At 45.7% G+C, this 101,162-nt stretch overlaps 6 protein-coding genes across 12 annotated transcripts in view; 4 read left to right on the top strand and 2 right to left on the bottom strand.

The window, feature by feature from the left end:
• Nucleotides 1-1,633: 1,633 nt before the first annotated feature.
• mthfd1l (methylenetetrahydrofolate dehydrogenase (NADP+ dependent) 1 like) lies at nt 1,634-29,391 on the top strand. The gene is made up of 28 exons (XM_076155115.1): nt 1,634-2,275; nt 3,108-3,192; nt 3,423-3,473; nt 3,577-3,630; nt 4,183-4,307; nt 4,784-4,884; nt 5,619-5,755; nt 5,938-6,049; nt 6,142-6,209; nt 6,329-6,426; nt 6,546-6,719; nt 7,981-8,117; nt 8,436-8,482; nt 8,859-8,966; nt 9,087-9,161; nt 9,774-9,876; nt 10,921-10,997; nt 12,592-12,732; nt 13,304-13,372; nt 16,963-17,074; nt 20,785-20,924; nt 21,028-21,069; nt 22,503-22,606; nt 22,753-22,930; nt 23,224-23,331; nt 23,408-23,560; nt 28,036-28,143; nt 28,564-29,391. Exons 1-27 carry the CDS (start codon nt 2,034-2,036, stop codon nt 28,123-28,125), a joined length of 2,931 nt encoding a protein of 976 aa, XP_076011230.1. The 5' UTR covers nt 1,634-2,033; the 3' UTR covers nt 28,126-28,143; nt 28,564-29,391.
• Nucleotides 29,392-32,654: 3,263 nt separating this feature from the next.
• On the top strand, nt 32,655-68,090 carry akap12b (A kinase (PRKA) anchor protein 12b). Of its 3 annotated transcripts, none has more exons than XM_076155143.1 (4): nt 32,655-32,975; nt 47,320-47,395; nt 61,782-65,906; nt 66,653-68,090. In XM_076155143.1, the coding sequence occupies exons 1-3, from the start codon at nt 32,850-32,852 to the stop codon at nt 65,900-65,902; spliced, it is 4,323 nt and encodes a 1,440-aa protein (XP_076011258.1). In that variant the 5' UTR covers nt 32,655-32,849; the 3' UTR covers nt 65,903-65,906; nt 66,653-68,090. The 3 variants fall into 3 exon arrangements, with proteins under 3 accessions (XP_076011258.1, XP_076011257.1, XP_076011259.1); XM_076155142.1 differs by having other exon boundaries at nt 66,649-68,090; XM_076155144.1 differs by lacking the exons at nt 32,655-32,975; nt 47,320-47,395 and adding an exon at nt 57,551-57,846 and having other exon boundaries at nt 66,649-68,090.
• Nucleotides 68,091-68,973: 883 nt separating this feature from the next.
• zbtb2b (zinc finger and BTB domain containing 2b) lies at nt 68,974-76,905 on the bottom strand. 2 transcript variants are annotated; one of them, XM_076155146.1, is made up of 4 exons: nt 76,787-76,903; nt 76,464-76,651; nt 73,279-73,459; nt 68,974-73,133 (listed from the first exon to the last, which is right to left on the bottom strand). In XM_076155146.1, exons 3-4 carry the CDS (start codon nt 73,449-73,451, stop codon nt 71,720-71,722), a joined length of 1,587 nt encoding a protein of 528 aa, XP_076011261.1. In that variant the 5' UTR covers nt 73,452-73,459; nt 76,464-76,651; nt 76,787-76,903; the 3' UTR covers nt 68,974-71,719. The 2 variants fall into 2 exon arrangements, with proteins under 2 accessions (XP_076011261.1, XP_076011260.1); XM_076155145.1 differs by having other exon boundaries at nt 76,464-76,905.
• Nucleotides 76,906-80,996: 4,091 nt separating this feature from the next.
• dcph1 (damage control phosphatase 1) lies at nt 80,997-84,584 on the top strand. Its single transcript, XM_076154929.1, has 5 exons — nt 80,997-81,282; nt 82,116-82,221; nt 82,326-82,567; nt 82,658-82,823; nt 83,022-84,584. Exons 1-5 carry the CDS (start codon nt 81,218-81,220, stop codon nt 83,802-83,804), a joined length of 1,362 nt encoding a protein of 453 aa, XP_076011044.1. The 5' UTR covers nt 80,997-81,217; the 3' UTR covers nt 83,805-84,584.
• A 68-nt stretch (nt 84,585-84,652) lies between these two features.
• On the top strand, nt 84,653-95,848 carry esr1 (estrogen receptor 1). 4 transcript variants are annotated; one of them, XM_076154926.1, is made up of 11 exons: nt 84,653-84,822; nt 86,413-86,496; nt 87,181-87,612; nt 88,495-88,727; nt 89,232-89,348; nt 89,807-89,994; nt 90,444-90,597; nt 91,908-92,046; nt 93,290-93,423; nt 93,865-94,048; nt 94,423-95,848. In XM_076154926.1, the coding sequence occupies exons 3-11, from the start codon at nt 87,317-87,319 to the stop codon at nt 94,748-94,750; spliced, it is 1,773 nt and encodes a 590-aa protein (XP_076011041.1). In that variant the 5' UTR covers nt 84,653-84,822; nt 86,413-86,496; nt 87,181-87,316; the 3' UTR covers nt 94,751-95,848. The 4 variants fall into 4 exon arrangements, with proteins under 4 accessions (XP_076011041.1, XP_076011042.1, XP_076011040.1 ...); XM_076154927.1 differs by lacking the exon at nt 84,653-84,822 and adding an exon at nt 86,142-86,226; XM_076154925.1 differs by lacking the exons at nt 84,653-84,822; nt 86,413-86,496 and having other exon boundaries at nt 87,170-87,612; nt 88,498-88,727.
• A 750-nt stretch (nt 95,849-96,598) lies between these two features.
• Nucleotides 96,599-101,162, bottom strand: part of LOC143004072 (nesprin-1-like) — a 70,808-nt gene continuing 66,244 nt past the window's right edge. Inside the window, exons 105-109 of the mRNA XM_076154915.1 lie at nt 100,909-101,037; nt 100,548-100,811; nt 100,357-100,449; nt 99,703-99,761; nt 96,599-97,992 (exon numbers count right to left, since the gene is read on the bottom strand). Of these exons, the coding sequence (XP_076011030.1) occupies nt 97,725-97,992; nt 99,703-99,761; nt 100,357-100,449; nt 100,548-100,811; nt 100,909-101,037 (813 nt within the window). The 3' untranslated portion in view covers nt 96,599-97,724. The remainder of the gene's footprint in view (nt 97,993-99,702; nt 99,762-100,356; nt 100,450-100,547; nt 100,812-100,908; nt 101,038-101,162) is intronic.

Raw genomic sequence — 101,162 nt, 5'->3', positions numbered from 1 at the left:
GTGTGTGTCAGGTGTGTGTGTGGAGCCTCCTGCCTTTGCTGTGCTAAAAAACAATCACAACTGCTAGTTTGTTTATGCACCTAGGCTTTTGTGTGTGTGTGTGTGTGTGTGTGTGTGTGTGTGTGTGTGTGTGTGTGTCAACATCTGATTCATCAATGTGAACATTTATCGTGCAAACAACAACTTTGAAAACTCAACAAAAGAGAACACAACAGAACATGAAATATGAACCAGCAATGTCCAGGCTTTGAATATGTTTGAGAGAAACAGATAGATTGAGAGAGGGAGTGTGAGAGCGTGAGGCTGTCTGTGTGTGTGTGTGTGTGTGTGTGTGTGTGTGTGTGTGTGTGTGTGTGTGTGTGTGTGTGTGTGTGTGTGTGTGTGTGTGTGTGTGTGTGTTCAGTTTAGTTTATTTGACCAGCAGGTCCAGCAGCATGCAACCTGGTGCTCTCTACATGTGCACTTGTTACACTTGGTGCAGGTGGTCAAAGATCTCTTTTTTAGCCCTGTGCACAACCAGCACCCACTTTTTCTTCTGGTCGAGCTGGTGGCAGCAGTGGCAATGGTGGTGTTGGTGGTTTCTGCGAGGACAGTAGTCTGTAACTCCAGCACCATGGCAGCAGCAGCAGCTGTACACAGGCCGGTACATACCTGCTAGGATGAGTAGATGTGGGCCTTTGTCTCTTGGGGCATCCACATCACTCCATCCAAACATTGAATGCGTCCCGTGTAGATTTGTCATTTGTTCAATGAGCTGGATCATGTCAGGAGTAAAGAAGAGGTCAAAAGATGATGCCACATCGTGAATCCTGGATATGGCAAATCTTGAGGGCCCTGGCATCCTGCCGGTGGGTGCCTGGATGTAACGCAGCGTCTCAGCATGGGATGGAGACCATTATGCCCATTATTTGCTGTCCACTCAGTGGTAGGATGAGCAGGATCCTCTGTGTTCTCTCCACTTTCACAGGAAGGGTCAGAGGCACTCACAGAAGTGGAGAACTCCAGCGAGTAATCTGTGTCAGACTCACCCTCGAGGCTTGTGTCATCCGATGAGTACCAGTGAGTCGAACAGCTCACTGGTAGATATAAGCTGCATGATCATTTCTCTGGCCTCTTCCTCACTGAAATGCCTCTTCATCTTTGCTTCATCCCTAACTGATGAAATGACCCCTCAGCAAAGCTACGTGTGTATCTTTGGCTGTGAAAGCCTAGGTGCATAAACAAACTAGTTGTTTTTGTTTTTTAGCACAGCAAAGGCAGGAGGCTCCTCTTCACAGATACATGTCCACACACACACCTGACACACACACACACACACACACACACACACACACGCAAAAAAAACTCTTGGGGCCCCCTGGTAGTCACACGGCTCCATAATAACTGTCAAAAATACAAGAATTTCATGCATCGGCCTACAATGGAAAAATGGATGGAATTTGTGGAAAACACTACAAATGTCAAATATCACCACATATCCGTTTATATTGTTGTTTACATTGTTCACACCACTGTTCGGTGTGAACAATATAAACATGCAAAATGTAAATCATAAATACAATAATGAGAAGGGGTTAGATTAGATTGTGTAGCCTTAGTTGGGCTAATTCATGCCACATGGGATCTAACAAGTGACGTGGGGGACCATAACAGGAAATCCTATGGTGCTTTCAAATGTTCCTCGGATGTATGAAGTGTCAACCAGAAGAGAAAGCCATGACTTTGTTCAACACAAAGGTGATGTAACAAAACGGGGGCTATTTTGGCAGACTTTTAATAGGCAAAGGGTACATCTGTACAAAAGAAAAGAAAACGTTGGTTAATATGTTGGTTGGGTAATTGATTCGTTTAATTAACCAAATGTTGCTCTCTCCTCACACGTGCAACATCCGACAGTCAGTGAAGGCGGCGAACCTCCACCATCATCATCCTGTTGCTAATAAAACTCTCAACAGTTCACCTCGAAGTTTCAGTTCCTGTCTGGCTACGAATCAAAACACACGAAAGACCGTGCGGAAGCTTCCAAACTAACAATGCTCATGAAATTATCGGTACTGCGTAGTGCCTGTGGAAGTATTCGGATACGCCAAGCTGGTCTAAGGGAAGGGGTCTGCGGCTTCACGAGGAGATGTCTGCCGGGAGGTCCTACCAACGTGCGGGTGCCGCTCCGTGCAGCGAGCGCGACGTCCAGCAGCGGGACCGTACCGAAGATAGTCCTCGACACCGGGAAACAGCCCCGGAAGGACGATGAAGTTGCGTACGAAAGATCGTGGAGGTAAGAAACAACGTGTAAAGTAAAACAAAAGAACGCAATTAAAGTACACCCGGGGTTTCACACGGTAGAAGCATTTACGTCATGTGTTTGGTATTTGACATTTCATTGAATACAGTCGCATTTTCGGTTTCGACGGGGGTTCGGTTTGGTTCTGGGATCGTATCCAGGTCCACACGTGTAGCTAGTGTCATCACCTTGAACTCCTCCCAGCTGGTGTAACTTTTCTCCTCTGTTGCTCTCGGAGCTAAAATACGAATTCCTTAAAAAATCAACTGGTATTTTTTGTGGTGGAAGTGCGAAAATGTTCATAGTTTGTAAGGACACCGATTACAGATGATTGAGGTAAATGTTTATATTTTGGTTCACATATATAGGTCAGTGTGTTAGCTCTTTCTCCTCCTCTGCATGAACCCATCGACCCTCCTCCTTTTAGGCAAACGTACATCTATGACATGAATACGTCATTTGTATACTTTGTAACTGAAGTATGGCGCGGCAGAGACTTTTCTTTCGTTGACTGCTGTCATTTTCTATCCTCAAACAAAACTTAATGGTAAAGCATGAGCCTGGTTTATCAGCTGATCAGAATGTAAATGTTTGGGCTGATAAGTGCTTGACTGATTCAAGAAAATTAAAAAATACTACTCTGTATCAGTGGATTTTATAATCACTGCTTTCAAATTGACTTGCAGGCAGCTTCCATTAGATAGATTTTTGTTGGTGGGGCGATCCTTTCCAACTTTGTTGATGGAAGTCACCTTGCTGCTGATTTGATAATTGGGTATTTAAAGGGTTAAGTGGATATTGCTGACCAGTGTATTGTCTGTCACAGGGATGTGATTCTGAACACCAAGGAAGCGATGATGGCTTTACAGAAAGAGAATCCAGCACTCCGACCAATGCTGTCTATCATACAGGTACTAGAAACACAAGCAGAAGTGCAGAAATGGAGAGAAGACATGAGCTTGAAGATCTTAGATTGTTATAAGCCTTTCTGAAATCAGTGAACCGGTCAATTGAGTAATCGACAGTGCTGTGTTGTGCTTGCAGTGACTTGAATTGAAAGTTGATGTGATTTACCAGACAGATTAACAATGCTGAACATTCCTATTTGATCAGACCTGTGTGTCAATTTTTTATCTCCAAGGCAGGGAAGGATGACAAGATATTGCAGATCAATAAGAAACTTGCAGAAAAGGTAATGCACGTCCTCGCTCTTCCTCTTATGTCATTCATTTGAATCATGTTGTCGACATTTTCTCACTTGCGCCACTGTTATCCCATGTGCCGTTTGTCCACAGGTCGGCTTGAACATCACGCAGATTTGTCTGTCTAAAGAGTGCAGCGAGGATGAAGTAAGTGAAGCTCAACAGACCTGAACTGTAGTCATCTCGGTGACGTTCATTCTGAATCACTCGCCCTAAGTTCTTCACAGGTGTACTCTTCCCTCCCCTTCCCGCCATTGAGCAAGTCAGAGCATGATAGTGTACTCGCCTGTCTTGTTTGTCCCTGCAGCAGTGAAGCGCGACTTGTTGTGCTTTTGTTTCACATCTCATCACTATATTGTAATCACAGCTGAATTTTTTTCCACTGTATGTGACTAATCCTTGACAACATCCTGAACAGTATTACCACTCCATGGGTTCTGTTTTCATACACCATTGCGTAACTCTGTGCAGCAATGAGCGGCAAGTCTCTCTTTGCCTAACTGGGGGTTGACTCCTGTTTACATGTACAGCATCTATCTCTCCATCTCGCACTTGCACCAACTCTGCCTCCTGGTTAACGGTTAACTTACTTAACCAACTCGGTTAGCATTGACTTGTTGATTTTGAAGTGCGAGAATGAGACTTGATCGTTCCTTTCTTATGTTTCTGGCATTTTAATTTGTGGGTGTGTTTGTGTAGATTGTAGAGGAGGTGTTGAAGCTGAATGAGGACTCCAAGGTACACGGGGTCTACCTCCACCTGCCCCCCGCTTCCCTCACCAGCCGAGTGCTCGACACACTCAAACCTGAGAAGGACATAGACGGGTAAAGCAAAACCATTGGTGTGATGTGGGGTTTTTTTTTGCCCAACAGAGATAAATGAGTTTACTCACGAGTTGCTTCAACTTTTGCACAAACCAGAAAGTGCTGCAGAGAATGAAGGTTCATTAAATGTAGAGGGCGTGCGCTCAAGAGACACGTGGATGGAGTAAATGAGAGCAGGGCCCTGCACAATCACCACAAATTGAATAGAATCAGTTCATGTGAGACCAGAATAGGAAAAGCTGTTTTTATTTTGCATGAATATATGAAAATCTTAATATTCAGTTTATTCAGTATTATACACTTACATTCTTAGAAATTTAGATGAAACTGCGTGCCAAAATAATTTGCCAGTCCTCAAAAGTCACCAAAAGTCACTAGGATCCAGGCACTAGTATAATAAATCTGCGTGGATTTATAATAGATTAGGTTGTAATTACATTCATACTTATTGGGATTGTTTTTTTGTCCTGCAACAGAATATCAGATTTGAACATGGGCCGTCTGGTACAAAGAAACTTGAGCCAAAGCTTCGTGCCTCCCGTCGCCAGCGCTGTTGTGGATCTGCTGGAGAAACACAGTGAGTTTCTGCAGTCACTAATCGATGGGATTTGGACCACTGATCAGGTTACGGTCAGGCAGTCCTTGAGACACGCTAATCAGTGACATACAACACAGCACACCCGTTTCCCAGTGGACATTCTATTAATGCCAGCCATAATCGAAACATTCCATTTATGTGTGCCAGTGTCAGGCTGGTTTACTGGCACATTAGCTGAGGAAAGGGTGGAAAAAGTGGGTTGTGGTTCAACAGCTCTGCTTGCTTAATGCTCTACAATGCATAGAGTGGACTAGTGCTAGTGTCGTGTCCAGTCCCTGCATTTCCACCCTCCATCTGGAACTCTTTTATGGACCGGGGCCATGGAATGGCAATGGTTTTGGCATTTGACTAGAGAATTTGCTGACTGCCCAGTCTGTCATGTTCGACCCTTGGCTGCAAAGAGGAGGGGTCAAAGGTCACATTTGAGACTCTGAGTATAAATGATAAAGGAAGGAGGCATTCAGTGTCATGTCTTGCACATTTCCCACACTGCACAGATGGCCATGCATGTTCTGAAAGCGACATATTCTTTTCCAGAATGGTAAATGTTTCAGCCTATAACGCCCCACATGACCACAAAGTTAACAAAGCCACAATCGGCTATTGTTGTGCAGTGGAGTCCCTGAATATGGAGCGTTTATACAAGTGAGTTTGTGCTGCACATGCGGTGCTTGGTGGTAAATATTGTCTCAATGTTGTTGACACATCCGCAGAGGTTCCTTTGGGCGGAAAGACGGTGCTGCTGATTGGAGCCGACGGACCCTTCGGGGTGGCCCTGCAGTGCCTGATAGAAAGAAGTGGCATGATCGTCCAAAAGAGTCACGCAAGCACTCAAAGCCTGCAGAGACAGGTGTGTGTGTGTGTGTGTCTGCTTGTGTACTTTATTCTGTGTGCAGTTTCAGTGATTGACCACAAGGAGTCACTCTCCTCCTTTTCATTATGCAACACCATGACCATTGGTTAGTTTGCTGATTTGACAACACAAAGAATCTAAGACTTTAACACTAATATGTGTACAATGTTATTTCCCAGGTGATGGAGGCCGATGCTGTGGTCCTGTTAGGGGCAGAGCACGTGGACTCCGTGCACCAACTAGTGAAGCCCGAGGCTGCGGTCATCCTCTGTGAGCCCTCGCTGGTGGCAGGTACACTCTGTCTGCATAAAGTATTCTGTCTGAATATTTACACATGCTTGTACTCAAACAGGTGCACTAACCATACATTTACTCTCTTTTAGATGAACATAACATAGAATTGACCTCACAGGGCGGTATAGGATACCTCACAGCAGCTTACAGAATACAGGTGCATCTCCTCTAGCTGTTGGTGCTGCGTCTCTGCCTGATGACCCGTCTCATTTGTCCCAGTTACTACTCTCTCCTCTTTGTTCGTTAGTGACCTGGTTCTCCCCCTCTCTCCCTCAGAATGCGGTTCGTGGTAGCAGTCGTTGGCTCCAGAGGCAACAATACAGACCCTGGAAGCTGCGCAGCCTCAAACTGCAGCCTCTCACCCCAGTGCCCAGGTACACGTCACACCTACCCACACAAGACGAATGTGGGATATTTTGTTGATTTAAAATGGACACGATTCCTCTCTTTGTGTTCAATCTCTCCAACAATGGTATTTTCTCTGCATCCACAGTGACATCGACATTTCCAGAGCCCAGGCACCAAAGCTAGTGGACCAACTGGCAGAGGAGATTGGCTTGCTGCCGGAGGAGCTTGAGGCCTACGGCAGGGCCAAAGCGAAGGTCCGTCTCTCCTTGTTAGACCGCCTCCATGCACAGCCTGATGGGAAATATGTACTCGTCGCCGGGTGAGTCCGACTTTCCGATTGATTGAATCTATTTTGTATCGCAAGAGTTCCAAAGTCGTTGAAAAGTCAAATCTGCTTTGTTGCCATTGGGCAAATCGCCAAAGGAGATAAAAAACTTCATCGTTACATCATTGACACGGAGAGAATGATTTTAATCTGTTGTGTTCGAAACAGTAAATCAAGAAATCAGAAGTAGGTCAGCAATAAAGAATCTTATATTTTTGATTTAATTGCCCAGTTTCTGCGTAATAAAAACCATCTGTTGCAATTTTACGTGGTTGCCAAAGTCCTGCTGTGTTTCTTCTCTTTGTTTATATTTGTCCCCCCTCCCTTCCCTCGTCCCTGCGCTGCGTTTCATCACAGTTCGTCTTTGTCCCACCTCACGTTCCTCGACGATCGTAATTCACAACATGAGTGACGGTCGCTGGTCTCGCTTATTGGCGTCCGCTTACCTTTTTTCCTATGCCAAATAAGACCATTAAAAGCCATTGAAACTACACAGACGCGCGGTTGTTGAGAGCTCGGCCTTGAAGTATTATCCAAATTTCCCATGGGAAATGTTGTATAATTGATTGCCCACAGGTCCTTACATGAAGGATGTCAGAGGACTTTGGCTTTTATCTCTCAAGCAGCTGTCCAGCATTAACTTGCAGTCCCTACTGTGATACTAATGGAGCCTGAAACCATCCTCCCTCCCCCCCCCTGTGTGTCAGAAAGTTATCTTGCGCTTTTAGTTTCAAGATGAGGATGATGAGTTGCCGCAGAACCAACGAGATCAGCGGTGGATCTGGAAAAGCACAAACCTACACCGATGTAGTAAAAAGCGTTAAACTTTATTATTGTAGGCCACTAAATGTCCCTCTGGAAGAGATGAGGGGCCTCTGTAGGTCGCGGCCTGTCGGGAGCCTTTGAGACCTGCTGCCAAGGGAACATCACGACGAGCAAAGGGAGGGAGGGAGGGAGAGCGAGGGGGAGAGAGAGGGAGGCAGGATTAGGGGGCAGAAAGAGGGACTGGAGTGTCCATGAATAAACTGAGGTGGCAACCCATCAATGCTCTCTCTCTCCTCCTCCGGTGTCCCCATTTGAAATGTCGCTCCCCCATCACAATTCACCGCTCTATTCCCTCCTCGCGTCTCGGCTTTTCCACACAGCGGCGCTTCAGACGCAGCTCGTAGCAGATAGCATCAGGGCGACTCGAGGCTCTCCATGTACACTCGACACACACTCACACTGTTTAAACAATGTGTCTCTCCTCTGACAGTATGACTCCCACTCCCCTGGGTGAAGGCAAAAGCACTGTGACCGTGGGCCTCGTCCAGGCCCTGTCTGCGCACCTCAAGCTCAACTCCTTCGCTTGTCTCCGTCAGCCCTCCCAGGGACCCACCTTCGGGGTCAAAGGTCAGCATTGGATATCTGGATCCTTCTAAGCAAGCCTGTAGCTCTACCTCATCTGTTTGTGCTGTGGTGCCCTTTTTTTGTTGTTGTAACCGGGGACGCCTCAAAATGGAATGAATGTATTCCAAGAAGCTTTAAGAGACAGGAACCAAAGCGGCGGCGGGGTGTAGCGAGGCATTATCGGTGTGAGGCGTTTCATAGGCCGTTAGATATTTGTGTCGGGGTGGAGCGGTTCACTCAGAGTGCACCGCTCAGCACTGCGCCTCTGCGCTGCCTTTGTGCCGTCTCCCTCTGACTGTGCTACCGCTTCTCTGTGCCTAGGGGGAGCTGCAGGAGGGGGATATGCCCAGGTCATCCCCATGGAGGAGGTAAGACGCCGAGACGGGCCCTCGCTGCCCCCTCAGCTGGACGAGGGCTGGCTTCAAAGACAAAAACACACGCTTGCGCACACACGCACACAGGAATGGCGTAACCCAGCATGGGACTAAAGACTGTCTGTGAAGACGGAGAGGGAGGAGTGAGAGGGGAAAAAAGGAAGGAGGCCATGAAGCTTCTCTGTTTCACACAAAAAAACCTCTTTTCATTGTGCTCCTCTCTCCCTCCCTCGCTGTGTGTGTGCGTGTGTGTTTTAACAAGTGCCTTTTAGCGGTACTAATGATTGAAGCTAATCCCTCACTCTCCCGTTCTCTCTCTCTCTCTCTCTCTCTCTCCTTCTTCTTTTCCATCCTTTCCTCGCCCTTTTAGTTCAACCTTCACTTGACGGGCGACATTCACGCCATCACGGCAGCCAATAACCTGGTGGCAGCGGCCATCGACGCCAGGATGCTGCACGAGGCCACGCAGTCAGACAAGGTGACAAGTATGATGATGTCACAAAGTATTTACTGAGAAGCTGTCTGGTATTTTTAGCATCTGTGTGACAAATTCTATTCAAGAACCAAATATAACCTCCATTGTTTGTTTTCATCCAAGGCCCTGTTCAGCAGACTGGTGCCTACGATCAACGGAGTCCGCCGATTTTCTCCAATCCAGATCTCCAGGCTGCGTGTAAGTCTAACTGACGCACTGTAAACATTGCGGGAATGTTTACGTGTGAAAGTGTCCAATAGGGGGCCTCGCTGAGCCTGCCTCCACACATCGAGGACCGTACTCGACTCTTCAGTGCGTTCTGGTGACACTCGAGCTACGTACACTTGTTGACACTTGTGTCTGTTTATGTGACGGAACATTTTACATTGTGTAAATAAAGAATATCAAGTCGGCGCAGAGCAAACACATTGGTGACGTTGTGCAGGATAGCAGAGGTTAGAGACTTTGATACAGCAGCACAGACAAACACCAAGGTGAATTATGCTCCGAGATGAGAAGTTAAAAGGATAGTAAAATATTTATTGGTCTTAATGGATGGTGTGGGAGATAAATAGGTGTGTACACGCCGAGTGAACTGTTTGAACCTCTCAAACTGGCTGGGGGACGCCAGAAAGAAAACTGCCTCTATTTGTAAAGGAGATGAGATATCTAAATATTTAAGATTTCATATCCCATTAAATATCGGTATGTATTACTAATGAGATGGAGCTAAAACCGCACGGTGCAGCCCATCACCCTCGAAAATAATTGTGGACTAATTTGAGCCTCTGTGTCTCTCTCTGATTCCAGCGCTTAGGCATCGCTACAACGGACCCCGGCTCTCTCACCCAGCAGGAGGTCAGCGCCTTCGTCCGCCTTGACCTCGACCCTTCCAAGGTCACCTGGCAGAGAGGTATGGCTGGAAGTTCAGGGCGTAGCTGGGGTGTTCCTGTTTGCCCTCTGAGACCCTCTGAGGCCCTCTTCTTTTATCTACCTTTGTTGAACGCACTTATTGTAAGTCGCTTTGGATAAAAGCGTCTGCTAAATGACCGTAATGTAATGTAATGTAATGAGACATTCAGGCCCTTTTGATTTCATTGAATTTTAGTTTGTTTATATCATTTCCCTCACAATCCAAATCAAGTGCAGTAGACTTTCTTTCACTCCTTGTTCGCTTCTAATAAAATAATTTATTTTTAAAAAAGTAAGTAATTTGCCACCAATTCAAATTTGTAAAATGATAAATTGCATTAACCAATCTGTCTTGGGGAAAGAACCAAAAAACGTTTTAAGCTCTTTGATGTCGTTCTTTGATTTCTATTCTTAGAACAGATTGTGCCATTGTGTCACATGCAGTCCGAAAGTCGGAGAAATTTGTTATTTCCTACAGGATGTTGGGATTCTCAACGATCGCTGGTCTTTGCCTTCCATATAAAAGGATTGCAGTCACGGTTAGGTAAATGTGCATATGGTGAGGCTGGAGTATGGCTACGTCATGTAGTATGTTGTCAGTGAGATCTACCAGCTGCACTGCTGTGAATGATGGAGCGTTTACTCTAGTGGCCGCAGAGGGCTTTCCCAAGCGATTTAAAACAGATTTACCGCCTAATGGCACATGGGGGGATGGGGGGGCTTCCGTTGTGTGCGCCTATGCATGTGTAGGTGTTATTGCAACAACAAATACTGACCGATTGTTTCTGCCGTGTAGATGTGATAGAGAAGAGGGCAAAGAAAATCAGTGAAATTCCCATAGCATGAGCAGCGGGTGTTGACGTCTATTCACAATGACTAATCGCTCTACTTGTCAGTCACGTTAAGGTCTAAGGTAAAACAGGCAAAACACACAGTCTGAATGTGACATCTGACACACAGGATGATGACAGATGGTGCTTGTCGTGCTCAGAGATGGAGATGTTAAGAGAAATGTAATATTACTTCGTTCCGTTGTGTTTTTCAGTGCTCGACACCAACGACCGTTTCTTGAGGAAGATCACCGTAGGGCAGGCGAGCACTGAAAAAGGACAGGCCAGAGAGGTATGTGGCCCGTTGATGCCTTTACAATCATCCGAGTGTATGAAATATTTGTCTCATGCTGCCTTCTGTGTTTTCCTGCTCACCAGTATATGCTGTTCTATACTCTTTTGTATCCAGAGATAATTTGTTAGATTCCTGCTAAGTAATGCAGCATATTATTGCGGTGGCATCAGATCGCTGAGATGTCCCGCGTTCGTGTAAGCCCCGCGCACCCCTGCTGCCCTCTCCTCTGTCCACGATGAGGCCCAGATGTATTTCCCCATCATATGTCCGCTGTAATGACAGCTAAATGAAATCCTGTAAATAAACACTTCACCCCTATGGGAAGCGAGTGGGCCTAAGTGAAAGCAAATGTTTAAAGAAGGAGAAAACTGATCCCCACCCATCTCTCTCTCTCTCACGCACACACACACACACACACACACACACACACACACACACACACACACACACACACACACACACACACACACACACACACACACACACACACACACACACACACACACACACACACACACACACACACACACACACACACACACACACACACACACACACACACACACACACACACACACACACACACACACACACACACACACACACACACACACACACACACACACACACACACACACACACACACACACACACACACACACACACACACACACACACACACACACACACACACACACACACACACACACACACACACACACACACACACACACACACACACACACACACACACACACACACACACACACACACACACACACACACACACACACACACACACACACACACACACACACACACACACACACACACACACACACACACACACACACACACACACACACACACACACACACACACACACGCGCGCGCGCACACACGCGCACACACACACGCACTCCTGGAACAGCCTCTGAGCTCGTTCAGCATATGCTTACATTTACCTCCACCAGTTCATCCATTCTGCTTCCCCTTCATTCCTCTGTCCTCCACCTTCCTCCAGTGCTCGACACACTATAGTCCCTCAGGGTATTATCGGCGAGAGAAGGAATAGAAATGTTGCATTCCGCTGAGGGATTGACATGATTTTAGTCACGTTTCTTTCCCTTTTCTGCACCACTTTTTCACAGTTGAAGCCCCCCTACCCCCCCTTATCCTTGTTTGTTTCCCTCTCTTTTACTTTAATGTAAATTAATCCAGAATGTCACATAAAAAAGCAGACTTTCATCGCTTTCATGGTTTTTTCCTGCCATCATCCTGAAAGTATTCCATTGTCCGCGGAATACGTGTCTTCTTGGAGCGAGCCTCCCATCGCGTCCTCTTTCCAGATGTTGAGACGTTCGACTTGGGAGTTTTCACAGCTTTGAGCGCAAACCGTTGGCGTCGGCAAAGCGGCGTCATGGGAAAGTTAATGTGCTGGACGGTAGAAGGAGATTAGAGCATATGTACACATGTCATCACCTTCTACAGGACAGTGGTTTGGTTTGGTCATTCAGTTTGAAAATCACAAAAGTTACACTTACACATATTGGATCAAACCTTTTGTATTTCCCTTCCGTCTTCCCTCCAGACGGGGTTCGACATCGCCGTGGCCAGCGAGATCATGGCTATCCTGGCTCTGGCTGACAGCCTGGAGGACATGAAGAGCAGGCTGGCACGCATGGTGGTGGGGTCCAGTCGCGCCGGACAGCCCGTCACCGCAGAGGACTTGGTGTGTGGTTTTGTTTGTAGTTGATTTCTGTCTGTCTGTCTGTCTGTCTGTCTGTCTGTGTGTGTGTGCTCTCGATGAATCTCATTATGGCACAGAGCCTCATCTCAGCGTAGCCTGCGATATAGATGTAAAGCGCCGCGTTCACACTTCTGGCCGGGTCCGCAGGGTCAGAAGGCTCTGCTTTCCCACAGGATGACTAGTCCTACAGTCGCTCTGTGTTATTTCAGCGCCATAGAGGAGGAAACGCCTATAATGTTACAGCCAGCTCTTAGATGAACCTGGGGATGCAAGATCATCACCAAACCTCTGAGACCGCCCAATGGGGAAATGCTTGACTGTGTGTGTGGGTGTACCAGATGTGCTGACAGGGCTTATTCTGGGGAGGAAGCAATAACAGTTACACGTTTACGAAGTAGAATTGTAGTACCAGGTAGTTAAATTGTTGTTGGTACAGCTACTATGGGAATAAAGGAAGTTTATGTTTGGAGCTGATGTCAGGGCTGATAACCTATTTTCTCTTTTCACCACCGTCCTCTTCCTCCCTCTCTCTCTCTCCGTCTCTCTATCTCAGGGTGTGAGTGGAGCACTGGCAGTGTTGATGAAAGACGCTATCAAGCCCACGCTGATGCAGACCCTGGAGGTGAGCCTTTCCCGCACAACCCTCATCTTCTCACGCCCGACATTATCAGAATGTGTCGCCATCCTTTGCAGGCAGAAGCATTTCAGTACATAAAACGCTGCTGGTTCAACCCAAAATGTTTGAGAAAGTTGATCATTAAGATGTCCCGGGTGTCCCACACTTTGGACAGTTTCCTGCTGAGTTGAGTGCGCAGTGATGAATGTCTTCGAGGCCAACTAGGTGAGCAAATCGAGGGAAATCGTGTTCACTAAAGTGCTCGCTCGACTTACCTCTGCCTCTGCTGTCACACCAAAAAACACTCCAGGGAGAGGAGGAGGAGGAAGAGGAGGAGGAGGATGATGATGATGATGATGGATCGACCTTTTCCCTTCTTGGCTCTCGATCTTCAGAGCAGTTTAGCAGCGTGTAGCGGACAGGTGGAGCTCTTGGGTCCAGATTCGCGAACGCCTTAAGGAATCAGTTTCATGTGGGTGTGACGGCCCCATACCATAACCCTGCATCTCGCCACATCTGGTTCTCGTTTAACATTGCTGTAAAGACGGATACACATGTAGTCACACAGGCATTTTTCACAATCGCACACACGCACACAAGTGACCCCAAGCTGTCCTGCTTGCTAGAGGTTAGAGGAAAGCACCCAACCCTCAAGCTGATGGATGGAGGAATGCCGTTTCAGGGGAGAGATCGTAGTGATAACAGACCGAACCACGTCTTCATTTACGCATCGCAACAAGAGCGCACTTATAGGAAAGTGCAAGCTTTACAGAAGATGGGACACATTAGCTAACTGATCCACTAAGTGATTGTGATGTTGACTTTAATAATGACCGTGTTTCCCCCCCCCTCCCCCCCAGGGAGATCAGTCTTCTCTGTGAGCCATGTTGACACCTGGCATCACCTCACATCTTCTTCTGCACTTGGAATAGAGTCTGATGGAAGAGTTAGCCAGCAGTGTCTTTGTTTAAAAAAAAACCAAACAAACACGAAAGGATTTTCTTTATAGTTAAACAAAACAGAAATTGTTAAATCCTCACTTTCTGAGAGTGAAATCAGCAAATGATTGTTTTTGAGAAAAACACTTGACAATTGACTCAATTAATCAATTAATCAACTAATTGTCATCATTAATTGTAATATTCCTTATCTTGTCATTCTGTTGTCTACATACTTTACATCCTTTCATTTTTGAGAGTCAAAAAAACAAAAGTTTAAGATTCTTACGAGAAAACAGTTGAGTAATGTTTTATTGGGGGAGCAATTTATCGGATCCTGTAATCGATTAATGGACTAATTGTGTTGTCACCAATTGTAATTTTTCTCATCTGGTCATTCTGATGTCAACATACAGTGTGGACATAAGTTGTCGTTTGGCCATGATAGTTTACTGTACAATATACATTTTTTTCACTTAAATCTCGATTGAATTGAAGAGCTTTTCTCTTGTTGTCGAGCTACTTTTCATACGTTTGCTCCCTGTTGGTTTCAAAATTCCGGCTTCATGGCCATTGGGTGGGGAAAATAAACACAGACCGTCCCAGCGTGTGTGTTTTTTAGCGCTGGAGTTGAACATGCAGCAGATTTGGTTTGTTTCTTTTAGAGGAAACATCATGGCCCCGCGGCCCTGATGTGCAAAACCTCCTTCCTGTGTGGTTTTCCTGCAATTCCGGTCAGAACGTTGGTATCGAGAACGGGCAGTCGGTGCGAGAGTATTCCATGGAGGCCAAAGCCCTGCGCCCTCTGTGCTCTGGCTCTTTTAGTGTGAGAATGTGTTGGCTGAATAGATGTGTGCGAGTGAGGGTGTACGTGTCGGTTAAGCCAGCTTCAACCGTATCGCGCATTCCCCAAACTTCCTGTCTACGTGGAATTCTGCAGAACCGAACAATCACAGCTTTCCTCGTAAGGGCAGGAGGTTGTTAACATGTATGAACCTTTTTTTTAAGCTCAGTTCTTCATTACGGTAACACAGTGAAGTCCGTCCTCTTCCTGTTTTTATCCGTTCTCTTCTGTCGACTCTATAATCCTTTTTCCCAGTAAATGACGAGGTGACACTAACACCTTTTCATGCGCTTCCTGTTTCATCAACCCATTGCAACTGCTCCATTTCCTGAATCGCTTTCCCTCAAACCGGTTCATGGGAAGAGTAACCAGAAATAGGTCAGAGGTTGCAAACACACTGGACATCCACCTGTTGGGTGACGTGCGTTGACTCTCCAGTGGAACAAACATTAAATAAACTTCTTTTTTTTAAGGGCATCTTGGCAACAATACGCTTAAGTCCTCTCTTTCCTACCCGTCTCTCTTCGCCTCAGCTATCTCCGCTGTCGCCGTGCCTTATTGAACTCGTTTTAGAATACACAGAAAAATAGACAATTGGCAGCGTTTGACAGAGCCTTGTTAAACGGTTGATTTACTCCTCGTGGGAGGATATTTATGCAGGCAGAGGGAGAGGTATGCAAACAAAAGCCGAGGAAATCATGCAAGGCCTTCTTATCCTTCCTCCTTCCTCCATCTCAGAGAATTCTCACACACACGCCGAACAATGGGTATATTGGCTTCCCCGGGTTTTCGTCTTGGCCGGTTTTCACAGCAGCCTCCCACTTTAAAGTCTGTCACGAGAGAAGTGACAGAATCGGTCCTCTCAAACTGCAGACCTTACGTCAATGTCTTTGATATCTTGCCACGTGTTTGTCGGAATTGCCATCCAGCGCCGCCGCTAGTAATTCCTTTCAGGATTGATCATCTCATATATTACAGTCTTTAAATCTTGGCAGATGAGAGCGCTGGATGATGTCATTAACCCCCAGAGACCTGGACATTTATTTGTATGCATTTTTAATTTGCCCTTGCTATGTGGGATTAGTCAGACCTAATGTGATCACAAGGAGTAGAACCCATTTCTGTCTGCTGTTTTCTAGCAGGCGAGGTTGTATTTGCACCACAAGTGGGCAGTGAAAAATGTCCAGATACGAGGACAACGGGTTTAAGTTAAGCACAACGATATATAAGGTATAGGGAAGGAGAAATATAATGTCCACATATGTGGGCTCAGGGTCTCGAAAGTTAGTTTTACAATGCGCAAATATCTCTTGAATGAAAGTGCATTAATATGAGCGGCTCCCTCCTGGCTGAATTACTTTCCATCAGCTCTTTTACTTTATGCCCCAGGTAGGCGATTGAATACGACGGAGCCTTAAAAGAAAGTAGTTCTGCCAGTTCAGGATCGAATACACTCGCAAGATGCTGCAACTACAAGCGTCGCATTGTTATGTTGTTGATGACACCGTGCCATCTTGTTCTCTTTTGTCCTTCAGATCAGGGGGGGAAGGGAGGGACGCTGGCTCGCCGTCAAACTGGCACCGCAGCAAAGTGCCTCTTAACTTGTTGCGTTCCGTTTAGACAAATGCACACGAGCAGCCGAAGTGCGTCCACTCTTGAATATTTATCCTGTTGTCGTTTGACTGAAAGATGTTGATGCGAGTGAATGCGACTCGGTCTGTATTATTTGTGCTCTGGTCGGGCGGTTTGCCGTGCTGTCCGCAATGTTTTCTCAACTCCTCCCGCATGTTTGTGTGCCCCTCTGATTGTCCCAGGGTACACCCGTTTTTGTCCACGCCGGGCCCTTCGCCAACATCGCCCATGGCAACTCATCGGTGCTGGCGGACAAGCTGGCTCTGAAGCTGGTGGGACAGGACGGCTTTGTGGGTAAGAGCACACAGGCCGAGCTTACCAAGTGCACACACACACACACACACACACTCACACTCACACACACACACACTCTCTCTCTCTCTGAGACTTTTTGGAGAGGAGAGACTGTGAAGTTTGGCTGTGGGAAGTGTGGAGGAGTTTTCAGCCTCGTCTTCCTCAATGCTGCAGGTTAAATTATGACTTGGAACAAACTCCAGACGTGAACTTTGGCCCACATTCACCTGGGGCCCGGTTCTCCTCTCTTCTACCTGCGTCTGAGAGTCAAGTGTGCCGCTTCCTGGCGTCCCAGTCATGCGTAACTTTCTAGGAAACTGGACGGATTGCTTAAGAAAACCCCCCACAGAAGTGAGGAAGGAAGCAGATTGATAATCTTAAGAGCCTCTGGAATGCTTTAGAGTAAACCGCAGTAATCCTGTCAAACGTCAAAGCATACTTCACTGTTTCCATTTTTTATCTGTCCATCTATCCTGCTGCTCTCTTTCCCTCTTCATTTACTTTGACTGCTGAAAAATGTTTGGAATGCGTGTGCGTGTATGTGTGTGTGGGCGTGTGTTTCCGGCATGGGTGTGTATGTATGAGAATGTTGATGTTTACATGAGGGTTTTTGTTTAAAACCAATATGATGACACGCCACATGTACACAAGCTGTCAAACGTGTAGGCGCCATGTGCTGAGAATTTGGTTTCACAACACTGGAGAAAAGGCGTAAGGAGGTGTGTGTTGGTTTTTTTTGTGCTCATATGCGTACCTTTTTTTTTTTTTTTTATCCCTCGTACCTCCCATCCATCCATCCCATCTGTATGTTTGTTACCTGACCCCCAGGTATGCCAGGAACTCGCTCTCCTTCCTTCTCCTCCCTCCTTTCCTTCTCTCCTTTTTTAGTTCATCGGTTATCCCTTGACAGGATGATATGAAGAAAAAAGTATTTTGTTATGGTGTTTTATTAAGGCCAGTGTGGGTGTGTAGGGTCGTCCTGATGACCACGGTTCGTCACACCGTATATTAGTGTGTTTTTGTTTTAGTCAGTTTGGAGTGTATTGTGAAGTGTAGAGGCCAGTTCGTGCTTTGGAAATTGAATTGACTACATGAAGAGATTGATCTGATTTAATTTAGTTTAACATTTCAGAATCCAAAAAGCGTGGAACTCATTTGTACACGATATTGCACAAACACTTAAATCAGAATCAGCTCTTTCTCTCTGTGTGTGTGTGTGTGTGTGTGTGTGTGTGTGTGTGTGTGTGTGTGTGTGTGTGTGTGTGTGTGTGTGTGTGTGTGTGTGTGTGTGTGTGTGTGTGTGTGTGTGTGTGTGTGTGTGTGTGTGTGTGTGTGTGTGTGTGTGTGTGTGTGTGTGTGTGTGTGTGTGTGTGTGTGTGTGTGTGTGTGTGTGTGTGTGTCACAGACTTGGCTTTAAAGCAAAGATATTCTACAGACTTACTGATCTTTTATGGCTTTGCTTTGAACACACCGACTTACTTCCACTTCTGGATCACCACTGTGCACATTGAGTGAAAGAAGTCGTTTTAGGTAGCAGCTCTTCCCCAAACGCCTACTGGACTTCATTAAGCCATCTGTGTGTAGATAATCTCTTACTATATGAACCTTTACTACAATATTACACTGTGTGAAAATGAGGAAGATAGCACAGACGAGATGAAAGTATAACATGGCCAGATTGTGGATGAGTAGGGAGGAGAAGCTGTTGTTGATCTAGCCTACTTTCCTGCCTTTTGTGTTTATGTTGTTATTGGCGGCGGTGCCAACGAGAAAAGCTTTGACTGGAGCCAATGCCGTCCAGCGCGCCTCCACTCCGGCCCCGCTGAAAAATCCACAACAAACGGCCGAGCTCGTCCTCCTCCCCTCTGCATTCTCCGGACAGTTCAAGGTCGTCGCACAGAGCAGGAAGCCCACAAGTGTTTCCTCGTGATGGCACAACATGGCGGCGCTGGCCTTCGCTATCTGTTGTCGTTCTTTTCCCCAACTGGACGTTGCTTTGCTCCGTCGGACTGTGCGCTTGTGTGGGAGATTACACAATAGGAATCCACACAAATACTCTACCCAAGTATTTGGTTTTCGTTGGCAGACTCACAGCAGTTTAGCGTTTAGAGCCAAAGCTCCGGTGGGGGTGCGAACAAGAAATGGAACACTCCCAGTCCCAGTCAGCTGTCGGCCGCCAACCAAAACCCGGTTACATTCCTTCACCCGTGTGTCAGCTGTGATTTGTTGCTCTTTAACGTTAGAAGGAGACACGTGGAGGCGGAGGTGACGTGTCCAAGGCCTCCGAAAAACCACAACGTGACGCCGTAACATCAATATTGTCGTTCACATTCCAAGCAACGATTAAGCCCCGCTAATATAATTACGCTTCTTCTCGACTCGTCTTCCTCGCTCTTTTGCCGTCGTTTTCTTTCGAGAGACTTCTTCCAGGAGACCCAAGCAGAGCGGTGATTCATTCTTCTTCTTGGCGGCCTCCTTTTTTTTCAACCGCGCAGCCCACAGACAGATGTGCCTCATCAGCTGTTAGCCCTGAACGTGTACTGTTTCCTCATACATGAGTAAAAGCACATCGGGAACACTTTATTTAATAAAAAGGTTTAGGGTTTATTAGGGCCACGTTGATTTGATTTAGAATGGACAACGTGATTTTTCCATTCTGAGGGCGTAACCAAATAAGAACTGCACCTTTTAAAATCTGGGGGTGTGCACACACACACAAAAGATTCAGGTGATCGATCATATTAATTAGAAGTTGTATCCTGACATGCTTCCTGATTTGCCTACAATTACAAATGCTCTCAATTAGATTTAATGTTTCCAGGGTCATTGTGCGCTACATACGTGTGTGTGTGTGTGTGTACGTGTACACGCATGAGGAGCATCCACACACTCGCTGATTAGTGGTTCACACGATGTCTCAGTGGACAGACGCCTCATTGGACGGTCCACTGTCTGCAAACGGATGCGGTGTTGACTGACGGCATGTGATGTTTTGCTCTTTAGCTGTGCCTGAAGGGTTTCTAAGTCTTTATTTATCTTCTCTAAACTCGCACGGCTCAGAGGCGCAGCACTGGACGTCATTCATCATAAACAGCTCGAAAACGCCGTGACGAGTGACACGGCGGCCCTGATCAGCAGACGGATCAGATGCATTTGTTTAGCTTCAGCTTTTTGAGTTAATGCAAGTGTCATAATGTTGCTCGGTGCTGCGTTCACACTACATCAACACACTGCCATTATGTGACCAGCGTACAATAATTACTTTAAATCACAACAAACAGACGAGGTGTGAACACATCCTCTATCCTCCTGTAAATTCTAGCAAAGGTGTTTTCAGAATGGTTGTCTCTCACTCTCTCACTCACACCCACACAGAAAGTCTTATCTCAACAAGGCTGTCATTCCAGGTGGATTATTTGCTTTGTTTGGAGTGTGTTCAAGAGGCCCGGGTGCAGGGCTCGTCCATATCAGAGGCCCTGCGTCTCTCTGGCAGACCTCAGAGTGAACCCATTACTCAAGACTCCACTCAGACGGACAGAAACGCAAAGGAGCCTGCGTCTTACCCTTGTGATTCTTTAATGATACTTGAATTTACTTTAGGAATCACAGGACTATAAGATTTGGTGAAGCTAAGTGTAGAAAGACGGTCATGAATGGAATTGTTAGGGCCTTACAGCTTCATTCACTCTCTCCTCTGTGTTCCCTCGCAGTAACCGAAGCGGGTTTCGGCGCGGACATCGGGATGGAGAAGTTCTTCAACATCAAATGTCGGGCGTCGGGGTTGAGGCCCGACGTGGTGGTGCTGGTCGCGACGGTGCGAGCGCTGAAGATGCACGGCGGAGGCCCGAACGTAAGAGAGCGAACGGTGTCGCCTGAGACCCAACAAACTCAGTCTGTTAGTGTCGTTTAATGAAGTAGATTAACATGTACGTCATTTGTTGTTGTTTTTCTAGGTATCAGCTGGTGCTCCTCTTCCAAAAGAGTACATTGATGAGGTAGGAGCCAGGAATTGAGATCCTATGAAACAAACAGATCTTCTAATGTCGTTACAATGATTGGTCGAGCTCGAATCGTTGCATGTTTTGAATTTAGTAGCAAAGTGCATACGGCAGTGTACACATTGCTCTTATGATTAACGACTGGCCTTACAAGACCCTGTAGACTCTTTCATCACATGGGAAAGATCAGGACGGGTGAGATTTTCCTGGAGATTGTCTGAAAGTTACCCGACGGGCGATTTAAAAACGACGGGGGGCCAGGTATGTTCGGGAAGCGGCCAGGAATAGCATGTGAGGGAGCCATCATTCCACACGTTTGCATAGATTTATGTGTGTGAAGGGAGGATTTCTGATGTGACTCCAGCTTATCTCCCCTCAGGCTTCCAGCTGAAGTCTCATCCATGTCAAATCCCAGCATACACGCACAAATACCTCCCACTAACCAGGTTAAGAGCACTTATTTGATTATCAGACCAAATATTGTGTGTGTGTGTGTGTGTGTGTGTGTGTGTGTGTGTGTGTGTGTGTGTGTGTGTGTGTGTGTGTGTGTGTGTGTGTGTGTGTGTGTGTGTGTGTGTGTGTGTGTGTGTGTGTGTGTGTGTGTGTGTGTGTGTGTGTGTGTGTGTGTGTGTGTGTGTGTGTGTGTGTGTGTGTGTGTGTGTGTGTGTGTGTGTGTGTGTGTGTGTGTGTGTGTGTGTGTGTGTGTGTGTGTGTGTGTGTGTGTGTGTGTGTGTGTGTGTGTGTGTGTGCGCGCAGGCCCACGTCAATATCTGGTTAGAATCACTGGCCTCTCAGGCAGGTTCAGCTGAGTAAATAATGAAGCGGTGTAAGTTAATTGTGAAGGCTGTAATGAGAACCAGAAGTACTGAGCAAAACAGAGTCGGGGAAATGAATTTATGGGTCCTGTATGGCCTTACTGCTATGAGCCCGGGGCTGCATGCTACACACACCCACCCTGCAAGGCTGCAGCGCTGTGGTCAAAACATCAGGAGCTCCAGAATTCACTGTTAATTTGTGGGATTATTGCGGTTATAGCTCAGTGGGATATGAACACAGTTGTACTCACACGGTAAGTATTGTGATTCCAAATGCTAATACGCGCAAGCCTCAAGGTCAAAGGGACAGATTCCCGTTCCAACTGCTGTACGTTTGAAGAGCTGCAGCCGCACAGTAATCTTGTCGGGTCGTAAATCTTTGTTATCATAAATATTCCAAGCTGTCAGGTGAGCCGTCGCCTCGGTTACAAATTTTCTGCCGAGCAGAGTTTGAAATTTCTTCACGCAAAACGCCTCGGCCTTAAAAGGAAGAAAAAAAGGTTTCCCCCACGTTTTTATCGCCGTTTTGCTGACGATGTTACAAACGGTCCCGAGTAAACTGACCCACATATGACCTGGAATTCATTTTTGGCTCTGGTTCTCTCCCTCCCGCAGAATTTGAGCCTAGTCGCAGGCGGTTGCCATAGCAATCTCAGGAAGCAAATCCAGATAGCGGACCTGTTCGGGGTGCCGGTGGTGGTCGCCCTCAACGTCTTCAAGTAGGATTTTGTAACTGAAACACACACACACACACACACACACACACACACACACACACACACACACACACACACACACACACACACACACACACACACACACACACACACTTGCAGGCACCAATGCCGTCTCCATCGCCTTTCAGGACGGACACGCAGGCCGAGATCGAACTCGTGTGCCGCCTCGCCAGGGAGTGCGGGGCGTCCCACGCCGTGCCGTGCCACCACTGGGCGCAGGGCGGGCGAGGCTCAGTGGAGCTGGCCGAGGCGGTGAGGGAGACGGCCAGCTCGCCCAGCCACTTCCAGTTCCTGTACGACAAAGAGGTGAGAGAGAGAATGACAGGAAAGAGGAAAAATCTTAATGACCTACAGTATGTGGACGTTTGTTGAATCAATGTGATTTTCCTTGATTGGGCAAAAGTCAGACGTCAGAGGGGGAAATCTGGTTCAAAAACATCAGCTGGTTTGAGTTTCTGAATTTGTGACTGGAGTGAACTCGTGTGTCAGTCAGACATGTTGATCCTGATCTGAAATGTCCTTGTTTTGACCCTGATGTATGTCCACTAAATCTGCTTGTCTTGTCTTCTTCCTTTCCCCCACCTGTGCTTTGTCCTCAGACGCCTACAGTGGAGAAGATCAGGACAATAGCCCAGAAAGTGTATGGAGCCGATGATATTGAGCTCTCTCCAGAGGCCCAAAGCAAGATCGATTACTACAACCAACAGGTGAGAGCACAACTTCATTTAATCTCACATGAATATTGCAGCATCTTTTTGTCTCACACACACTTTTGTTCGTCAGGGCTACGGTACGCTGCCGATCTGCATGGCCAAGACCCACCTGTCTCTGTCCCACATGCCTGACAGAAAGGGCGCGCCCACCGGATTCACGTTGCCCATCAGAGACGTCCGAGCGAGCATCGGAGCCGGCTTCATCTACCCACTAGTGGGGACGGTACGTGGAGCGAAGGCCTTCATATTTCAAGTCACATTCCAGAGCTGGATTTATGAAAGTGGCAGGAATTGTGATGAACGCGTATATAAACAGTTTGAGGCATATATGGCATGTTGCAAACCAAAGATTCATTGTGTGCCACGTATGTAGAGGGAAGGTCTGTCATTTAACATCAACTCCTACTGACCTAACTGACCTTTGGACCCCAAAATATGAGCCATCTGTTAACCTTTGACCCCCTGAACTCTTTCTCTTCCTTGTGTCAACTTCCACTTTTCCCCTCTCCCTAAAGTATCCATTTAAAGTGATAAGGCGTAACGTTTCGTGTTCAAAGAAAACAACGTTTAACGTTAATAAAAGTCAGTCGGCTGATTTAGTTCTTAGGAAAACAAGAGACCAGCAGGTGGCAGCATCTCTGAAAGCCGACGCAGACGGGGCCAATTAGCTTTTGGGACTGGCACTGGTTAAGTTTATGAAGTTTGAAGTTTGTATGTGTGTGAAGTGTAGAAGTTTATTTAGACTCGGTTGGCTCAAAAATCGCCACAGAAAAGACGGTTAGTGATGAAGCGACTTATTGTCACATAACTATTAACTGAACACGTCGCCCTAAAGGGTTAACTACCAGCTGTTTTGCTTCAGAACAAAAGTTGGTTGCGTTAGGGGGGGAAACCTGGCAAAGTGTGAACGCGAGGCCGCTTTATGAAAACATTTCTGAGCCGGCGCAGAGTGTCGTGTATGTTTTCCCTGTCCTGACATGCATGTTTCAGTCTGTGTCGCTGATCTCCAAGTGTGGAATTCCTTGGGTGTGATGCCATTGTTGTGTTTCAGGGTACGCCTGAGTGTGTTAAATCTGGAGTCTGAAATCTCTCGGCTCTCCTCTGGTTCACGACTCGTTTGTTTTTATAAGCGTTGCTGCGTGTTGTTGTGGTTTTGTTGTTTTGGCCTTGAATTCCTCCCCAGGAACTAAAATCAGGAACGACTCAAGCCATAGCTAAATGTTTCAAGCCCAGGGAAGAGTATGGGAATTGGAGGCAGTGACGGCTTCATCACTCCAGCAAACGCACTAAAGCACAACCCACACTGCCTTCTCCTGAGGGGCCATGCTGTCTTCTAATATCGCCAACAAAGGCACCAGAAGAGCATCCAATGTTTTTCATACTATGTCCAAAAAGATGTTCACTTCAACAAATCTGTAAAAATGGGAGAATCACATCAATGTCACCCTTCAATCCTGTGCTTTACCCACGTTGCCATCATTCTTCCACCTCTCCAAGAGTTCATCCCTGAATCCCCTTGTAATCACGGCACTGAAGATGCTTAAGAGCCTCTCAGGCCTGTGTGGAGCCTCTCGGGCTGATAATGGGGCCGGGCAGGAGTCATGCGGCTTCCTGAGCACGTTTGACTCCTGCCATTTCACCGGCGTGCCCTGAGGGCCGGGGGCTTTGATAGGCTAAAGCAGAGGTGTGCTGGGAAGGGGTGGCAGCGTCTTAGCGTGGCGTCTCTCCAGTCTCCCAGCCCCTCGCCTTTGATCCGGCACGGCCCACGGAGCCACTGGCACATTGACGACCTTTTGAACTGCGACTCCAAACCAAAGGGATTCACTCTTTGAACTCTCTGTAGCTGAGCCTCTGTTTGACCCAAAGATTGACTGAGTGTGTGTGAATAAAGAAGCGGCCATCTGACTGCTCCACACTTTATCCTGTCAAATTAACTTGTTTGATTTATATGGAAGCTACAGTGACGTGTTTCTCTCTGTTCGACCGCCGCAGTGATTTGATGTCCTGTTGATTATGACACAAAGGTCAAAGTGACTTCTAGTGGCATAATCCTGAGGGTGTGAGAGGAGAGGAGAGGAGGCGGGGTGGGTAGCTTAAAGGGGGGGGTTAACATCTTTACTGGGTGAGGGATCAGGAAGGGGCTGATGTCATTCCCCAGATATGTGAGGGAGGGTCACCCAACAGAACAATAGATCTCTGTAGAGTTCATATCCCGTCACAAATGCCTCCACCGCACCATTAAACCCAGAATAGCTCTGATTCAGAGACGCTTCACAACCTCACCACTGGTTAATGTTTGACATTGTGTAGTTAAAAGGGGCTGTGAAGGAAAGTGGGGATGAGATCAAAGTAGGTGATGAACTTTGATCATGTAGTACAAAGTCATGTTTCAGATTTGTGGCCAGTCTCTATCCAGTCTAAATCAATGGTGTTGTTATTATTGAGGTCCTCGTCTTTTGTCTGTTGACCAACCAAACTCACCCTTAGTCCCACAGCACGCAGGCGGATTGTCTTGTGTTTACAACTTTCCCTAGTGAAGTTCAAAGCGCGGCCTCGGGGATGTGTTAGAGGTCAGGCTCTGCCCGCTGACCATCGCCGAGGAATTCTCCAGCGATGCCCCGCAAACCATCACAGCCCAGAATCCAACTTCTGATGTCATTCTAACCCATGATGATCGATGAATATCTCAACAAGTCTCTGTTCTGTCGCCTCTGTCCTCTTCTTTTTCATTTAAATTCAAATTCAAATGTGTGTGGCATTAGGAAGTCCGTACAAATGTGTGTGTCTCTATCTCTCGCTCGGGGTGTTTTCCCATCCAACCCAATATAGCTGATGACCACGAATTACGCATAATAATCGGACATGCCAGGGAGTTATGGAATGTTATTTAAATTGACTCTGGTGTCTTTTCTCTCAGTCCTATAGCCGGCTGACCGAGACCCTTCTCCAGAATGGCATGGGGTGAAGGGTGGGGGGGGTCGGGTACAGATCTAGCTTTATTGTCTCCTTCAGGGTTTTCCTTGACAATGGCGCATTGTGTTTGGGGAATAATGGAGGGAATTATTTGGCAGCGAGGAGTTTCCATCTTTAGCCTCGGAGTGTTGTGTGTTTTGCGAGTGCCAACGTGTTCCCAGGCTGGAGAGAGGGGGACAGGGCGAACAGAAGGCTGTTTGTGTTCTTGCCCCCCAGAACCTTTGACGGTTCGCCTTCACTGATATATTAACGTCCCTGCACGCTATTTCATTTTTTTTATCCTCCTCTTACGTGACAATGTTTTCAATCACTTACTTTCTCTCTTTATGAACATCTTACAGCATTCTATATACATATTATAAATGTGACATCACCATGCCATCCGTCATACTTTAATGGCCTTTTTACGACAAGTACACCTATCATTACATTAGCCCTCTCATTCTTTGTTGATGTCAGTCCATTTGCATTATGGGTAATGGGTTACATTTTGTGTCGCCAATATTTACATCATATTAACATTGATTGAACATTGTGTTGTCCCTGCCAGGATGAATTCAGAGCCCAGAATATTGAGTAATCCCATCTACTGTTATTGTCCCTAATGCGTTCCAGTAGACGACGGTGATGCAGTGATTTGTTATTCCTCTAAATGTGACCGTTGCCTGAGTCATCTGTGGGTGAAGTCTCGTGTGAGCCTGACAGGAACAGGGTGATGTCAGCGCACCGACCGGTGACATCAAACCAAGCCAGCACATACAGTAAATGGTCGGCATCCTGTGTTTGTCATGCCGACTTCGCAGGTCTCCGTGTTTTACTCGAGAGCCGCGTTTCCTCAGACGGGAAATTGGCAGGTCACTTCCTCCTGTCTCATGAATGCTCATTTCCACTAATGAGCCCATAAAACTGGCCTTGGGTCAGAGGGAGGCAGGCATGCTAAGAATCTCCCCTTTTAATGAGTTTTTAGCTTGGATGGGACGATCTGACTGTTCGGCAAGAGGAAAGGAGATTTTTACGAGCCAAACACTTTCCTTTGATCAACTGTACTGACGGCAAAACCTTACCGTCTCTTCCACTGTTGTGCCTTAGAAACTGGCCTCGTCCAACCACGGGCTTAAAATAACCCTGAATTCATTCTTATTATACGCATTTGAAGCATTTAAAGCTGCATTTCGCAATTCTGGAGCTAGGTAATTGATGTACAACTAATCAGTCGCTGTCAGCCTCTTCCTCTCCCTCAAATCTGTGAAGCAGCCGTCTCATCTACATTTTGAAGGAACTGAGAACAAAGCATCCATTGACTACGGCTGAATTCATCACCGCTAAACTGCCGGTTGTCAACACATCGATCATTCCAACATATACACTATAATAGTGTCTGCCTGGGTTTAAATGAGTCTAGATTATAGTCATTGAGCACGCAGGGTTGATCGTACTCTGTGTAATTGACTGAGGTTTCAGTTTGATAAGAAATCTTGGTGGGTTTTTGTTTTGGTGCACAGCAGCTGTGTTGTGGCAAAAGCTTTAATATGAGGTTTAAGTTATTATCTAGACTGTGCTCTTACCTTGTAATTTGATCCTGTGTGGACATTACAATAACAACGAGTTAATATTCTTTACAATCTTGCTCTGTAAATGGATCTTCTTCATGTTGTGTCCCCTGTGTCCGTTGGTTTGATAGCAGGATTCCTTCATCTCGCAACAATTTTTGTGTGTTTTTCTCAGATGAGCACCATGCCTGGCCTTCCAACCAGACCCTGTTTCTATGACATCGACCTGGACCCGGTCACAGAGGAGATCACTGGACTCTTCTGAGCAGAACATCTTACACAGGTACTGTACCAACCACCGGCCTCGGCATATTTCATTGATTTCTTTTTTTTTTTACTCTTTTCAGATATTTTTTATTACCATTCTCGTCATTCAAAAGAGTTCAGGAGGAAACTGGATTTGTGCTTAGATCATATCAGAACTAGCTCCGTTTTAGGCCCCGCCCATTTTACCCCTTTACACAGACGACTCACTGCTGTTTTTCACTTAATCCTCAGCTTCTTTTTGATTATTGTTAATGTTGATATATCTAAAACTCTGTAAATCCAGCTATGGAAATGCACAGTATGCTGGGAAATTCACAAATGGGGTTTTCTTCTAGCTTTTTTGTCATTTTTACTCATTGACAAGGCTCAAATCTCCATGTACACTCTGTTCCTCACGCAGACATGATTAAGATCCCCCTCCCTCCCTTCCCCCCAGGCTCTCTGCTCTCTGCTCTGGTCTCGGGATCGCCGGCTCCATGCGTCGCCACCAGACTCCCTCCATCCCTGCTACCTTTTTTGGACAGGAAATGACTCCTACCCGCCCCACATCGCAGTGAGACGCCAGAGAACTGATTACTGGAGCATTAGCTGTATGCTACATTTGCACATCTGTGTGATATGCCAAAGGATATTTCTCACCGTGCAGTAATATTTGCTTTATGTTTGCTTTCAACCTCGGCATGAAGGGTTTGTCAACTCAATTGTATTTATAAAGCTGGCGCAGAAACTGAAAACAATTGATAAATAGCAGTCAATATGAAATAAACTTTAAAACATGAAGAGAATAGCACAATTAAGGGAGCAGCATTAGGGATTATTGGATGTTGACTGAAACAAGGAAACAACTTCAGTGTGGTCCAACAGCTAAAAGTGAAACAGTTTCAGTTAACTATCATTTTTGTTCATGTCACCCTAATGTCTTAACACTAATTAAATCCAGTACATTTCATAGGTATTTTTGATAAATTATCTTGACTTCATCTTGTGTATTTATTAACTATTAGCTGTTATACGCACAAATACTTGCTATGGTGTTAACGTGAACCTCCAAACCTGCTGTTGTTTCACTGCCAAAACTGTTACACTCATCAGTTTATGAAATTAAATTTAAAAAACTGAGTGAGGTTTACATTTGGGTACAAGTCACCTTTTGCTTCCCCAACACATTTTCTGAAACATTTTATTTAACTGCAACTACCTTGTAACTACAACCTTTGGATTTTTCTTTCGCGTCTCTACTGTGAACTTTAAATAAACATTTATATTCATTCCAAAAGTAATTTTGTGTGTGTGTGTGTGTGTGTGTATGATTGTTTTCACAGCCAACAGGTGGCTGGTGGTCCAACCCATCTGTTGTTTGGACACATGAGCTCCTTTCCTGTTGTTTCCGAGGAGATGCCGCCACAACTATCTCTCTCAAACTCGCCCATATGAGTCCTATTTAAAGCAAACCTCTGCTCACACACATAAACACGTATTAAAGCTAAAATATTAATCTTTTTCCCCTGTTTTTCTATCCAGGTGCAGCTCGAGTTCTTTAGAGGGACTGTGCCAGTGTTGGAAATGTGCCTGGAAGCCAAAGAATGGGCCCCCAGGATGCACCCCAGGGTGCAGCATCTGTCATTAGAGGGTGTTTGGGTTGTGTACATGTGTTCACATGCGTGTGCCTGTCATAGGTGGCATTCCACACCTGCTAAGTCTGTTATTCTGTGTGCACACCGGGCAGGATCTGGCACTTTCAGTCACAGCTGTAGGAATGCACTCATTCATACAGCAGCGCTTTAACATTATATTTAGTGTACGTGACGGTGTGTGTGTGTGTGTGTGTGTAGAGACTGAAGCACCTTGTTTTGAGCTGATGACAGACATCATGACGAGGGGCCTTCAACATTGCTTTGTAACGTATCGGAAAGACTTTGCTTTGTCAATACGCAGTTGTTTTTGCTGGTATTCTGATGAGATCCGCTGTGTGTTAAGCTCTCGTCTTTTAAGGCTCCTACTATCTTTGATGGAATGACTAATTTCAGTACCAAGGACAGATCCCTCTGCATGTGTGTGGTGTGAACTAGTGCACACGCTCAGTTGACTTTAAAGAGACAATAGGTAAATGTGGTGCGTTATGTCACAGTGATCAGCTGATGTACGCCGGCTAAGCTTGCAGTCGGTGAACGTTCTTGTCAGTTGTAATACAGGCAGAGTGAGGAGGGGAGGGACGCGCACACACACACGCACACTGTGCCTCTTAAGTTGTACAACACATCTAAGGTTGTGCATTGGTTGAATCATTTTTTGTCCCTTGGAACGAATGTAAAGATATGGGAGGACGGGAACGTCTTTTAAGCATTACTGATCCGTGTGTGTGTGTGTGTGTGTGTGACCATGCTTTTTGCCTTTAATGTGCTCTTATGATTTTATGGAGCAGAGACCACGGTACATCCGCTTAGGCTTTTACGTTAATGATGAGAGCCTCCTTCCTACAGCCTTGTTCTCTTCTCCCTCCTCTGTCAGATGACATCATCATGTCTGCTCACATGATTGAGATCACCCGCCAACACAACAGTTTAATGAATGAATCAAATTTGTATGGTTGATAGAGGCTGGCGTTTTCATAACATTTTAAATTTCTAAGCAGAGATCTGATCAACTTTGCAAGAACTGAAACTATATTTAGGGTTTTGTTAGTGTGTTTTCAAGATGATAGCCAGTGTGTAATGTGTGTAAAGTACATCGTATTGGTTGCACGTTGCCAGGGTATCAGTAGTTTCCTTGATCTCATGTCCTTGGAGTCTTATCAAATCAAAAGCCCAAACGGCAATGAGACTAATCTGGATAACACAGAGGAGTGCTGAGGCTCCAGAAGATGAAGGGGACAGTAGATTGAGTTTTCTGGCTAAAATTGGATAACATTATTTAACCTTTGAAATACTGTGCGCAATTCCTTCTTAGAATTTCCTCTTATCAGTCACGTTACGTATGATTTGTATTTTATGTTACATTCCCCCTCAAAACTGAGATTTGGTATCTTTAGAAACTCACCAATAGAAGCTAGCCAGCCACTTGAAAACCCCTTTTTAAACTGTTTTGTGGTCAAGTGGGCGTGGCTTATTTTTCCGCGCAGTATATCATGAATGAATCAGTCTAACTGGAACCAAACTTACAAAAACAATTAAGTCTGTTTGTTTTAGTTTAACCTGTTCAATTGGTGATGGTGGAGTGGTACCTGCTCGGCTTTGGCAGAGGTATGAGCTCTCTGGGCGCCTGCGAGCTGTGATTGCTGGGGACCCACAGTCTGTAGGCCTGTATGAACTTGGCTTTGAGTGCTGAGGCTGTAATTGTAAAATTCCAAACAAAATGACACCAAGCTTAACCTGCATTTAGTGTGTGTGTGTGTGTGTGTGTGTGTGTGTGTGTGTGTGTGTGTGTGTGTGTGTGTCTGTGTGTGTGTGTGTGTGTGTGTGTGTGTGTGTGTGTGTGTGTGTGTGTGTGTGTGTGTGTGTGTGTGTGTGTGTGTTGTCACAAACAATAAGAGGGGGCAGTAATGATGACCACAATGCGTTTCACCCCATTAACCCTTACAGAAACCAACATGATCTGATTTCTCAGCACACAATTCATTTACAAGACAGTTTGAAATATGAGTTGCTATTTTCTGCTTGAATGTAAATTGACAAATGGGACTAAATCCAAGAGGATAAACTGCCAGGCTGAAAAATGTTGAGGATTCAAAATTGGATTGTTGTGTAGCGATTGACTGCGGTCGTTCAATTCAGCGGCTTCACCAAAGCTGCATGCAACAGCCGCAGAATGGAAGCCCAGCCATCGCCTTTTGGAAGAGTGTGTGTGTGCATGCCAAATGTTAACCAACGGATGGAGAGAGAGACAGAGCAACAAGACCCCATGGACTCCTGATAGAACTCAACAAGCATCACAATCATAGTTCACAAGTATGTGCAGTTAAACTAATAACTATATAATACTATAGAGTTTTTACAGCTTCACTCTATCAACAACCATCAGATAAGCTTAGCAGTGTACAAACCTGACACCTCTGTGTGTGTGTCAAATAGAGAGAGATAGCAGGGACAAAGCATCCTTTATTAATAATTTAGCCCCACTAGAGAGAAAACAAAATCCAACACCTATCAAATAATCCAGTTACAGTGCAAAGTATTCTGAGTGTGTGTGTGTGTGTGTGTGTGTGTCTGACAGAATGTTAAAGCGTTCAGCACACAGTGATCTGAGTCTGATTATAGGACAGAACTCAGTGGTGTGAAAGACAAACTGTGATCTGTGCAATAAACATTTTACTGCACCTCTTTTATGTCTCTCTCTCTCTCTCTCTCTCTCCTCTCCCCCCGCCCCTCCCCCTCCCTCTCTGCCCTCCATCAGCACCGCTCGCGCTCTGATGCTGCTGCAAGGCGTGCCAAGGCGCGCCTGGTCCCGCGTGAGGGAATGTGTGTGTGCGTGCGTGTGTGCATGTGTGTGTCCTAAAAGAGTTTGCTAGCCCCCTCTCTCTCTCTCTCACACACACATACACCTCATCACTCCACATCCAGGCTTCACCCCGAGGCGGAGCTGCCACCAGGACCCTCTTCTGCGTCTCTCTTTAGACGCTTTGGGATTTCTTCTTCTTCTCCGTGTGAGACTCTCCAGCTCGGCTCTACACACTACCGTCGTCATTTTGTCAACCGCAAGATTGTGAACAAGTTCTCGTTGGTGGCCATGGGAGCAGAGAGCTCAGCGCAGCGGGACGGGAGGAGCCAGGAGGATGCGTCAGCCTCAGCCTCAGCCTCAGCTTCAGCCGGAGAGCTGAAGGCGCAGGAGGGGGGCAGCGCGCTGGACTGCAAGGTAAACACCGAACACACAGTCCCGCTAAAACACACGACGCGAATCCATGGCGACTTCACCCCTGTGTATGTACGTGTTTCTTCATGTTTCTGTCCTCTTTTCTTCCAAAGTTTCCCTCTGAAACGCTGTCAGATGTGTTCACGCATACCTGTCCTCCTCCTCCTCTTCATCCTCCTCCTCCTCTTCTCATTCTGTGCACATCGCCCATGGCCGCTGTGCTGCAGCCCGGCGGTGTGTTTCTGCTGAGTACTGGGCTCGTCTTTGTCTGCAGTAATAAAACGCAGCAGCTCCGGGATTTACAGCCAAACAGGCTCATGGGCTCAGGGTCACCCAGCAACACGGTGCGTGACGCACAAGCGCACAGAGCGACCGGAAAACTGCGAGCTGCACTCAGGGATTCATTCATTCATTCATTCATTCATTCATTCATTCATCTGATTCATGCATTCATGTCACCTTCAGGAACCCTCTTATAGGACCATCATGTATATTTGCCTCTTTGACTTGGACATCAACAAACAGCAATCAAACCTGCATATTGTTTTGTCTGCCACATAAAAATATAGAACTGATATTTATATTTTTTGGAATTTAAAAAATTGCAAAAAATGTTATTGTGTGTAGGCAATGTCAATGAAACACCTGTTATGTGTGTTTTGATACTTTAATTATATTTTTCTCTTTTTCAATTATCATTTTGATTGATATTCTTAAATAATAACTAGGTTAGGGGACAGTTATGTTACAATACCTTAAAAAACCTTTAAAAAATCTAACAGAAATGCCATTAAGTGAGAAAAAAAGTCACTATAAATTCACAAACCACAATTTCAAAAACACTGACAAATCATAAAAAGTCCATTTTGTGGTAATTACAGTAAATAGCTGCATGTCAGCTGATGGTCATGTGCTCTCAGATGCATCTGACTCTCTGATGTGTGGGAGACATAATGTCAAAGCCCTGTGAAGTCAAATGAGGCATATTGACCTCTCCACTCCTGGTTACAGCTTCATAAATCAATAATCAATAAGGGGAAAACACTTTGTCAGCGAGTTTGGAGGGAAGACGCATGTTGATGTCCAATCAGGGGACTTACAGCAAAGATCCAACACGTTAAACCAACAGGCTCATTTATTTGTAGTTTAGGACACTTTCAGCACACAGGACTTAAATATTACTCATCAAGTTTATATTTTAAAAACAAAAAGCCTTCTTGGTCAAAGCTAGCATGCGTTTGTCATTGCAGAGGCTTCCTTCGGGTCGTCTCAGGCCGAGGTTGCGCCCTCTGTGTAAATTGCCCAGCAGTGTGTGAATGAATATTTGGGAAGCGCCTGCTAATGACTGTGTACATTTCACCACCTGCTGTGTTCACGCCTATTGGATTTATTGACTTTTTTTCTCCTTTTTAATTGTCAGAAGGTTATCGGGTCAGATTCTGTGGCCTGGCTCTCTTTCTGAAAGGTCACCACAGAGGTCAGATGTCACAGAGGCCGATGTTGTTCAAAGCAAAAAGGTGTAACATTTAGTCTGGCTTTGGATTGTACTTGTGTTGGAGTGTGTCGCGTGCTCAGGCTTTCACATGCTGGTGTGCGTTTGTGCGTGTGTGTGTGGTTGTTGACATCATCTGTGTGGGATGTTTTCGTTTCGAGACCCCAGCTGTTATCACAAGCATCACACTGCCCAAGCTTTCAGTCACGTCGCCAGGAACTTTTTCGATTACGAAACGTTTTAAAAACATCTTGCCGGCTTTGAGTGAGCCTATTGTGCTTTGTGATTCCAGTGGCGGCGTGGTGGAGGAGATACGGTTTGTGTGCTTAGGCCCGTGTTACCACCTGTGACGGGATGTTCAGGTTGTTCTGCACAAAGCCTCCACTGTCAGGTTTATCTACAGGCGGGAATATCCTGTCGTTTTCTCCCCAACAACGCATGGTGATTTATGTTAACATGAATCATTTCAACATTGATAACCGGACTTTGTAATTTGATGAGCTCGTGCAGAGATTATAGGATCTGGGCTAAAGTACAAATCCTTCTTTTGCAATTCTTCAACGTCACAGCCGCTCGTTTAGGAGGAATGCAGCCGAGCAACGCGGCCTTGGTTTAGGCAGAATTTGAAGGACACTACAGATGTGTCATTCCTGCGCAGAATGTGCTGCGATCCTATCAAAAAACACAATTACGCAACGACTATAGTGTGTGTACAGTGGGTTTGAAGCATCCTCACACACACCATAAGTTGTTACAGTAGAATAGAAACACTTGTTTACGTAACAGTCTGACTGTGACCTTGTACACTTGTAGCTACACATCTGAAGTGGATAATTGTAGTGTGCTTGTGGCTGAGGGTGTGTTGTGGGGAGAGAGAGGGGGGGAGTGTCTGTGTGTGTCTGTGTGTGTGTCTGTCTGTGTGTGTACGTGCTCAGATGAAACTGGTGTTGTCCTCTTGCTTGATATACAGTTAATAAAATGTCCTCCTCACTCCACGGAGGAATCTTAGCTATGCTCCTCTCCGCCGCCCCGCCCACCTCGTACACTTTCTCCCCCCCTAGCCCCCCGCAGTCGTCCCATCAGGGTTACTGCAGTGCTACATGTAAGCTGTTTTCAGTAGCCTGTGGGACGTTTCTTATCAGAGCAAAGTAAACATTATCAGTAACCACACACAAATACTCTGAATTCTTTCAAGTCGTCCTGTTTCATGACCCCAGAAGTAGCGGTTAGGTATTGAATGCTGAATCATTTTGCTGCTGTGTGTGTGTTTACTGTCACAAACGGCTCATTGATGATTTATTTGTCAATTTAATTCAACAAGCAATTTTTATAAGTGTGGATATAAGTTTGAGCATTTTTGTCTTTTGTGTTGGTCCGTGATAGTATCTCTCTCTCTCTCACACACACACACACACACACACACACACACACACACACACAGATACACACACATATATACAGACAGCAGCTGTAGTGGAGTAAAACACAGAGAGTCTCAACAAACTCATGATGTGTTTACTTCTTTCTGTTATATGCTATTTTCCACAGACAATAGCAAACACACACACACACACACACACACCCATACGTACGTCAACTTGGACACGGGACCCGTATCACATGTCAATATCAACAACAGGTGACTCCAATGACCGCACGTTGTCTCGTACTGTATAATGTCACGTAGGCCGTTGCGTTCCTTTGTAACGAGCGGCGGCTGATCAGACGCTGCGATGACACTGATGATTCTGTTCAGCAGAGAGAGGAAGAGAGAAAAGAGTGGGGGGTGAGGGAGGGTGGGTGAAGGGGTCAAACAGAGGAACCATTGAGGATGAGGAGGGGTGGGGGGGACAAGCCTGGGGCCTCCGTGTGCGGCGGCCCACAACAAGAGGAAGGGACCAAGAAGAGGGTGGCAAGGGGCGGAGCAGCAGTTTGTGTGGGCAGGGGAAGACGAGACATGGGGGAGAGAGAGAGAAAGAGAGAGAGAGAGAGAGATTAATATTGATATAAAATATTCTTGTGACAACATAATCAAACATTTCACATAAAAAGTAATAAGAATATAGAATACTTTAAGATGAATGTGAGCAAAGCTGAATCAGATAAAGCAGCAGAGACCAGTGAACTACAAAAATTATATATAAAACAAAATTGTGAAATGAGATAAAGCCAGAGACAGAAACTTAAAGGAATGTCAAATATTGACCTGTAAAACAAACAGACACACACACTAAATATTTACAGTCATCTGATTTCTTTCTCAGTCTCGGTGTAGAATAACAAACCGGCCAAGATAAACTATTAATCAGCACATTTGTTTACATGAACGGCAAATCTAAACACATGCTCTCTTTGAGATCGTAAAACGTCCCCGCTGGCCTCTGTTTGCTGCTGCAGACTATCCAAACATCCAACAAATATAAAGCGGATAATCAGCGGTCAGGTTCTGCTTTGCGGCCCAGCAGTCGGACTGATATCACGGCGGGTTTTATGATCAATCAGAGGAAACGAAACAGGCAGGAGGATTCAATGAGTTCCTGCTTGGGGGAGGAGAAGCTCTAACTCCACTAATCAAGTTAGAAAACAGAGTCAGCCGACAAACGTAACTCACTTACAGTTTGCGGAGTGAGACGTAGTGTGTGTGAGATGACGAACCAAAGCCCTGCTGTGCATTTCACACAGTTATCTAAACAATGGTGAAGAGTGTTGCATTTTGTTTAACAAGGAGGCTTTTCTGGGAATTCTGCACGATACAGAGACATAAAAATTAGTCAACAAGACGGTTGAGTGTCATAATAATCATTCAATAAATATGCATCCATAGCACTTTTTGGGCAAATTACTGCAAAAAGCTTTTGAAAGTTCCAGGTGCTCATAAACAAGACGAGCTATAGTGTCACACAAGCAGCACATCTGATAACAACAAACATGGATAGAATTCTCTGTACAATTGCAAAATGTCGACCTGTAATTTCGTTGTCTGGATGTGAACAGGCCTGTGATGATTCGGCTCTTCTGTTTACATGAGGGTGCAAAATGCAAAAGCGGTAAATAAAGCAGGTGCTAAGTGAGGACGTTGTGGTGGCAGAGCCTCTAATCATAATGATGGATTTGGACAGAGCAGCTGAAAGAGTCCCAGTGGGGCCGTTCGGTCATACGTTCACGCCACAGGACGACGCCTCCTTAGAGGCTCAGGGAGGGGCAATCTTTCCTCGCACCTGCACCTTTCGAGCTCATCGCCGCTTGCACGTGTCCAGTATGTGGCGCACAAAGTGGATCTGTACGTTTGAAATCAGATCCAAACGTTTCATCATCTCTTTGACGTCCCTCGAAGCTGCAAAGGCGCTCAGATGCATAAGAGCTCTTAAAGTCAGAGTGTGTGTATAGGCTGTCTTCTTAAGTGAATGTATGACAGGTCCACATTATCTCTCCAAGCTAATGCAGTGTTTGAACCCAGAGGGGCATTAGGATATAATGTCATAATCTATAACCTCATTACACAGAGACGTCAAAGAAACCTGCAATTTTTCTTCATTCTCTAAGAGATCAAAATAATGAGGTTTGAACACAATGTTCCATAACATAATTATGATCCAATTATAAGAAAATGCCAAGTGTGTTTCCCAGGTACTGGTTGAGCTCTGTTTTCTGTGCTTATTTATATTTAGCGTATAAAGTTATTAAGTTAGGAGTCCTGCTCTAGTTTAAGCAATTTAATGGATAAATGAGCTTGAAAAATGAGCCGGGAGCTCTGCAGAGCTGCCAGGGAAACTAAAACAATCTGTCTGACAGCCTCACGTGTAATATTTCTCTGTGTAACCCCAAAGAAAAACAGGGATTAAATCTGTTAGACAAGTGTGAAAGATTGCAAATGTGAGATTCAAAAAAAAAGATTTACACATATTATGTAAGCTTCTTCAGTGTTTCATCTCTTTGGACGTTGTGTTTACGTGTTTGTATTGAAGCCATTTTTGGGGGTACATTGTTTCCTACGCTTGATCAAATTAGTGATTAATTAATGGGGACAAATTGGGTGAGAGGAACAAAAGAGCTCCAGTTCTTCGTTACCTAATACACACACACACAAGCGCACACACGCACAAGTGTTCTTTCACTGTTACTGAACAGATAAAATGTAACAAACAACAACAAACTGTTTCTCCTCTAGCAGGGAAACCCATGATGGATGGATGGATGGATGGGGCAGGATGATAGATGTATAGATGAATGGATGGATGGTCGGTTGGTCGGCTGACGACTGGGACGAGTGGATGATCAATAGAAGGATGGATGATTGGATGATTGGGGGTATGGATCAATAGATGGATGGATGTCAAGGGTGAACTGGATGGATGGTCAGCATGTAAATCAGTAAATCTCTGATAGTCCTCTGTGTGTAAAGTTGTGGGTTTTGTGGTGAAATGAGGACTCTCAGATGACAGCCGTGTGTGTGTGTGTGTGTGTTCCCTTTTGCTAGTGGATGATTGTGATGTGTTATTTTTTCAGGTCAGCATTTTGCAGAGGGGAGCTGAGTCCCTCCTCCTGTCGCTATGCCAACACTTGGCTCAAAATAACCCTTTACCAGAGACGCGACATCATGCGTCTCTGGGGACTTGCTCCCCCTCCATCCCTCTTTTCGTTTATCGTTGTCCTCCTTTGGCCCCTGTCATCTCTCTCTCTCTTCTCTCTCTCTCTCTCTCTCTCTCTCTCTCTACCTCTACATTCCTTTGCTTGATATTTGATGATGAGACGCGACATCATGCGTCTCTAGGGACTTGCTCCCCCTCCATCCCTCTTTTCGTTCATCGGCTTCCTCCTTTGGCCCCTGTCATCTCTCTCTCTCTCTCTCTCTCTCTCTCTCTCTCTCTCTCTACATTCCTTTGCGTGATATTTGATGATTGCCCAGTCTGAAACCATACCTTACCATTATAGTCCATTCCTAAAGCTTAAGAAGAAGACGAAGAAGAAGAATCAGAGCATCTTCGTCCTCCTTCCGGTACTTTCAGGGCCCAAGGACACAAAATCCTTTATTATTCATAGTATGCTGCTCATTCCCTCCCTCTCCCCCTCTGCCTTGCACTCGTTCACCCTTTCCTTCTGACTCACCCCCTCTGCTCTCACTCTCTCTCTCTCTCTCTCTCCTGCACACACACACACACACAAACACACACACATCCATTTTTCATCAGCGCTGGTCCTGATGCAGCACTATCTGCTCCCAAAGCACAGTAGAAGATGTGTGACGTCAACATGTGCGCGCGCGTGTGTGTTTTAGTGTGTGTGTGTGTGTGGGAGGGAGGTGGGCCATTTGAAGGACACACAGTGAATCACTGCTTGACTGCAGCTGCTCTCTTGCTCAGCAGACTCATGCGGGGCGGCGCAGCTTCTGTCTTCTGTGATTTACTGTGTTAACTCGTATATCACACACACAAACACCACCGCATTACAGTCACAAACACTGACCTGGAAAACAAAAAGGAGGGTCAGATCACGCCTGAAAAATATTTAGATTATAAAGATTCTCACATTTAATATGGAACCTAATCAATCATTGACAATCATGAGGTTTGAGGACCTTGAGAACCTTCCGAAGGTCCCACAGCACCTGAGCAGCAAGTTTAAGAAAGGCATAAAAAAAATATTGGATACAGCCTCAACGCATTTAGAAACAGGAGTTGTTTCATTTCAATGGCGTCTTATGATGCTTGGGTGCAAATAGGTTGATCTGATCAGATTTCTATATTGATTTCATTATGACTAATCCGCATTAGGATCATCATGACAACAAGATACAATGAACTAACATGTGCCTGTTTAGACTCCTTTATTCTATTAGCAGACCAAAGTCCGCTCTGCCTCAACTCTGTTAAGCGGACGAGTGTGTGTGTCGCGAAGAGAGGGCGAGTTCCACTGTGGAGCCGCTTGTAGTGTCGAGTAAACAGATCTGATTTCTTTCACATGTCTCATATTATTGCGCGATAACATCAGCGTGAGAAAAACCAATAAACTTCTCTTAACGGCCAAAATAGTCCGGTTTCAATTCGCCCCAATTGTCGTAATGTTGTAGATTAACCCCGAGCAGCAGACATAACACATTTCTGTCCATGTTGCTATCAGCGAGCTTTTAAAATCAAAATAATATGACCGACACGTACTGATGTTCTGCCATTAAACTGTCTTAGGATACATCATTTTGGAAACAGTTCCTTTCCTCTTGAGAGAAATCAAAGCTGTCGCTGCCTCGTCAAAACTCACGCCATACATGTAATAATACCAGAGAGTAACTGCAGGAACTGAAGAAGTATATTATCAACGTCTGGTTTAAGTGTCTCGCAAATTGAAGCCATGCGCCCCGAGTGTGCGTATGTTCGCCAGACGCCGCCTTGAACCGCTCGTCATCTTTGTCACGGATGACTCCAGAGCCGAGATCCTTATCGCGGCTCGGAGATAATTTAGGAGTCATGACGGGGGGGGGGGGAGCGGTGGAGGGGCTAGATTTGTTATTTCAACCCAGTGAGAGAGGCAAGCGCCTGGGGTCAATTGCTGGCCAGCCTTGGGTTAGATTTTTTTTTAAATCCTGTCCTGGGGGGTCCTTCCTTTTCCCCGCAACCAAGCTGTTGTTGTTGTTTGGCTCGGTTGGCATCGGCACAGCAGTTGTTAGGATGAAGGGACGGAGGCGATGAAAAACAGACAAAGTCGTGGGAGGTATGGAGACCGGACAGAGGTCAGAGAGGAGGAAGAGATGCACTGATGTAGGTAGAAGGAGTAGAGGAGCGTTTGGTAAATAACAGGTGTGTGTAAACGAGACAGCTCTTGTCTTCACTTGTTCTTTTGTTGTGTCTTTTATTCAATTCAGTGTTCCTCTCGTATAATCCAGTTAGGTTACATCACATCACGTGTGTGAACAAGGCTCAGATCTCACACAGGCCCAGCACGCAAACACACACACTGAAGAACTTCCATACTTTCTCAGTGGCTTCTTGTGTGGATTGTCAAGTCTGACCTGAGTAAGGTCTTGCAGGTCATTTTCAATGTTATGGGATTGTGTGCAGATTTGAAACATTCCTCTGCGAGCCCACGCAGTCAGTTCTGTCTGCCGTGACGCCGTCCAACTTTCAGCCATTTACTGAGATAAGCTAATAGGAAAGCTGGCAGCGACACTTCCATACACACACACACACACACACACACATTAACGTAAAGAGTAAGAGAGATTTTCCATATACAGCGTATCTTGTGACCGCCTGTGTGCCAATGTAGACTGGACCCTCAGATAGCTTCAACAGATGGCTCTTCTTATTAATGCCATCATAAATAAGATCACACAGTTGGAATTTAAATGTAAACCTGCGCTGTGTATACAGTTGAAGAGGACTGGAAGGCTGGAATGAAAGAGGGGATGCCAGAGGACAAACACAAAAGGGAAGAGGAGAAGTAATACACAGCTGTTTGGGATTGATCCACCCGTATGTCTGTAGGCAAAGACGTCCATTTGCTGTGCGTTATGTTTGTATAAACTAACTGTCTCGTATGTTTTTATGAGCTGTAGTATGTAACATTGGCGATTCAGGAACATTTCAGCTCTTAAAGCAGGATTGGTGCAGTTTGAAGCAAAGTAACAAACAAAGAACAAAGTAAAGAAATCGTTTCCAAAGATCTTGCCTTTTTTATCGGAACTCGGGGTTACTCGTAACTAGGAGCAACATGGAGAAGAAACTTTAAAAATGATGTATAAATGTTTTCACGTGCTTTGAAACTTTTGACTACATTAAGATGATGGAGGAAATCAGCTTCTTCAAGTGAAATCAGTCGCTAATGTGTTTGTAAATCAATACTTTAATGCCGTTCTTGAGCACTGAACATATGGAAACTCCGTCTGTCCGTCTTGTGATCTAATCTAAGACTCGTCCGTTATTGCTCTGCTGTCTGGCCCCCACACACACATAAACACAAGCGCAGGTATACACACATGGGCACAGGAGCGCGGCCTCAGCACCTGAGCAGCAGAGTTAATGGATCGTGTGGAGACAGTGAGAGTGTTCTTCAGGGGTCTTGTCAGGCTTTGATCTTTGGTATGTACTGAATGTGGGGGTCAGGGATAATAGATTGGGGGCCGGCAGGGGTGAGGAGACATGAAGGGAAACGGGGAAGAGGGAGTGGGGTCGGGGGAGCGAGGGAGGCAGACATGGTCACTACAGTGTAGTCGCCTGGAAACTTGCGTCCTCCTTGCTTCTGTTGATGGCGTACGATGCATCAGCGCGGTTGTTTACATCCTCCCTGACATGGCCGAGCACTCGCACATTTGATTGACATGCCTCTGAGGATAGATGAGCATATGAGGACATTAGGTTAGCATTCTAAGATATGTAACAAACCAATAAACTCCGACTAAGTTGCTCCATAGCACCTCTAGTGGCTAAAAGCTCCCTGGGGGGAGGGAAACATTTAAGTGGATGATTCCAACAGACTTTCATTTACTTTATTGTCTAAGCTTTTTGGCAGAGACCAAACAATCCCTAAAAGCCAAACTCCATCCTCTCTGTGAAATTAAAACAAACACTTCTAAATGATGTGCCTGATCTATAGGTCTGGCTCCAAGGGGATGATTGACTGAATGTAAAAACATGCCATTAATATGAATCACTCCCCTGGTGCGTTCATATTTTCACTCTCCTCCCTTCTCCTCTCCTCTCCTCTCCTCTCCTCTCCTCTCCTCTCCTCTCCGTGTGCTGGCTGGCTGGCTGGCTGCTTCTCTTATTTTATGTCCTGCTCTCTATCTCTGCATCTCTTGCTTTCACCTCCTCCTCTTCTCCCCCAGTCTTTATCTTTCCACTCTCCATTCCCTCTGCAACAGCGGCATCCCCCCCTTTCCTCCTCCTTCGCTCTGAGACTCTATCCACACCTTGGAGGTCAGAAGTCAGGAGGTTAACTGTCACGACGGAGCTACGACCCCACAGAGAGTCTTTAACCTGTTATCTCTCTGGCGCTGTGCTCTTGAGAAGAAATAAAAACGTGATATCTGATGTTACCCAACTACAGAAAGGTTCTCAACCTGAACGCACCTGGACCACAGACTCGTCCATGATGTGACCTTTGCTACGAGTCGCTGTTTTACCTCAGCAGTTTCATCGTTAAGGTTTTATTGTTCTGTGTGCTTCTTCAGCAGGCACATATTCATGACTTCTCTTTCTGTGTCATTGTTATACAATGGTGGTCATTTCCTGGGGAAGGCTCTCCTGATAAGACTGACTGTACCTGATATCTGCTTTTTGTACAGCAAGGATTTTGCATTCCTATAATCCCCTCATTACTAAACCAGGACCTCCCAGTCTGAGAGGATGTGCTTCCGGTGTGGGGCATTCCCAAAAAGGTGCGAACGCGGTAGATTTCGAACATTGCCTCCACCATTGAGTCAGACAAGACAAAGTTGGTTTTCTTCATGTTGCTCACTGCCACTACTCATTTTATGTGTATTTACTACCATAATAGAGACAAACCTGTTGTGTAAATCCGATTTGCACGTCACCAAAGCCCTTTCTACATCCTTATTATCGTCCTTGTATTTTGCCAGCTGCCTCGTCCTGCTCTCTTCCATTAGCTTCCCTCGCCTCTGCCCTGCTCTACGTGTTTGGTTTTAAGGGCTATAAATCTCCTTGGCTGGCCCTTTGTTGAGTGATTTAGGAGACAGCAGGTCGTCTCTCTCCTGGCCCCGTCTGGCTCTGCTTTTGAGTGCAGAGATTTAAAATACAGAAAGAAAAGAAAAGTGGAGGCAGATAAGAGGGAATAAGAATTAAAGGCAAATTAAGGAATAAAAGTGAGTGCAGGAAATCAGTCGGAAGAAGGGGAGAGTTCAATCTCCTCCACTGGGGCTCTGATCTGTTACGATTGCTTTGAGTGTGTCAGAAGATGATGTGGAGTGGGCTACAGGTGACAAATCGTTGCCATCTTATCTGACTTCCACTTTGACCTGATCGTGTCTCTGTTCACGAACTCTGGATCATTGTGCCCAAAGTTCAGCTCTGTGTCATGAAATCAGGAACGTGAACGAGTGTGTGCTTCATCATTTGTCGGCTCATGAGAAAAAAATGTTACGGCCGTAATTTCCTGTGTTTTGAAAGGATTTCCTCCCCGAGTAGGAAGTAGGAAGGAAGATAGATAATTTTCTGGGTGTTTTCAACAAATATAGATTGAAGACAACCAAGGGGAGGTACCAGATGTAGAGAGGAACAAAATACACGACCGTGACAGTGGTTTTCGCCCTTGCACGACTTGTCTGTTTGACCTAACACTTTTACTTCGTATCAAGTGTACCATGGCATCAAGTGGCAGAGTAGTTCTGCAGGCCAACAACCACCTAATGGGTGTGTAAACACTCAAGCAAATGAGTCCACAGAGAGAGAGAGGAGAGACAATCATCCTTTGTGAGGACTCAATTGCTGCCTCTTGTGATTAATGAAGACGAAAACAAGCAAATAGAGCTGAAAGAGGCTGTATGCAAAGAGGTTGAACGTCTTCCGAGGCTTTGTGTTCTTATTTAAGGGGTTTCACATTAGGCTACTACCTAAACATACTGTATGTACACACACTCATGCATGCACAAAACTGAATTAGTGAATACAGGCAATGTAAAAGACCAAAAACAGTTTTTCTCTGTTGTTTTGTTGAGTTAAAGCTATGCAGCCGGTCCTTTGTGGACTCGTGTAGTGATTCTACGTTTGTCTTAATGTCTGTGTGGCAACGTGGGGACCAAGCGTATAATTTGATGCATGTTTTTTTGTTTGTTTTTTTGACCACGCAGAGTTCAAAAATGCACAACTGGCAGTGAATCGTCAACACACACTGTCTGGGAATTCAGCGGTGACCCTCTGTGTTACTGTACCAGGTCAGGGCTCAGTTCAGCTTCAGTTCATTCAGAAGATAAAACAGAAGCTGGAATTCTTATCCGCACACACGCTCAGTAATCTCTTTGGGTCGACTTTGACTCTTTCCACAACCTTTATTTGGTTACCGAAGAATTGCTAAATAAATGTTACCAACGGTTACAACAAGGTGAGATGTTCAAAGCCTCATTATGCTTCAGTCGTATTAGCATAGCACCTTTTGCTACTGTGAAATTTGGGGGGTTGATGAGATCAGTCAGTGGTAATCAGGAAGCCACACTACCTACACATACAGACACACACACAGACAGACAGATATATATCCAATCCAACTAATTTAATGTAGTTACGGTCTTATTCCAACAAAACCGACAAAGAGGTGCAACATTTGGGTTCATGTGACCAATCACCTCCTTGGAGCCTTCACCGTTGTGCGAATGTAATAACGCCACCTGGTATGCGGAAGGTCAGATTGAGAGCCAACTGTGTTTGCACCCTCACCAAACATACACCAGGAGTACCTCAACAGCACACGAGTAGCTTTACCATCACCATTACACGTCTTACACGTCTACATAAATGCACATATGCTGGTGTGTATTTTTGCCAAAGCTGCTCATTCATCCACATCTGAAGCATTCCAGTCATCCCAAACACTTCCGCCTACCCTCCGACAGCCTTCCTTCCTTTTTTTTAAACCATGCTGAGATGATAGCAGTGGCGTTCTGACTCGGGCGTGGCTTCTTGTGGGGGTGAGAAGAGCTGGATGAGGTAACTTTGGGACAGACAGTGAAGAGTCAGGGGGGGTAAACCAGGGCAGGTGTTAGTGGGTTTGCCCGTGATCTGTGGAATCTTTGGTTGAAGAGGGCAAGGAATGCTGGGAATGCCAGTCATGAGGTAGACCAGAGAAGGGCGGGGTCACTGCGGGTCGTGAGGTCAGCTGCTGGCTCACACACCAAATCTGATGAGAGCTTCCAGAGGCTTTAAAGGGACATAAATGACACCACTAGCCACGCATGTGTGTGTCTATGTGTGTGTGTGGGCTTGTGTGTGTATGTGTAACGGAAAAACAGTCATTATTTCAGCCTGGAATTTTCTCCAAGGTCATGAGAGTCATCCACATCTTTGATTATAATTCCAATTTCCGCTTCAAAATTGAGATTTGGCTTTGGAAAAACACAACACACTTCAACTTCTAAGCATTGTAATCCATAGTCTCCGTTTTTGTGTGTTTCCAATGGAACACACACATCTCTTCTGTCCGTTGGTGTTCCCAGTCTTCCTCCCAAGGGCTAACCAAAACCGCGTGGGGCAGCACTTTTCGCGTTGCCCAATACTCAGCTCCCCCTCCTTCCATCCTCCTCTTCTCACTTTCGTCCCTCTGTTTCCCGTCTTTTTGTACTTCCCTCCAGCCTGTCCACAGCAGAGTTGTCCCCTCTGTAGTGTCATTTTTCAGGGCTTTCCTAAAGGAGTTTTGGGCGGGTGGGAACGGAGCCGGAGGTGTCCATTAGTTAGATTAGCAGCTCTGTGGGGAGGCTCTGGTTCCCTCTCCCCTGGTCCGAACAGACAAAGCTCGGGCCTGCCCGCCATTGTACGGCTGTCAGTAGGAGCTGGTTCCTGCCAAAAAAAGAAGCTCTGTGAGGACCAAGATCCACTGATAAGGCTGCAGTCAGTTTACCTGTGTGCTGTTTACACACTCATAGTGCACCGGACTACCAGTTTATTAGGCACACCTGTACAATCCAGTGGATTGTGGTAGAATGGGAACGTTTACAGTTTTGGTGTGTTTTTAAAGAGGATGTATCATTCTTTTGAAATGGTCAAACACTTTGAGGTTAAAAGCCTGAAGCAGCACAGTTATCGCCCGTGTGTCACTACATGCTGATGAAATGTGACTTTATATTGCAATGATCAGGATTTAAACTCTAAAAAAAGTAAAGAATCTCACTAAATCATTTCTCTATCTCTTCTTTAGGCTCTGCAGAAGAACGGACAGATTTCCAGCATGACCAGTCTGAACGGACACTCAGAGGACGACACGCTGGCAGAAGGTGTGTGCACGTGTCAAATGCTGTCTGTTCTGTTTATTTACAGTGTGTGCCTGTGGGAGCTGGTCTTGTTGTTGGTGAGGGGAGTGTTTGTGTGTGTTTGTGTCTGGGATTTTCTACTGTTTCTTCAGTGGTGGCAGAAGGTAAGCTTGTGTTTGTGTGAGGTCGTTTTTCAGAGTGAATGCCTGTGTTCTCTCCAGATTCTTGTCTGCCGATGTCTGCGCGACTCTGCAAGATCCGCTTGATCCTAAACTAATCTCTCTGTCAACACATAGGGGACACCTACATCGGTTTTGCACAAAGGACTCCCCTCCAACACACACACACACACACACACGCCACACACACACTCATACCACACATGCTGTCTCTCTAAATTAGTGGTCTGATGCCCAAATCTTTTCGTCTCAGTATACATACCTGTGTCTGCAATTTGAGAATGAAGGATGAAACATTTTGTAAATCAGTATCTGAGCGAATCATTGGCCTTTACCTCTGCCTTTGAAATTATTTTCCCATGGCTGCCGTGTAAATGAACATGTGCACCAACCTGCGCTGTCCATCTGCTGCAGTGACCTCCTATCTCCGAGCCACAGTTTGTTTATTGTCTTTGCTGTTTCCAATGTGTCTCCATCAATCTGGGAGGGCTGCAGGGGCGTGCACACCCTCACTAAATATTTAGCAGGCCATGACCTGGGCCCCGCACAAAGCAACCTGCGCACTTCATAATATGTTATTGCTCGCAGGGAGGAGTAACTCTATACTACATAAAACATGGAGATATGTCACATACCGCTCTGTCAAATAACCTGCTTAATAAGCTATTTAATGAAGCGATTCTGTCTGTTTATAAAGTAACCCTATATGTTCTTTACAGCACAGATACAGTGTGTGAGTTGACGTGGTATGTAGACCCCTACAGGCTAATCCAGTTGTTGAAATAGTTGCTTCTGTGGACATGAATTGTAAGTTAATTAGTTCTGTGGAGAAATATATGACAGAGAAGGAGGGGGAACCCCAGATTTAACCTGTGTGGAATGCTTCACTTTGGTGCACTTAAGGAGGCACAAATAGACACTGCAAACACTGAATCAGCTGTTTTCACTTACACAACACCAAGTCTTTATGTAAACTGGTGATGGTACGTTTTCTATAGGGTATATACGTACATACATACATTACATGCAGATTTACAGGCCAAAATACTTCCCCTAAAAAGGGTTTTATCATTTGTGTGTAAAATGTATGATGGTAGAATGTACTTCAGGCTCATCTCAGTCTAATTTCATTGATCATATCTGCCCTCCAAATATAATCAGAAGTATTAACGTGCTCGGAAAATACAGTATGCTTAAATCATGCAGCTCTTTCACCCCCACCCCTGTTTCGACAAGAATCCTAACCCCATCAGAGAAGTGAAGAAATCCTACAAAATACTCAAAGTTAATACATTATTATAGTTTGGGGATGAATTGATGTAGCCTGAACTTACAACTATATGGCTGTCTCCATACAAAATTAGGAACTAAGTACGACACCCAACAATACGGCGTTGTTGTTGGAACCAAAATAATCCTCATTTCCAGTTTCCTGTATCTTTTAGAATAAATGCGCTTTTAATGCATATATTACACAACCTATTTACTAAGAGAACAAGCACTACAGCGTTTCTCTACACTATAGAAATATACAGTATTTGTAGAGACAGGTGCTAGAAGAAACAGAAGGAAGATGAAACTAAACATATCTGTGATGTGAAGGGGATATTACATTCAGAAAGTGTAGGGAGCTTATTCAAACACAGTTTGTCTAAATTGAGTCTGTATGTTTATTCTGTTGTACGTAAAGTCTGCGGCCGTCTAATGTTTATTGTCTCACCTAAGGCCAGAGTTATGTCTGATGTGTAGTTCTGAGTTTTGGACATGTAAGTGGGTCCGCATACATACAGGGGTTATGGGAATCTGTAGGAGGCACCCAAAAGTTTCTGTCTAGACACCTTACAGTACATAAATACACTATACCACCTATAAATCATACATGCCTGTCAGACATGAATACATGTGTGTAGAAATCACATGAATGATTATAAGAAAACATATTGTGATTTATTTTGTCTTGCTCCCCTAACCAGGTGTTTCTGGTCTGAGAGTGGAGCATAACACAACTTATTCACTGATTAGGACTACAGAAAATAGACTATACATCTGAAAATGTCGTTTAAGTATTGCTAGAGGCCTACAGGTCATCCTGCTCTTTACACGAGTACAACTGATCAATTATTGGAGAACCTCATGAAAAACAAAGCTTGTTCAACAGAAAACAAATGAAGCTGGGAGGAACGGTCAAGGCTACAGATGAAAGGACTGTCAGGGAGTGGAAGGAAGGGAGGTGGACAATACAAAAGAGAGACGATAGGAGGGTAGAGGGTATTGAGGGGTACTCATCCCACCACTGATGTGCCCAACATGGAGCCTGATAAAGACTGTGATGCATTGTGGGAGACAGGAAGAGAGGAGGAATCTCTCTGATAACAATGAAAAACAGCAAAGGACAAGCTGCACATCAAAGAGTAATGCATGAAAAAACACAAAATTGCGCTAGGGGACACTTAGACAAACACACAACCATTATCTCTCTATCAGCTATACCAGAGTGTTTACGTTGCAGAACCAGCCCAGTGGTGAAACTCCACACCCACACAATGGCTGCCTGGTTCACTGTGTAAAGCTGCTTAGAATAGGACACCGCACTCACTGTGTGTAGTCATGTTACTGTCTGAAATACAGCTGTAAACAAAAGAGGTGACCAACCACCTACATGAGCAGCTCATTTTTACATCTCAAATAAATTCATTTTTCCAATCAATTAATGTAAAATTATACAGTTAAAGTTATTAAAGTGCAGAAAATGATTATGTACAATTATTTTAAAGTCAATTTGGCGATGATGAGGAACAGGTGAGGCCAATCAGGAACAGGTGAACCTAATCAGGGCGTGGCAAACAGTTGCACAGGTGGGAAACACACAAGGGCAGGAAATGAGGAGAGGTGAGTACAACAAAATAAAACAGGAACAAGAGAGCAGATGATTCAAGAATAGAAGTGTGACATAAGCAGTAGGGCGACCAAGACAAGTTGCACTTAAATTTAGGCTATTGGTCATATCATGAAAATATTATCCGGGTAAATAAGAATGGAAAATGTCCAAAACAGCCTCGCTCCTAATCCGAGCTCAGACCATTGCTTTTGGTCTTTGTGTTCTGTTGAAAGGAGGGACAGAGGGAGGAAATCAAGTGTGCATGTACTCTTTGGAACCACTCTGATATGTATAAAACATGACCCAGCTCAAATATATTTATGTAAATAATTCATGTTAGGCCTGTTTCGGTGCCAGACGGGCTGAGGATGTACTGACAGCCTGTGGCGAAGGAATACAGAGTTTACACCAGGTTATTAGACAGAAAGGGACTGAATAAATATTATGCACAGCTGCAGCTTTGTGAGAAACAAAGATGCTGCTCTCATAAAGAGAAGAAAGGCGTTACCCTTTCCATTGTAGTTCGAATCTGGCAAAACTCTCTCTCCCTCTGTCATCATATGTGCAACAGTAAAGTTATATTATTTAAATATCCTTATCTGAGCTTCTCGCACGTCTTTAGCAGCAGTAAGGTTTATCAAAGGAAGTGTGTCCGCTCTCGTGCGTGTGTCTTTTGCTTGTTTCAGGGGTGTGAGTGCGTCGTTGCATTGAGAGTCTAAAGAATGACATCATAGCTGATGTAATTCACTGGCTGGAGCCTTTTTCGGTCCCTCCCAGATGGCTAACAGGCTGCAAAAGAGGAAAGACGGAGTTGCAAGGCTTTACGAGCGGAGAATGCTGAGTGTAGCAAAAGTCGTCCATAGGTCAAATGGTGCTCGCAGTATTAAATATGAGTTACATCTAACTTGAGGGGCCAAGTGGGTGAAGAGCTCCACATTAGAGTTGGCTGATCTATGTGCTACTTTAACACTGAGGCCTTGAAGATATTTCCCTTATTAGGTGCAGGTGTGAGACTTTAAGAGATGTGTTTGGCAGTCTTGCGGTCGGCGTGTGAGGCCGTGGTACCGTTCCAAAATGGTCACACGCGGGTTTAGCTCTGCGGGACAGACTTGGTCATGTTGCCAGAGCTTTCGTCATGTGAGTGAAAGGGACCTCTCCCTTCCTTTAAACTAATCTAATCTCTGCCAATACAGCTTCATTAGAGTCCACATAACACACTCCAGCCACTGACGCTCTCCTTTTGGTATTTTGCCCATGTAACTTTTACATTCCAATTGATGACACTCATGCAGTCAATATTTCCACTTAGGTGTTCTTGTGCTTCCTTTTTGTACTTACAGTTCTGGAAGAATTTCTATTATACTTGGTTTGTATGAGTCCAGGCACTGTTTCCATCAACTAGGTGCAAGATAGCAGAATGACTGATTACCCTGAAAGGATCCCTAGGGAAAGTAGGGAGTCAGAGTTTTAGATTTGAGAGCTTGAAAGGCGCCCAGTCCCTCCAGATCCATCACTGTGCAGTGAGTGGTTCAATGATGTTCATCTGTGCAGTGTATTACACAGCCATTTGTTATGTGGGAGACTACTGCAGGGCATGTAAGGATAGTAGAGGAAGAGATTTTCAGCAAAGGCCCAAACGTTCTACGGCTTTAACAGCTTTTTTCCCCCTTGTTCAAACTCAAAGTGCTGTTCCCAATATTGATCATAAAAAAGAGAAACAGCTTCAAACTTTGTCAGCAATGTGTCATATTTCTAAATGATGTAAGAATGAGGCTGTAACCTCTGCTGACGGCACCCAGCAACACCATTTACATCAAAGTTAGAATTCCGATTCTATTGCAATGACAGTAAATCTATTTCATGAATTGGTGTGGATTTGAGTTAGCATTTTTCAGACGTTTCATTGGAATAAACTATCTCTGCACGTGTTTCCTCAGCTGCCTTCCCATCGTACTTAAAATAAGCAACAAGCCATATATATTGTGTGAAATTCAGTGCAGACAGAAATGGTAGCATGAATGTACTGGAGGTTGCAGTCTTTGCTCCTTCAGAAGACCTCTAAATTTAAAGAATGCGATCTATTTGACCACGTGACCTGGGGGTCTAGAACTTATTCCATGTATTCAGAACATTTGGTTTGAATCTGGTGACCCTTCTGGCATGTCATACCTCACAACAACACCATACATGGCATCATAGTTGGGAACCAGCGAGGAAACTGCCATAAGGCATTGGCACACTTAATTATGAAATGCCATTTGATTCAGAATACATTTGTTGATGGAAACGCACACTGAAGCCATTATTTTGGAAACTAGCTGAAACCTTTCGCAATATCTGGATGTAAAGCTTGCAGCTGAGCGAGCTCCCTTCAGCCCCTTCTCGATTCAACCTGATTGGGAACAGGTGTGTGTGCTGGCAGCCAAGGAGGAAACATGTCGTGTCTCTTTAGGTCCATCTCTCAACTAATTTCACCCGTCAGCCGTGCAGAGGATGAGCGCTGGAGTAAATGGCTGAAATGAAGATACGTTCAAAACCCAAACTGCATTGAAAACGCGAGGCTAATATGGTGCAGGGGGGCACATACCTGTCATGACCAGGGATTTAAAATGACTAAACAAAAAAAAATCTAAAATGTATCCTAGGTGACTGGGGTTTAAAGTTACAGTAATAATGTCAAACTCATGGTTGGCTCCCATCAGGGCTCTGAGACCCCCTACGACCTATTCGTCTCCCCGGGCGCTCCTCTCTCATCTTTCCCGGCATCAGGGAACCTAATCTCCCTCCTCAGCCCCTAACCTCCCCCAGGCGCAGGGAGGACTGAGAGAATGGACCAGGAATGTGACTGACCCCTCCTTCCTACCTCTCCTTTAGCAGCATTTCAGACCCTCTTCCCTTCAAACTTAGATTATATATCGATTAAGGCAATAAAATGACCTTTTGAAATGTTGTGCACGCACCTTAATGCAATTGAAATGTGCTTACTCCTAATGATTGACCAAGGTTATTCAATATACTCAGGCCTGTAAACATCCTAAATAGAGCCTCATACTGCAATTATGCAATCTGTTACTTGGAGAAGGGCAGAATCCACGGAGTACACAACTAAATCGCATTTTTGCTTTAAGGACAATTGAGTTCTGAGTGCTTGATTGAGTTGTAACATCATATTTTCAGGGGAAAAAGTCAAGAATCCTCCTTGGATGTGTGATGATTTGGCAGCATCTAACCAAATTCAACCTCAGCATTAATTTTAGATTAAAAGGAGTAATTATTCTGTTTAGATCAAAGACAAGTTCAATGGGCCTCTGCCAACTTCCAACATGAAGCAAGACCGTGAATAAAACACAGATAAGTGAGATTGCTAAGTGGAAAAGAGAGAGAGAGGTTGTGAAGAACATTTTTGGCAAGTTCTCATGAAATCCAGCTGGGCAGGGAGTGGGAACCCTGGTCAGACAGGGTGAGGGTTAGTTATGGGTTGTGTCAAGATTTACACTGGGAATCCTTCAATATCTTTAACCCAAATCTCTTTGAGTATTCGCTCGACTTGAATGATGGTTTTTACATACCTTTTCAGACGGCATTTGAATACGCACAAAGAACCGATAGACATTCTGAGAGAGATTCGGGAGAGAAGAGAGGAAGAGTTTCTGTAATCGAAATCACAACAAAGGTTACGTCCCAGTAAAACCTGCTGGATTACTGATTCGTTTTACCCCAAGTAGCAGATAAGTGCCGCTCATTCATCTTCTCACTTTCACGCTTTGGATTGCAAATGGAACCGTTTCCAAAGACCTTTTCAAATTCCAGGAAGGGTGCTTTTCCATCTTCACCCTCATCTTCCCAGTTTTCACAGTCTGGTCTGCGCTGGATGACAGAAGATGCCTAACAACAACAGGAATGCCAAAATTGCTAGTAAAAATATTTCTGGAATGCAGAGAAAAGTGAAGACAAGTATAACAGATGGTAAGGTTGGCTAAACATACTCCTCCTCCACACTGAGCGCCTGCTTTTTATTTGGTGCATTGCAGCTGTTGGCGTTGCTGGTGGACTTTAACTGCAGCTCGCTGTAGAGTCGCCTGTAAATGAAGTCCTGACCTTTAATTGTTGGCAGTAAACAATATCGATCTTCCTGAACCGACTTCTATGTGCTCTCCCAAGACTAAATGAGTCTGAAGAGAAAGAACGGACATACTTTTACATGATAGTTGTTGTTGTTATGCTGTGTATTCCATTAATGTCCCTCTTGCCCAAGCGTTTCATTTGGACACATATGATTTGAATATGATGTTTTCCTTGGTGTATTATTTTTGAAGAAACAGACAGAAATATATTGAAAACAGCCCATCTTGCCTTTTTTAGAAATTATTTTGTTGTGTTCTTGGATTTGAATTGTACTCATAATGTTCCGGGTTCTTTCCTCGGTCATGCCCCAAGCTTCCTCAGAAATGTAGTCAACATTTGTCTGAAACCTTTTGAGTAATCCTTTAAACAAACACACCAAACGGATGCAGGTGCAGACATAACCTCCTTGGCAGAGGTAAAGAGAAAGTGTGACAAAGTGGAAACATTATTGGACAGAGCACAGACTCCGATGTAACTCTAGGAAACAGGCAAAGGGAAGAGGAAGCGGTGATGTCAAAAACTGCATGGGTTTCCTGTCCGACATTCTTATCCGTCCCTCCGGCCCACACACAAACAGCAGGAGGGGTGGGATGGGGCCTCAAGAGGATAGGAGAGACGAGGGGAAAGTGCTGGAGAGGCAGAAGGATTAAAGAGAACCGTGTGAAGGAGAGGGGAGAAGTAGGAGAGCGAGAAAGGAGAAGAGGAGAAAGACAGACGCTAAATGTAAAATTCTCTCTGATCTCAGTTTCACACACACGCCGACACACACGTTCACTCACAGCACTCGTTTCCCTTTCCTCCAATTATTTCAACATCATCCTATCCAGTTCTTGGAATTCTCAGAGTAAGGTGGGGGGGGGGTTCTTCTGTGCAGACCAATGATGTCATGCACTTCTTTACAAAAAGCCCCCTCCGCCCTGCACCCCAGCCCCTCGCCCTCCCATTCAAGACCCCTCCTTAAACATTCCTGCATACAAGCACGTTTTCTCATTTATGGAGATATGTGGGGCGTCGCCCCTCTAATTCCGGACATGTCCTTGTGTTTTCCTTACTTAATTGCAGTTTAATTGCAAAACAGACTACTCTAAGCCGTTTTAATTAAATAAGCAACAATTCCAAGAACGTACAAGAGGCCAGACATACTGAATTTTCCCATAAAGTCTCACCGTGTAGCCTTAGGTTGTGCCTCAATTAAAATCTGTCAGAGTGTATGGAAGCGCCGGAATGTGACTGATGTGGATGAGTCATATGAAGGAAGCATCGGGAAGACAGGAAGGCACGGGTTGGCCCTCGGCGAGGAACTCTCATCAAATTTTGAATTCCCTTCTGTGTGACTCACTGTCCACTCAGCATAATATAGCACTGTTACATAGTAAATGCTCTATAGTGGCATTTCTACCAGATTGGTCACTGGTGCGTCAGAAGCACATACTTAGCCAGTGACTGTTATCAAATAAAATGGTTTGAATGGTTGTATACAGTATGTTCAAACCAAGTTAATACATTACTTGCAGTAAATAATGAGCTCCTGTGTACATTCTGTGTAAAATGCCATACGGAACACGCACAACCTGATTTGCCGAGCAAGCTTCTATCCGTACTGTTACACAAGCTAATGTAATAATTATCCTGGGGGAGTGTCTCAACTTTAAGAAATCCATCAGGTTCCCATCAGATTTGTGTCTGGGATCGTCTGCATCACCCCCCCAACCCCCCAGTCCTCTTTTCTCACTTCAGCCAGCCAGCAACTTAGAGCCAAGGATCCTCCCATTCAGGCGCCAAAGAGTTTGCTATTCACCGCTTTTTCAACTCAGTGGATCAGAAGAAATGCATCGGAAATGAGGTGCGATAAGTAGAAAACGAGGTGATTTGTTTGGTAATCCATCTCCCCTCTCCCCATTTGCCCAAGAGCAACACTCAGTGACTTTGATTTGATGTGGTTTGGCTTCCTGACCTTTTACATTCGCTAAGTCAGATACCTAAAATTAAGAGGAAACCGATCAATATTGGAATGTGCTTGTCATTGTATGTTTGTAAATGTGAATACAGTGCCTAAAGGGACCGCACACACATTTTTGGGAGACGGGGCTCTCAGACGGCCCTTGATTAGCGCTGTTATCACCCATTTGGGAGCATTCCAGATGGAATTCACACATTCCTGTGGGACAATGCTGAAGTGTGACAGATCTGATTATACTGGTATTTACCTGAGGATTTATCTGCATTCTTCTAAGTCTCTCTCCCCCCCTTCAGACAAAAGCCGAATTAAATGTGTCTGTATTGACGTAATTGAGAAGGGTCTATTAACATTCACAGGGGGCAGGCAGTAACTTGAGGGCACCCCCTTCCCCCCTCCCCCCAATTCATTGATTTGCCTTTGCCTTGAAGCTTTGATAGTTTATGGACTGCATTCTTCTACAGCATGTTCCGATTGAGAGTGTAATCATTCTCCATCAGGAATTAATGGAGGCAAAAACACTGCTCGTGCTTCCACTCTGGTTCCTTTCTGTCAACATGCGATGTGACATGAGGTAAGAGATATGGGGGGTGGAAGAGGGAGCAGAGGGGAGAGGAGATCCAGACTGCTCTCCAGTGTTTTTAAAAGATCTGTGCAAATCAGACATGGTTATTAGGGCTGCTGGCTAAACTGGAGCCACCCCTCAACAAACCCAATCTGTATGGAGTGTGTGTGTGTGTGTGTGTGTGTAACAGTGCTGGCGGGGTGTGTGGAGTTTGACCACATACAATGGCTGCAAGAGTGTAAGGGATGAAAAGTGAGTTTGCTTCCTACAAAAGATCACATGATGTGATTCAATCGCCCCGGATGGACGCCAAGGGAGGGCGGTCAGAGGGAGGGAGGGAGGGTTAGTGGATAAGGAAGGAGGAGGAGGGGGGAGGGAGGAGAGGATGGGGTGGGGCGGGGGTGCTCATTCAGAACAGCTGAAGAAAAGAGAGAGGAGGTGGGAGTAAAGAGGGAGGCAGGGGTGGTCCTAACATGACATGTGTGTCAGCCTGTTGAAATGTGTGTGTAGCCCTCCTCTCCGGCACAGACTGACTGAGAAGCGCTGGAAGAGAGAAACACACACGCACTCTGCTTCTGCCCCTTTACGAGCTAAGGCGGAACAAACCTCAGACCACTGAGCCTCATTGATTTTTACTGAGTGTGCAGCCAAGTAAAGGGAAACAATATAGATTTCTTCAAAAAGTGATACGAGAAAGATTTTTTTTGTAAATTTTTCTGGAGAACAGATTTGGGGAGGTTTACCAAATGCTTGGAACGATTACACTTACGGGTAAGCACTTAATTCATTCAACTCTTATTCAATACAATGTAAGAATTCCTCTTTTAGCTCTCTTCTAATGATACAGTATAAGTACAATTATCACTGAATTTCCAAGTTTGTGTCCAGATGTTTTGTGAGTTTACATAAAAGATTTTTTCATTTAAAATATTTAATTTGAAAGTGTGACTTTTGCTGGGTTTTCGTGTGTGAATCTTGCATATCAATGCAGTGGTTGCTCCTCATCGTAGTGTGAGTAGCTAGAGGCATTGTTGTCCTGAGGGTGTGGTTTGCATTGTGGCTGTAGTTTTCCTGGCACTGGATAGTGATTTGAATTGAGGATGACTCAGTATATGTCTCTGTGCAACATATATAACATAACACGTACTTCTTTTTTAATTCTTATTGATTTGTTAACCTATTTTACTCCAGTTTTCCACTTGAACATTGTATTCTCACTTGGTTAAGTCATCATTTTGGTGCATGTCCACTCTGCACACATGCGTATAACTGCTCCTAATTCCTAGAAAGCATCCTGGTTTACAGTAGCCCTCCTAGAATAAAACATGGTATCTGTAACACTCACAGCCCCCTAAAGCCACTTGCTGAGTGCCCTGGACTTTGGTGTGCACTGTTTGAAGTTTGGTCTAGACTGTATGTAGCATATACATTTGTGGTGGGAGAAGAATTTCACACGGCATCAGCTGCCAGATAGAAATACATGTGGACGCATATTGGAGAAATGTTTTTCACTGTCGTTTTGTAGCTCATGTCACCATCTGGGCCCGCGCCTCACATCCCGTCATGTGAAGTATCTCATTAGATTAGAGTGGGATCCTAATTCCCAGTGGAGTTATCCAGTTTAGCCACCGAGGATAGGGAGGGAGGGGAGAGGAGAGAGAGAGACGTATGGAATTAATTACATGCCAAGACTGATTCCTGTTCGGGCCGTGTAACCCAGAGTGATGGTTTCAATTGAGTAAAGCTGGAATGTTTGGCTTCTTATGTGACCTCTGGTTTTGGTTCTGCACATAAAGGGTGGTAGATTTTTTTTAGTTAAAAGTTTGTGGTTTCCATGTTGCTAGTAAAGAGTAGTAACGTTTGGTGATGAGATAAAGGTGGGGGTGGCAATGTTTTAGTGCTGCGGGCTGTGACTGCTGAGTCTCGGGTCCCCTGGAGTCTCGGAGACAGTGTGGCCACACCTTTCATACAGAGAGGGAAATGTCCCTGTGTGGGTGGGGGTAGGGGTGTGTAGAGGGGGTGAAGCATCTCTCTTTTCTCATTTTAACTGACTTCTTTTGTTTGATCGGGTTTCTGTTCCAGTCTCTAACAATCATAATAAAGCATTTGCATACATTTGGCAAAGTTTAAATTGTGTCAAGGAAGAATAGCTGCCATTCAGCTTTCAGACAACTACACCCCCACTCCTCACACACACACACACACACCACACAAGTTATACTGAAAGCGCCTCAGCAGCAGAAACACTATCAGATGTGAGTTGAGACGCCGGGGAGTCACAACAGATTCACAACAATCGTTTTTTGGCTGCAGCGACGCTATTTTATACGAGAGCATCACCTTACCGCATGCACACACACATAGACACACTCACACTCTCTCTCACACACACACACACACACAAACAAGGCTTGTCTCCAGAAGAGAGGCAAAACATTTCAGTTGTGTGCTTTTGAGTGTGTGTGTCTCACAGATATCTAACACCCTCTAAAGCGAGTTAAGTCTTGGGCTCCAGGGCAAAACCCCCTCCCCCCTTCACTTTGTCCCTTCATCTTAACTGTCCCCTCCTCACCCCCTGTAGCCTCACCCTTCACATTCCTACTGGTACAGTCGTTACTCAAAATTCCCACCACCTCCATACCATTAGAGACCCCAACCCCCACCCCCAACCAAGACGGTCTAGCAAAGTTAACAGTTGTGTAAAAAAAACAACAAGTGGGGCTGGAGAAAAAAAAGATCAAAAAGATGGAAGAGATGCCGGCACTCAGTTAAATCAACATGGTTCCTGTTTTATTATCCATGTAGATACACATGGGCAGTCTGACCCCCTGCCCCTCTCTTTAACACACACACACACACACTTCTGGTGATTACACACACACACTTGCCATGAAGACATAGCTGGGGTGCGTGTGTGTGTGAACTGCTTTAAAGTTTGAGGTTTTGCATGAAATGCATGGTGGCTGACTTGTTTTCCATGTTTGCGGTCCCACTTTGCAAGAGTGCGACTGGAGAGCTGGCAGCAGTAACAACTATGTGAGAGATCCCACTGTCACCAGAAACTTTTGTACTCGCACACGTTCACGCCTATGGAATGTTTATTTTCATAGTGGCTTGCTAGGGTTTGTCTTCTACGCACGCTGGTGGAAGTTTTGGTTAAAGCTAAATTCCTCCGCATTGTGATGTTTCTCGATAATAGCAGTCCCCCCCCCCCCCCCCCCCCCCGCCCTCCCCTCCCCTCCTCCTTTATGTTCTGAGGCCAGAGTGGGTTAGAGGGCTATTGTGTTTGCATATGTGTGTGCATTGGGAAGGGGGGGGTTGGGGTCCTCACCCATCCTGCTGTGGCGGAATTTGGGTCAAGGGGGTTTGGGACTTATATGAAGGAGGAGGGGTAGAGAAGGCCCATATTGTTTGGTTTGAATCTCACACGAAAGCAGCCAAGACAGTTGAGCTGAAAAACAAATAAACAAATCTCTCTGGAAGCCCTCGGCGTATCAATCGAGTTTATGTTTAGAGCGTCCTTAAATAATTGTGCCAAACACGGCGTGAGAGGCATAGCTCGCATTCCTTTCGTAGATTCCATACAGGGGGCTGTGGGTGTGTGCTCGCCAACAACACCAGCGTGAGAAAGCAATTCACTATGTTATCCAAATATAGCGTGAAACAACGTTGTTGTGAGATGAAGGGTTCACCTCAATCTAGCCTCAGTCAGGTGTGCTATTCTAATCCTCCCATTAATTTCTATTTTAAAGCCATAATATTCTAGGAATACCGCCCCACTGTACGAAGCTGCGCGTCTATAATTACGGAAAGGGATGTGGACAGATTGTGGGCACGCAGTTGTACATTTTTGTGTCATCCCTCAGAAATTTGTTTATCGTTTGTATGCGGTTTGTTTTTCATAAAAGCAGAATTGAAATATTTGTGTTTTGCAATCGGAAGGGGATGGAACTTGAGCCGTATTCAGGATATGAGTGCGATTGTACAGTTAAAGGGCGTGCATGTGTGTCTTTGTACTCTCCCACGCTAATGTGTGCATCCAGGTAAGCCGATATCCGGGCATTAAATGGGTTGGGAATTTGTTTTGAGAGCCCAGGGGTGTCAAATGTGAGCTTTTCCAGACTGCAGCGAGTCAGGAAGAAGACAGAAAGACAAGAAAAGCTTTAAGATGCTGGTAACTAATTATCCTCCCACCCTTCCACTGTCAAAACACAGATAGACACGGCAGGAATTTGGTGTGTTTGTCCACTCTGTAATCTCAACTGTCAATATGTCATTTGGCGTGGTTTACAAAATGTGTAATTGTGAGGTTTTGCTGTGGTTTTGCCCTCATTGTGAAATTGGGACACAAACTCTCTGTCTTTCTTTCTCTCTCTCATTCTCTCTCTCTCTCTCTCTCTCTCTCTCTCTCTCTCTCTCTCTCTCATTGTGCAACATTTTGAATGGAGATGGGAATGGAGTTTTATTTGTGTCAATGCCTATAACCTTTCCCCTTTGGCATGTTTACACAGGAAAGGATTAGCTGGAGCAAACTGTAATCTAGTTGTAATTAAGTTATCCTATGCTTGATTAAATCCACTCAGGGGGTCAGGATTAGCTCACAACAATTCTGATTATCATAAAAAAAAATCAAGTTTCATTGATTGAATGGTTTGTTACAAGTGACAGTATTACAAATCTGATTGTTTTCCCCCCTGTCGTTTCAGTTGGCCAGCCAGACGGCGTGTCTGTGGCTCAGAAGGAGGAGGCTCCCGAGACAATGGAAGCCACCCAGGATGAAGTTATCCCTCAAGTGAATGGAGATAAAGTGGAGAAAGACGCTCCTGATGTCAATGACATCTCCCCTGTTGAGGAGAAGGCCACCGAGGAGAAACCCGATGAAGCCAGCGAAGTGGGCTTCAAGAAGATCTTCCGTTTTGTGGGCTTTAAGTTCACTCTGAAGAAGGACAAAAGCGAGGAGAAAGAACCCGTGAAGCTGCTGACAGTCAAAGATAAAGAGTCAGAGGAGGTCAGTGGGACTGAAGCACCTGCAGATGCTAAGGAGGAAGCTGCCACAGCTGAGGAGGAGGTTGTATCTGAAGAAAAAGTGGTTGAAACACAGGCGTCTACCACAGAGGCTGAAGACAATAAAGATGGAGAGAAGGTCGACGCAGCTGATGGCAAAGCTGAAGGCCCTGTAGGTGAAGCTACTGAAGAGGAAGTGAAGGAAGAAGGAACTGAGAAGGATTCTGAGACTTCCCCACCACCCCAGGAGACCGTACAGTCCCCCTTCAGGAAGCTCTTCACAGGTGGACTCTTCTCTAACCTTCGCAAGAAAGCCAGCATCAAGAAGCCAAAAGAGGAAGAAGAGAAGGGAGCTGCTGAGGAGGAGACAACTAAAACTGAGGAAGCTGCTGATGCTGTGGTAGAAGAGGAGGGAAAGGTTGAGGTAGAGCAAGAAGCCAAAGTTGATTCACCAGCAACCCCTGAGGAGGAGGCAAAACCCGCACCTACAGAGCCTGAGGTCACTGCTGAAGCCACAGCTCCAACAGCAACCACGCCTGATGAGACCAAGCCAGAAGAGGAAAAGGTAGAAGCTACTGCAGAAGAAGCAAAACCTGAAGGGGAGGTGTCCTCTGAAGCTGAACTGTTATCATCACAGGAGAAGACCAAGGTCCAAGGAAGCCCCCTAAAGAAACTTTTCACTGGTGCTGGCCTGAAGAAGCTCTCCTCTAAGAAACAAAAGAACAAGAAAGACACTGAGGCCAAGCGAACAGAATCCGGTGAGCAGGCAGCTGAGCAACCTCTGTCCTCCTCCGAATCAACAGAGGGTCCAAAACCTGACAGTGGTAGCTCCTCTCCAGATGAATCAGGCGAGCATGTTATTGCAGTGGAGGCCACACAGGCTGAGTCCACCCAAGAGGTTGAAGGTGAAGTAGCCTCTGATGGAGAGAAGAAGAAAGAGGGTATCATTGCCTGGTCTTCTTTCAAGAAACTGGTCACACCCAAGAAGCGTGTAAAGAGGCCTTCTGAGAGTGAAGATGAAGCCACGGGTGAGAAAACAGCAAAGTCAGCCACCTTGTCATCTACTGAAAGTGCTGGGCTCACAGATAAGAGTGATGAAGAGGAGGCTAAGGAGGAAAAACCCACTGAGGAAGAGCCAAAGACTGAAACCACTGAGAAACTGATGAGCAGCACTGAGGAACCCAAAAAGAAAATGGACACATCTGTGTCCTGGGAGGCTCTAATGTGTATGGGCGGAGCCAAAAAGAGGACAAGGAGGACCTCTGACTCTGACGATGACGAGACCAAGATTGACGAGGATGCGCCAGCATCAGCAGAAGATGAGCCGGAGGACAAAACAGAGGAGGCTGTGGTGACAACTTCCCAACAGGCTGAGAGTGATGGTGAAGTGGCCTCCTCCCCTGAACCCCTCACCAGCTCCCAGGAGAGAGAGTCTGCCTGGGACACACTGAAACGCTTAGTTATGCCCAAGAATAAGCCCAAAGCTGAGGAGAAGACTGAGGAGAAGACTGAGGAGAGCGCAGAACAAGTCCAGTCAGACAGCGAAGCACCAAAAGATGAGTCAATGTTCTCCTTGAGAAAGTTCTTCCCTGGACGCAGGAAGAAGAAATCCGACAAAACCTCCGCTGAACAGGTCTCAAGTGAGGATGATTCTGATACCCCAGCTGTGGTACCTCTTTCAGAGTATGAAGACCAAGTCGTAACTCAACAGGAAGAACCAGCAGAACAAGTTGCAGTGGAGGTGAAGGTGTTGACTGAAGATAGGTCTCCTTCATGGATCCCAGCCTCTGTTGATGTTGACGACAAACATGATCAGCTGAGTGACATCCCAGAGGAGGCAGAGAATGCCGCCACACCAAAATCTGTTGACACTGACATGACAGAGGATGAAACTGAGGAGCGGTCCATGCCGTCCCCTGGAGCTCCAGAGATCAGTGGAAGGAGGCTGTCCATTGCTGAAGTGAAGCCTGTAGCTCCAGCTCCAGCTGACGAAACCACCCCTGTTTGTCAGTCACCCAAGCCAGAGATGGGAGAGCTTGTGGTGGAGGGTGTGGAGGCCCAAGTTTGTGAGGTTCCATGCCAGACATCTGTGACTGTTGAAGATGTCCCAGTAGAGGTAGCTGTTGCCAAGTCAGAGGATGAAGCACCAGCTGAGCAAGCTGAATCTAACACAAATGCCACCCTGGAGCTGCATACCTCCAGTGAGGCTACAGCCATTTGCACCGGCCTCGAAACCAAGGAGATTGCTGAAGCTCTAGAGACACCTGTGACGGACACTGTTGAGTGTGTCACCGTGATCCGCGACGCTCTCGGCACAGAAGTTCTGCTGGAAGACAAACCAAGAGAGGTGGAGGAGGCCATGGCTACAGCAGAGCCAGTGTTTGAGGCCCAAGTGCATCAAGTGGAAAGCACTGAACTTGAGCCTGTTGTTAGAAGCTCAGAGGATGACACGACAGAAATTGAAACTGCCACCCAGGGTTCTGAACCAGAGATCGAGAAAGCCGGGGAAGTCAGCACTGCAGTCGAGTGTGAAGTCATCCATCCCAATGACTTGATTGAGAATTCCCTGAAAACTGAAAATGCCATCACACCAACAACCGAAGCTGCTGTCATCAATGAGATTGTTACAGTCACTGAAACATTTGTGGAGACAAAGGCAGTAACGATGACCATGGAACAGGTCGACGTCGCTGAAGAAACAAAGCTGCTTAAAGACGTAGTTCAGGTTATGACACAAGAGACGTCCACCATATGCGAGACCACGAAGACAGCGATCACAGAGGAGACTGAGTCAATCATTTCTGAAGCAGTGGCTGAACAGAGCGAGATGGTCATCAGCGAAACCGTGGTTGTCGCTGCCTCGTCCGCTGAAGAGTGCGTGGAAGTGGTAATGGAGAAAGTGTCCGTCCAAGTGCAAGAGGCAGAAAAGGAGGAGATTGAAGTTGTCAATGCCCCTGTTGTTGGGGAGGTCGCTGAGATGACAGAGGAGCAGGACGATGTCATCCAAGAACAGAGTGTAGCCATTGCCCAAGCTGTCATTCAGGATGCCATGCATAAAATGTCACAACCACAATCCGAACCCCAAACACCTGCCAGCCCCATCGCAACACCAGTCCAGGCAGTAGAAACCACAGAAGAAGAGATTGAAACAGAGAGGCCTGTAATCTCTGACACCCCTGTTGCGGTAACCTGTGAAGCACCAGCACCTAAGATCCTTCATCATGCCATGGAGGTCACTGAAACAGTTCCCGAAGAGGTCACAGAGAGGCTGGATCCCTTAGTGGAGGAAGAGAAGGTAGAAGAACTGAAGCAAAGCGAGGAGGTAAAAGAAAGTGATGAAAGTGTTCAGGCTGAGAGTCAGACTGGCGAACAGGTGGAAGAGGCAAAAGAGGAAGAAAGCAAAGAAGACGCAGCGGTTCAGGATGTTGAACCAGCAGATGGTGTGTCCGATGTATGTGAAGAAGCAACAGCAGAGGAAACCCCAGCAGAGAATGTGCCAGAGATCCAAATGCCGGTCCAGATCGTCCTGCAGGCAGCGCAGATGCTTGAGGCTCCATCAGTGGAAGAAGAGACCGCGGTGGAGTTTGACAGCAACGGCCCCATCACCAACATCAAACGTGCCAGCCCGGCGAGTCCAACACAAGCGCTGGACAGCATCCCCACGTTGCCCGAAGAGCCTCAGATGACGGCTTCAGCTGAAACGGAGCCGGAGAAAGCGCCATCGACGAAATGCGCGGAGGTGATGGCGCAGGTGATGGAGGCGATCGAGGAGGCGGTGAAGGAGATCGAGCCTGTTTCCACAGAGATCACAACAGCATCATGAGCAGGTGAGGCCATCACTGCAACACGGATACACAATTTAAGAGCCGGAAACAACACAATGCCTAAAAGTATTTCAATATTGTGGCAATACTGATGGTGCATTGAAGCATTGAAATAGGCTATTAGGTTATTTTCACAATTCCTTTGTTGGCCTATCAAACAATCTTCTCATGGTGGCTTTTTTGAAACATCAATGGGCTCTACTTTTATTAGCGAGGAGGGAGGGGATTTGCCCACTGACCAGATGAAAAAGCTTTTGTTCGGTCTACGAGTAACCAGGGGACCTTTGATATCAAAGCAGGAATGCCGCCGTTGACCCTTTCTTTGTAGGCGGGGGTCTTAAAGGGAAGCGGTGTGTGAGGGGCAGATGAACTTGTGCTGAAAGACAGATTATGATTCCTCCGCTCCCTTCCCTGTTTTTCCTTCTATCCGAGGCTCACTATGAAGTCAAGAAAGCATTCTGGGATGTGGATTTTAATGACAGTGGCCTCAAAGAGCTGAAGTTGTTTTGTGTCTGGTAGCTGAATTATGACTTTAATATGTTACGGGACAGGGTGTTAAAGTGGGTGAAGATGTTTATGTGCAAAAGCGGCAGTGTAATTGTGCAACAGAGGACAGGAGAGGTGGAAAAGAGGCAGAGATCATATTACATATTAATCATCCACAGTCTTTGGACAAATGAAAATGTCAAGACAGACTCAGGTGGTCTTTGTTTCTTAATATTTTCCTTTTTTGTCTTTATCCCAGCCAGTGATGCGAGACCGATGCCTGGGAGACAAGCTGTCTGGACCGGTGAGCGAGTGACGAGGGAGAGAGCGAGAGAGAGAGAGAGAGAGAGAGCGATAGAGAGAGGCTGCTCTGAGACTGGGCCCCGCCCCATCCCGCCCAGAAGGACTGAGTGACTGAGCAACAGTTTCACACCTTCTCCTTCTCCTTATCCTGTGAACCCCCAACCTTCAACGCAGTCACAACAAAGTGACGTCCCACCATCTTTTCCTCACACACACGCACGCACGCGCTCGCTCGCACACGTACACACACTCACCCACGCCTGTTCCATCACAGCTGGCTTGTAATCGTTGTGACGTGTGCTCGTTGTCTCAGTGACTTTCCATCATCAAGAGTCTGCATCTTGGTTGAGTGTGTGTTATGTATGTCTGGGTATGTGTGTGTGTGTGTGAATGCATGTGTGTGTGTGTGTAAGTGAGAGTGAGATGGTGTCAGAAGGTGAAGAGATGGTGGATTATTATCTTGTATATTGTATTTATATCTTGAGTATCCTTTCACTCACCCCTGACCCTGAGTCTTTATTTTTACATTTGTTTTCCTGATTGTTATTGTATTATATTTCAGTTTGTCGCCTCTTTTAAATTCCCATATAAAGGCTGAGATATGTTGGGTATCCTTTTGAGCAACATTCAAGCAATCGATCGATTAAAGTTCATCTCGACATAGAATTTTCCACAAACAAATGTCAGATTGTATGGAGACTGTTGCTTAGGAGCGCCCGGCGTGTCTTAGCCCTAATAAACATATTCAGAGATTTTTTCAGGATTGTGTAGAGATTTTAACTCAACCATGGTACACGTGCGAATCCACCGGCAGTGTGTGAACACGCCGGTTGCAGGCAGTGACACACAGTGACAGAGTATGATCACGTCTAACAGAAACTCATCAGCTGTCACAGTGTTATACTTCTCTCTCCTCCTCACCAACATGCTCTGTGTAGACAACAACAACAACAACAACCACTGCCTGACTTACTGTGAAAGAACATTGTTATAAGTATATCTCAGAGTTTCATGTGAAGATACAATAAAACGCTATTATCCCATCGTCATGTGATCATGAGGTATTTGGTGAAGTGTTGCGTAAAGGATAACATATCCTTAACATTGGACACTGGAGGAGTCATCCATTTCCAGGTTTTTTTGATTTATTGTCCAACATATTTATTATTGTGTGTAGTAGTTTAATTACAACATGGTCACTTGACTATATTTTATCACTCTTGATGAAAGAAAGGTATCTTGACGCCCTCTGTTGCCTACAATGAGTAGTGCACCCTTTCAATGTTCTCATTTATCTTTTAAGACTCATGTAATGACTTCAGAGTTAGGTCTACCAAGTCTGAAACGGATCTTCTGACATGTACCGTTCAGTCCGATGCCGAGTCACAACATCGCACGGTACTTCGGAAAAAAAGAAACAAAGACGCATCTTACTCTGAATTTAAAAAGCCAAATTGAGTTAAGCTAAATCAGGGAGTCATGGCTTTCCCATTGCCGACAGGATGAGATATCACTTGCATCAAATCAAATTCCCTGAACTTCCAGATGACAGAAGTCTCGGCCGCCTCGTTGTTCTCATTAAACTGGAATCATCTGATCAGTGCTTATTTGATATTGCAAGATAGGAAGCTAGATTTGGTCTAATAGAATCATTTTTAATCATGGGACCCCATTTTGAACACCAAAGCCACCAAGTGAATAATAGTCACACTGATATAGTTCGAATAATCAAATCTAAGGAACTTGCACTGTTGAAATCGGCATGAGAATCCACTGAGTACTATAATAATAAGGCTGTACTATGTGGCTCACATTTCATGATGCTGTATGACCAAATGAGAGAAAGAGTGGGGAAGTAGTCTTTACTTCACTATGTCACATCCATAATAGTTGCTTTATGTAAAATAAATGACAGATATCTGTTACTGTTGCATAATATAAAGCATTTAGTTTGGGGCATCTCCCCACTTTTAGTCCCCTCTTTTGTAACACAATTAACTGTGAACCTGTGAACATTTGTACAGATTGTATACCTATGTACTTATAAAAAATCATATTGTTGTAATAATAACTAATAACCTACAGCCATTTAGCGCAATATTCATGTAGCATGGTCTTACTCCTGTCTTTTATATTTTCAAAGCTGTTAATAGTAAGGAAACAGAATCCTGTCTATATTTCATTCAATAAAGATAGAGAAAACTGGCATGTGTGATCTATTTTAATACTTCTTTGACGTCTGTATTTAACAACAAGTGCAGATGAAAAAGTCAAAACAGCCTTAACTATGAAAGACATGTCTTTATTTGTTCATTCTTCAATGAAAAAACTAGGTTGTTTACACAGAAAACTGCGTTCCTGAGGACAGAATGATCACAGTAGCCGTCAAACAAGCTTTGGGGACATTTTGTGCACTGGAGTATCGCGGTTTAGGCTCCTCGCTAATCCTCATGTCACGCTTATCATAAACAATGGTGGACAGAATAGACAAATTCCTCATTCTTTCCTGAGATACTGAAGTTTGGACACAAATACACCCCCGACTCGCTTGTAAGACTTTACATGATTGACTTCAGGCGGGACTAGGAATGTCAGTAGTACAGCATTTCCAATACCTGAACAAAACAAGCTTAAGAATCCTTCCCTCTGTGACATCACAAACCACTTCACGGTCATTATGTTCATACCTTTTTATGTGAAATGTAACAGAATTTAAATATCTGGCAAAGCTGGCTCTGTGATTGATTTACAATATAACCCTGCTGGATTCAAATTTTTTCGATATTGTTTCCCCTTCACTTCACCTGAGTAGACATTTAACAACGACAGCTACATCTAGCCAAAGAAAAAGAGGAAAGGAAGGAAGGAAGGAAAACAAGAGCTTTGTATTCTCAAATGCAGTCATGGTAGGTCAGAACGAATACATCATCATCATCATCAGAGTGAGACTGGAGCCTGATCCTCTCCAAAGCACGACAGTAGACAAAATGAAGTAGTTACACTGCTGGTCAGTAACATAAAGGCCTTTAAATCAAACTTGGTCATGACAAATATGCATATTAAACACACTAGGGATGGGCATTCCACAGATTTTTCCCAAATAAATGACAAAACAGAGTCCACCATGATTTTAACCCCTACAGGGAGGATTTCCTATATGATGCATAAATCCGTTAGCATCTCGTGGCTTCATTAACAACGCTGCGAGCGATTAGAGCGATTAGAGCGATTAGACGAAGCTGGACAGAACCAAACAATCATAAAACACAATACAGTCCAATGTTACAGCGAATAAAAGATGACTAAGCGATGACTCCCTGACCAGGAGCGATAGTTTTGGCTGATCCTGACCGCAGTCACACTTAAAATCAATTCCCGATGGTTAATCCAGCCAGTTTTGAAGCGTGTTTATCTTGCTTTTCTCTACTCGTGCATCATGTGTTTATGAACGCAGCAACCTGTAAATACTACACACACACAGACACACACACACACACAATACTTAACACGTGTGACTTCCTTTGCTTCACATTTGTTGGACATGTATGTAATGACTTGTAACAATGATCGATAATCAGTAGTATGTAGAAAAAGCCTTCATTCTCATCTTAGAAAAAAAAAAAAAAAATGCGGTTGATTACATAAAATCTTTAACATGTCCATAAACACCTCCTGGCCTGACACAGCGTCTCTATCATATATAAACTGTATGCAATGTTCAGGAACTCATTTACATAAAAATATCTCACTTTGTGCCGCCTGAGTAAAACGGCGGCTTTTAGAAACTAATTTGTAAAAAGGGGAAGAAAAATAAGATTCATACCTACGTGTGTATATTAATCTAGGTTTGTAAACGTTTCGTCGTATTAAAGCTTAAGGTTCATCATGCCCATCCCTAATACGTTAACTCTCGCTATGCCAAATCATTCCTATTTCCTTTGATAGCTACTTGCCTACTCATATACAAACACTTTAACCATAGAATCTCTGTAAATATAGCACTATATAAAATTAGAAAAGCATGTCAAACTAATATTAAAGGACTTTTAGGAGCAATTCAAGCTAATTTACATAATAGACAAGATGTACAATGGTGGACTGGAGAGCTCTCAAGATGTGTGTGTGTGTATGGGTTCAAATGAGAAGCTACGAGTGACGAGAAGGTAAACCGCACACACGCACACGCACATGCACACGCACGCGCGCGCACACACACACACACAGTTCCACTTTGCCAATACATGATCCAAAGTAACCTTTCCTGCGTGCAGACTGAGGTGTGAACGCCTCGTCAGTCATGCAGGAGTGATCAAACACTACAGTGCAAACTAAAGGATTGATGCATCGGAAGGATGTGAGTAATGGCCGTTCAACTACATGTCAGAACTCCAGACGGTCGCCCGGTGGAGGAAACAGGTACTGCATGCAGGACGCCCGCTCAGAGAGGACTGCAGATGGTTTGATGAGCCAGCAGGCGGTAAAGCAAACTGTCCTCTCGTCTATGTGCACCGAGAAAGAAAAGCCCCCCTGAAAATGTCAAGGAATGTTAAGTTTTAGCACTTTCTATCACTTCCTCACCGAGCCTCGCTGTAAGCCTCTGACATCCGGACTCGTCTCGCGGCTGCGAAACGCTCGGCTTCCTCTTCCTCTCAGAGCCGAGCGTCTGCCTGCTCGGCCCGACCACAGTCAACGGCAAACTTTAAACAGAAACCGCTGTGGTGCGGCGCAAAAGCAGCTCTGGTTGGCGTCGGCTGTAGCAGGAAGTGGAGTGTTACGCTGCACTCGGAGGAAAGTTGGGATGAGGAAGGATATGTGCTCCCAGCCTTTTGTCACGCTCAGGGGAGACAAAAGAAACTCTGACACACACTGTGACACACTGTACCAAACACGACGACAAAAACGATTCAAGCTGATTGAGAACCTCCGACATTGGCACTCGGACTAACGTGGACTTTAGCTTACATACCAACCATAACTTAGCACAATAAACAGACTTTGAAAAATGACAAACACACAGATTGTGGCCGCTATTCCACCATGATCTCCTCAGTCTTTACGGCTGCCAGCACCGGGCCCGAGTTGGACAAATCGGAACCTTCGTCTTTGGAGAACTCGTCGCGCTGGAGCAGCAGCCCCGGCGCGGCGTTCCCCTGCAGGCCGGCCAGCGCCCCCTGGGTGAAGCACAGGTGCTTGATCACCTCGTTGGGGCTGGAGAAGGTGGTCTCGCAAATGTTGCACTTGTAGGGCTTGGCCGAGCCCAGGAACAGCGTGTCCATCTGGCTGCTGTCGTCCCCCGCTGCGCACAGCTCCATGCTCTGGCGGTCCACCATGGTGTAGGCGTCGGCCCCCTGGTTCAGGCACACGTGTCGGGCCGCCTGGTTGGCGCGGCAGAAGCTCTTGCCGCACGCGCTGCACTTGAAGGGCTTGCCCGTGTGGATGTACATGTGCTCGCGCCAGTGGCTCTTCTGGATAAACTTGCGGCCGCAGGTTGAGCACTCGTACTTCCGCCGCTTCACCTCCCGGTCCAGGTCGGCGCTCTCCAGGTTGTCGATGTCCGCGATGTCCGACGGCGGCGGCGTGTCCGCCTGGGAGTTCAGCCCTCCCATCCCCCAGCCCGAGGCGGTCAGCTCCGCTCGGGGCGAGTCCGAATTGGTGCCCGACATCGGCGTTTGCTCACTGTCGCTGATTATCTCGATCGCTGCGGCGGCCCGGTGACCTAACCCGGCCATGTTGACCTTAGCCACCCCCTCCATATCTAAAGGGTGGGGTTCTGTGGCCATGACGGGGGAGAGGGCGCTGCTGGGCTCAGACAGGGACTGGTGCAGAGCCTGGGTGTGCTGCAGGAGGTGCTCCCTCAGGAGGCTCCTCTGATTGAACCGGGTCCTGCACAGGTGGCAGGAGTAATGCTTCCTGAAGGAGGAAGTCTTCTTCATGATGCTGGGCTTGACGTGGAGGATGGAAGTAACCGAGGAGCCTCCTGCCGTCAAAAAGTCTGTCCTCCCGTCCTCGTTGGCTGACTGAAGGCCGCTCGTCGTGGCCTCGCGGTCCGTGGGTGACAGAGTCAACTTAGCCGCCGGGGACTCGGCGTTCAAAGTGGCGGGGGCCGGTGTGGATGAGAGCTTCCCCTCTGAGCCTTGCTGGTCCGTGTCGAAAGGAGACGAGGCCTGGCTCTGAGCCGCCAGCCTGGCTGCCAGCGCCACCTGCTGGTCGGAGATCTGGATCCCGTAGAGGGAGGTGGAGAGGTTGAGGCTCTGCTCGGGGTGCGAGTACAGCGACTGGCTGGCCTCCTGCAGGAGCGGGTAGGCGTGCAGGAATCGGACCCCCTGCTCCAGCCGCGCCGGGTCTATCAGCTGGGGCGCCAGCTTGCCCGTGTACATCAGGTTGAGGAGGTAGCTGAAGATGTCGGGCTGGATGTCAGAAGCCTTCAGGCGCACACAGTCACTGAAAAACAATCAGGCAAAGATCATCAGCTACTGACCACAACCAAAACAGAGAAGTTGATTTGTTAACACCACACATGACTTTAACACGCTGCCTCTATGTTTAGTATCAGAGTGCAGTGTTGTGTGACGCGTGTGTTGTGTACCTGTCCTGGTGAATGAACAGCATCCTGAAGTAGTTGGAGAAGGCGGCCAGGACGGCTTTGTGGGCTTTGAAGAAGACGTCTCCTATAGCCACAGTGCAGTCGCACAGGAAGCCAAACTCCCTCTGAGCGTTAAGCTGCTGCAGCAGGATAAGACCATGGTTGGCCAACTCCATTCTTCAACCTACACAAAGGCGCGCACACACACACACACACACACACACAAACAAGTAGCAGTGAGTTTCCTGTCTGGAAGGAGACCAGAGTTTACTGTGACCACAGAGCGCCGGCGGCGGCTGGGCCGATCTAACGGCCTTGTAAAGACTCATTTCACACAACAGCCAAGAATGGTTTTGTGACAATGGAAACACTTTGTCCATCATCTAATGTGGCGCACAATGAGGGGCTGTGATGGGACGCTTAACCAGGCACAGCGTCTGGTGAGCAGCCGTAAGGAAATGAGCCACGCTGCTGCTTGTGAACAGGGTCAGAGGTCAAATATGAATCAGCTGGTTATTTAATATTTATTTGTTTATTTTTGTAAATGTTTCTATGTCTTTGGGGGAAGAACTTATAGAGATTAAGATGAAACAAACCTACTTGTTTCACGTTTCAAACCAGTTTAAACGTTAAACCATCCATGTGAATCCAACCACTGTTTGGGAATTTCAAATCCATTTCAGCAGCGCCGGTTGGGAACGTCTTCCTGTTTGCGGCAGCTCTTACAATCAATGACAACAGCTCTCAGGCTGGTTCCTGTAAAGGCTGCTGCCTTAACAGTCTTTTAAGTAGCGTTGGAGGGGAAAATAGACAGAGAGGCTCCTTTATTGACCACTTATGACAATTTCCAGAAGACAAACCTCACATAATCCCTGTGGCGCGTCTCTAGGGAGAGCTGGATGGTTAGGACAAACACGCATCCTAATAACAAACATAGGCCAATTTCAAGCACTAAGCCGGAGTCCGCCGAGGTCCGGAAAGTCATTTCCTAGTTATCTAAGCGTGGGCAAAGGCCGTCTCGAACGCTTCTAAGTAAACTCAATTGACAGACTTGTATTCCAGCTAAATCCATTACATACGCTGAGAATTTGTTACCCCACTTTCACAGACATTCCCTTTTTCTACGGACTTCACAGTAGGCCAACTACAGAGGCTTCAGACAAACGTGAAGTATGTTCACTTCGGCTCACATCTGCCCCGCCACAGCGTCTAGGAAACACACCTTAGAACGAGCCGGCCGCGATTAAAGCCCTTCAAACTCAATCTCAAGGGACGTTTGGGAGTTCTGTGCTCTCTGCTGACCAATGGGACGACTGCCGCTGACCTCAAAGGTCAGCAAAGGACTGAGAGGGCTTCAGGCCATCACATGATCAGGGTTATGGGTGTCGACACACATTCCTGAGGCAGAACTGGTTCTACCCCCCTTCCAGTGGAGAATGGAAACAGCCTGTGGGTAGAGAGAATCTCATTTCTCCAACACTTTCTCCACACTACGCCACCAAAAATACAACACGGCAGAAAGAAGATGAATACTTGAGCCGATTTCCTCCAGATTATCAGAAATCTGCGCATTTCCTTGCTCTGGTTAAACGTTGCCGATAAACACACACACACATATATGCGTATAGCTTTTTACACACACTGTATGCATTTCAACTGAGAGTTCAGAGTCCAAAGATGCTGGCAAACGGTGGTCCAGCAGCAGCCTGGTGGGTGGGTGGGTGGGTGCAGCAGCAGGGACAGTGGGCACTACAGATGGACGCCAGACTCTCTGGTGCAGTCTGAACCTGCAGCTTTCTTGTTCCCACTCACACTCCCTGCCTCGTGGCACAATCCTACTTCATACATTAGGCTACATTAAAATGAAAGTCAAGTTGTGCGCACAGCGAGTTATTTGCTGTGTTCTATTTCGCCTCAGGACACAACAGAAGCCCTTTAAAAGGAAGGTAAATAATTCATTACGATTGCAAAGTCCTTCCATATTGATCCTATTGGTATTAATCAGCCACAATCAGTCAATTTGAAATTTACACACAGGGCCAATAATCCCCAAAATACAATAATCAGCACTAACCTCTAAAAGAATAATATATATTGTGTGTGTGTGTGTCATTTGATAAAGATTGTGAATGACAATCCAATAGATCTCCTTGCTTAAGAGTATTATATGTTGTAAAAATGTTATAAATGTGGTGATTGTGATGATTGTGTGGTGTCTAGGCTGACAGATGTGGATCAGCAGCTGTGGCACCATAACATAAGGAGTCTAGATGCAGCATTCGTATATGATTTAAGACTGAAGGGTTTTTTGAAAAGCACCTGGAGGCTCCATTCTGTGAAGTTAAGATCGAAAGAGCAAATGTAGGTGCAGCATGTAGAACATTTCAATCTACATGCAAGTCTCTGTGTTTGACATGTGATGGCTTTCATTCTGTGGATGGTTATTGTTTGTAAGTGTATGAAAAATGTAGTGGTATATCATCAGATCAAGTGTGGAGAAGTTTGATATAAAAAAATACAGTGAACTAAACTTACTATATAGTTATTGCTTTTAGTCCCTCTAATGATGTTTTTCAGCCGCTTTGTATGTGGATTGCTTCAATGCTGTTTATTATGTGCGTTTGTTGTAATTCCTCGTTTTTGTGGTATTTCTATTCAGTAAACACGGGATAAAAACGAACAGAATTGTTTGCAACAATAAAGCACCGCCCCTGATGGAGACACGTGGAGAGTTACTTCCGTAGTGCGCTTTTCTGTTATTGAAAATACACTAAAAAACACCCGGTGTGGAACTCATGTGAGGGAAAACAAGCGCGTTTTAACGGACAAACTGTGCGACAAAGCGTGAAAATAAAACACACAGGCGCGCGCGCAGGAAGCAAACGCGGTGGCGGCGGAGAAACAAAACGAGCGCGCCTGAGCCGCCCGCTGCCTCGCGGCTGTCGTTTAGCTAGCGCGAAGAAACGGACGTGTGCACGCGCATGTACGCGTACAAACACACATACAGGGGGAGAGAGAGAGAGCGCGAGCGGCGCAAGGGGGATGGGGTTGGTCACGAACGCGTTCCTTTCAACTTCCCCGTGACAAATACAGTTAACCAAAAAAACCCTGCGTAACTCCCTCCATACCGCCGCGCGTAGCGACAAAACCGGAAAGAAACGAGTTAAACACAACCATGCAGCCGGTACCTGTGGGCTCCGGATGGTGGACTTTGTCGCGTCGCCGTTGTTTTGTTTGGTACCGGGGGACCGACCGTCCGTCCTCTGGGCTCCCAGCTCGTACTGCTCCTCGCGAACGCTGCATTCGTTCGTCGGCGGCGGAGAGGGGTCGTCCGTCGGTGTTTTCCGGTTAGGGGTTTTACGTTACAATCACATGACTGCGGGTGAAGGGAGAGCGAGTGAGAGAGAGAGAGAGAAAACAGCCGTTGTGAAATTCGTTGAGCAGGGGGCGTCTGAGTTAACGTGAATTCTCCCGCAAATGTGCAGAACCGTCGTGACCCGGATGAGCGTACTGGGGTTTAATGGAACAGCCGGTGAGCCGCAGCGACGTAAAGTCTCAGTGTGACGGTTAATCATTCCGTCCGCTCCGTCAACAACACGTTAAACATCAAACCGTTGTATGTGGGTTGGGTGTGTGTGTCCGTGTGTGTTTGTCCCTACCCCCACACCACACTGACATATAACGAAATAACGTTTGCTTCGTCACACATTTGCATATTCGGTTAAAGCGGCGTGTTTTGTTAACGAGTTTACAAATGATGCGTAACGTTTGTTGCAGCAGTCATTACGACGTCAAAGCCAAAGTTTTGACATAGTTGTGTTTTCACAACGTCGAGAAGAGAACATAAGGTCATTAAAAAAGCAGTTTACTATTTTTAAATGTAGTTGTATTAGTTGGCTAGCGCACATATAGTAAGTAAAGTAAATATCCCAAAAATATCATACAATATTATGAATGTGTCTAATAATCAACACAAATAAAGTTTGATAAGTCATTTAGTATTTTTCCTTTTATGTTTCAGATGAAGAGTTTTTAAGATGAGATGTAGGCAACCAGGGCAACGGCTGTTTTAATGCGTGAAAACAAACACATTTACTCTTAACTTTGTAAGAACATTTATCAACAATAAAAAAAGTAATATGGGATAGCTGCTGATTCCAGCTTCTCTCTATTTGGTCTTAAACTTAATGTATTTGTCACTTTAGACACACAAAACCAAATCCAAAATAGACTAGCAAGTCAATAATGAGATTGTTTGCTAACATACACACTATACATTTGTTTGTATTTGTATTTAAGCATAGATTAGACAATTAGTAGATAATTGGAGTTGCCTGACCACATAAGAGTAACAGAGAATTGTGTGGCACTGCTAGTTTGCAGTGTAATCTGTTTGGGGAATCAGAATATGACATTAGCGGTGTATAAGAGGGAAACAAACACGATGGAAACCAAGCCTAGTGCTCGTCTCCCTCAGAAATACACGTTTGACACACGATACAACCTGCGTTTGACCATTCATAGCTAAATTGGTCATAGGTAAACAGGGGGTTGTTTTTGTTTACACAAGATCTATGTCCACAGTTTCTGTAAGCGAATCACAAGTGCTCCAAAGCTCCCATCCTAGGGCTTTCTCTGCTGCATGGAACAAGATCTTCAAACAGGTTTTTTTCCATGTGGGCTGGATGTCAAAATGTCTTCCATTGAACAAAGACCTAAGTATGTTCATTATGCAAGCTTAACATAAGGTTGCGTAATTGTCGTGTTGTTTGTATTTTGATTTCTGGCTGTTTTCTGATCTCAGCAGGTAAAGCTAACGAACAGATGCCTTTAGTTGTCTTTGGCAAAGCAGCAAATACATGTAGCGAGAGAAGGAACAGAGGGCTTGGTAATGCGTCGCACGAACCGCACATGGCCCGTCCGGAGGCACAGGAAGTGTAGGAGGATCCTCTCACAGGCTCAGAGCGATTGTTAAGGGTTGCATTTCAGCACAGAGAGGCATGTATGAGGCTGTAGAGGACATCTTTGATGACAATTGTAGCAGTAGTTCTAGGGTAAATACACTTGCTATAAAAGGAGAAGGGAGTCATGGAGAAGGGTAGAAATGTCTATAAAGCAATAGTCTCAAACTAGCAGCCTCAGATCTGCTTTGTTCACAGTGATACTGAAAGTAATTAGCTGATAAAGACATGTGGGGGGGAAATAATGTCTCACAACAAACAGAGAAACAACACTTGAGAAGTTAGATATGATAGCAGAACAAAAGCACATCTGTTATGCTGATAGGCCGGCCACAGGGGTCTATTGAAAGAAGCACCTTTAGATAGACTATTCACTCACATTCACATTTGAAATCAATACATTTGATCGATAGACTCTTTTACCATAATGCTCAACCATTAGGTCAAATTACTGCTCTCTCTCTCTCTCTCTCTCTCTCTCTCTCTCTCTTTCTCTCTCTCTCTCCCTCTCTCTCCCTCTCTCTCTCTCAGCTCATTCAAACAGATCCAGACCGGACTTTCACATGACCGCTCTGTCACTGATTTCCACTAAATAGATTTTTCCTGCAATAAACAACATTCACTTTTAAATGTAATGGCACAGCCTATATCAACTGGCTTCAAACGTAGAGTGAGATGTGCATCTGATTTGATTAATCCTGACGTCATTACACAATTTTAAGTGACCTTACAAACAGCATAGGTCACATATTGAGTCATTTCAATGAAATACTGTTGGGTTATTCTGTGTGGTGAGCAGGAACACCTGTTTAAACAGGGCCTTTAACGTTAAAACTCCGGCCGCCCCCCTTCTTTCATGGCCTGTTTGGAAACCGGAGTGGTGACTCACTCCGCTCTCGGTTTAGAAAAACAGATCCGGCCAGGCCGGGGCCGAGTGGGGGAGGGGAAGGTGGATGAATACCGGAGATGGACGCAGCTGGACACCCACTCCCAAGGACACTGCGGGACCCCACATCCTGACTGCCTGGTTCCCATAGTGATGGGAACTGATCTGAGACAGACACAGAGAGCGGGAGAGACCGAGAGAAACAGGATTAAAGGAATCTTTCCGCCTTCATATTTGGGAAGGCGCAGCATTCATTCGGCGACGTGGTTAAAAAAGAGTAAACCAGAGTTTAGATAGACTATCCAGTTCCTAAAGCCCCACAGAGACCATGAAGATGATGTCGTGCCTGGCCTGTGATATGGTTTTGGACAATGCGGTGACTCAATACAGTCACAGAGAGGGAGGAGGGCTGTTCCTACAGTAGACCACTGAAAGATAGAGTATATGCCTGTGTTGGGTTTAATTATTTCTGTTAATTCAGTGGTTGATGGTAAACAGGACAGAAAAGATTAAGTATTTTCAATGAGGTTAGATTGAAATGCAAAAGCAAGAAAGGACAGTCATCTGATGTTAAAAAATAATTCAGTGAGAATATTATAGTATCGAACATGAAGGTATTTTAAAATCATGATCAATCACAGCATACACATCTTGAAATATGAGTAGCAGCAATCATCAAGGTCTCACCAGAGACTCATAAAACCCCTCCTCCTCCTCTTCCCGCCAAAAAGCCTCAGGGGTCCGAAATCTGACCTTTCCAGCTGAGGTGATACAATGTTGTCTCCATGACAACCGTTGCCCTAGAGAATGGGATGCCCCAGGATGCTGGTTTATTTTTTTATTTAACCACAAACATACAATGACAAAGAACAATCAAACAACAAAGTACATTAATAGAACGGTTGACAGACATACAGTGAATAATAAATAACAGACAGATATAATTGTCAGTTTTTACAAGTTAAGACAATAAAAGGTGCTAGTAGTAGTATGTCCTGTAGAGATGAGAATCCTGTCCTACGAGTATTCCATGCATTCTCTCTTTCTCTCTCTCTCTCTCTCTCTCTCTCTCTCCTTCTTTCAACCCAACTGGTCAAGGCAGATGGCCACCCACCTATAGCCCAGTTCTGCCTGAGGTTTCTTCCCATTAAAGGGGAGTTTTTCCTTGCCGCTGTTGCCAAGTGCTTGCTCATGAGGGGAATGTTGGGTTTCTTTAAATGCATGCATGTAAAGCGCCTTAAAATAACCTTGGGATTTGGCGCTACATAAACAATGTGGAATTCAATTGAATATACAACCCGTCCATTTTAAATTATAGTATTCTGTATATGTAACAAATGTTTTTAAATAATGTAAGAATTTGGGCATCCTGAATTCTCAAAGATGACGCTCTGTATCTAACAAATGATACAAGTCAAGTGGTTAACTCTTCAGAAAAGGCATAAATCTAGGCAATAATAGGTAGCTTGCTAAAGCAATTAAGAAAAGTTAAATAATTGCTTGACGTGTCACGTTCCAAGAACATGACACTCACATGCAGACATTGCAGTTTATATCTTCACCACTAGATGGAATCATCGCATTCGAAATAATCCCTAAATTAATGGGACCTCGAGAGAGAAGAATAAAACATAAAGTAAAACATATGTTGTCAAGAAACATTTGCAGTCAAGCTTTGGAGTACTGGTGTGCTGTGCGTCCGTAACAATAGGAAATATTTGAACGTCTGTTTGTCGCCTTCAAGCAGTCTAAACTGTATCGATAAAGTTTCTGTTTTTGAATTTGCTGCCAGCGTTATTTATTCTCCACCCGAAATTCGACAAAAAGGATGTGGTTAGGCACATCACGTGACAACGAAACGTCAGACTTTGCGCGCCGGTTTTGCACGAATATGGCCGTTTAGTTGTGGCTTCAGGGCACAACATCCTACCTCTTATCATTACAAATAGCCCGAAATGGCGTATACTTTACATTTGTGAGGTTTGTTCACTTCCTCATACTTTTTCCTTACTAGCTACGGACTCCTGGACTACCCGCCCTGTTGTCAAATCACGGGTGGCTAAAAAGGAAGTGAACGCGCAACATCACTGTTACAATGATGGCGGCTGCTCAAACTGGGCATGGAGTTCCTCCTCCTTCACTGTCAGCTGGAGTGGTTGGGTATGTTGTCAGCTGCTTCAACTACTTTGTCCTCAGCTCAAACGTTAGGAGGACGACACTGCTGCATTAAAACAGTTCTGTAGTACCACTGTGTCCAAACAGCCACTAGCATTAGCTCAGTGCTAACAGGCATTGCTTAAGTACAGTCAGAATGTTCTGAATGGCGACAGGACCATAAACTTATCCGCAGCCATTTCAGAGATATCAGCGTCTTTGTTACACATGTTCTGACTCGTGGCGCAGGTACATTTATCCGCATTAGTCAGAGCCGTTCTAGCGCACTGCGGAATTCCTATAGAGCCGATACTCCGTTGTCAACAATGGCGTCTGCTGAGTACCGACTAAAGTACGACCTCAGCCAATTTGGCGATGTTGACGCGTCTCGTTATGTGAACATTGTGGGGGGGAAAGATGTTGAAATAAGAGTATTTAATTAATTGTTTAGTTTGCATGCCACTAGGGAGTAACGCCAGTACACTCAGGCGGTACTTTGCAGGACACAACACAGAACATTATGTTACCTAAACCCAGTTATGTGCAGATTAAGATGATACTAACCTATCAAGTAACTAGGATACAAGGTACCGTGTTACTCAGGGAGCAACAGGTGCGATTACTGATGAGTGACGTAACGTTAGACTAATGCTGAACCTTACTTTTGACAGGCTATTTCCTATATTTATACACCAGACTATATTCCATGACCTAAAATAAGCGTTCAATTGTTTTTGTTTCAAGTCTATATGCAAGATTAATATATTGCTATTTTACTGCTTGTCTGCCTGTATTAATAAATGTCCCTGTAAAGAATGTTGGTAATCTTTTCCCTTCAGGTCTTTTGCTTATTTCACGGTGAAAGACAGATTACCAACCATCCTGACCAAGGTTATAGACACAATCCATCGTAACAAAAACAAGTTTTTTGAGGAATTTGGAGAGGTAAGGATGACTTTACTCTAATACTCCCTGGTTTTTCACTAATCTACATCAGCCCTATTCATCCTTCACTACTGCCTGTGTTTCCTCTGTGTGTTGTGATCCAGGAGGGTGTCCTGGCAGAGAAGAAAACAATTTCCTTCCTGTCCAAATTGAGGAACGAGCTGCAGACGGACAAGGTGGTACTACCTCTGTCAGATGGCTTCGGAGATGCAGACTCGTGGAACCAGTATCTGCAGAGACAGCAGAGGCTGCAAGGGGACCACGAGTCCGTCAGCTGGTTCAAGTCTCCGTGGCTTTACATGGAGTGCTATATGTACCGCAGGATCCAGGAGGCCCTCTGGTTCAAGTAAGTTTGCTCGTCGCTGAATCACTCCAATCTCAAGATAGAAGAGAAGTGATAAGAAACTGAACTGCTGTATTTCTGCTGTCTTTGCAGTCCTCCCATCAGTGACTTTGACGTCTTCAACGAGGGGAAGACTCAGAGCTTCTTTGAGTCGCAGCAGGCTGTGATGGCCTTATGTACACACTTAGAAGGCATCAATAAGAATGTGGAACAACTGTCTCAGAATGAGCTGGCTGAGCACTTCAACAAATTACTACGGGTCAGTACCTACAATACCGTACGGTCCTCAGGCTCAATCAAAGACAGAGAATAAGTTAACATTATCAAGGTTTGAGTCACTGTCTTGTTGCCATACCTTTAAGTACTTGGGGTAAAAACTTGTTCTACAAAATCCAGACACGTAATGTACAGTTCATTCTTCATTCCTGAGCCATGTTTATTGTTTGATTGGTCCCAGGTGTCTCTATGGGGGAATAAGTGTGATCTGTCTATATCTGCTGGTCGAGAGAACTCCCAGAAGGCCAGTCCCTTGGATTCCCTCTCCAGTTTACAGCCCTTCATCTTGGTGGACGACGCCAACATGGTATGGTCAACTCTTCTGTCTGCCCAAAAGCCAGGACCTTCTGGAACAACAACCCCGGGGAGGGTGGACATTGTTTTAGATAATGCCGGCTTTGAGCTGGTGACCGACTTGGTCCTTGCTGATTTCCTCGTCTCCTCTGGCCTCGCCTGTGAAATCCATTTCCACGGCAAATGCTCCCCGTGGTTCGTCTCTGATGTCACAGCACAAGATTTTCAGTGGACCATCCAGCAGAGCGTCAGAGCCAATCACAAGTGGATGTCCAAGTGCGGTAACCAGTGGCAGACGTATTTGAAGGAGGGCGTGTGGTCCTATCATGACCATCCATTCTGGACACTGCCCAACGAGTTCTGTGATATGGCAGCTGACGCCCCCGAATTGTACGCCACCCTCCAGCGAGCAGACCTGGTGCTGTTCAAAGGCGATCTCAACTACAGGAAGCTGACGGGGGACAGGGAGTGGGATCACACTGTGGGCTTTGGGACGGCTCTGCAGGGCTTCAGGCCAGCGCCACTGTGCAGCCTGAGGACTCTAAAGGCCAACATTCAGGTGGGTCTGCAGCCGGGCCAAGGGGAGAGGCTCAGCTCCCAAGAACAAGACTGGATGACCAGCGGCAAGTACGGCGTCATCCAGTTCTACAGCCCACACTCAGAACATTGAGACCAGCGGATCCCTGAAGGCATCACCACAGTGACAGACGCATGCAGGAGTTATCTTACAGCCATAACAATACTTAGATATATTAGCTTTTCAAATGTTGTCTTTGTTCTTATTGTTGGTTAGCACTTTCTCACATTACAAATAAAAACGAAACGGCTGCAAAAATTATATCTTTTGTTTTCATGAATAATTTTACTGTCCCATTGATTATTTACAATTTCAGCATTTTGGGTCTTTATAGTCTTTATATTTGCTTTTTTCCCATAGATGTGGGAAAACACAAGAATCCTCTGTGTTGTGTGAAATGTACCGAATCCTGATGTTTACATGTTGACATACTGTAGATGCTATGACAAATTGAGCTAAAATTGAGTAAGAGTTGGACTTTATAAGTCTGTATCTGATGTGTTACTGGAGCAGTGATATTTGTTGTTATGCGTGTCAGAGAGAACAATGTAAACTGAATATGCATACAGTTGCTTAAACTCTACTCTTTACTTTTCTCTTTGTCAAATCACTGAACATTAACTACATTTTTGTCTGATAAACTGTTACTGGAGCTGTGTCACCATAACAACCAAGATGTCTGTGTTTCATTGTCAATGATAACCGTGACACCACACTGTCATATCTGTTGATGGATGTATGTCTGTATGTATGGTATGCACATATCTAAACCTGCCAATGTTGGTTTCTGTGGTAATTGAATTCATCTCACTGCTGGTTTGAAGTTCAATTCAATGTATGCGCTTGTTTGAATATAATACAGTGACGACTGTTCTTCGTTTCCCCTCTGTCATCTTTTAAAAAGCCCCAGTTTTGTGTTGTAAGGCACAAGAAGCGTGGTCAACACTTCTGAGAGTAGTGAGATGAGGAGGTGTCGGTTGAAGATTTGGATCGAGTCCAGCTGCTGACGATTCAGAGAGGCACTGAATTCCAGAGGTGGAGGGGCTCAGAGGATGAAGGCTCGACATCTAAGAGGAGAGAAAGGAAGCAGATGAGTGCAGAGGTCAGTCAGGTATGATGGGGCCAGTACTTAGGGGACCAGGGACTTAAGAGTTTATGCGTTGGGGTAATAAGGGGGCTGGTGAAGGTCACGGAGGACGGGGGTGATAAGGTCACAACGTCAGGAGTGCTGGTTCAGATAAGCGGCATAGTTCTGGCCCAGCTGGAGTTAATTGAGGAGTTTGGCATTTGGCGTTGCTTGCAGGGCATCTAGTATTGGCTGGCATTTTGATCCAGATGATCAATACACACTTATCAGTTTGTCCACCAACTTTCGGCACCGTAAGACAAACATTGTGAATCTATTAAACCGAACTTGCGAGGAAAGGCACAACAAATACGGCCATACATTCTGATTGATGTTCACCAGGGATGTAAAGAACATAAATCCTCCTTTTAACCGTATTTAAAGAATTTATAAACCTCTTTGCTGGGTTTAAGACCTTGAGTATTGACCTTTCATGTATCCAGTGTCAGGTTGGACCTCAAAACGCAGCCCAAAAAAATCATCTGTAACTGCAACATGCACATGACTGCCACTTGAGCAGGAAGAAAAAGGTGGCACCATTCAGGCGGCTGACACGCTTCTGAACGACTGTTGTAGTAATGAAGTCAATTATTGTCAAAAGGCCTCTTAGGTGATTTAGTTGTTTCCTTTCTCGCCCTCCGCTTTTCTTCCCTGATCTTACAGTGTCTTCATTTTATCCTTTAGAAATGCAAAAGTATATATATATACCATCTTCAGGCCTACTTGTTTTCCACTTGACCTGACATGTTCTGAAAATTGGGCTGTTTACTTGAGAGTGGAAAATGAAGCCCCTCTGCCAAAGGTTCACTTTTACCCCAGAGGTCTCGGTCCAAAGTTTGTCATTCGGAGCTCGTAGTAGTTCCTGCCCTTATGACAATGTCACTCGTAAATTTCGAAGATATTAATTCCGACCCCAAATTATCCGGCTTAACCTTTATCCAACCACTAATATAGTAAATCGTCGTAAATGTCGTAAATCAACTTCACACCGTCCTCTGACTGTTTGAAGTTCATTCCTAAAAACAGGGTGTTGACGTTACATTCTTGTTCGATTCTCCTCAGCTTTGTTTTCAACCTTGACTTCTGCTCTCCAATTATGCAACGACTGCAAGGCTCCCTGACAGTCACAGAAACATTCAACATTAACACCAAATCCTTTTTAAATCTGCACATGCAAAACAATACTCTGCTCCCTTATATGGTTTTGTTTATCTATTTGATCTGTCAGTCATGAGGCAATGATTGACCTACTTCACATTGTACACATACGTTTACAAGTCAGCCTCCATTCACCGAAAATTACTATTACTAAAACGGGATGAATGTGGAGACTCCTATCAATTTCTTTATGAATTGGATCCAAATCAAAAGCTACAATGCCTCATTCAAGTAACGCATCATAAGCACGTTTGGTATTGTGAAATATTGGCTGCTGAAATAAGATCTGACCTGCTGCTGTGTTTGCTGTGTTATGGTGACCTGGCACTCAAACGCAGCATCGGTATCGATTTGGCTGCATCTTTAATTTGTTTATCCTTTTTTTTCTAACCTTTTGCCTGTTCCCATTGTGTCCAGTGAGCCGTACCCGATTCCCCAAGAGTCAGTATAGCAGAGCAGAGCCGAACTTAACGGAGGTGAGGGTGACTGATGTGTTGAGAGGTAAGTACTGCCGCGCACTAATGTTTCTTATTGTCTTAATTGTCCTATTTTAGGCCTCATTGTGTAAAGCCATTGTCGCTTGATGTGATTTGATTTGCGGTCCACTTACGGTCAAGCTGCTCGTAAGTCATTCTCTGTGAATATTAGCCGAATCACATCTGCTTTACAGCTGCTTCGGCTTCAGATTCCAAGCTTTTTCAATGTAACACAAAGGGGAAGTTGGAAGAAATGATTTTTGATGTAGATATGGGAAGAAAAGACAGGAGATTTGTTTGGCGTTCGCTGTTTATCTGCGCCCGGCTGTCCTTCCCTCCATCCAACACATTAGTTGAGCTTTATCAGTGTACAAGAGCGAGAGAGGGAAAAGCTGCTGACATCCAAAAAAAACACAAACAAAAAAAAACTGAAGGAGATTGGGAGGAGCCTTTTTTGGATGTGTCCTTTTTTTTTTTGGATGTGGGTGGAAACTGTAGGGCAGACGAGACGGAAAAGCGACTGGGAGAGTAGTGGACCCTTCAAGTTGCCGGACTGACTTCAATGGAGAGAGCGAACTAGAGAGAGAGAGAGAGAGAGAGAGAGAGAGAGAGAGCGAGCAGCACTGGTCTCTGTGCCCCCACCCAGCCATTGAAGAGCCAGTCTAAATCATGTTGCTTATCAGTGTTGTTGTGCTGTGATGTTGCTCAGGCAGAGCGCGGCGCAGAGCAGGCAGCCTCGGGGACCGGCGCTCAGATCAGGCACGATCATCCTAGCCTCCTCAGAGCTGGAGACCCTCTCTCCCCCGCCACGTCTCTCCCCGTCGCTGCGTGCCCCCCTCAGTGACATGTACCCCGAGGAGAGCCGGGGGCCCGGAGGGGCAGCCACCGTGGACTTCCTGGAGGGGGCGTACGACTACGCTGCCCCCGCCCCTGCCCCGGCGCCTCTTTACAGCCACCCCGCCGCCGGCTTCTACTCTGCCCCTCTGGACGGCCACGGATCGCCCTCAGATGGCAGCCTTCAGTCCATGGGGAGCGGGCCTACGAGTCCTCTGGTGTTTGTGCCCTCCAGCCCTCGGCTCAGCCCCTTCATGCACCCGTCCGGCCACCAGTATCTGGAAACCACCTCCACGCCCGTCTACAGGTGAGTTTAGTGGATCTTTCTGAACTCTGCATCAACAGGTCACGTGTCACTTCCAAGGTTCTTAATTGTCACAATAAGAAAGTGGAGTGTGTGGAAAATGTGACCGTTTTACTATGAATGTAGTCATGACCCAGATTGGTAAATTGCCACTTCACTCTTGAGTTGTGAAGTCCCGTCTGTTTGCTTCTGGTGTAACTGCTGTGCACTGCGCAATCCAGATCCAAACACCAGTGCACATATCAGAGAGGTGTTTCCTTTTTGTTTACACAGCTATTTTCCAGCTTGGAGAACACAAACAACTGCCTTTATTCTTTATTTCTATTGTGCTCCAGGCTGCTTTTTGTATCTAATGAGAGCAGATATAACGGCAACCGTGTTTAGTCCTCCAAATGCATTCATAAACACAACAATTTGGTAACATTTGGTAATCTGTGGTTTATGACAAAACACAGCCATTATCTGAGTAGGACGGATCAAGGTTTACCCTGGTTTCTAATTCCAGAGATTAAGGACTTTGTCAAGGACCTTGAGAAAGGAACAATACGTAAGAACAACAGAGGCACACATGTACACATCCTCCTCCCCTGACTCAGGTGGAAAATGCTGCTCTGCCCTGGTCTTAGTCTGTCATTCCTTCTTTACTTAACGTTTGAATTCATTGACTTTCATTTGTTCTAATAACAGAAATCTGCGTTGACTCTTTTTGTAGTCATGATTTCTTCTATATTATCTGGGTTAATGTCCAGTTGGAGTGTGTGCCAAAACACGCTTGACAGTATGTTCATGGCCATCAGACTTTGTCCTCACTCATTCCAAAATAAGATTATGTCTCAGCATGTATTGACATTGGTTGGATTTATAAATGAACCCCGTGCCGTGCAGCAGGTCCGGCGTGCCGTCCGGCCAGCAGTCGACATCCAGAGAGGAGCAGTGCGGCGCCACGGACCAGCCGTACGACGCCGTGGAGTCGGTGGTCGTGGGAGCCGGGGCCAGGGGTTACGAGGTGACCAAGGAGACCCGTTTCTGCGCCGTGTGCAGCGACTACGCCTCTGGGTACCACTATGGGGTGTGGTCCTGCGAGGGATGCAAGGCCTTCTTCAAAAGGAGCATCCAGGGTAGGCAGCCATCTTCTCTGCTTTGTAGTCTATGGAACTCAAATCAAAGGAAGGCATGACGCAGACAAAAGTGATTGAGATGTTGTGTAGATTTTGTGAGTGTATCTGTAGGTTGAAGCACAGGCTGATGTTGGGAGTAAATCAGTCCCTTTATAGTCTCTTGATGCTGTGTGAGACCGTGTTTGTCCTGTGTTGAAGCACACACACCCCCATGTTTCCAACATGGAAACAAACCTCCATCCTCCCGTGCGCAGATAAGAGCTCGGTCATGTTCACGATACCATTTGGAAGCAGGATGCCTCTCGCAGCAGAATGCTCGTAATGGAAGAGCGGTACCAAAGACGGCAATGGTCTCCATGGAAATGACACAACTAAGATGCCAAGTTTGAGTTTCCTCCATCTCCGATCCATTTAAAATGGGGATGAAGCGTACTGGGTGACTAAACACACAGCACTGGAGTGGGGGCTTGATGTAATAGATATTTTATTTTTTCTCCATTTCAGGTCACAATGACTATATGTGCCCAGCGACCAATCAGTGCACTATTGACAGGAATCGCAGGAAGAGCTGCCAGGCATGCCGTCTCAGGAAGTGCTATGAAGTTGGCATGATGAAAGGAGGTGAGACTCTCTCTCCATCTTAGTTCCTTCTAAATCTCATTCTCCCTTTGTGTTCATACTTTCATAAGCTGTGTTCAGCCGCTGTCCATCCATCCTGGATTCTTGCTAAATGTGCTGGTGGATGCAGATAAGCTGGAGTCTAACTTTAACGTGACCTTGAAATGATTTCCTCTTAAGGAGTACGACTGCTGATTAGCACACAGCAACGTTTTTGTTTTCATACTTCTTGAATCGCACAGGCATCCAATACACCCCACACACACTCAATGGCAGAGTCAGGATATGAAGTCACGAGTGTGTGTGTGTGTGTGTGTGTGTGTGTGTGTGTGTGTGTGTGTGTGTGTGTGTGTGTGTGTGTGTGTGTGTGTGTGTGTGTGTGTGTGTGTGTGTGTGTGTGTGTGTGTGTGTGTGTGTGTGTGTGTGTGCGCACACCACTATACCCTTGGCATGTCCCCCAGGTTTGCGTAAGGACCGTGGGAGTCGCATTATGCGGTGCGACAAGCGACGGAGGAACGCCGGTGACAGAGACAAGGCCTTGAAGGAGCTGGAGCACAGGACAGCGCCCCCTCGGGACGGGAGGAAGAACAGCAGCAGCGGAAGCAGCAGTGTGCGAAAAACAACGATGACTAGCATGCATCCAGACCAGGTGATAGTCCGCTTACAACGTTATTTATGAATTGTATCGAAAAACACCAAATTAGAAGAATATTTTCCAATTTTTTGATCTCTGAAGGGAAATCTGATTTGTTCATTATATATGATTATATCAAATGAAGAAATACATTGTAAACAGTTGCAGCCCTCAGCTCAGGTTGGCTGAATCATGTTCGAAGCCCTTATAAAATATCTAATAAGGTATAACGAAGTATATTTGGACAATTACTTCCAATGATTTTCCAAGGCAAACTGCCAATTCCATTTTGACACTTCCTCTGTCATCTTAACGGATCACATTGTCTACCAAATGTCACCACGATCTGCTCTGTGGTTGTCAAGAAGCATTTATCGTAGATTTTACCTATAATTTGTCTCGGGCTCACTCGCTTACTTACTTGCTCGCTCTCTCGCTCTCTCTCTCTCTCTCTCTCTCTCCAGGTGCTGCTGCAGCTGCAGGGCGCCGAGCCGCCCATGCTGTGCTCTCGCCAGAAGCTGAGCCGACCCTACACAGAGAACAGCTTGATGAATCTGCTCACCAGCATGGCCGACAAGGAGCTGGTGCACATGATCGCCTGGGCCAAGAAGGTTCCAGGTCAGCACCGCTCACACCAGGGGGGGCTCACACTCACAGTATAGTAGTTTGAAGTGAATTTGTTTTAGAAAGAAAGAAACAGACATCATCACGTCGCTGCAAAGTTTTATTGTTTCAAGATAATAACACTAATAGTAACAATGCTGCCCCACAAATAACCATCATACAGTGTGTCTGTGTGTGTGTGTGTGTTGTCGGGAGTCTGGCTGGCAGCTCAGGCTTCAGCAAAGTGACGGAAGATCTTTATAGTGGCGGCACACGTTGACACAGACACACAAACGCAGAGCCATTACAGTGATGTAATGACAGTCATCACCTTTGAGAGGATTGTTTGGCCAATCAATCAGCTGGCAGCCTATGGCACCCAAACGCCTCCAAAGCAACTCACCTCTTTTTCCACACCACACACACACACACACACACACACACACACACACACACACACACACACAAACCCTGATTTGGAGGTATTACGTGCTTCACTAAAAGCCCAAAGACACACAGTTTTAATTGCGACGCTTCCCAAACAGGAACCAGAGAGGAACGACGGGAGTGAATTGTGTGTGATTATAATCTTGTATGAGTTGAGACAGCTGAGTGCCGGTGATAAGGCAGAGAAAGTTAAACGCAAAAGGTTTCATTTTGAGTCGCCTGCCTGCGCCCAAAACAAGAGCGTGCATATTTCTATTTTAATGAGGGGAGAAGAGGAAGATGTAGAGGGTGGACTCTGCAGCCGGGGTGTTCCTATTCAGCCCCATGGAAGCACTCAGAGTTCATTCAGACACTTGAGATTATTTTAAGCTCAGCTCTGGAGCCACAGCGGCCCGGCAGCAAGCAGCATCTCTGTGCTGCAACAACCATCGCTGATAAGACGGCAGTTATTAGCTCGAGATAGGAAGAGTTTGTTTACATTTTGTTCTGCATTCCAGGTCATTTCAATCAAACTGTCTGCTACTTTTGTTTTTAGTTTATTCAGATTTTGTACAATTTCAACCCATGTGGGATATTTGAAAAGGTTCAAAACTGCATATTTATTCATATTTTTGTGGTTTGAAAGTGTAAGGCAAATCTCTTTCTATCTATCTATCTATCTATCTATCTATCTATCTATCGATCTGTCTATCTATCTATCTTTCTTTCTTTCTTTCTTTCTTTCTTTCTTTCTTTCTTTCTTTCTTCCTTCCTTCCACTATCTGACCTGTTAATAATGTGTATCCTGATCTGTGTGTGTGTGTGTGTGTGTGTGTGTGTGTGTGTGTGTGTGTGTGTGTGTGTGTGTGTGTGTGTGTGTGTGTGTGTGTGTGTTGCAGGCTTCCTGGAGCTGTCTCTGCACGACCAGGTGCAGCTGCTGGAGAGCGCTTGGCTGGAGGTGCTGATGATCGGCCTCATCTGGAGATCCATCCACTGCCCCGGCAAGCTCATCTTCGCCCAGGATCTCATACTGGACAGGTAGCAGAGACCCCCCCCCCCCCCCCTCCTGCTCTCGCCCCGTCCTCATCTCACTCTCTCACTCTCTCAGACCTCAAGAGTGATACATCAGCATTGTAGATTTTCCATTTCACACCATTTCAGCCATTGTGCCACCCTAACACGTCTCTTCTGTGATGAAACACTAATTATGTGTTCCCCATGGAGAGGAGAGCAGCCTCTCTCTCTCTCTCTCTCTCTCTCTCTCTCTCTCTCTCTCTCTCTCTCTCTCTTTCTCTCTCTCTCTCTCTCTCTCTCTCTCTCTCTCTCTCTCTCTCTCTCTCTCTCTCTCTCTCTCTCTCTCTCTCTCTCTCTCTCTCTCTCTACCCCCATATACCCCCCTCATCATTACTGCCAACCAGGACTGAGATTTAATCAAAGCCCCACACTGCAAGGAAGGATGGCAAAGGAAGCACTAGGAGATGGATAGACGGAGGTAGAGAGGACAAGGGAGGAAGGAAGGCGAAGTAGAGAAGTCTGATGAGCAGGGATGAGTAGAGAGGCAGAGATGCGGTGGCACATGAGGCATGGCTGTTTTCTGCTCTGCGGGCACAGTCTGTTCCCTCATCCCCCTTCATTTGTTCAAAGTAAACAACACGGTCAAACCACAGGAGGAGAGAGAGAGAGAGAGAGAGAGAGAGAGAGAGCAGGATGAGACAGACAGACAGACAGACACAGAGCTTTTCCCTCCACCGTGCCTGATGGTCCCATTTGATTGTAAAGTCTATTAGAGAGTACTATCTCTGAAACCTGCGTCCTTAACAATTGGACATGATGACTAAAACGCTGTGGGTCAGGGCTGACACATTCCCACGGCCCGCTGCTCTCCAGGTTCGTCTCTCCATCACTTTACCGCTGTGCTGACATGCAGAGCGCCGCGGTGATTTCCTGCGCCGACGCTCAGTTTAGCTTCCACGGTTTGAAGTCGCTGTCACTGTGGTTAGAATGAAGTGGAATCGACTCATTTTAAAGGGCTCACTCTGATCTTTAACTGTTATAATCTTATACATTTTGAACTGTATCAATCAATCTTTGAATCAAAACTCTCAGCCACGCCCATTTGAGATTTTCCCCCGTTTTGGTTTGTCAGAAAATGTTTGTTTTGTTTTGGCCAAATCTGGATGTAGCTAATTTTGTCAATCCACTTGCAGATGTAGCCTTGTCTCCCTGCGTGCTTACTTCCTACTTCCTCTGTGTGACTCTTTGCTTCCTCTCCCCTCTGCAGAGATGAAGGTGAATGTGTGGAGGGCATGGCGGAGATCTTCGACATGCTCCTGGCCACCGTCGCCCGCTGTCGCATGCTCAAACTCAAGCCTGAGGAGTTTGTGTGTCTCAAAGCCATCATCCTGCTCAACTCCGGTGAGACACAGTGCTCGTGTGTGAGTGTGTGAGTGAGTGTGTGTGTGTGTGTCCCCCTCCCCCAAACACAGAGCTGTCTCTCTCTCCTCAGCATCTCCCCTCATGCGTCGCACTGAACTACAGCTTTGTTTTTTCCCATGAGTGAATGTTGAGCAGGGTCAAACTGCCCACAGAGGTGTCGCTCTGAATGCACATCAGCCGAACACAGTGTTCTAGAAACGCCTGTACCGTCGATATTCCTGATAAAAAACAGTTCCCATGACAACACGAAGCGGAGCAGAGATCTGTGTTTGTCCCAGATACAGGTATTCTTTATGAGAAACTCACAGAACGGAAAAATTAGTGGGACAACAGAGAGTGAAATCGATACAAGCAGCAGTCTTTGTCCTTTTGTAGAAAAAGCTTTAGAAAGAAACAAATCTTCCCGCTCTTCCCTCATAGGTGCCTTCTCTTTCTGCGCCGGGACAATGGAGCCGCTTCACGACAGCTCCGGGGTGCAGAACATGCTGGACACCATCACCGACGCTCTCATCCATCACATTGGCCAATCGGGATGCTCGGTTCAGCAGCAGTCCAGGAGGCAAACCCAGCTGCTCCTCCTGCTGTCCCACATCAGACACATGAGGTGAGGAGACGCCCGTGTGTTTAGCCGGAGTGTTAAAGGTCTGTGGGACTGCTCTGAGGTATACAGATTGGAGTAACATGTCTTAGATGATTGTATCATTAATCGCTTTAGGGTCTAAGCGAACTACACCAGTCTGAGATTTAATTTTGGGGATTAATCTGGATAATAGTTGAGATTGTCCGACCCTCAGTTAGGCCGTAAACCTTTCCCTAAGCGCTCCCCTGGTCTCCAGGAGCCCAGAGGTGTGGGGGGATTTATCGGTGTGAAGTTGAGGTTATTTCTGAGCTAAGGGGAATTGAAGCACCGTTGTGTAGGAGAAGGTGTGTGTTGGCAGAAGGTGATGTCCAAAGTAACACTGTTACGGCTCCCTGCAGTAACAAAGGCATGGAGCATCTCTACAGCATGAAGTGCAAGAACAAAGTGCCTCTGTACGATCTGCTCCTGGAGATGCTGGACGCTCATCGCCTCCACCGCTCGGTCAGAGCCGCTCCGTCCTGGTTCCAGGCTGACGAAGAGCTTCCCTCCACCATCAGCACCATCAATAACAACAACAACGACTACAGCAGTAGCGGCGGCGGCGGCGGCTCCCCCGGGGGCTTCAGCAGCGGAGGCCGAAGCATTCAGGAGAGTCAGAGCAGAATCTCCGGTCCAGGGATCCTGCAGTATGGAGCCTCGCGCTCTGATAGCAGAAACGTCCTCTGAGGCGGAGCACAGACCAGAATGTGAAGGTTGATAAAGGAGAGAACGCTGAACCATAAAAGCTGTATTGTGCTAATTTCATGAAACAGTTATTTATAAATTAGATGATTGTCTTTTTCCCGTTTGTAGCTGTTTAGAAAGATACGGATCCAGCAGCAGATCTTCTTCTGTTCTACTCTCTCAGCTTGAATGCAGCTCCTGTTCTTCTTCTTCTTCTTCTTCTTCACTTCCTCTGCTTAATCGTGTGACTTATTACTCCCCAAAAAAAGACATGTTGTGGCTACAGTGACTTCAAATGATGAGCAGCTAATGTTTCTTTGCCTCCGCCTCGACCTAAGTGCACTTCCTCCTGAGTGACAGCAGGGGGCCGCTGGGCATTACTTTGACTTTTGCATCTAAAGCGTGATTGCGCACAAATCTACCACACGACTGGTGTAAACTGTGCTATTTTTTCATTTATAGCTCTGATACTTACTAAAGGGTGTGTGTGTGTGTGTTTCTGAATGTGTGTGTGCCAGTCCAGCATTGAGGCCAACCGGCTCCAAGCTGATCTGATGCATGGATGGTTGTTCTTATGTTTCAGCCATGTGCATAGCTGCTGCTAGCTGCTGTTCGTCCGCTAATGAATTGACTTGTCTGAGTCGGTTTGATTAGTTTGATTTTGATCCATAAAAAAGATTCTGTGGCTCAAACGGGGACACGGAGACAACCAAGAGGGGGAGACAAACCATCGCCTTATATATCGACACTGAATAGTTACGCATAAGATGATCTATGATGTGTCCATGTCAGCGCTGGAGCTATTTAATTTAATTTTTTGAAATTGCTATTACTTGAGATTATAGTAGTTTATTTTCACTTTTGTGGTCTCCTCTGCCATCTAGTGGTTAAGAAAATGGGGGTGTCGTAAATTCAGACGTTGGAAGGAAGTACCTTTCAAAATAAATATTCCAAACTATCTGTCTCTAAAATACGACTTTATTTGTGTTTTTGAAGTTGAGGTTGTCCTATTCCTTCAAACTGTGATCATTTGTTAAACAACATGTCCGTCAAAGTGACTTGTTCAAATATTTGAAATAAAAAAACGAACTCCAGACTGTCCTCTCTGCTTGTTCTTGTTTTATTTTGAAAAGAAACTTTCAAACCCGGGGCTCAGATAAATTAATGTTTCATTTGACATTGTGTACAAATGTAGACAAAGGTTCTGAAAATGCGACCAAGCCTTGTTTCTGTAAACGGGCTCGACTTAATCGAAACCCGCAATCGGGGATAATGGATTCCATGAAGAATAACATTCAGAATGATAAGAATATATAGAATTATATTAATATATGTTCATAGTTGTGAAATCTGATTTCGGTCTCCCACTTTGAGCAACACGGACAACATGTTTTCATCATTTCTTGTGGTTTTTCATACAGACGGCCTTCAAACATCAAGCCAAGACAAACACACACTTATCCTGTTGAGCCAAACAGCAAAGAACACAACAACAGGCCTCGAACTCACAACCTTGGGAATTTCACAAATATCACCAATTTGGTCCATGGTTACACTGATATTTTTCCCAAAATTTAAAATTTCCCCAAACTTACAGCAATTGATCCCAATGCCATCTAGAAGCTTTGAAATTCTAGACCTCGAGCTCTTTCCTTGGTCAAGGTGTGGGCTTTTCACAAACATGACCCATCTGACTCATGGTTCCAATGACATCATTTGACTGATTTAATATGATGAAGTGAAATAATCATTTTCAACGTTTATACCGTATATAAATATTTAATTTCCTAAAGGGCAAAGGTTAGCCTGAGGGTTTCTCGCAAAACTGAGCCACAAGAAAACAAAGGGAAGTGTATTTGATGTTTTTATTATATGCAAAGAGTATTCTTCATGAAGTCGGCATTAGCAAACTGTACATACATAAATAACCATTTTTATATATCATCATTTTTTTTTACAGATTCTGCTCATGGGTAGAATAATTATGGCCATTATTACAAAGCGCACTATCTCATGTCACATGTCTACTTCAACACTACCAGTGATTGTTTGGCTTTCTTCAAAGCAAAGGGACTTTCAAGTGCATGCTCAAACACAAAGATAAAAAAATAACCGCCTGTAATTCAAAGGCATTTCAACATTTTTTATACAAATCAGTTCACTTACAAGTGAGCTCACCTCTTTTTTCATATTTGCCTTAATTGATTCATTAAATACTGAAGTTATAAACAGGAAATACAAGCCTTGGCTTTTTGGGGGAAAGAAGTCGGCCATCTTGGCTGGACGGCTTCAGTGCAGTACCCTCAACAGTGCTTACTTACTGTATGTCAGTGCTATAGCTTCGGATTTTAAGCTCTACGTGATGTGAAGAGTTTCATTTCCAAATGTAAGACGTTCCTCTTTCTTTCTTCTTTGCTGTTATTTAAGCAGAGGCGGAAACGCTTTCTTCAAATTCCGGAATGAAACTCTCCCAGGATTGTTGAATGGATTTTGCTACTCAAACTGCAATTCTAGTCTAAAATGTACACTTTTGATATCCCACGCTCACAAGGTGGTGCTTCAGCTTTGTCAATACACTCTAATCTAAAACTAAATAAATAGCAGCAGCACTGAGTATCATGGACAGAAAGCACAGCTTTGGCTCCCAACATACAGTATATAAATAGTGCTTCAGTTTCATTGATTTCACACTTTCCTTCAGAAACCTTCATGAACAACATATAATAAATAATTCATGAACAACATGAACTATGGGGGGAGGGAGGGGGCAGAGTTCACAAGTAAGGTCCATTCATCCTGGAGATTGAGGTGATTTCAGGCGAGTGGGTGTGCAGCGTCCTCAGATCTCCTCAAATCCACTTCGTATGCAGAAAAGAGTTTGTTGCTAAAGGGCACGGGTGAAAAGGAAACATTCATAGGAGTCAGTGGAGTCCTTGGCGCTAAAAAAGGCGTAACGCAGCTTCTACTCTTGATTTCCTCATATGGGCGGAGGTCCGTTGGTGTAACGCAGCATGGGATGGAAGGAGCGGGCGAAGTTGTTGGTGTGGTGGCAGCTGTAGTCTTCCTCGGTCATAGGCACCAGGCAGGCCAGGCCGATGAGGAGGAGGAGGAGGAGGTGGACGGGCAGCGCGGCCCTGAGGACTCGCAGGAGGAAGGACTGGCCCTTTGAGGGGGAGGCGGCCGAGGAGGAAACGCCGTCAGAACGGGAGGAAGCGCAGCCAGCGGCGCCTGGTGATCTGCTCAGGCTGCAGACGGAGACGGAGACGCCAGTTAAACACAGCAGAGGAAGAGGAATCTGACCTTCAATGGGATGAGCCTCACTTTGAAGGTTTATTTGACTCTACTGAGCTACTTCATCAATTTCAATAAATCTGATCTGAAGAAGGTTTAGAGGAACACAGACAACAACAGAGGGAGAAGCAAAGGATGTAGCAAATACACACCACAGATCAAGAGAGTTACAATAAGGAAGTTAGACACACTATAGACACAATGGGATGCCCACACACACAATCACAAGTGTAGCTATAGCAATACACACACAAACACAAACAAACACAAACAAACACACACACACACACACACAGGCACAAACACATTGGTAAAACAAGAGAATTGACCAGGGCCGTTCCTAGGTAGCCGTCTCTCTGAGTTACTGGGGGAAATATTCTGGCTTTGGAGCGTGTGTGTGTGTGCGTGCGTGCGTGAGAGAGAGAGTGTGTGAGAGTGTGTGAGAGTTCAATGCCACGTCTCATTCCAAGCAGCAACAGGAGAAATGCCAAATGCCTCTCTAGAGATTTTCACGGCTGGAGCCGGGACAGCGAGAGGAGGAACAACATGTTCTGACTCCGACTCGTCTTCGGTGAGGCTGGAGGAGGGTCGGACTCACCAACACCCCTCGCTCCCCTCCACCCCCTCGCTCCCCTCCCTCCCCTCCACCCCCCCTCGCTCCCCTCCACCCCCTCGCTCCCCTCCCTCCCCTCCACCCCCTCAGTCTCCAGCATTTGCAATTTCATTTCGCCCTCCTACGCCGGCAATGTGTCCTAATGTGACCAAGCTGTATGCCGGCTCCTGTGTGTGTGTGTGTGTCTATATCTATGTGTGTGTGTGTCTCCCTCAGATGATTCATGTTTTAAAGCCGGAAACCCCATCATCTCCATGGCAACCCCCGCTTGCTTTGCTGGATTTCAATTTGCTGAGCTTATTAGAGGCTCTGTGCCGGTCGCTGTTTCTATCAGCAGAACACAAATTCACAATAATTCTGCTACTCCACTCGTGGTGAGTATAGGCTTAGACTTCACCGCTCGCCAGTGTGCTATTGTCGCCACTTAACGGAGATCGTAGGAAGTTGGTTGAGAATTGAAGGGGAGGTAAAAAGGAAGGAGAGTTAAAATGTCTGGAAGGGAAACAGAGTAAAAGGCGGCAGGAGATAAAAAATGCATCACAACCTGCGTTAAGACTACAAAGAGTAAGAAACAAGGGGAGGAAACGAGAGGATGGAGCTGCGGAGAGGAGAGGAGGAGGAGAGGAGGAGAGGAGGGGAGTGGGGGGGGACACCAGGAGTCAGATCATGCCATCTAGTGGACATGACGAGTACTACAATGTGACAGAGGAGGGAGAAGCAAAAAGGTATGAGTGTGGTGCCAGAGAGGAGCAAAGAGAAGCAGCAGTGAAATCAAACATTTAAAGGAGAAAGGGAGCGGCCTGATGTAGGCGATTCCCCTCTCGTTTAACAGCTGGTAGTGGCTTCTAGAATGAGGGAGGATCATGGAACACAGGGTTGACGTAAAGCCCTCGTAATGTGACTTCTTTAAGTTTGTGATTGTGGCGGTTGTGAAAGCAGCGGGCATCTCCGCTGACAAACACGCCAAAGCTGCGTTTTTGGAGGTTCTAGATTTACGTGTGGTGCGGTTCCATCATCCTCCCCGTGCGTCTAGAGTCCAGGAGAGAGGTACCTGTGGCGCGGGACGCTCTCAGGGGGTCCTGGGTGGGCCTGACTAGTTTTGCCTCTGGGCTGTATCACGTAATGAGCAGGGTGGGGGGGGTAAAAGAAAAGAAAAAGAATGTTTCAGTCCAGGGCAAAATTAAGACCAAGCCTTAGATGAGAGTAAAACATAAACATAAAGAGAGCCGTAACATCAACCAGAGTGAGAACAGTAACAACCAAAGAGCAGCGACGCAATCCATGATGCTGGGACCAAGAAATCTGGCTTCTCAGGCTTAAACTCTAGCAAAGTACAAAATTAAATGTTTCCTCATCGTAACAATTGAATCTATTCCTCTGTTTGTAAAGTAAGATATCAATTAACCCTTAAATATCTCTCTCTGAAATGATGAAAGTGAATTGAGAAGCCAGTTTTTCTTGTAACGTCTTTAGCTAAATATGAGACCGAGCAGATCGTCATGGTTTCGGTTGGGGGGGCAGCAGCACATCTTTGTGAAGATAAAAGCGACTCACAAAGGGGGAGAGAATCACTTACAGTAACAGTGACATCATAATAAGCAGATATTCTGAGGGGAAGGGGAGGCAGGAGATGGTGCTGCATCTGGATATGGAGACATTGTAGCGCCCCCCCTCCCCTACTGGATATTAGGAGGAAATACATTACCAAGCGTTTGCGGCTTTGGATGGCCGCCTCTGGCACGGGGCCAGCTGACCCAGAGCTGCTTGACTTGTTAGCGGGAGGCAAAATGGAGGAGTCCTGTCAGAGAAAATGAGACGATGCAAGAAAGCTCAAAAACAGTCACGGGTAATCAAAACAGAGCAGGGGGATTTGGTAACCAAGGTGATGGTGCAGACCTGCTGCGTGTCCGCTGTCTCTAGCCTCCGTTCCAGCCCCTGCAGGTCACCGCTGACCTCCCTGAGGAGCAGCCTCAGTCGGTTCCAGATCACATGGACCTTCTCCTGGGCTTCCAGACACTCGCTGCTCTGGGCCCGGACCTCCTCTGCGTCTTGGGACTGCAGCAGGACGCTCTGAGGTTTAGTGTTGACCAGCAGCTGGGACGAGAGCTCCTGCAGGGACGACACCTTCTGCTGGGAGTCCAACAGCTCGCGTTTGATTTGCTGCGGGAGGAGAAAGGAGAGGAGGGCGTCTGGAGTGTGTTCAGCCACATGTTCTGCTGTGTGTTTGTATTCTATGGTCAGTATTGTGATCACGTACCGTCAGTGTTCTGTGGTGACCTCGTAATGTTTCCCGGTCCAGTCCGGCGGCGATGGGCACCACCTCGTTCCTTCTCCGGTCGATGTTCTCCAGCCACAGTAAGAGGCCGTGACTCATCTCATGGAACTCCTAGAAGAAAAGATGGAGGAAGGAAAGTCTGGGATCAATGAAGGCTAGAGGAGGTGCAACATAACACTGGATGAAGGTGTAACAGAGTATAAAGAAATGCTTGAGATTGAGTGTGTGTGTGTGTG

This window comes from Genypterus blacodes, unplaced genomic scaffold (assembly GCF_046128005.1).
Source record: "Genypterus blacodes isolate CSIRO-AG114 ecotype Tasmania unplaced genomic scaffold, CSIRO-AGI_Gbla_v1 ptg000064l_1, whole genome shotgun sequence".
NCBI classification, from domain to species: domain Eukaryota; kingdom Metazoa; phylum Chordata; class Actinopteri; order Ophidiiformes; family Ophidiidae; genus Genypterus; species Genypterus blacodes.
The sequence above is the reverse complement of the archived record's forward strand: the minus strand, read 5'-3'. Positions and strand labels throughout refer to the sequence as shown.

Excerpts from the sequence above, each read along its gene's own strand:
- akap12b (XM_076155143.1), top strand. The coding sequence starts at position 32,850 with ATGGGAGCAGAGAGCTCAGCGCAGCGGGACGGGAGGAGCCAGGAGGAT. Across the intron at positions 32,976-47,319 it reads GCAGCGCGCTGGACTGCAAG|GCTCTGCAGAAGAACGGACA; the intron begins GTAAACACCGAA and ends TCTCTTCTTTAG. Across the intron at positions 47,396-61,781 it reads GGACGACACGCTGGCAGAAG|TTGGCCAGCCAGACGGCGTG; the intron begins GTGTGTGCACGT and ends CTGTCGTTTCAG.
- dcph1 (XM_076154929.1), top strand. The coding sequence starts at position 81,218 with ATGATGGCGGCTGCTCAAACTGGGCATGGAGTTCCTCCTCCTTCACTG. Across the intron at positions 81,283-82,115 it reads CTGTCAGCTGGAGTGGTTGG|GTCTTTTGCTTATTTCACGG; the intron begins GTATGTTGTCAG and ends TTTTCCCTTCAG. Across the intron at positions 82,222-82,325 it reads TTTTTGAGGAATTTGGAGAG|GAGGGTGTCCTGGCAGAGAA; the intron begins GTAAGGATGACT and ends GTTGTGATCCAG.
- mthfd1l (XM_076155115.1), top strand. The coding sequence starts at position 2,034 with ATGCTCATGAAATTATCGGTACTGCGTAGTGCCTGTGGAAGTATTCGG. Across the intron at positions 3,631-4,182 it reads AAGAGTGCAGCGAGGATGAA|ATTGTAGAGGAGGTGTTGAA; the intron begins GTAAGTGAAGCT and ends GTGTTTGTGTAG. Across the intron at positions 22,931-23,223 it reads AGTTCCTGTACGACAAAGAG|ACGCCTACAGTGGAGAAGAT; the intron begins GTGAGAGAGAGA and ends CTTTGTCCTCAG.
- esr1 (XM_076154924.1), top strand. The coding sequence starts at position 87,170 with ATGTTGCTCAGGCAGAGCGCGGCGCAGAGCAGGCAGCCTCGGGGACCG. Across the intron at positions 87,613-88,494 it reads ACCTCCACGCCCGTCTACAG|CAGGTCCGGCGTGCCGTCCG; the intron begins GTGAGTTTAGTG and ends CGTGCCGTGCAG. Across the intron at positions 94,049-94,422 it reads TCCCACATCAGACACATGAG|TAACAAAGGCATGGAGCATC; the intron begins GTGAGGAGACGC and ends GGCTCCCTGCAG.
- zbtb2b (XM_076155145.1), bottom strand. The coding sequence starts at position 73,451 with ATGGAGTTGGCCAACCATGGTCTTATCCTGCTGCAGCAGCTTAACGCT. Across the intron at positions 73,134-73,278 it reads CTGTTCATTCACCAGGACAG|TGACTGTGTGCGCCTGAAGG; the intron begins GTACACAACACA and ends ATTGTTTTTCAG.